General features: G+C 51.8%; 2 protein-coding genes across 20 annotated transcripts; one reads left to right on the forward strand and one right to left on the reverse strand.

Moving 5' to 3' along the window:
• Positions 1-854: 854 nt before the first annotated feature.
• Positions 855-51,578, forward strand: GLB1L2 (galactosidase beta 1 like 2). Of its 8 annotated transcripts, none has more exons than XM_033208154.1 (21): positions 864-1,128; positions 11,605-11,652; positions 12,041-12,238; positions 13,672-13,740; positions 14,335-14,430; positions 17,083-17,191; positions 26,185-26,277; positions 28,463-28,544; positions 34,277-34,347; positions 37,152-37,236; positions 38,464-38,601; positions 39,766-39,846; positions 40,241-40,347; positions 40,828-40,968; positions 41,234-41,305; positions 41,564-41,642; positions 43,332-43,419; positions 43,734-43,845; positions 44,237-44,353; positions 44,603-44,685; positions 51,464-51,526. In XM_033208154.1, the coding sequence occupies exons 1-21, from the start codon at positions 1,043-1,045 to the stop codon at positions 51,486-51,488; spliced, it is 1,980 nt and encodes a 659-aa protein (XP_033064045.1). In that variant the 5' UTR covers positions 864-1,042; the 3' UTR covers positions 51,489-51,526. The 8 variants fall into 8 exon arrangements, with proteins under 8 accessions (XP_033064047.1, XP_033064045.1, XP_033064044.1 ...); XM_033208153.1 differs by lacking the exon at positions 51,464-51,526 and adding an exon at positions 45,286-45,642; XM_033208156.1 differs by lacking the exons at positions 11,605-11,652; positions 51,464-51,526 and adding an exon at positions 45,286-45,642 and having other exon boundaries at positions 855-1,128.
• Positions 47,792-80,200, reverse strand: B3GAT1 (beta-1,3-glucuronyltransferase 1). 12 transcript variants are annotated; one of them, XM_033208165.1, is made up of 10 exons: positions 79,749-80,200; positions 78,856-78,972; positions 78,378-78,581; positions 75,420-75,525; positions 57,347-57,442; positions 57,055-57,201; positions 53,230-53,738; positions 52,315-52,611; positions 51,557-51,657; positions 47,792-50,064 (listed from the first exon to the last, which is right to left on the reverse strand). In XM_033208165.1, exons 4-9 carry the CDS (start codon positions 75,430-75,432, stop codon positions 51,571-51,573), a joined length of 1,149 nt encoding a protein of 382 aa, XP_033064056.1. In that variant the 5' UTR covers positions 75,433-75,525; positions 78,378-78,581; positions 78,856-78,972; positions 79,749-80,200; the 3' UTR covers positions 47,792-50,064; positions 51,557-51,570. The 12 variants fall into 12 exon arrangements, with proteins under 12 accessions (XP_033064056.1, XP_033064063.1, XP_033064065.1 ...); XM_033208172.1 differs by lacking the exons at positions 75,420-75,525; positions 78,378-78,581; positions 78,856-78,972 and adding exons at positions 64,760-64,905; positions 65,041-65,419; XM_033208174.1 differs by lacking the exons at positions 75,420-75,525; positions 78,378-78,581; positions 78,856-78,972 and adding exons at positions 64,760-64,905; positions 65,041-65,419 and having other exon boundaries at positions 57,330-57,442.
• Between the last annotated feature and the right edge of the window lie 60,684 nt (positions 80,201-140,884).

The following is a 140,884-nucleotide window of genomic DNA, read 5'->3' on the forward strand; positions in this document are numbered from 1 at the left end:
GCACTTTGGGGGGCCGAGACGGGCGGATGACGAGGTCAGGAGTTCGAGACCATCCTGGTGAACACGGTGAAACCCCGTCTCTACTAAAAAATACAAAAACTAGCCGGGCGAGGTGGCGGCGCCTGTAGTCCCAGCTACTCGGGAGGCTGAGGCAGGAGAATGGCGTGAACCCGGGAGGCGGAGCTTGCAGTGAGCTGAGATCCGGCCACTGCACTCCAGCCTGGGCGACAGAGCAAGACACTGTCTCAAAAAAAAAAAAAAAGAATTCTTCCTTTCCTAAAACGTGAAGGTTTTATGGAACTTTTTAAAATAAAAAATTGGAAGCGCTTGGAGTCAAGGTCAGAGTAAGACTCGCGGAAACTAAAGACAGAAAATATTTGGACCCCTCCTACTCAGACATCAACCACATTGAAATATGTCCAAATACAATTCTTCAAAATCCTGGCTTTTCACGGGATGATTTATTATTTAAAAAGTTGTTTGCTTCAGAATCTGAATGGTTTTAAAAGATTCTGTTGGTTGCCCCTGCTTTGCGGACGCGTTTTGTACGTTCTTCCTGATGTGGCGCTGCGAGGGGCGACTTTACCTCGGCGTGGGACAGGTGCGCTGCGTCCCCGCACCGGCCTGCGCCTCGCGAGCAGGAAGACGGCGAACTCTGCGTCGCTCCACACTCTGGGGACCCGCCCCGGCGAGACCCCTCCCCTACCGAGACCTTGTCCCCGCCCCGGCCTCGGCCGAGGCCCCGCCCCCACCAGCCCGGCCCCCGCCCCCGCCAGGCCCCCTCCTACCGAGACCTCGTCCCCGCCCACCAGCCCCGCCCCACCCCCGACAGAGGCCCCGCCCCGGCCCCGACCAGCCCCGCCCCTGCCTACGCGAGGCCTAGGGCGGCCGGCGCGGAGCCGCGAGCCCCAGCCAATGAACGCCGGCGGGCTGGTTGCCTAGGCGACCAGCGCGCGGCTCCGCCCCCCGCGCCGAGGCTCCCGCGCGCGGCTGAGTGCGGACTGGAGTGGGAACCGGGGTCCCCGCGCGCAGAGAACACGCGATGACCACGTGGAGCCTCCGGCGGAGGCCGGGCCGCATGCTGGGACTTCTGCTGCTGGTCATCTTGGGCTTCCTGGTGCTCCGCAGGTGAGAGAGAGCTTCGCGCAGCACCTGCCGGACCCCACATTCCCCAGCCCTCCGCACCTCGGGTTCTCTCCTCCCGCGACCCTTGAATCCCGAGTTCCTGGGGGGAGCAGTCCCAGCTGCTTCCTTCTGGGAGCTCCCCAATGCCCCGAGTTCCCCTGCGGCTCCAGGCACTCCTGCCTCGCGATCCAGGCCTCTGGGCGACACCCGGCGTGCCCTCGGGAGCCGGCGTCTGTGCCCCGAGCCGCCCACCCCGCCGCGCCTGTGATGCCAGGCTCTGCCCCTCGCGGACGGCCGCAGCCCTCCAGCCGTCAGAGCTCTCTCAGACGCGCCCCATCGCGGCCCCGTGCCCACTGCTCCGCGGAAAGCTTCCTCTGCGCTTTCCCCAGGCCCCCCTTTTCCTCCCAAGCCTCTGGGAGGCGCCTTGTTCTGCAGAGGCCGGCGCTTCAGCCTGGCAGCTACGGTCTAGCCAGCTCGCCTGGCAGGGTCATAAGAACAATGTCCGTGGGCCTCCAAGATCCCGGGTCATGAGTTATTTGCACAGTTCTGGGCCTGATAGGTCGTCTCTCTCCACTTTCCCACCATTCACCTGTTACCAGCTCACTTTCCTCTCCCCTTTTTACAAAATGTTGTTTATGGCAAATGAGTGGTTTCAGTGATACTGTGACTTACCCACAGCCTGTGAAAAAGTTTTCTGGGTGCCGTAGCCCAGAATTTTTCTAAACTGTGCCTATTTTAAGGATTCTACAGCCCTGACCCTATCTTTCAGGTCAGCACTTTCCATATTCAAAACCTCCAGTGGGAAGCCGACTGGCAGTATCGAATGAACTGAACGGTTGGAACTGGTGGCAGGCCCTACCCCGCTCAGCTTTGTCATTTGCTTCCTTTTTATCCCCCTTCTTGGTTTCTCTAAACTTCCCCTGGGAGGTAGGGAAGTTTTTGATGGAGATAAATATCTGGAAGTCTTTTGCGGCCACAAGAACACATTGACAAACTCGATGTTTACACCTTGTGAAGACTTGATTCTTGTTTCTGAGATAGTAAGGACATCATAATATTGTTTGGGAGAAGGACGTGATTTTCTTCTCATTCTGGGGCCCAGAAAACTTCAGGCATTTCATTTCTCCAGTTGTGCCCAAGATGTTCTCTGTCCTGCCTAAGATCTCTAAGCCATTCCTCCCTGAAGATTGGCCCTGGCTCCTGTGGGATGCTCAGCTTTCCTCCCTTTGCAAGGCTTGTGCAAACCCTGGAAGAATTACTCAGGGCAGCAGCAGCAGATCCTTCTGCATACAGCAGGGTAGCAAGGCACCCAAGCTGCCAAGAGAAAGTCTAGCAGCTTCAGGCTTGTTGTTGATCAGGGATATAGGAGTCCGTGCAGGGAACCCAGGCAGGTCACTATTTGGGGCAGCACTGTGGGCTTGAGATGGGCCGAGTGGCACACCCAAAAAGTCCCCAGGAAAAGGTATGCGAAGGAGGCTGAGTGTTTGCTATTGTTTGGTGGGACAGAGGTGAGGTGTCAGGGAGCTGACCTAGCTGGGAAGAAGCCTGAGCTTCTTTGAGGTGAGGTAACCGTGTCCCCACCTAGGTGGGGTGGCCACACTAGGAGTCAGTCTTGGGCCATTGGAGCTGCGTGGAATGGCAACAGAGAGTAAACAGCTGCGACCAAAGGCTGTGAACACAGTTTGACATGCCTAGGAAAGTTGTTTTTCTTGCCACTCCATCCTTCTAGCAGGTAGGACAGAAGCTCAAGGAGCTCTGAACCAAGTTCAGGGCCGTCTCTTTGGATCCTGTGGAATACATGTCTTTTTGGCGGCTTTTTGATTTTTTCTCCCTCATGGGTATATTCTGCCCAGTTCATCCTGTCTGACTTGGGCTGGACATCAATGATTATGAGTTGCTGTAATATCTCTGGAGGCAGGAGGAGAACATCCTCTTTGTCTTTCTCTCTTCCTGTCTTGCTCCAGCTCTGACTGGGTCATTAACTGAGTGGGAGGTGGGGGCCTCTCCCCGCTGTTACTGGGGAGTATTGAGGTGGCCAGTGGAATACAGGTCACATGGAAACTGGCCACCAAGTTCACTCTTTGTGGAGCGAGCTGTCCGCAGCAGCCCCTTGCCTGTAGCAGAAGGCCGGTATTTGGACAGTGGCTGGCGTGGGGTGGGGCATGTTTGGCTATAGCTTTTCTTTTTTTTTCATTAACTTTTCCTTGGGCTGGTTCATGGTCAGTCATAGCTGGTGGGTTACATCATATCAAAGAGCTAGGATGACCAGGTTGACTTTTGGGGGAGGATTTCAGTCTTAGAATTTTTATTTTTATTTTTTTTAAGCTTAAACAGTGGTCTTTCTTAAAAATTACCTTTATTGGAGTTTAATTGTCATGCAACAAACAGCACATAGTTAACATGTACAATTTGATACACTTTGACATGTATCTAAATCAGGCTGTGAATCTACCACCACAGTTAAGATTGTGAAAACAGCCACCAGCCCCCAAAGTTTCCATGTCCCTCTCTGTCATCCCTCCCTTCTCCTCCTCCCTGCTCCCCAGCCCCGAGCAAGCACTGATCTGTTGCTTTCTGACACAGTATATTGGTTTGCATTTTCTAGTGTTTTATAGAATTGTAATCTTAAAGCACGTTCTCTTTTTTGGTCTGGCTTCTTTCACTCAGCGTATTATTTTGAGGTCTGCGATGCATGTATCAGTGTGAACCGTGCCTTTGAGCCAATTGCCTTTCATTCTGTTTCCTGTTCCCACTCCATGAACACAAGAATGCCTGCTTGATATTATCTAAAGGCATGGTTCTCATTCATGATTTTTTCCTTAATATAAATTAATCACTGAGCAAAAATACACTGAACTCTGCATCTCTCATACCTGAAATTTCAGCTGGGAAAGGTGAGAGAGGAGAAAGCCTTCAGGTGGGCAGCCAGCATCATGCTCCTAAGAGGTAAGTTCATTTCTTCTCTGAGGTCCATCTCACACACTGCCCTGACCTACTGTTTTCTGTATTCCAGACCGCAAATTCTTCCTATAGAAGGGAAAAGGAGGAGATGTATCAAACTCATTCTCCTGAACAAGGTGGCTAACTTAGCAATGCAGGTCATTTTTTTTTTAATGTGAATCATGGCCAGTCCTGTCTTCCCAGCGTATGTGGCCAAATCATGCCTCTCCTCTTGAGCTTCTGGGAGGTAATTGATTTTATGGGCCTTGCCTATTCTAGGACTCTGCTCTGCTTGAGGCCTGAGTCGTATTTCATGGAATGTTCAAACTCTTTGAACAGTGTTCCTTTTATCTTGTAGTAGTAAAGTTTTCAGCATTGGGAAGTGTCTCTTTCAGCAGGTGATGACCTGTTGGTGGTGAGGGATGTCTGAGCCACCCTGTGCTAGGAAGAGCGAGTTGGCTCTGGGATTCTTACAGGACCATGCTAGCCAGCAACAGAAAGAGACCAGAGTTGTCTTGGAGCAGCCATAGTATTGGTATAGGTGTGACTCAGGGGAGGGGCTGGGCTACCAACAAGATTGGGGACAAAGGTCCTTGGCTGCAGAAATAGCAGAAAGTTGACCAAAGGGTTCTTCCCACCTTAAGGTAAAGTGGCAAATAAAATAAAAACCTGTAGTCCTTGATGAAGTGATGCAGAGTTCCATGAGGTCATGTCAGACGCTCTTCTGGGAAGAATTCGGGAGATCCTGCAGCTTGAGGAGAAAGGTTTTAGAACATCTGGACCTGAAAAAGGACTCTGGGGTCTAGGCACATACTCCCTCCCTCGCCACCATCACACAGCAGAGGCAGGGTTTTTTGGTGTCAGTGTTGGGATATTTGCTGCTTCCTCTCCACTCAGTTTTAGATTTTGCTTAAATCTATTGCTCTGGATGCTAAAGACCGTATTGAAAAAGAGTTCTCATAGTGTGGAGGTCTCCTGGGATAGAAAGGCAGCAGGTGTTTTTAGAGGCTCCTGCTAATGAGGTAGATATTTCTTGACTGGTATCTGCCTGTTAGAGACTCCTTGTTGATACTCACAGCTTCTGTTCTTTGACACTTAGCAACACAGTTAGTGGGCTTGTTCCTTTCAAGCACAGATTGTATTTTTTGCCCTTAAGAAGTTATTTTGTGAGTAGGTAATTTATGAACATGGTAAGTATTCAGAGTGTGAAAGGGAATCAAGTGAAAAGAAACTCCCACTCCTGGCCCCTCGGCTAGGCACCCTTCCCTATCCCCTCTTCATATCAGCCATTATTACTGATAATGGCTTCTTTCAGAGATATTCTATGCATATACAAGAAGATAGCTACACATATTATCCTACTTGTCCATTAGACACATAACACACGTTATCCTCCTTGTCCATTAGACACATAATTTATTTAAACAGTCTTCTATTGATGGACATGGATTGTTTGCAATCTTTAGCTACTGTAAACAAAGTTGCCGCAGATATCTGCTGGATGTATTTCTATAAGTAGAATTGCTGACCGTAGGATAGATTCATTTTAAATCTTGATAGACATTTTGAAAATAGTACATTTTATTTCTGTTGGAATCAGTGTAAAGGAGATTCTGCACCCAACTCGATAGGGCCAAGTCGATTCCTGAGTCTTGTAAGAACCAGTGCATCTCTTGTATATCTTCGTAGATAAGTCCTATGTGGTGGATTAAAAAAAAACATTTAACATAGTTATGTTTTTCCCTATTTGTGAGATCATTTCATTGAGAGTCTCCAAGCATCTCGAAGATCAGGGGCTTGTTATCAAGAGTAGAAGCCTTGTGTTATTTAACAGAGCTTTCACTTCTCTCTGGGTGAGACACAGTCCTTTTCCCATTTATGATGCTGTCAGTGGTCCCAAAGTACTACAAATGTAACATAATGTTAGACCACTTTTTGTTGTTGTTGTTGTTATGTGGTTGATTCGAGGGAGGAGTTTTTGTTATTTTGCTATTGGATCTCAAGGTTTTGGTCTAGTAAACTCTTCTTCATGTACTCACTTCCTACAGTCTTTAGGAAATACTGCCCTCTGAACCACCAATATTGCTTCTGGGTCAGAGCCCGGATGTGAGGCCAGGGTTCGTGGCTTACCTGGGAGCCGTTTCAGAGGAAAAAGGGGAGGAGCTAAGATTGCAGGAGTGCTGTGGACCTCTTGCTGGGGACCTCACATCTCTGCAAAATGCATATACTTGCCTTGGGAATGGTAGGCCTAAGCCTTTGGGCGTATTTAATGCCTCTCCCAGCAAACAGGAGTCCAACACCTTGGGCCCAGACCAAGGAGCACATATAGAAGCTGGGCCAGACACAGGGACCGACTTCCATTTCCCTGAGGCTGAAGTTCTTGGAGCCCCGGGATTGGTCCAAGAGCTACTCAGCAATATTCTGGAGTAGAGTCGTTAAGGGCACCATCTGGGCCAAAGAGTGCATAGTTCCTCCTTCAGGCCCTCAAATTCTTTTGCTGAGGGTGGAGAGAACATGGCTGAAGACTGCTGGGACCAAAATATCCCCAAACAGACAGTTTAGGGCAGCAGGATGTCCAAGGAAGTTGAGCCTCATGGGAGCCTAGAACGGAACCAGAACCTTGAGAGTGATGAAAGGAAGTCTGCACTGAAGACAGATCCAAGTGAGGAATCCCCGTGTGTTTGATGTCTGTGGGCAGCTGAACACTTACCATCAGATGGTGGTCTCGGCATGGCCACTTGGAGGAGGGTGGAGGGGAGTGTTTTCTTGGTCAGGATCTTCATAGAATGCCCTGGTTTTGGATTCAGTTGAACCTCTGTTTAAGGCCCTAATAGGGCCACAGTGCACCTAAAACTTGAATTTGTAAGCTATCATCTCAGATGAACAAGCATGTGAACACATTATGTTATAGTGTCAAAATAACCAGCCTTTGGGGCCGACAAGGACTCATGTTCTGGGAATCAAAGGACAATGATTGCAGTTCCTGGCTCAGATGCCAGCTTGCGTATGCCCATGGCCAGCCTCGGACTGCGTGAGTGCTGCCTGGTCTCTGCCGGTGGTCATCATACTCCAGATGTTCATGGCGCTGTCTCTGCTGTGCCCAGTTGCATGGATCCTGGCCCATCTGTGTCTGGTCATACTCTGCATGGCAGACCAGAAAGAGATGACTGTGACCCCAGTGAGGCCTCCCAGCCCTACCATGACCCCGGTTCCTGATGAGTGTTTGCAGGATTGACGGGTGATGCAGGGAAGCCCGCTGGCATGGCAGGACGCATTTTAAGCCTGGCACACCTCACTCAAGGAGATCCTTTCTGGTGGTGACTGGATCTGGCTCACCTCCCACCCAGCCGCCCTGCAAGATCCCTTCTGAAACTTGACAGCCAGTCCCATTCCCAGAAAGAGGTGGTGACCTTGTCACCTGCTCATCTGTCCTTTTCCATCCACTCACATGTTTACTACACCCAGAATCTCCTGACTGCTGGGGCCTGTCCTGTACCCTTCATCCTCAGGACCCACCTCACCAGTCAAGGAAAAATTACTCCAGAGGGCTCCACCTCCCCCTGCTTCCTCAGCACGGGGCACAGCAGAACTTGGTACCTATGTCCTCTGCTTCAGGTTTCCATTGCAACCAGTTTTTGTGTCTGCAGCTTGCACAGCCTTCAGCACAAATAGTGCCTGCCCCTTTTCCACTTGCCAAAAGGGAATTGGTGAGGATGGGCTGTAGAGGTCTTGTTATGTTGTGCAAGGCCCCATCAGAGGTCCTGATGTGCCTGCCTTCCTCCAGGAACCCCACCTTGGACCATGACCACGGCCACCCTCTCCGTACAGGTGGAGGAGCAGAGCCTGACTCTGAGCAGAGCAGACCTGGGCACTGAGCACTGAATTCAGGCCGGTGGTCAGGGTCTGCTGTCCAGACTCTTCTAAGGTGGAAAAATCACTTTGTATAAATGAAGCCAAGATACACAGGCGACAGAAATTTCAGGAGAAAATGTTAACATAAGCTCCAGTTCAAAAGAAGGCAGGTGTTCCTGGTTTCAACAAGTAAAGGTCCATCACGGATGAACTGCTCCCCAAGAAAAGTGACAGAAACATGCTGAGCTTCCTTAGGATTTGGTTAGCTCCTTGCTATCAAGCCTAATTTAGGAGTAAAGTCTTGCTGACCTTTAAACCAACCAACTCTAACCACACAGTTGATATTTTCTTTATTTTTTTTATTTTTTTATTTTTTTTGAGACGGAGTCTCGCTCTGTCACCCAGGCTGGAGTGCAGTGGCCGGATCTCAGCTCACTGCAAGCTCCGCCTCCCGGGTTTATGCCATTCTCCTGCCTCAGCCTCCCGGGTAGCTGGGATTACAGGTGCCGCCACCTCGCCCGGCTAGTTTTTTGTAGTTTTTAGTAGAGACGGGGTTTCACCGTGTTAGCCAGGATGGTCTCGATCTCCTGACCTCGTGATCCGCCCGTCTCGGCCTCCCAAAGTGCTGGGATTACAGGCTTGAGCCACCGCGCCCGGCCGATATTTTCTTTATTTTATTATTACTGAGTTACTCAGGAAATTATGGGGTTATTTTCCATCTTATGCTTATTAGTATTAATGATCATTATTAGTGTTAATAACCATTTACACGATGCTTCATTGTTTATGAGGCTCTAACTTGCATGGTCTCATTTACTGGCAGTGAATTCCCTGAAGAAACCCAACACGTATCATCCTCATTTTCTTGGTGAATTCATCCCTTTTAGTAACGTATTGACAACTTGTCCAGTAACCTACCAGGAAATTCCCAGGAAGAAACGGTTGAATTCTCCAGAATTTGGAATTGGATAACAGCTAGATTGTTTTTTGTTTTTGTTGTTTATTTCATTCCTCTTGATATGCACTGAGAAGAATGTTTTGTTCTAAAAATATAGAAAATTGTGTGTTACAAAGACACTAGCAAAGACAAGCTCTATCCAGGGAGGGAGTCTATGTAGTGTCAAAGGAGAAGATGCAGATTGGGCTTCTGAAGCTGTAACCTTGGGATTGGTTAGAATGCAGATTTTGATTTAGTCAGTCTCAAGTAAGGCTTAAGGTTTATGCATTTCTGACAAGCTGCAGATGAAGACCTGGAAATCTGGTTGGTGGATAGAAGTTGTTGAAGCAGGATGCCTCTTTCCAGCTATCTGCACTTTGAGTCAGGCGGCTGTGACCGAGGGAGTTCAGAGGCTCGCTGCCTGCAGACCACACCTGGAGAAAGCCCAGAGGGAGGTTTTCTGATCCTTAGTTATCAACTAATCAAGGGGACAGGTTAAAGTGTTACTAGCAGGGACTGTGTTGGAATGTCGGTCACAGAGAGGCTTTTCCAACCCTGACTACACCTCTGCATTTAGCAGGGTGGGGAGTGGAGGCTCTCGCACCCATAAATAGACGTTAGGATAAGTAATGTGTGCTTTAATAAGAATTGGAGATTGCACTTTTGAAGTTCTGGCTGGAGAATAAGGTTTGGTACCTGGTGGAGTGATTGCTAAGTTGTGTTGTCACTGTCTTTAAAAACAGTGTATTTTGTGTGTGTGTGTGTGTGTGCATGTGCATGTGTGTGTGTATTTTCACCACCAGATTGTCAAAATGCCCCTGTTTTTAAGAAAATAGTCTGTCCATCCAGTTCTTCCTCATTCTGGCCTGAGGTGAGCCCAGCATGTGCCTCTGAGGCAACCAGGGGGCGAACCTGTGTTGTGGTGGGCAGGTGAGTCTGGTGAGTCCCTGAGGCGGGGAGGGCTGAGCGGGAGGCAGGGTGTGTGCTTTGGAGCAGGTGTGGCCTGAGCAGTTGCGAGCCTGTAGCCAAAGCAAAGTGCCTGGTGAGCAGAGCAGGGGGCACCAAGGGAAGGCCTGGACGGTGGCCCAGAGGGGCCCGAGGCCTTGTCTTAGCAGTCCAGGGCTTCATCTGCAAGGATGTAGGCCAGCCGAGTTTCTGGGAAAGGGCAGATCGCACATATTTTCAGCTTTGCAGGCCATGCAGTCTCTATCGCAAATACTCAACTGTAAAAAAGCAGCCGTATGTAGATGGTGTGGCTGTGTGCCAATACAACGATTTACGAACACTGAAGTTCATATAAATTTTTATGTGTCCCAAAATATTATGCTTTTGATTTTTTTTCAACCACTTAAACATGTGAAAGCTCTCCTTAGCTTGCAGGCTGCACAAAGACAGATGGCAGGCTGGATTTGACCCAAGGCCCAAGTTGACCCACCTGTGGCATACAGGCTGTGTTGGTCTAATAGGATCTCAGTGTACAGAATCTTTTGTGGTCAAATTTTAGAAATTGTAATAAGATGACTTGGCACAAAGTCTAGCACCTAAACTGTATACCACAATGGGAAGAATGGAGAAGCTGAGATTATCCCACATTAGGGACATAAAACCCACTGGTGGCTATTCTCTCTAAAGTTTTCTCTTTGGAGAAAAATGTGTGGTGAATAGGTTCCCATAGCTCTCGAATATGCAAACATATGCTATAATAAGTTGATTTCAGATAGAGATGAGACTCTTCGGCTCACAGCAGAGAGGGCTGCATTTCTCCGGGACCCTTGCAAGCAGCCTTTCTGAGCAGCCGGGACAGGCATTAGCCTGTTTTACGGAGGAAGAAGCTCCTGCCCACAGAACTGGTGTCGCTAACCCGAGGCAACAGTTCTACCAAGCTGGGGGCCAGGATTCACATCGGGTCTTCCTCGTCCAGCTAGTGTTTTTGTTTTCACTCTCTCATACAGTCCTTTGGAAGAACTGTGTCCTAAAATGTCATTTGCAAGCCATTTACTAGAACATGGAAGTTTTCTCTTCAGAGAAAGAAGAATGTGGTGAGCAGAGCCCTAGGTTGCCCCGGATGAAATGACCCTTTCATCTGTAGCAGCAGAACTGTAGTCCTGGAGCTTTGATGGGAGTTCTAAGGCCTGGGGGCTGTGAGAAGTAGGAAGGAGTAGGTAAAAAAGCGTATTTCTTTGCCTGAGAGTGGCCCCAGACAAAATTCCCAAGAGGCTGGCGATGTCTGAGCTGTCTTCTGTCCTGTGGGCCCCCTGCCCCCTCCCCGTCTCTGGCCATCTGGGCCCTCTCGGTTGCCCCATCCCTCCGTGACACGCAGCTAAGGGGGCATCTTGTGCAGTGTGGCCCGGCTGGCCACCACCTGCTAGTGTCAGGGCAGGAGCGAGCCCTGATGAGGACAAAGGCACAGCCAACACCGGCTCCTGCCCCAGACTCAGCCTCCACCTTTCATGAACTTCCTGACCTGAAATGTGGGTCTCCCCAGCTTCTCTCACGGCTTTCGGGAGACAGGGTGGGAAGGAGACCCACCCAGCAGCACCGAGTCACTGGGACCCACCCGAGGGGCTCCCTGGGGCCGACCCCAAGAGATGCCAAGGGAGCCTTCTCACGGCCGGAAGCCTTCGAATCCTTCCCGTGGGGGACTCTGCTCTAGCTGGGCCATCTCTTGGCGGGCCGCGATCTTCAGAAACGAATGAAGACCTGGAATCGGGTGGATGGAAGGACGCCGCTGACGCAGACCCTCTTTCCAGGTCTCTGCTCCTGGAGTCGGGCGGCTGCGACCGTGCCGGGGCTCGGAGGTACCGTGTGAAGCCGCTGCTGCTTTCGCGTTCAGCCGCGTGGCCAGGGCGCTGGCCATGGTGCAGCCGCGCGCCCGCCCGGCCCCTGCAGCAGCCTCCGGGGCCTGAGCTGGCCTCGCTCCGTTGGCCCGCGAGCCCTCGTGCCCAGTGCTGTTCGTCTTGCTCCTGGCTGCAGCCTCGGCTTGCCCTTCCCCTGCCGCGGTGCCCCGCGCTGCAGACAGACCCCTCCCAAGGTTTGGCTGAGGCGGGGGGGAGCTTTTCCCAGCCCCCTGCACGCAGGCCCTCTTTGGAAAGAGATGCCGAGGACCTGTGAAGGGGCGAGGACGCTGATCTCTCTGCACCGCGGCCCCTGCGGCCTCTGGGCTCCAAAACGCCTCTGTCTTGGCAGGTTGGACTGGAGCGCCCTGGTCCCTCTGTGGCTCCGCCATCGGCAGCTGGGGCTGCAGGCCAAGGCCTGGAACTTCATGCTGGAGGATTCCACCTTCTGGATCTTCGGGGGCTCCATCCACTATTTCCGTGTGCCCAGGGAGTACTGGAGGGACCGCTTGTTGAAGATGAAGGCCTGTGGCTTGAACACCCTCACCACGTAGGTACTACCCCCGTCCCCCGTGGAGCCTGGTTCCTAAGTAGGGCGCCTGGTGTCTGCATGCGAAAAAATCTAAGAGGAAGCAGCCCAGGTCCTCTGCCCAGGGCGAGAGCGCCAGGGTCTCCCTCCTCCTCCCCACCACAGAGCTCCTGACTCGTGGGCGTGAAGGGACATGAAATGGAGGTAAGGTCTAGAGGAACCGAAGTAGCAATGTCGCACCAAAGAGTATAGTGAAGGAGGTGAGTGCAGACCGAGGAGGTGATTCACTGCCAGGGAATCATTTTCTTTAACAAGCAGTCTTCCCACTTCCAGTTCATAGGGCCAGTGAACGGTGTCTTGAGAAGAGCTGCCTGAGAGGCTCTCTGGCCCCGGTTTTCAGCACTCTTCTTGGGCAGTGGCCTTAGGATGCTGTGGTTGTCATCTCAGCCTCTGTTGTGATGATTGGCACATGGTAGGCACACAATAAAATACTGAATTTGCAAATCATTTATAAAATGTGCTCAGTTGTGAATAACCTGGATCTTTTCATGGGTTTCCCCCGCAAATTGCCAACAGATACTTGACTCTAAGTCTATGAAATAAAGGGAGTGATCAGGCTGAATTATTCCATGTTTAGGCAAAAATATGTGACTACAAATCAAGGAGATGGCTTTTCATGGGTGGTTGATGAACTGATTTTGAAGACAGCTCCTTAAAGAGTTACAGAAACGTGCTGAGCCTTGACAGCTTCCCAGGAAGGGCTCCTGAAGGTTGTGGGAGTGCAGCAGGCTCAGCACTCAGCCCCATGGAAGCAGCACCGACGACGTTTGCTGAAAGGCAGAACTCGTGTGTCTGAGTTGGAAGCCAGGCAGCCTCTCCTCCTTCACCTGGGAATATTCTTTGTACTGGGCAGAGGCTCTGCTGAAGCCAGTGGTGGGGTGGGGTTGGGAGAAGAGCAGTTGTCATCACGGTGTCATCCACGAGTCGTCCCTTCCGCCTCTCGAGTTGAGCCTGTCCATGAGCCTGCTCTGTCCCTTGTCCTGTCTTCAGAGCTGGAAGCTTCATTCTGTTGCACGTTTTGGAGTTCTGGGTGCTTCAGTAAGTGTAGGATGATCACTGAGCTTTCCTCTTACTCCTTGTAGCTGTTTTTCTGATAAAGTTACATTTTCTTCTCCAGTGGGGCGTGGGCATGGTAAGCTAACTGGGGTCAGAGCGCCTGACCTTTTGCTTAGCAGGTCTATGCTTCGTCCAGATCTTGTTGATGCAGAGGGAAGAGGGCTTGCCCTCGATTCTGGTCCCTAGATCCGTTCACTTAGTTCTTGGTTCCAGTCCTAAAATCATGCAGAAACATACCTTTAGCCATCGTATTGGATTTTTGGGATAAAGAAGGTGATGTGGGAGATGAAGTGGACTGAATAACACGCTGTAGCCTGTAATGATCATTTCTGTTGCAGCTATGTTCCGTGGAACCTGCATGAGCCAGAAAGAGGCAAATTTGACTTCTCTGGAAACCTGGACCTGGAGTACGTGGTGTTGCTGCTTCTGTGACCTGGCCAGGGGCAGGGGCAGGGGCAGGGGCAGAGAGGTGGTTACTTGGGGATGGATTAGCAACCAAAGAGAACCAGGGAGGGACCTGGGTCTGGAGCCCTGTTCTAGGACTGTGAGAAGCCCTGCACCCAGGGCCCAGACACTCCTCAGCTGTGACCTGTCACCCAGAGGGGCTGGGCCTGCAGCTTCTGGGCTCCACCTCTCCATTGCAGCCCAGAGGGGCAGAAGACCCCGGGAGCCGCCCGACTCTGCATGGGGTCCGGCTGCCTAGGCTGGGGCAGGGCGGCTCCTCTAGGCTAGCAAGGCTGTTGGGTCAGGTTCACTGTTAAGACCCCTGTGCCCTGGCTGTCACCCTTCCTCCTCAGGCCCCCAGTGGGACTGTGCAGAGGCTCTGAGGCTGGGAGCAGCTCAGGCCACCACCCTGATGTGGGAGTCCCCGCTCTTCGGGGATGGGGCCGAGCTGTCCCTTCGCCCTACCGGGCAGCTCCTCCACCCTGTGATGTGTGTGGCCCCCACCCGGCCTCATCCTGGGCTGTCGTGGGAGGGGCTGACGATGTGGACCTCCCTAGGGCCTTCGTCCTGATGGCCGCAGAGATTGGGCTGTGGGTGATTCTGCGTCCAGGCCCCTACATCTGCAGTGAGATGGACCTCGGGGGCTTGCCCAGGTAAGCGGGGCTGTGAAGGGCCCTGGGTGCTGTTGCAAAAAGCTCATAGACGTAGGTCTAGTTTTGTTTCTGTGTTCCAGTTCCCATTCTGTACGGAATTTCCGTGTTCCAGTTCCCGTTCTGTACGGAATTTCCATGTTCCAGTTCCCGTTCTGTACGGAATTTCCGTGTTCCAGTTCCCGTTCTGTACGGAATTTCCGTGTTCCAGTTCCCGTTCTGTACGGAATTTCCGTGTTCCAGTTCCCGTTCTGTACGGAATTTCCGTGTTCCAGTTCCCGTTCTGTACGGAATTTCCTTTTCAGGAAAAGCAGCACCCAGAGGGGTCACGTTCAGCGATGCTGCAGTGAGTGCCTTTGCGGAGTCTTGCATGAGCTGCTTGTGTGACAGGCAGCAGCAGGGCTGGCCCTCCTGGCATCTCGTATTTCAGGGCTCTGCTGTGGAGCTGGGAGCCCTGGCACATCATTCACCTGCTTGTTTACAGTATGGGAAGAATCAGACCTTCCCTGTCTCTTTGTTTTTTGAGATGGAGTCTTGCTCTGGTGCCCAGGCTGGAATGCAGTGGCATGATCTTGGCTTATTGCAAGCTCTGCCTCCCGGGTTCAAGCGATTCTCCTGCCTCAGCTTCCCGGGTAGCTAGGGTTACAGGTGTGTGCCACCACGCCCAGCTAATATTTATATTTTTATTTTATTTATTTATTTATTTTTTGAGACGGAGTCTTGCTCTGTCGCCCAGGCTGGAGTGCAGTGGCCAGATCTCAGCTCACTGCAAGCTCCGCCTCCCGGGTTCACACCATTCTCCTGCCTCAGCCTCCCGAGTAGCTGGGACTACAGGCGCCCGCCACCTCGCCCGGCTAGTTTTTTTGTATTTTTTAGTAGAGACGGGGTTTCACTGTGTTAGCCAGGATGGTCTTGATCTCCTGACCTCGTGATCCGCCCGTCTCGGCCTCCCAAAGTGCTGGGATTACAGGCTTGAGCCACCGCGCCCGGCCCTATTTATATTTTTAGTAGAGACAGGGTTTCACCTTGTTGGCCAGGCTGGCCTGGAGCTCCTGACCTCGTGATCTGCCCACCTCGGCCTCCCAAAGTGCTGGGATTACAGGCTTGAGCCACCACGCCGGGCCTTCCCTATCTCTTTCTTAGGAATGTTTCCAAGCATATTGTGAAAAGTCCAAGTATTTTGATAACGTATAAGAGAAACAAATTATTGTTATGGTTTTGTCTTCATATCTCGGCCCACATGTGTCATCTTCCCAGTGGCAGTCTTGGCTGAGGTTGTTATTCTGTGGTTGGAGTGAAAATCTGGACAGGGATTAGCTGGGACTTCATTCATTCCTCATCCTCAACATTGTGGCCTTTAAGATTTTCTTGTTAACAGGCATAACCTTTCCCAGCCTCCCAGTGTGCCAGGTGGTTAGACGCAGACTGCCTCAGGGAAGAGGCCAGTCCTTGTCCCCAGCCCTCTCCCCTTCCCTGGGGAGCCCTGGGCTAGCTGCACGACCTGCCCTTCCCTCAGAGGCATAGCTTCTGTCTCCACTACCCAGGGTCACTTCTCAGGCACTCATCCATTCAGCCTGGTAGGCTCGCCCTTGACACGAACACAGCCAGGGCAGCCTCTCCAGTCCCTGCGGATTAGAAAGCTGCGTGCCACCATCAGCGATTTCCTCGGCTTAGCCAGGGCCGGGGACAGGAGGACGAAGGGTTTAACAGTCTTAACTTAGAAGCAGCGGGGAGCTGTGGCACTCAGACTGCCCTCTCCCACCCCGCCCATGTGGCACCTGCCCATGCATGAGAGGGGCATGTGGGCACACCTGCAGAGGGGCAGTCCGGGCAGGAGTGAGAAAGCTAACCTGTCAGGTGGGTTAGACTGCGGGAGTGTCGGTCTAGAGGAAACCGCTCTCTCCTCACCCATTGTTTTACCCACAGAAATGGAATAATTTCCTGACCCTGTTTAGGTCTTCCAGACCAGGGCGGGAGGAGTCTCAGAGCCTTTTGTTAGAAAATATAAGTGTCTTCTCAGAACCTGAAGTGAGAAGGAAGCCCTGACTCCCGCTTCGGAACCAAATCCATGCTGCTGCGTTCCCCCAGGGAGTTCGGGATCACAGCAACAGGATTCAGCTCTTGCTCACCTGCCGCTCTGGGCTGAGCTCTGCACAGCCCACGCCACTGATGCCAAGGCGTTAGCCGTGTTGGCAAGGATGGGGGCTGCCTCCTGCTCGGCCCCTTGCAGTCTCGGTCAGGCTTGTTTTTTGGGGTGACGCTAGAGGGTTGTGTCTCCTCCTTCCATAGCCTCAGTGATTCCTAACCCTTTTGGCTTCACTCTTTGTGATGGGACCGTAGAGCAAGTTCTCGGAAACTAGGCCTGGAGTCCATGAAAAGCTCTTCTCACTGCTGCAGCCAGGCCCTGTAGCTGTGGAGCTGGAAATGAACTTCCGCCAGGCTGTGTCCCTGGGGAGGGAAGCTGCAGGAGTGCGGTGGGTGCTCACCCCAGAATCAGTTTGCATAGGCTCCCCACTTCTGGGCTGAGTGGGGTGGAGGAGGTCACAGGTCATTCCGGAGCCCTTTGGGGCCTCTCCCTTCTCACGGCACCAGCAGCCCGCTCCCAGCAAACCCACCGTGACACTAACATCCTTCCTTCCCCCTTTATCCTTCAAGCTGGCTACTCCAAGACCCTGGCATGAGGCTGAGGACGACTTACAAGGGCTTCACCGAAGCCGTGGACCTTTATTTTGACCACCTGATGTCCAGGGTGGCGCCGCTCCAGGTACAAGTAAATGAGGCCTTCTTTGATCTTGGTCTGTCTTCCTCTAGGTAGTGGATCATCCTTGGTTAGTTCTCAGACCAAGGGTCCTCCCGTGTTTTTGAACACAGGGACAGGTTCTTCCCCACTGCCTGAAACTGATAACCGAGGGGCTTGCAATAGTTGTCTTTCGAAAGATCTGTGCATTTCAGTGTTGTCTCACTTGGGTGTGTTACTGAAAGGACAGACAGATGTAAGGGCCACATTGCCACATACGGCACTGGAGAGACAGGGATACCGTGATAGCCGGGAACACCCGTCCACCGGCGTCTCCACGGTGCCAGAGAGACAGGGATGAGGTGACAGCCAGAAACACCCATCCACCGGCGTCTCCACGGTGCCAGAGAGACAGGGATGAGGTGATAGCCGGGAACACCCATCCACCGGCGTCTCCATGGTTCCAGAGAGACAGGGATGAGGTGATAGCCGGGAACACCCATCCACCGGCGTCTCCACGGTGCCAGAGAGACAGGGATGCTGTGACAGCCAGAAACACCCATCCACTGGTGTCTCCATGGTGCCAGAGAGACAGGGATGAGGTGATAGCCGGGAACACCCATCCATCTGCCAGTGTCCCAGTAGCACTGTGGCTCAGTTCTGCAGGGGGTGGAGCACATGTGGATTAACCTTTGTCTATAAGACTGCAGGACTTTTTATAAATTATAAAAGTCCCGTGGCTGACTTTATGGCTGACTTTACAAGATGCTTCCCTCTGCTACCAAAGAGGTGCTGCATGGTACACATTTACTATTCAAAACGCACGTTAAAGTAAATTCTGGGGGAGGAAGTATCTTCATTTTTATATAATGATTGGAAGCTGTGGAAAGCAGGAATGGGAAAAATCACCGCAGTTGTTCTGTAAAACCAGAAAGAACGACACTGAGAAATTAGTACATCAGCAAAAAGTCCGTTCAAGTCAGTGCTATGGAATACTCACCACACACACAAATCAAAGGGGACTGTCAGATGAAACACAGGATGCTCAGTTATATTTGAATTGCAGATAAGCAAGGAGTAATTTTTTTAGTGTAAATATATTCCAAATACTGCATGGGTCATACTTACACTAAAAAATTTTTGTTCTGAATTCAAATTTAAGTTTATGTCTGGTATTTTTGCTTACGAAATCTGGCAGCCAGTGGAAGCAAGTAACTAGGAAGTCATTAGCCTAGATCTTGCCAGGAAGCTGGGGCCACAGAAGGGGTCAGCAGGTTGTGGGAGTCGGGTGGGCCGCAGGAAGGCCATCCTGGGAGCAGGGTCAGAGGCACGTGCATATCTGCAGTGGGTCACCAATGCGTCTTTTTCAAATAAATGGTAACATAATAATTATTATTTAACATATTTGAATAATCACATAACTAATTACCGCCCAGAAGTCCCACCTCTGAATCCCGTCACACTGGGGGTGAGGATTTCACCATGTAAATTTTGGGGAGACACAGTCTATTGCAACCACTGTCTATCTCCAGACCTCTTCTGTCTTCCCCAAAGTAAACTCCGTGCCGTTCAACTCTCCATTCTTCCCTCTCTCAGCTGCCGACAACTATTCCCCTCTCTGTCTCCACGCATTTGATCATTGTAGCTACCAAATATAAGTGAAATCACATAGTATTGTGACTGGATTATTCCACTTAACAGTGCTGTCTAGGTTCATCTGTGTCATAGCCTGTCAGAATTTCCTTCCTTTTTGAGACTGAATTATGTTCCATTGCATGTATATAACGCATTTGTTCATCCATTCATCCATTGACGAACATTTGAGTTGCCTCTGCCTTTTGGCCACTATAACTAAAGCTGCTGTGAGCATGGGTGTACAGATACCTTTCCGAGTTCCTGCTTTCACTTCTTTTGGGTATATACCTAGAAGTGAAATTGCTGGATCAACTTGTCATTCTACATTCGGTGTTTTTAGGAATTGCCATACTGTTTTCCATAGAAATTGCACCAAATTACATTCCCACCAGCAATACACAAGCATTCCAATGTCACCACATCCTTGCCAACACTTGTTATTTCCTGTTTATCTGGCGAGAGCCATCAGTGGGTGTGAAGTGGTCTCTCCTGGTGGTTTTGATTTGCATTTCCCTAGTGATGTTGAGCATCTTTTCATGTGCTTATTGGTCATCTGCATATCTTGGAAGAAATGTTTATTCACATCTTCTGCTCATTTTTGAATCTAGTTGTTTGTTTTTATGTGGTTGATTATAGGAATTCTTTGTACTTTCTGGATATCAATTCTTTAACAGGACCTGCCAGGACTGGGTCCTTCCCTTCAAGGCAGCAGGTTCCCTTTTGGCTCCGGGTGTGTCTAGAAGTGCCTGAAGCTGGGGCCTGGAACGGGGACCTCTTGACTCCGCCAGTGCCCTTTCCCACTGTGGATGAGCTGGTATCCAAGATGCAAGACAAAGTCCTCTTTCCTCTTTGCTCTCCTCTCCTTAAGCAGAAGGAAGAAGCCACTTTTGTTGCTGTGAGCTGCGCTACCCGGGGTTGAGGGGGGAATGTGCGAGAACTCCCTTAGCCATGCCAGCTGGTGTCTCCTTAGGCCATGTGCCATGCTAGTACGCTGGCTGGAAGCTCATCCTAGCTCCAGGAGTTGCGTAGGGATTGTGGTCTTTGTGTCCTCGACTGCGTTTCATGTTTACCTGGAACTCCGGAGCACTTCAGCCCATGGTGCTGAGGCTTCCCAAGAAACTCAAGTTTCAGTCACTAGGGTGGGCAGTTCCTCTCCGGCTAGGGCTGGTCCAAATGCTCCCTCCACGTGGATGCTGGCTGAGCCCAGCATGGCTTTATTCTGTGCTGTGACAAGGCAGCACTGAGTTCAATGTAAAGGTCCCCAGTCACTGGGCTCTCCCTTCCCCAAGTGCACAGATCCTCTCTCCTCACCACTTGGCTGCCGCTGGGAGATGGGAGAGGGTGGCATTGGTGGTGTAAGACTGTCTCTCTTGCCTGCCTTAATGCCTCTTTTGGTGACATGAAGTTAAAACCGGGTACTGTGACTGGTCACCTGAGTTTCGGTTTTTGTGACTGTGCTTTTCTGTGTGCGGATCGTTGCTAAATTTCGTGTTCCAGCAGGATGGATGAACGGTGCAGGCTTCTATTCCTCCATCTCGCTCCACTGTCCTTTATTTTCTTTTAGTATTTTTTTGTAATGTACAATCAGTGTACAAATATTTCACCTCCTTGATTAAGTGTATTCCTAAGTATTTTGTTGTTTTTGATGGTGTCGTAAATGGAATTGTCCCCGACAGTGTATAAAAACAACGGATTTTTGTGCATTGATTTTTTTTATCCTGTAAGCTTACTGAATTATTAGCTGCATAGTTTTTTTCCGAGGGTGTGGGGATCCGTACTGTTTTCTGAATTTAAGATCATGTTGTCTGTGAACAGAGATAACTTCTTCCTTTCCAACTTGGATGCCTTTATTTATTTTTTTCTTGACTAATTGCTCTGGCCAGGACTTCCAGTACGACGTTGAACAGAGGTGCTGAAAGCACGAATGCTTGGTTTGCTCCTGATCTAGAGGAAAAGTTTTCAGTCTTTCACCACTGAATATAATGCTGACTGTGGGCTTTCCGTATGCGGCCTTTATTATGTTGAGGTAGTTTCCTTCTGTTCCTAGTTGACTGAGTGTTGTTTTAATCATGAAAGAATGTTGAATTTTGTCACTTTTTTCCTGCATCAGTTGAGATCATCATGTGGTTTTCCCCTTAATTTAGTTAATGTGGTATATTACATTGATTGATTGTTTTTCTTTTTCTTTTTTTTGCGATGGAGTTTCGCTCTTGTTGCTCAGGCTGGAGAGCAACAACACTATCTCAGCTCCTCCTCCCAGGTTCGAGTGATTCTCCTGCCTCAGCCTCCTGAGTAGCTGGGATTGCAAACGCCCGCCACCACGCCCAGCTAATCTTGCATTTTTAGTAGAGATGGGGTTTTACCCTGTTGGTCAGGCTGGTCTCGAACTTCTGATCTGAGGTGATCTGCCTGCCTCAGCCTCCCAAAGTGCTGGGATTATAGGTGTGAGCCACCCTGCCTGGCCTACACTGATTGCTTTTCACATGGCAAATCTTCCTCGCAGTACAGGAATAAATCCCATTTGATCATGGTTTATAATTTTTTTAATATGCTGCTGAATTAAGTTGGCTAACATGTTGTTGAGGGTTTTGGCATCAGTATTCATCAGGATTGTTAGTCTGTGTTTTCTTTTCTTTAGTGTCTTTTGTTTGTCATAAAAGAAAAAAATGTGAACTTTTAAAAAAAAATTTTTTTTTTGAGATGGAGTCTTGCAGTCTCCCAGGCTGGAGGGCAGTGGTGCAATCTCGGCTCACTGCAAGCTCCGCCTCCTGGGTTCACGCGATTCTCCTGCCTCAGCCTCCTGAGTAGCTGGGACTACAGGCGCCGCCACCGCGCCCGGCTAATTTTTTGTATTTTTAGTAGAGACGGGGTTTCACCGTGTTAGCCAGGATGGTCTCGATCTCCTGACCTCGTGATCCACCCGCCTCGGCCTCCCAAAGTAAAAGTGTGAACTTTTTGACACTTCTATATCCAGCAAAACTCAAAAATGAGGGAAAAATTCAGAAATTCCCAAAGAAAAATGGAAAGAGTTTCTGACTGTATTCTACCTTATAGTATAAGGGAGGAAGTGTTCTTTCCTTTTCAATATTTGGGAAGGGTTTGAGGAAGACTGGCGTTAATTTTTCTTTAAATGTTTGGTAGAATTTACCAGTGACACCATCTGGTCCTGGACTTTTCTTTGTTGGGAGGTTTTTAGTTACGGATTTGGTGTCCTTACTAGTTATGGGTCTATTCAGATTTTATGTTTCTTCGTGACTGAGTTTTGGCATATGATATGTTTCTAGGGATTTGTGTGTTTCGTCTAGGTTATTTAGTATTTAATTTGTTGGTATACAATTTGTTCATATTCCTCTTTTGTAACCCTTTTTTATGTAAAATCAGCAGTAATAGCCTCATGTTGTTTCTGATTTTAGTTGAATCATATCTTGTTTTCTTAGTTTAGCTACACTTTGTCAATTTTGTTGATCTTTTCAAATAACCAACTCTTGGTCTCATTAATTTTTCTTTATGTTTTTCTATTCTCTCATTGTATATCTCTGTGCTAATTTTTATTATTTCCTTCCTTCTGCTACCTTTCAGTTTGTTTCCCTTTTTCTGGTTCCTGAAGATGTAAAGTTAGGTTGTTGATTTGAGACCTTTTGTCTTTTAAATGTATTTATAGCTGTAAAATTTCCTTCTTTGCACTGCTTTCACCCTCATTTATAATTTTGTTTCCGTTTTCATTTTTTCTCAATATGTTTTCTAATTTATCTTGTGATTTCCTCTTTGGACTGTTGGTGAAGATTTTATTATTTCCACATACTTGAATTTTTCAGGATTTTTTTTGGCTATTGATTTCTAGTTTCATTCCTTTGTGACTGGGAAAAATACAACTTTGTATGATTTCAGTTTTTTAAATTTATTAAGGCTTGAGGCTGGGTGTGGTGGCTCGTGCCTGTAATCCTAGCACTTTGGGAGGCCGAGGCAGGTGGAACACTTGAGGTTGGGAGTTAAAGACCAGCTTGGACAACATGTTGAAACCCGTTCTGTACTAAAAAATACAAAAGTTAGCCAGGCGTGGTGACGGGCACCTGTAATCTCAGCTACTTGGGAGGCTGAGGCACAAGAGTCACTTGAACCTGGGAGATGGAGGTTGCAGTGAGCCAAGATTGTGCCACTGCACTCTAGCCTGGGTGACAGAGCGAGACTCTGTTTTTTAAAAAAAGAAAAATTTATTAAGGCTTGTTTTTTGGCTTACTGTATGGTTTATCCTGGAGAGTGTTTTATGTGCCCATGAGAAAAATGTGTATTGTGCTACTTTTGGGTGGAATGTTGTGTATATATATATGGTAGGTCCTAACTGGTCCATAATATTGTCCAAGTCCTCTCTTTGGTTCCTAATTTTCTGTCTGGTTATTCTACCCATTATTGATATTCAGATATTGAGTCTCCTAGACTATGATTGTAGAGCTGTCTATTTTTCCCTTAATTAAATTTTGCCAGTGTTTGGCTCATATACTTTGGAATTCTGGTGTTTGGTGCATCTGTGTTTATAATTGTTATATCCTCTTGGTGAATTGACCCTTTTATCATTATATATATTTTATCATGTCTTTCTTTGTCTCTTGTAACGGGTTTTGATATAAAGTCTATTTTGTTTGATATTAGTAAAGCCACCCCTGCTCTTTTGATTACTGTTTGCATAAAATATCTTTTTCCAGCCTTTCACTTTCAACCAGTATATATCCTTAGATCTAAACTGAGTATCTTGTAGACAGTATATAGTTGGATATTGGTTTGTTAAAAGTTCATTCTGCCAAGGTATGTCTTTTGATTGGGGAGTTTAATATATTTACATTCAAAGTAATTACTGATAGAGAATCACTTGCTTTTGCCATTTTCTTGTTTTCTGTATGTCTTACAGCTTTTTATCCCTCATTTCCTTTATGACTGCCTTACTTTGTATCTAGTTGATTTTTTTTTTTTTTTTTTTTTTTTTAGGCAGAGTCTGGCTCTGTCGCCCAGGCTGGAGTGCAGTGGCGCAATCTCGGCTCACTGCAAGCTCCGCCTCCCGGGTTCACGCCATTCTCCTGCCTCAGCCTCCCGAGTAGCTGGGACTACAGGCGCCCGCCACCTCGCCCGGCTAGCTTTTTGTATTTTTTTAGTAGAGACGGGGTTTCACCATGTTAGCCAGGATGGTCTCGATCTCCTGACCTCGTGATCCGCCCGTCTCAGCCTCCCAAAGTGCTGGGATTACAGGCTTGAGCCACCGCGCCCGGCCCTAGTTGATTTTTTATAGTGACACTTTTTTATAGTGATTCCCTTTACTTTGGGATAAGGTAAAGGATATGTAATATCCTAAAGTTGCGACATTCTATTTTAAATTGATACCAACCTAACTTCAATTGCACACAAAAACTCTACTCCTTTACAGTTCTGCCCCCCACTTTATTTTATTGATGTCACAAATTATGTCTTCATATTGGGTGTACCCATTAACTTAGATTTATAATTATTTTATATCTTTTAAAATCTTATAGAGAATAAAAAGCCACATTGTAAAGAAAAATTATAATAATGTTTTAATATTTTTTATGTGTCTATCTTTGCTGGAAAACTTTATATTTTCATATAGCTTCAAATTACTCTCGAGCATTTTTTCATTTCAACTTTAGGTGTTTTTTTTTAGGGAAGGTCTAGTGGTAATGAACTCTCTTAGCTTTTCTTTGGGAATTTCTTAATTTTTCCCTCATTTTTGAGTTTTGCTGGATATAGAAGTGTCAAAACAAAGTTGACACTTTTTTCTTTCAGCACTTTGACTATATCACCTCATTGCCTTCCAGCCTGAAACTTTTCTGGCTGAGATGTCCTTTATGGTCTCACTGAGGATCCCTTGTAAGTGACCGGAACTCTTCTGGCACATTCAAGAATCTCTCTTTGTCTTCGGTAGATTGATTATGGTGTGTCCCTGTGTGGTTTCTGGAATTTTTTGAGCTCTTTGGCGTTACATAATCATGTCTTTCCTCAAATTGGAGAAGTTTTCAGCTATTATTTTGTAAAAACAATCTCCCTGCCCTTTTATCTCCCTTTTTCTTCTAAGAATCCCATAATTCACACACTATTCTGCTTGAGGGTGTTGTGTAAGTCCCTTAGGCTCTGTTCGCTTTTCTTTATTCTTTTATCTCCTCAGACCTGATCATTTCTGAGAACCTGTGTTTAAGTTTGCTTTTCTTTCTTCTGCCTGTTTGAATCTGCTGTTGAACGCCTCTAGTGAGTTTTTTCAATTTATATACGGTATGTTTCCGTCCCAGAAGTTCCTTTGGTTCTCTTAAAAGTAATCTCTGTTTCTTTGTTGACATTCTCTTTTTCTTCATGTGTCATTTACCTGGTTTCCTTGAGCTCCCTGAGCATATTTACCACCGCTGTAGTAGATCTTGCTCTGCTGAGTCTGGTGTGTGTTTCTCAGATGCTGCCTTTGGAGATTTATTTTGTTCCTTCAATGAGTCATACTTCCGTTTCTTTTTACGCTTGTGTTTTATTGGTTGAACATTGGGCATCTGAGAAAACAGACACCTATTTCAGGTTTTGCATGTTTTCAGGGGAACCCTCACTAATTAGTGGGCCCCTAAGCCCGGAGACCAGCCCAGCATGAAGACTTAAGACCTGATCTTTTCTGGGCATGTGTTCTGTCTGTATCTGTGTGTGCCTCCTTCCCTACCTCCCTGGTTGCTTTCAAGTGTCTTTAAGTCCCAGAGTCTCACCCCAGCTGCTGCTTGTGGCCTTAGATGCTCTACATTTTCTTCTGCTTGTAATTCCTTCCCCCCAGGCATCCAAGGGTTTGTAGTCCTCTGGCAGTTTCATATGCTGCAGAACCTGCCACTGCCATCTTTAGCAGCCAGCCTGAGGTCCAAACTATGCTGACAATTCCTGTTTGAGCTCCATGTCAGACAAGACAGAAACCAGTACGTTGGGCAGAACAAGTTCGAACATTGTAAACAAGTTCCGTTTTGCTTCTTCCATCAGGAGGGACCTGGGAGTTGGGACGCGTCCTCCTGACCACACCATGCTACACTGGGGTGGGGCAAGTCCTTGTGAAAACATCATACAGTTTTGGAGCATTTTGCATATGACTTTTTGTTTTGATTTGGTGGTCACTTGTTTGGTTAGACATTTGACTCATGTCCAGAGCTCCTATTATTTTAGTCAGTCTGGAGTTGTTTTTTTGAAGTTTTCATGGGAGAACAGGGGCCTAATGCTTCTTCCTCCACTGTCTTATTGATACGAATCTTTTGAGATCTTAGTTTTCAAATGGGATATTTTGCTAGTCACTGGTGATGGGCATGGCGGGGTTGGATACTACAGTTCCCTACACACTCAGCTCCTGGTTGTCTGTCTTTTCTCCCCAGTACAAGCGTGGGGGACCCATCATTGCCGTGCAGGTGGAGAATGAATATGGTTCCTATAATAAAGACCCTGCTTATATGCCCTACGTCAAGAAGGTAAGAGTCCTCTTGGTGCGTTTCTTTAGAAGGTAAGAGTCCTCTTGGTGCGTTTCTTTAGAGTCCTTCCTCTGGAGTGTGTTATGGGCTGTGGTGTGACATGTGGGTCTTATATTTTCCTCATATTAATACATCCTCCAACATCATTTATTAGTGAATTTTCTCTGTTGTTTTATTTCAACAGGGTTGTCACTTATTTACCCTTGACTGAGTTTCATCTGGGAATTTCAGTACATACCTGGTATTGCAGGGGCTGGGAATAAAGGAATTGGCTTAATTGCATGGTGATGATTAGGAAGGCTTCCTGGAGAGGCTGCTCCAATTCTGAAGTCTAAAGCAGTGGTTCCCAGCCCAGGCTGCATACTGGCTTTATCTGGGGAGTTTTAAGAAATCCCTGCGTCCAGGCCTTGAGGCGCCTCCTGCTATACCTGGTTCCCTCAGCCTGCTTCTTGGCCCTGGGGCCTCTCAGCGGTTGTTGACTTAGTTACTCAGCTGCAGAGAGGAGAGTGCAGCTCCCGCAGGGAGTCCCTGTCCACTCATGCTTCCCTGGTGTCTGGGCGGAGGTACCCATGTGTGACTCAGGTGGGCAAAGAGAAGCAGCAGCGTCCCGCCTCTGTGGTTCCGAAGCTCTTAGGAGCGTTCACCAGCCTCTTTCTCAGGCTGCTGGGAGAGTGGTGAGAGAAGAGGTGCCCACCCCTAGCCTGGCTCTGCAGATCTCTGGTGCTCAGGAGGGAGCAATTACCCGCTGTGGGGTGGAGTCAGTCAATGAATGCCAGGAAGTGTTAGGTGTGTGTATGTGGTAGGGACCTAAGTAAACGCTTGCTAAATATCAGTGATAGCGTGAGCTGGTGGATCCAGGGCTCTTGATAAATCCCACCTGAGCGCATGGCTTGACCTCTGCAGCTCCCTTGTGCCTGAGACAAGAGCCCCCTCTGCTCTCTCCTTCCCAGCATGTGGGACTGGACACGAGCCTTATTCACCCAGCACGTATCTCCCTGCCTACCCACTTCCAAAAGATTTCAGCGGAAATAAACAGTCTTGGCCTGATATCTGCAGAGAAGATGATAGGAAGACCCCTCTGTGGGGGTTTCTGATCCAGAAGATCCTAGAGCCTCAGCACAAGCCTTTGGCTCTGGGTTCAGGCCCATGTTGCCACGGGCCCTGTAACCTGCAATGCTTGACTTCACCCCTCCGAGGCGTCTGTACTGTGAAGACATTAACCGTGAGGCTTGCATAGGACAGTCTGTGTCAAGTGCTGAGCGGAAGGCCTGGCGCGGCAGTGACTGCCCTGTGGACGTCGGGTGCTGAGCGGAAGGCGCGGCAGTGACTGCCCTGTGGACGTCGGGTGCTGAGCGGAAGACGCGGCAGTGACTGCCCTGTGGACGTCGGGTGCTGAGCAGAAGGCGTGGCAGTGACTGCCCTGTGGACGTCGGGTGCTGAGCGGAAGGCCTGGTGCGGCAGTGACTGCCCTGTGGACGTCGGGTGCTGAGCGGAAGGCCTGGCACGGCAGTGACTGCCCTGTGGACGTCGGGTGCTGAGCAGAAGGCGTGGCAGTGACTGCCCTGTGGACGTTGGGATGTTCTGAGTGGTTCTTGTCGTCATTGCCCCTCAAGCACAGCGTTTCTTCCACTTCACTCTTGGCTTTACAGCTGGGAGGATGCTTCCTGCTGTTCTGGACGTGGGAAGTGCACCATGGGCACGTGACAGGGCATGGTGGGCCCTCCTGGGCCTTGCCATCCCCCAAACCCACACCGGCTAGCATGGGGAAGGGACAGGCCTGTTGCTTGTGGTGTGAGTGAAGGGAAGGATGTAGGTGTCATCCTGGAGGCCTGACCTGCTCGCTGGAGCCCAGCAGACAGTGGCGGGTGACACGTGGCAGCAGGCTTCCCTGAGCCGGCCTCAGCGTAGACTTGCCTAGGCTTGCTAGCTGGCCCACTGGGCAGCTTCCAGATCCAGAGCAACCAGGGGCTGCCCCCCTGCTGTGATGGGAATTCATGCTGATTGGAGCTGTGCTGACCATGGAGGTGCAGATGGCAGGAGACTTTTCTGTTTTTGGCAGAGAAATAAACGCTTTATTCAGCATCTCTCCCTCCAGCTCTTTGGGCTACCCAGCTGCAGCTGTGTGTCCCTGCAGACGCTCTGAGGAGCCAGGGCAGACGCGGGCTTATCTCATTTCCCCCCACAGGCACTGGAGGACCGTGGCATTGTGGAACTGCTCCTGACTTCAGACAACAAGGATGGGCTGAGCAAGGGGATTGTCCAGGGAGGTAATTGCACTTGTGTTGGGCCGTGGGGGCTGGCGGCGGCCCTGGGCTGGCTGTGCACACTCTCCCTGTGGGACTGCGACCCAAGTAGGAGTTTCTGTGGTGCCTGTTATTCTCCCGTGCATATGGCACTGGCTGCAGAACCCTTGGGTTCCATGAGTGGGGAGGGTCTGTGTGAGAGGTCATGGTGCATGGCTGGGTGAGTGGCTGTTCTCCCGCCCTGCTGGGCACTTGGGCTCCAAGGGCACTCTGCAGATGACTGCCTCATGTGTGGGCTTCCTGTTTTTGGAACATTGCAGCTCTGTTTTTCCCAGTTGCATGGGCCCTGAACCTGGTAGTGACTGTGAGCTCCTGTCCAGTCTGCCTGGCACCTAAGCCATTGTTAGCTTTATCTCCCAGTGCTCCTGGAAACCCTACAGGCCTCAGCACTCACCTGCTAGCAGCACTCCTGGCCTGCATTGCTGCAGTAGCATTTTCACTGTTGCCTCCACAATGTGTTCTCCGCATGCCTCTGAAAATGTCGTCCAGATTACCCTATCCTGCTGAACGCTCAGCGCCTCTGCCTCACTCAGAGTGCAGATTACCGTACCCTGCTGAGCGCTCAGCGCCTCTGTCTCCCTCAGAGTGCAGCGCAGGTTCTGGGAATGACCTTGAAGGCCTCTCCACGTGGCTCCGGGACCCAGCTGCGCTCACTTACTGCTCCTTCCCTTTGCTCACGCGTTCCCCCTCTTTACTGTTCCTCCAGCGTCTGGAGCCCCAGCCCTGGGGGCTTTGCTCTTCCTCCAGAGAGCTGCAGGGCTGTTCTCTAAAGTTAGTGAGGCTTTTCGTAGCACCACACTTGAAACTGAACTTCCTCCTTCTTGGGGCTCACTCAGTCCTTCTCCCTGATTTCTTTTCGCCCTCTCACATTGGGGGTAGTTTATTTATTTCATTGATCTGTTTCACCCAGCAGTACTCTTCGCGGGGCCTGGGGTTTGGCTGGTTCAGCTGTGCTCAGGGGCCCAGGTGTGGTTTGTGGCCTGGGTGAGCATAGCATCCTCCCATCCATGCAGCAGGGCCCTTCTGTGGCCTCCTGCAACCGTGCTTGTGTCTGCTCTGGCACATTCCACGCTTTCTTTTCTTTCTTTTGCATTTCCTCCACAGACCGAGCTGCTGGAAGATGTCTCTACATCCCTGCAGCAGCGCCTGGCACGTGGCTGGCACCCAGGGAGTGAAGGTCCATGAATGGGGAGGAAAAGGCTTTTGTCCCCAGGCAGAGTCCCTGTGTCTCCGGCATGGGGAGGACCAGCGGTGATTCCCACGGCGTCCACACGGTGGCACTGTCTCCCCACGGCTGCTTCCAAGGCCTGCTGCAGGCTCCTGCCGGGCTGTGGCTGTGCGGGGAGACTCCTTTGGACGCTGGAGCACATTTTTAGCGCTTGGCAGTCTCCGGGTTACAGGCCTTGCAAGGAAGCCGGGAGTCTCTACTGCTTTTCCCTGTGGCCCTCCCACCTCCAGGCACCCACCTGCGTGCCCCTGTTGCCACCTGCTGCCTGGAATAACTTCTTTTTTTTTTTTAATAAAAAAAAATGGTCTAAAAGTGAAATACTTGAAGATGTTGGTAGAGAAATATAGTGTAGCCTCCTCGTCATCATATTGTCCAGAAATGACCATTTTCAAGTCTTTGGCTTTTTCTTGGGATATTTTCCTTCTTATTTCTAAATACTGTGAACATAGAGCCCTGCATCGTTTGCTTTAAAATTCTGCCTGTTGGCCGGGCGCAGTGGCTCAGGCCTATAATTCCAGCACTTTGGGAGGCCGAGGCGGGCAGATCATCTGAGGTCAGGAGTTCGAGACCAGCCTGCCCTACATGGCAAAACCCCGTCTCTACTAAAAATACAAAAAATTAGCCAAGTGTGGTGGTGGGCACCTGTAACTCCAGCTACTCGGGAGGCTGAGGCAGGAGAATCGCTTGAATCCGAGAGGAAGAGGTTGCAGTAAGCTGAGATGGTACTCTGCACTCCAGCCTGGGCGACAGAGTGAGACTCCGTCTAAACAAAAAAAAAATTCTGCCTATTAACTTCTTGTTCCAGTAGGTGATGAGTGTTCTTTGCTACCCTTCTCTCACTTTCCTGCCCTGATGGGCGCCAGCGTGGGCCTTGCGGATGTATGACAGTGGTTCACTGCAGATGCCTGCCACGTGGGTGATGTCCTGCACAGTATCTGTGAATTCTCAGGGTGCCAGCCGGCTCTCCTTGCAGTGTGCTTAGTTTTTAGTGTAATTATTCTGTTTGTTTTTCTTTTCATTTCAAATTCTCTTTTCTCCCCTCAACTCCGTCCCCCCGGGACTACTTTCTCTTTTAAACAAATGCTTTGCCAGAGATGTCCCAGACGCCTGTCGCTGGTGTTTCTCAGGTCCTGTACCTGTCCAATTCTGGCTGTCTGGAGGCCTGGCTCTCCTTGTTCTGGCTTTCATGGTGGGGGGTCTGCTGCCTGGCTGCATCCGGCGTGGAATACTGCTTCCTGTCGCTCCATGGCTTCCCGGCACCCGCTGTTGCTGCGGCAGCACAGGACACTCCAGTTCCCTCGCCTTTCCTGGGTCCTCTCCCTCCGTGCCCCCTGCCATGTTCCTCGGGGAGACCGCCCTCCCCGTCAGGCGCTGCTGCACCTTCTGCTGGCACAGTCGCGTGGTGGGCATGTCTTTGACGGTGTTCCACCGTCTTGTCCTCGGGTCTTTCGGTCATCCTGGTGTTTGTGTATTGGGTGCTCCTATTGACTGTCTACGTCTTTTCTATTCTTTATTTCTTTGCCTTTCAGTTCTGCTTTCTGGGTGACTTCCTGAACTTTTATCTTCCAGTCCTCCAGTGATTTCCTGAGTCACAATTTTCTTGAATATATTTCTCTTCTCATAGCATACTTTAAAAATGGATACTACCGGCCGGGCACGGTGGCTCAAGCCTGTAATCCCAGCACTTTGGGAGGCCGAGGCGGGCAGATCACGAGGTCAGGAGATCGAGACCATCCTGGCTAACACGGTGAAACCCCGTCTCTACTAAAAAATACAAAAAACTAGCCGGGCAAGTTGGTGCGCGCCTGTAGTCCCAGCTACTCGGGAGGCTGAGGCAGGAGAATGGCCTGAACCCGGGAGGCGGAGCTTGCAGTGAGCTGAGATCCGGCCACTGCACACCAGCCTGGGCGACAGAGCGAGACTCCGTCTCAAAAAAAAAAAGGATACTACCTTTCTTATTTCCCTCCGAGGGTAGTTTGCTTTTTACAAAAGTGCTACCTGTGTTCCTTTCCCCCGGCACTGCCCTCGTTCCTTTCCCGGTGCTGACCGTGTTCCTTTCCCCAGTGCTGTCCACGTTCCTTTTCTAGGGCTGCCTGCGTTCCTTCCCCACGCACTGCCTTTGTTCCTTTCCCTAGCACTGCCTGCTGTTTTCCTGCTGTCTGTTCCACTACATCTCCTGCGCCAGGGGAAGCTCTGGATCAGCCCCTACCCAGCAGCTTAGGAAAGAGGCTCTTGGCTGCCACTTGGAGCTCTGGGTGTGGGAGAGGCTGTTGACAGGCGTTCTGGGTGTGGGAGAGGCTGCTGACAGGAGCTCTGGGTGTGGGAGAGGCTGCTGACGGGCGCTCTGGGTGTGGGAGAGGCTGCTGACGGGCGCTCTGGGTGTGGGAGAGGCTGCTGACGGGCGCTCTGGGTGTGGGAGAGGCTGCTGACGGGCGCTCTGGGTGTGGGAGAGGCTGCTGACGGGCGCTCTGGGTGTGGGAGAGGCTGCTGACGGGCGCTCTGGGTGTGGGAGAGGCTGCTGACGGGCGCTCTGGGTGTGGGAGAGGCTGCTGACGGGCGCTCTGGGTGTGGGAGAGGCTGCTGACGGGCGCTCTGGGTGTGGGAGAGGCTGCTGACAGGCGTTTCTTCCCCAGGGGTGGCTGGGCTGTGGTGGTGGCTTTTTCAAGAAGGGACACTCTTGTTGGAGTTTGGGGCAACGTCTACCGCTGTGGAGTGTTCTGGAGAAGCCCTGGGGTCTTGCTGCAGCTGTTCTGGGCCAGGCCGGTGGTGGACAGGAACGTGCTGTAGGGACTGCCTGCCTCCTCTTCCCGCCTTCCCCTCCACCTGCCACACACACCCATTCCCACAGCAGCTCGGGTCCAGCTTTCTCAGGTGGGATGGCCCCTGAGGAGGGGATGGGCCCAGGTGAGAACAAGGATCGAGGCTGAGGACGGGCATCCTCCCATCTCATGGTGATCAGGGCCTGGGGCTGGGAGTGGGACGAGGCTTTGGGCTGGAGCTGGAGCCAACTGTCACCCCTTCCGCACTCCTAGACCATTTACTGTCCCTCTGTCCTTCTCCGTATTCCAGGATTTGCCCATGTCTCCTCTTGTTGATGTTCCTCGTGGCCGTCTGCCTGTCCACCCTCCTCTTCTATTTGTGAGAGGTGTCAGGAAGGACAGGACAGATGCTTGTGTCCACTTAGCCGTGCACAGCCTGTGGACATTGAGTTCGGCCTGCTCAGTTTCAGACTGGCCTCCTGTCTTCAAAGGGCTTCTGGCTTCAGGGGAGGGGTCTCGGTGGAGGGTCCCACCCAGTGGGCTGCTGGAGGACAGGGACGGGGCAGGGCTATGGGGTGGTGTCAGGGGGACCCAGGTGTGCAGCCCCGCTCTGCCGCTACCTTGAGGTCAATTATTGTGACCTAGAGGCAAGTTATTACACCTCCCCGGAGCCCCAGCTGTCGCTTACGTTTCTTCACTGGCAATCAGAGGCTTTTGTCCTGCAGCAGAGTGTCAGGGTGGCCCGGCTTGCCAGGCTGGCTCAGCCTCTCCTAGGCCTGCGGGAGCCCAGGCCACAGCTGTGCCTGTGAGCTGACTGTTAGGCAGATAGTAGGCAGGTGAGAGGCCCCAGGGTAAGGCTGTGCCACTGGGGTGGGCGTGGGCATCCCCAGCTGTCGGCCAGACAGAGCCCACCTTTCTTGAGCATATGTGTCACTGATAGAAAGCCACTGAAAATAGCGTTTTACATTTTAAAAGGAACATGTTATGGAGTAGAATAGAGAATTAGCCCTTATCAAGAAATCTGAGAGGAATCTTTGTTTACATCATTACCTTGGACCGGGTGCTTGGGGTGCCAAGGAAGGATCAGGCTCTGGTTCCTACAAAAGAACAAGGAACCGAAATGCGTGCTTGGCTTTTAGAAGTCACAGTTGATCAAGGTCAGGTGCCCAGCGAGTGACTGCCTCTCAGCTCTGTGCTGCTGTGGCGGAATCCAAGACAACAAGATAAGTCTCCTGGCGTCCTGGCTGACTCATTTATTTATTTCTTTATTTTTGTGAGACACAGTCTCGCTCTGTCACCCAGGCTAGGGTGCAGTTGCACAATCTCAGCTCACTGCAACTTCTGCCTCTTGGGTTCAAGTGATCCTCCCACCTCAGCCTCCCAAGTAGCTGGGGTTACAGGCATGCACCACCAACACTGGCTAATTTTTTTTTGTATTTTTTAGTAGAGATGGGGTTTCATCATGCTGGCCAGGCTGGTCTTGAACTCCTGGCCTCAAGCGATCCACCCACCTTAGCCTCCCAAAGCATTGGGATTACAGGTGTGAGCCACTGCACCTGACTGTGGCTGACTTCTAACTGGAGGTGGGAAACCATGTCAGGGCGGGTTACGTTATTGTGCTGGTAGATTGAGAAGGGTCTGGGGTCACTTAGAAGGTCCCTGGCTTTGAGACAATGCTTTGTCCCTCTCTCTCCTCTTCCCTTTAACAGTGTTGGCCACCATCAACTTGCAGTCAACACACGAGCTGCAGCTACTGACCACCTTTCTCTTCAACGTCCAGGTAAGTCCAGCTCCAGGGAAGCTGCCGCCCAGCCTGCTCAGTGGCCTGTGGGAATTCCAAATGCCTGCCAGCGTGCTCAGCTTCCCCAGTGCAGGGAGCTGGACTCAGGGCTGTTGGCCTCTTGACCCCTGGCCCATGCCGCTGTGTGCCTGCAAGACCCGCTGCCCACAAACAGCTCTGAGGGCTGCTGTGTAGGCTGATGCAGTGTGGACGTCACTCACTGCCCTGCGAGAGGGGCCCTTTTGGTGCACTCCTAGAGGACTCGACCTTTGTGGCCTCAATTAGCTCCAGACTTGCTCCCAGGAATTGAGGGGGAAGAAAACACTTCCCTGTCCTATACTGCACAGGCATCTGACCTTAACCTGTGAGGGCCTGCAATCCTAGAAAGATTACTGCCATCAGCAAGGCAGGAAGCCTGGTCCACTCCAGGTCTGGAGAGAGGGAGGAGTTTCCAGATGTCCCTCAATATCTGTCAAACTGATGGGCATTTACGCTGCACTGTAGTTCCGACTGACCTCTCTGTCAAGCTCGTGTGCCCCCCCCGAAGCAGATGGATGGATGGGGCCATGCTGCCGCCCTCTGCAGAGCTGAGAGGCCCTGGCTGTGCCCTGGCTCACTGCCGCCATGCTGCATGGTCACACTGGTCCTGGGCCTGGAGTGGAGTTGTGCTTGGATGGACAGGCATGGATGCCTGTGGAGATGCTGGGCCGCTTTCCATTCTGGCTGATGGTCTTTCAGAGCAGGGGCTGTGTCCTCAGGCACATCTGTGTGGAGGCACCACAGCCGTGGGGGGCCGTGTGTGTGTTTGATGTGGCTCCTCCTGGAGTTCAGGTGGCCAGAGTAGGTCGGGAGGCTCCCAGGAGGAGAAGGAGGGCTGGCCCCACTCGCAGGCAGGCTCCCGTGAGGCAGGTCACGCGCGATCCAGCTGGGTCTCTGCCTTCCTTCCTCGACATTTCCTGAGTGCCTGCTGGTGTGTGTAGTAGAGTAGGGGGCCTCTCACGCTTCTGACTGAGATGACGGGGTTTCCTGCCCTGTGCTGTGTGACCTTGGGCAAGTTACTTAACCTCTCTGTGCATCTCTTTCTTCTAAGTGGGGATGATGAGAGTACATTGCCTTATGGTGTCAACTCACAGGGTTGTTTGAAGATTAAATGAGGTAATATTTGGAAAGTGCTTAGCACAGCAGCTGATACAGCAGAATGCCTTATGTTTACCTAGCCTTCAAGGTCATCCTTAGAGAGGTAGCCATGCCCGAGCCGTCCCAGGCCAGCTGTCCTGCTAACAGAATGGTCCTTATGTGCGCAGTCCAGAGACGTCTGTTTTCATTAAGGAAGGGGACTTGGACACCTCCCTGTTTGAATCAAGGGCTCTCTGAATGCACAGCGCAGGCCCCAGGTGTGCTCCACGCGGCGGTGTCGATAGCACCTCACTCGCCCTCTGCGCCCATGACTGGTGATGGGGATAACTGTGCAAGTGTTTCCTGAGCACCTCCTACCTGCCAGGCAGTGTGCTGAGGGCGTTACGCGCACTCGCTCATCTCATTCTCCCAACAGTCACGTGAGCCAGTGAAGGAGATGGCCATAGAGTGTATGAGGCGCCCTGTAAGTAGCGGCTTGGGGACTGCAGCACAGTCTCCCTGCAGAGCTCCCGCTCGTGGCCAGGTGTGCAGTGCAGTGGCCTGGCCCGTGGGTGGACACCCACCTCCTCAGCTCTGGTACCCCCAAGCCAACAGCCTTGCTTCTGGCATGGGAGATTTCTGACTTGCGGGACTTTGAATCTGCCTCTCCCTTTTTAGTGATTTAAACGTGGGATGGTATGTCTCCTTCTTGGAAGGTAGGTGGCTTGTAAAGAAAACCAAGCCACCAGTCTTGCTAAAAGAATTCTTGTAACTACTCTGGCTTTAACCGGGGTATGGCTGGTACCTTCTACTCAACGGACCGTAAGTTTGTCCCGTCCCCCTGGATCAGATTTTGTTGCTGCGTATGCAGTAGCGCTCTAAACATAAGGCCATCACTGACCTAGAGATACCTGACAAGCTGTCACTGGATAAGTGAGGAAGACTGTCTCGCAGAGCCTGAAATATTAGCACGTTAGTCTTTACACCTCCCCCAGGCGCTCTGGGCTTCTGCAAACTTGGCAGAGTGGAGCATGGTCCCAGGAATGATCTTGGCCTCCTTGGGGCAGTCCTATGCCGAGGTCAGTATTCAGAAAGAAGATTTAAGATTTGTTGAGTGGCCCAGCCAAGGTATAAATCCAAATTGTTGGTACAGAACCTGCACCATGAATAACTGTGCTGTAAGGCCCTGATTTTCTGGTTCAGAAAATGCTGCTGTTTAAACTGAGTTGGACCTTGAAGAGGGCCCACTCGTAGCGTCTGATTATTCTGCTAATGGAGCCAATACCCGGGGGATCTGTATCCACAGTATCCCTCTCAGATAGGGAGTTGTCCTGGGTAGAACATCCCTCTTCCCTGGAAGAGGACAGGCAAAGCTTGGCTTGATCCAGAACCAGTGTCTTCTTGCTAACATGTATACAACATTAAAACCATCAGAGTTTGCCGTAGCGACTTTGGGAGCTTTATCTGCTCTGTACCTGCACGTGTGGGGTCCACATGTAGCAGGAGAACTGGTGTGCAGGTGAATTTGGCCGTCACCTATGCCCCACCTCCAAAGACCTCTAAGGCAGTGGGTATGCAGCCAGGGAAGAGTGGAGAGGGCAGAGATCCTGGGGCTCCCCTCCACGAAGAGATTCCCTCTTTTTTGTCTGGCCAGTCTGCTTGTCTAACTCTCTTTTTGTGGTGTCCAGGGGACTCAGCCCAAGATGGTGATGGAGTACTGGACAGGGTGGTTTGACTCGTGGGGAGGCCCTCACAATATCCTGGATTCTTCTGGTGAGTACTTGCAGTTACTACATCCAGCATGTGTGCTACTCAAGAAGTGAGGATGAATTTCAGTCACCTGCTAAGTAATGTAGGTCAGCCATAGGGATGTAAGGCTGCTGGGATTATCTGTGTGCAGAAGTTGGCTCTGGATATTCCTGAGTCATTTGTTTTGACACTCTGATGAATGGGAGAGCTTTTTAGCATTGCTTGTTCATGTTTTTGTCATTAGAATGGTAATGAATGCCTATTGCAAACATCCAGAAAATACAGAAAAAGTATAGAGAAGAAATAAAATTCCCAGAGCCCAGAGACAACATTTAGATGTATACCATGCAGGCAGTTCTCTATGTGTCTCTACTGACAGCTCCGTACGCACACAGAGACAGACAGATGCAGTCACACTCCGCTGCATGGCACCCGCTTGTACCAGTGAATGCACATACGGACCGCTTTCTGTATGACCAAATACAGACTTACACGACTGTTTTAAAGAATGTGAAGAGCCCCATTCTAACCCACGCTTCGTGGACACAGTCTCTCGGGCCGTTTCGGGTGGTTGTTAAGCGCACGCCATCTCGGTGAGCGTCCCGGAGCCTGTGCTCTGCGCACCTGGTGTTCCCGGTGGCCTCAGCACCCCTCAGCCCCGGAGAGACGGCGGCTGCCAAGTGGATGCACCCATTTCCCACAGATTCAGCAACACTGAGTATTAAAATAACTTTTAATTTTGGTCTACTCAGTACATCATTGTTTAGTCTGCATTTCTTTGATTTACATTAATAAAATATATATTAAACCATTTGTTTTTCTCCTTTGCTATGATCTTGTCATGTCATGGTTCATCTCCTAACAAAGGTAGAATAGGGGAGGTGTCAGAGTTTTCTCTCTAGGGATGCATCCATCTTTGTGCATTTGATACACGTGGTTGGGCAGACTCACATGGAGATCGCGCTGGCTGCAAGGCCCTGGCCGACCTGGGCTGCAGGTGGTCCACATGGAGCTCAGAGACTTGACCAGGATTTACAAACAACTGGAGGCTCGAGCTCTGGGGCCATGACTCTGGCCCACACGTCCTCCACCCCTAATCTTCTGTGATTGGGGTTTTAGTGAGAGCTAGAAGGACAGAGTGACAACGTTGGCCTTGAGGTGGGACTGGGCAAGAGGAGAGTAGTGAAGGGACCCCAGCTCATCTCAGACTTTAACTCACTCTGCACATCCCCTTTCTCCCTCCTCCGGCAGAGGTTTTAAAAACCGTGTCTGCCATTGTGGACGCCGGCTCCTCCATCAACCTCTACATGTTCCATGGAGGCACCAACTTTGGCTTCATGAATGGAGCCACGCACTTCCATGACTACAAGTCAGATGTCACCAGCTATGGCAAGTATTCATCAGCACTGCTCTCCCTGGTCTGCCGTGCATGGGCATGGCTAGGGCTTGCCATGGAGAGGCCTTCAGGGTCAACTTCTGGCACCTTCAGTGTCTCTGGCAATGGTGTACCTGGAGAAGGTAGGGGCTTTGCCTGGACGGTCACATTACACTCCCAGAGGAGGGAAGCCTCCAGGCAGGTGGTGTGCCTGTGAGCTGGCCACTCTACAGGGAGGTCTCTTTGGCAGAGGTGGCCTCCCCTCCCTGCCCAGGCCCTTGAGGAGGTGTGATCCTGCCCCCTTTAGGTTGAGAGTTCCAGAAAGTAGAAATTGCACCTGCAGCTAGAAATTTAGGGCCATGCTGTGATCATGGATAGTTTGTTTTTTTTTGAATTTGTGAGAGAGTATCATCTGTCACCCAGGCTGGAGTGCAGTAGTGTGATCATAGCTCACTGCAGCCTCGAACACCTGGGCTCAAGTGATCCTCCTGCTTCAGCCTCTTGAGTAGCTGGGACTACAGGTGTGCACCCCAACCCCTGGCTAATTTTTAAATTTTTTTGTAGAGGCGTGGTCTTGCTATGTTGCCCAGGCTGGTCTGGAACTCCTGGCCTCAAGTGATCCTCCTGCCTTGGCCTCCCAAAGTGCTGGGATTACAGGTGTGAGCCGCTGCACCCAGCCTTATGGACACTTGTGGTTGCATGGTCTTTCGTGTTTACAGCATTCTGACTGAATGGCTCAAAAGTGTCTTGCCGCTGGGCGCGGTGGCTCACGCCTGTAATCCCAGCACTTTGGGAGGCCGAGACGGGCGGATCACGAGGTCAGGCGATCGAGACCATCCTGGCTAACATGGTGAAACCCCGTCTCTACTAAAAAATACAAAAAAACTAGCTGGGCGAGGTGGCGGCGCCTGTAGTCCCAGCTACTTGGGAGGCTGAGGCAGGAGAATGGCGTGAACCCAGGAGGCGGAGCTTGCAGTGAGTCGAGATCATGCCACTGCACTCCAGCCTGGGCGACAGAGCGAGACTCTGTCTCAAAAAAAAAAAAAAAACAGTGTCTTACCTCCACAATGGCTGAGATGAAGGCCTGCGGCCCTCCTGAGCTTCTCCCTGTTCTTTGTGCTGCCACATGTGCTGTGCTGGGGACAGGAGTGACCGTGACAGGGCCCGGTGTCTTGCAGACTATGATGCTGTGCTGACAGAAGCAGGAGATTACACGGCCAAGTACATGAAGCTTCGAGACTTCTTCGGCTCCATCTCAGGTACCCAGCAGACAGCAGACTCAAGTTCCAACTCAGGCCCTTGCTTCTGCTCTCAGACCCCGAAAGAGTTACTTCCTTACTGTCCCACCTCGACTGCAGTTGATCTGTGTGCAAGAATGTTCTAGACAAGGACAGGGAGGTGTGTGAGGCTGTTTCCATCTTGCCGACTTCACCTGCTCCAGGTGTTAAGGCTCCTTATCTCCTATGGAGGATGGGAGAATGCCCCTGGCCTTCCTCCCCTGGCCTTGGCAGGTGCTGAGAGCTGGCCTGTTCTTCCTCGTGGTGCTGGGATGCAGGAGCACATTGGGTCTGTGAATGGGAGCTGGGTGGGGAGGACGAGCAGACGGTGACATTTGGGTCCCTGGGGGATGACGCTGTTGTCTGTGTGTTGCAGGCATTCCTCTCCCTCCCCAACCTGACCTACTTCCCAAGATGTCATATGAGCCCATAACGCCAGTCTTGTACCTGTCTCTGTGGGATGCCCTCAAGTACATGGGGGAGGTGAGTGCTGGGGGCAATCGTGGGTGTAGCAGGGGTGTGGGGAGAGGAAGGCCAGCGCCTAGTGGCTTTGAGGTCCGCTCTCCAGCCTTGGAGCTCAGAGTGAAGAGGACAAACTCATGCTAGAGAGTGAAGTGGGGAGAAACAAAGGCCCGGGAGGAACCGCGGGTGGCCCTGTGAACCTTTCCTTCCTCCAGCCTCAGAGAGGAGAGTGAGGGGCAGAGGAACAGGGGGTGCCTCCTCCAGTGGCCCGAGGCTGTGATGCGTATCCCCTGCCTGTGGACTGCACTCTGCTGATGCACACCCCTTTGTCCCACCCCTCTTCCCCATCACTTTGGCGAGTTGTAGGTTTAGTGCAATGAGAAGTCAAAGTAGAAACACCCGCCAAACCCCTGCTTCCACCCCATGTGCCAGCCCCCAGGCAGAGTCTGTCTGTGAGCCCACTCCTCAGCCTGCCCACGCCTCCGTCTCTTCTGTACGCAGCCAATCAAGTCTGAAAAGCCCATCAACATGGAGAACCTGCCAGTCAACGGGGGAAATGGACAGTCCTTTGGGTACATTCTCTATGAGACCAGCATCACCTCATCTGGCATCCTCAGTGGCCGCGTGCGCGATCGGGGGCAGGTAGGAGCTGCTCTTCTAAATTCCTGCGACCTTCTGATGAGCAGCCCTGCAATACGTTCTGTCCCTCAGAATCAGCTATTACCAGCTGTAAATATGGCCCTTCCGAGTCAGCTCTGCGGGTCTTCATGGGGGCATTCGTTTCTGCTCTGCCCGCTGGCCCCTTGTCTGCCCACAGGCATGCAGTGCTGCCCTTCTTGGCCTAGTGGAGGCCCCGCTCACCCTCCTCCTGTTGGCCACGGATGCTTCTGTCTGTTCCCTTTGGCAGGTGTTTGTGAACACAGTATCCATAGGATTCTTGGACTACAAGACAACGAAGATCGCTGTCCCTCTGATCCAGGTTCATTGTGTTTGGGCGCTGGGTGAGGGCTAGCCCCCACTGCTTCGAGGAAGACGGGGGGAGTCACCGAGGAAGACCTGGGAGACTCGGGGCTCCTCACCCACAAGCTGTAGGTGGAGAGGGCGAGCGCGGCTTTCTGCCCAGCTGGGATGTGCACTCCCATCCCCAGAGTGTAGGGAAGAACTGGGGTCCACAAGCACATTCTGAGGGGCAGCTGTGGCCTTCCAGTGGTCATTGTTAGCCCCGTGTTTTTGGCAGGGTTACACCGTGCTGAGGATCTTGGTGGAGAATCGTGGGCGAGTCAACTATGGAGAGAATATTGATGACCAGCGCAAAGGTGGGTCCGAGAATGTGTTGAAAGAAGAGCGGCCATGCTGGACACACGGCTATTGCTTCTCTTGCCAGCAGCCACCAGGCCACGGAGGCCCCTTGCAGGGAGGTGGAGGCTGGGTTGTCCTGTACATGAGGCCAGTTCTGAGTGGGCCAGAGAAGCTTCGCTAGGCTGTGGCCCCGTCCCGTTAGCACTGCACATGTGCATTGTCTGCGTGCTTGTGATAAACACAGTGAACACTGAGCTGGCCTGGTCTCCCCTGGGCTGCAGTCAGTTTCCGCAGGGATGTCTGCTTGGGGGACGGCGGTGAGGAGCAATGAATGTGATTTCCAGGAATCCAAGGAAAGGCACAAGACCCCTGCCTTCTTGCGCCTCCACACTGAATTTCTCTTCTTGATCCATCTTGGGAAACCCATAGCTTATCTCGGATGTGGCGCGAGGAGGATGTGGGACATACAGCAAACAAAACGCCTCTTGGCAACGCACCCCTCTGGGAACAGGCTGCCAATTAGCTTTATGTTTCCTGGCCTGCTAAATCTTTTATGCTTTAATTTAGCCCTTCCTTTTTTAAACAACTCTGGCTAAATGGGGGGGTTTCAGGTAAGTTATAAAAAAAAGAACTCAGAAAAAAATGAATGCGACTGTGGTGAGCAACACTGGTGGCTTCCAGTTCTCTCACGGTGTCTGCATTTGTAACGGAGGAAACTTGAAGAGCTCTTTTTGGTCCACATTTCATCCGACAGCCATCTGGTGGCCTTGCCAGGAAAGCGACTTGGCCCAGACACTGGAGCCTGGATCCTGGGGATCAGAGCCTCCCCAGATGGGCCTCAGAGCAGCATCTAGCACCATCCAGGCCCACACTCCTTCACCCTAAACAGCTCCCTCTCTGGGCCTGTCCTTCCGTTATTCTCCTGGGGGTTGGGGGTTGGAGGGAGCACCAGCCTGACCGTTGTTCCTAACTGTGCTTCCCTGAGCCCTTGTTGAGGGTCCCCTGGGCGCACACTGTGGAGTCCTGTCCTCCGGATCACAGTTAAATGTTTTAAGTCACAGACCTCCCTTAAGAAATGTGTGTGCCCACATACACCTGTGCCTGCCATTTCAGAGTCTGTAGGCCCCGTGAAGCCTCCCCATTCCCAAGGCTGTGTCCCCAGCCTCTGAATTCCCAAGCTAGCCACTCAGCAGCTCCGTGATCTGAGACTGGCAGGGCTGGCCCAGCCCTGGGACACTGATGAGTGGCTCCTCAAGGGACACAGCTCTTCCCTGTTGGATGCCTGAGTGAGGGTGCCATCTGCCCACAGTCTATACTCCTGATGCACAACTTTAATCCTCGGTGGCATAGGTGACTTTTGGCTGAGTTATTAGGTCTGTGTGGCCTGGGCCCCACTGAAACTGGCCCTGCAGCTAGGCTGGAACCCTCTCAGTCATCTGGAACTTCCTTCAGAGAGAGGCCAGAGGCTGTTCTCCCCCTGTAACACCTCAGCTCTATATCCTTCCCATGGCAAATCCTAGGGATTTCCTCCTTCCTATGCCCCATAGAATTGCTAGGGAGCCTTGCTTGCAAGCGAACAGCTTCTCAGGGAGCGTACACTTCAGCACTCCTCACACCAGCGTCCCAGGGCTTCCCCTTGTGGCCCTGGCCCAGCAGACTCGGCCCCTGCCTCTGGGCTACCCATGTGTTCTGCCTCCTTCCCACAGGCTTGATTGGAAATCTCTATCTGAATGATTCACCCCTGAAAAAATTCAGAATCTACAGCCTGGATATGAAGAAGAGCTTCTTTCAGAGGTGGGTCCCTGCCCAGTGCCAGCACGTGCACTCACAGGTTCAGACAGCGGCAGGGCCCAGGGTCCCTGGTGCACCGTAGCCTGGCCCACACCCAGGTGTGAATGGCCCCGGGGCCAGATCGGCTGGCTGAGGTGAGGGGTGGCACCCGCGCTAGAAGCCACATTTGCAGACTAGGAATTCCCAGCATCCTACCCTGCTGCCATTCTGTGTCCTGGTTAAGGGTGGGGGGGCCATGGATGGGGAATTAGCTGCAGGACTGGGACCAGATCTAGAGAAGGTCCTCCTCCGTCTCCTGCCCTGTGTTCTGTCCTTAGGTTCGGCCTGGACAAATGGAGTTCCCTCCCAGAAACACCCACATTGCCTGCTTTCTTCTTGGGTAGCTTGTCCATCAGCTCCACCCCTTGTGACACCTTTCTGAAGCTGGAGGTTGGTAACCCCCTTTCCCTGCTGGGTTCTCCTGCGTCCCTCCCGCCGTGGAGGGCTCTGAGCCACGAGCTTTGCGAGAGCCCTTGGTGGCTTCAGTGCCCAGAGGGTCTGAGAGGGCCGCTGGGGACTCCCTGGGCCAGGGGAGGGGCTCACAGCAGAACCACCTCATGCTTCCCACGTGCAGTCTGAGCTTGGGGTCCATGCCTGAGAGGCATGGCAGTAGCACTAGGAGCACAGGAAATAGAGCATCCCACCTGCTCACCCTCATGGCTGTCCAGACATAGCTCGCTTTGGTCTCCTGGACCTGAGAGAAGCACGCATGGTGTATGGCTCCCTCCACTTTTGCTGTGGCTCTCGTGGTAGATGAACACCCTTCCCACTCTGTTTCAAGGGCTGGGAGAAGGGGGTTGTATTCATCAATGGCCAGAACCTTGGACGTTACTGGAACATTGGACCCCAGAAGACACTGTACCTCCCAGGCCCCTGGTTGAGCAGCGGAATCAACCAGGTGGGAGCTTCCAGCCCCTTGTTCCCCAAGATGCCCCGCCCACCTGCCCTCCCAGGGAGCCTTCCCTCAGGGTGGAGGGCATGTCAGCAGGTTCTTCCTCCCTCCTCCTCGCTGTGGACGAGTTGTTGGTCCCTGTCCCTTCCAGCCTGGTTCCCAAACCCTTTCCTTCTGACCTTGCCACCTCTCAGCACCTCCCCTGGCACCAGGACAGACCTCAGCTGCCCTCCCAGCTGGGCCCTCTCTCCACAGGTCATCATTTTTGAGGAGACGATGGTGGGCCCTGCATTACAGTTCACGGAAACCCCCTACCTGGGCAGGAACCAGTACATTAAGTGAGCGGTGGCACCCCCTCCTGCTGGTGCCCGTGGGAGACTACCGCTGCCTCCTGACCTGAAGCCTGGTGGCTGCTGCCCCACCCCTCCCCTGCAAAGGCGTCTCCTTAAGTAGCAACCTCAGGGACTGGGGGCTACAGTCTGCTCCCACCTAAGCTCAAAACCCTGAGCCTGCAGGGAAAGGTGGGATGGCTCTGGGCCTGGCTTTGTTAATGATGCCTTTCCTGCAGCCCTGCTCTTGTGCCGAGGCTGTCGGGCTGTCTCCAGGGTGGGAGCAGCTAGTCAGACCGCCAAGCCTTTGGCCCTCAGAGAAAGTGCTGAAACGTGCCCCTGCGCCGGAAGTCACAGCCCTGCCAGCATCGGTTGGACTCAGGCGTGCTCTTTGCTGGTTCTTGGGAGGCTTGGTCACATCCCTCATGGCCCTTTATTCCCGAAATCCTGGGTGTGTCACCAATGTAGCGGGTGGGGAGGGGATGTCTCACCTGAGCTGACTCTGTTCTTCCTTCACAACCTTCTGAGCCTTCTTTGGGATTCTGGAAGGAACTCAGCGTGAGAAACATGTGACTTCCCCTTTCCCTTCCCATTTGCTGCTTCCCACAGGGTGACAGGCTGGGCCGGAGACACAGAAATCCTCAGCCCTGTGTCTTCCTGAGTTAGCAGGTGTCTCTGGTGTTCAGTGAGGATGACATGTGCGTCCTGGCAGAAGCCATGGCCCATATCTGCATATCCAGGGAGGAGGGACAGAAGGCCCAGCTGAGTGGCCCCCGCCCCCCACCTCCCACGCAGAAGCAGCCTCCTCCGCAGTGTGTCCACCTCCCACGCAGGAGCAGCAGGGGCGGAGCAGCCTCCTCCGCAGTGGGTCCACGTCCGTGTTTGAGCCTTGTTCTGGGGCTCAGCCCAACACCTGGCTCGGGCTCACTGTCCTGAGTTGCAGTAAAGCTGTAGCGTTGAATCACACCCCCTCTGGTGATAGTCTCGAGTCATGTGTGCCACTCTTGCCAGAGGGGAAGGCTGTGTGAGAGCTTCGTTTTCTCGGTCAGGTTCCCATGGGGCCCCATTTGCCGCTCGGGGGTCCAGACGGGGACCGTCCCTGGGGTGGGTGGGCCATGATCCTGGCCTCATACTCCCCTCCTGACCCTGACTCCCCTTCAAATGTTGCTGGGTTGGAAGCGCTCTGGAGAGGACAGGTCAAATGCAAATTCATTCTCATGCTGGTGGGCGGGGGTAAGAATCTGCCAGGCAGTCAAGGGCGCTACATATGAGTTAACTGCAGGGTTGAGTTTTGCTTCACAAACTACATCTGGCACCTACTGCCAAAACCAAATTATCTCCAGTAACAGAAAGTCAAGTAGCACACACACACCCCTGCACGGCAAGAGCTCTGGGAGCCCGTGAAGGTGGGCTGTGGGATGGCGAGCCGTGGAGCTCACTGAGGCCAGCAGGCTTGCTGCCTGTGTGTGGCTGCCCAGGGGGAGGTGCAGGGGACATTCGTGATGTACAGCCCAGCAGCTGAGCCAGGTCAAGGGCTTATTAAATGGAGCTTGTTAAAGGGAAGCTTGTGGACAGTGGCTTGGGGACAAGATGAGGCAGAGTCCCTGGTTTTGCCCAAACTCACCAGTTCTTCTGGAACTGCCTTGGAACGACAAGCATGGAGCTGAGATGTGGATGCGACCTGAGCTACTTGGGTGTGGCCTGAGCCAGGTGCAGGGTCTTCTGCCCTGCTTTACCTGGGTGTGTGCTTCTGCAAAGCTGTGTATGAGCTGGGTTCCGTCAGAAAGTGATGGAACTCAAATGGAAGGGAACCTTCCTGCAAATCCTCCTGTAGAGTGGATCACAGTTCCACGCAGACCTGAGCAAGACACACTGTGGTTTCCTAAGGTGAGGTCTTCCTACACCAGCTGCTTATTCTTGCCCTTCTTTTTTGCCAGTTGACTGCTCGGCTTCTCTATCAAAGTACCTCTTGGCAGAGCTTATTCTCCAGCGTTGACTAAAGATTTGTCCATATCTTCCACATGGTATGGCCTCATCTAGGTCTCTGGAGAATCTCTCTTCATATCCAGCCTCTGAATACTGGGGGTCTCTGGCCCACTCCTTGGGCTGTTTCTTTCCTCTGTCCACACTCACTGCACAGGTTCTCACCCATGACACCTGTGGTTTGTAAACAGGTTCGACACCCACGCCTGCCGATACTGGCCTGCACCTGAGCTCCAGGCGTGTGGGGGCTCCTTTTCTTCTGCACGTGTCTAACAGGCACCTGACACAGAGCTCCGTTTCCCCACATTACCCCTCCTGCACGCAGCCTCGTATCTGGAAACGGCAGTGCTGTTCTGTGTCTCGGGCTATTTTGGACCCCTCTCTTTATCTCCCACATCCAGTCCAGCAGCAGATCCTCCTGGCTCTGCCTCCTAAACTCGTTCAGAATTTGACTGCTTCTGTCTGCCCCAGCCCCATGCCCCACTCAGCCCACCGCATCTTGGCCTAGATGACTGCAGGAGCCACGTCTCCACCTGCCCTTGCCCTCTGCATTTATCCTCCGTGCAGGCGCAGGGCAGTTCTGAGAGATGGATCGAGTGTGTTAGTCCTCCATACTGGACCCCCCATTGCCTTCTAGGTTCCCCTGATGCCTGTGGACTCCCTCCTCCCATGCCCACCGCATCCCTCACTGCTGTTGCCCCAGCAGCCCCCACCCAGCCGGTTGAGCCTTCCTGCTGATCTATAAGCAACGCTTGCTCCACCTGCTGGACAGTTCCTTCTTCTTGGACCCAGGGAGCTGCATGTCAGGGTGTTGCTGCTTTGCTCAAATGTCACCTTATCAGGGAGGCCTTTCTGGCCACCCTACAGAGCACTGACCCGTCTCCACTGTTACCCTCTGTCTCCCCAACTCAGCCCCATTCTCCATACAACAGATTGCATCTGAAATAACATGTATTCGTTATTGCCTGTCTCGTCTTGTCAGTAGGTCAGTTCTGTGAAAACGAGAGCCTTGTTTTTTCACTGCTGTGTGCCGGCTCCTAGAATAATGCCTGTTCATAACAGGCACCTGATAAATACTTGTTGGGTAGCTAAATTAATAAATGAGAGTAAAATAAGGCAGGGCTGAAGAGGATTAGGACTGTTAAAAACTGTATTTGACTTTTAATTTTGAAAGCAAATTAAATACAGTTAAATTAAAACAGACCAGATGCAGCTGCCTGGGTGCCACCCTCACCCCAGCCTCTGTTCTTGGAACTCCTAGCCCCTGGCCTCACTCCTGTGTGGTGGGGTTTGCCAGCGAAGGAGCGGGGAACAGACTGGGTTTGGAAAACAATTGTCATCATGGACCCATTTCTGATTTATAACAAACTCATTCCCAACAAGGATGAAGGCTGCAGTCCACCAGGGTTATAATTATAAATAAATATACATGCAGCTAAAAGAGGATAGTAGGTGAAAACAACTGACCTAGCATCTGCCAAAAGAAGTCCCCATTTTGTTGTTCATTATCAATTTCCTGAAAATGAACTCTGGGTTTTTGGCTAAGAAGGTGGCCTCAGACCAGCCAAGCTGACCTTGGCACTCAGGGCTGGCTTCTGTGAGTGAGGCAGTAGAGTGCCCACACATAAGTTCACCACCTGTGCCCACCTCCTCCCTTCTCTCCCATGCCACCCCACTTGCTTTCAAGGGCTTGGTTTCCAAAGCAACATTCAGGGTGTAAGAGGTTGGGGAAAACGTCCTGCAAGGTGGCTCAGGGATCTGATTCCATCAGATGGTCTCATGAATACTGTGGGAGATTAAATCCATCTCAAAACAGGCAACCAATGCTCTATTCTGAATGTTAGGTCTCTGGACTGAGTCCCACCCTCCCACCCACTCAGGAGTGGGTTCTGAATGGCCCTCAGACCTGTCCTGGTGAGTCTTAATGGGGTGGGAGGCTGTTAGTTAAAAAATAAACACCTCTTCAGTAGGCTGGGGCCCTTTCCTTTTCCTCCACTTGGGGGGAAAATTGTGCTTCTGACTTGCAGGAGAATGAGCCAGATCACCACCAGAGAGCCCGGCTGGCCAGGGGGAGTCAGAGCCCTTTCCAGCGGGCCTGGGAGGCCTGGGGAGGGCAGCAGCTTGAGACACACTGTTCTTTCTCTAGGGTGGAAAGTGGACAGCTGGACATGAGGTGGGCTAGCTTTGCATGCTCCCGACTTAGGGAGAAGTAACATTTTCTTTCCCTTTTTTGTGTTTAGGATAATTTCCAAAGCAGTGTGCTCAGGCCTCCCTCCTGCTCAGTGTCCCACCAGCCCCTGCCCCCTTTTCCCCAGTCCCTCTGCTACTCCAGAGTCCCTCCTCCTCAGACCAGGGGCAGGAGAGAGTTAGGGAATGGCCTTGGCCTCGGCTTCCCTCCTTTTTCCAGGCTGCACAGGTCCCACCTTGCACGCCACCCACCGCCTTGCCCACCGCCCATCACCTTGCCCACTGCCCACCACAGGCTCACTGCACCCTGAGATCTGTGGCTCTGAAGAGCTGCAGGAAAAGGCGCCTTCCCTCCCCAGTCCAGTCCAGGTGAGGGGCCTAGCAGCCGAGGTGGGCGGTGGGGAGGCAGTATGTGGACAGTGGGGCCGTGGGGTTCTTAATCCAGGTCAGGCAGTGACCTGTGCTGGCTCTAGAGCCCACCCCTTTGCCAGTGCTGGAGGAGAAGGGGTAAAGAAAGGGGCCGTAGGAGGGGACTCTGCTCCTGCCACAGCCTGAGGTACAGGAGGTGCCTATTAAGCCCAGGTTCCCCCCATGCAGGGCTGGGTGCCTGTTGGGATCAAAGACAGCCTTATGCTCTGTAAACATGAACCAGAGGAGAGCCACAGAGGTATGTCTGATTTGGGGGCAGCTCTCGGGAAGAGCAGGGACCGAGGAGAGGAGCAGAGCACTCATGATGCCCGTGGGCTGCTCTCTGGTCTTCAGAATTCCCTGGCTGGGTGTCCTGTGTGGTGGTGCTGGGCCCAGGGACAGGGAGCCAGGGAGGGCCATGCTCCACTTGACTGCAGGGTCTTCTCATCTCCCTCCCGCCCCGCATCACTGCAGGGCCGGTGTGGGTGCCCACTGTGCCTACTCCTGCAGCCCCGTCAGTGCAGGGAGCTCTGGGGAGGTGCACTGGAGCACCGGCTTGGCTGGTGCTGGATACCCCACCCTGGCCATCAGGTCTCTCGGGCCCTGGTCACGCTGGTTGGAGAGAACAACAGGTCTGGGATTTCTGTGCTTAAATTCTCTGTCCTTTGTCCTGGCATCAGGCTGGGCTCTCTCAGAAGCCCCCAGAATAGAAAGGACGGTGATGGTGATTCCTTAGGAGTCGGCCTTGGAGGGACCATCAGCCGTGGGGAGAGGATGGAAGGCCAAGAACAGGGTCGGAGGAGGAGGCTCCTGTGAGGGGAGAGGAGGAATGAGTGTGGTGTCAGCTGAGGATGGGGCTGGAGAGGGAATGGCCAGGCAGGGCCACCAGGACCTCTGCAAAGCCCCCAGGTCCTGTGGGGGCCTTTGTGGGGGGCAGGTGGGGAAGGTGCTCCAGTGAGGGCAGTGAGGGCCCAGTGAGGGCAGGAGGCAAGAGTGAGGCTCTGTACAGACGCATTCTAAGTGGCACTGGCCAAGGTGACTGAGTGATGCCCTGTGGTCCCCTGCAGGCAGGGGGATGCAGACACGATACAGAAGCTGTTGCTTAGCTCCAGGGCACGAGGACAAATGTCTGTCTCAGGCCCCAACCTCTGTTTGGCATGACCTAGAGCAGGGAGTCAGGAGTACCAGCGGCTTTGAAGAGACAGAATAAGATCACAGGAAAGCCCCTGAAAATGCCTGGCTTTGCCAACCACCCAGCACACTTCACTTGTGTCAGTGTGTCACCTTGGACCGTTCACTTAGCTTCTCTCAACATCATTCCTTTGCCTCTGAAGTGTAGGTGGATCCTGTGGCCTACTTCCAGAGAGGGCTTTAAAGACTAGAATAAAAATAGCCACACTGATGAGACTTATGTGCCATGAACTGTTCTGGTGCCTTCAGCAACCTGCTTCACAGATGAGGAAACTGAGGCCCAGAAAAGTCAAGTCAGGTCAAACAGTGAAGAGCAGGGGTCCTGGGAGCTGAGGTGGGCTCGGGTCTGCGCTGTCACTCTGCGCTGCCTCTCACTGTGACAGCTGTGGCTCGTGGCTGTGGAGCAGCGAGTCCGTGAGTCCTCGCCATGGCCATGTGGTGAAGGAATCCACAGAGGAAGAGGCAGACTTGGGGGGACAGACCCTGGCCAGCGAGAGTCTGAATGGCAGTGCCTTATGGGGTGCAGGCGTCACTGCCAGCAGAACAATCAGCAAGGTGTTTGCAAGGCGACGCCCTCTGGAGTCTGGTGGCAGAGAAGGACCCAACTGTGCGGGTGAAAGTTAATGCCTGGGGCCGGGTGCGGTGGCTCAAGCTTGTAATCCCAGCACTTTGGGAGGCCAAGACGGGCGGATCACAAGGTCAGGAGATTGAGACCATCCTGGCTAACACGGTGAAACCCCGTCTCTACTAAAAAACACAAAAAAACTAGCCGGGCGAGGTGGCAGGCACCTGTAGTCCCAGCTACTCGGGAGGCTGAGGTAGGAGAATGGCGTGAACCCGGGAGGCGGAGCTTGCAGTGAGCTGAGATCCGGCCATTGCACTCCAGCCCGGGTGACAGAGCGAGACTCCGTCTCAACAAAAAAGAAAGTTAATGCCTGGGGACTTTCAGGTGGCCCAGTGGGAAGGGGACCGTGGTGAGGCCCTCCCCTCCTGCCCACATTTGCCCTGTCCTCCACAGTGAAAGCCCAAGAGGAAAAGCATGAGACAGTTGATTTGGCCCAACCTCGTGCCGCCCTGCCCAGCGTGTGGCCCACCCTCGTCATGCCCGTACCTGCATCCTGAAGCTCAGATCTCCACCGAGGGATCAGTGAAGCCCTTCTTGCCCTCATTCACCAGCACTGGCTTCTCTGTCCGTGTGTGCCACACCAGGATCTGTGTGCCCAGAGATGCAAAACACGGTGGGACAGGCCCCTGACCTCACTCTGCTGCCTCCCTGCTCCCTCCCACACCGTGTAAACATTTCTCCTGCCCCTCCCTTTCCTTCAAGAGTTTTTCAATTGTTCCATCAAGATTTTCTCAACTGTTTTTTAATTTATTTTCTGTGGCACTAGACTACGCCGTCATTTTTGCTGTCTGCACATGTGATGCCTTCAGAATACCTGCTGGAAATGGGAAGTCGAGAGCTACAGAAAAGAGAAGCCCCAAGACTTCCCGTGTGTGTGTGTGCATATGTCTGCATGTTCATATGTGTGTATGTGCATGTGTGTGCAAGTGCGTGTGTGTGCATCTGCATATGTGTGCACATGTGTGCATGCGTAGGCATGTGTGTGTGCATGAGTGCTCAGCAGGGAGGTCCTGGAGCACAGCTGTTTTGTGGGAGGTTATAACTCCCTGGTGGCCACTGCTCTCCCTTTCCCTGCCTGTCCACAGTGTCGCTGCCTTACAGGTGATCAACGGCCTTCCTGGGAGGGGGTTTCAGAAAGCCCAGGCTATTTTGAGGCCTCTGTTTCCATCTCCCGATCTGTAGGGAGGGTCTGGATGTGCTGGAGACACGTGCGTCACAGCTGTCAGTGCTGCGGAGGGTCTCACCTTGGTGCAGTTGGCTGCCTTGGGCTCCAGGTCATTGAGGGTGACAAGTTCTCGAAGGAGGCTGCTTTCCTGGTAGCCTCCCTTCACACCTCGCAGCTTGAAGTAGGCCTGGCTTCGCTGCAGAATGAGCCGCAGGTTGACTGCAAATCCAGCCATGTCTATTGCAAATGGCCGGTGGGGGTCAAACACCGTCTTCCAGCCGACCACCTTCCCTGCCCCGTTCACCCGTGGGGCCTCGTACCGCAGGCCACCCACGAAAGCGACGGGCCACACGGACACCCTCCTGGTGCTGCGCATCTACAAGTGGGGGGTCCAGAGTCAGGGCGCCCGCGCTGCAGATGTGAACGGACTCCCGTGCCCATGGGAGGCGACATCCTTCAGCAACCTCCATGCCCGTGGCCAGCCAAGGCCACCCAGGGAGTCCAGTACAGCCCTGCCCCCAGGGCCCCGTCCCATGGGTTGGGCACCTGAGGAGAACCTGCCCTGGGCTGCTGGCGAGACCTGACCTCTCAGACGGCCTGGTCTTCACCTTCTCAACATGGCCCTGCTGCTGCTTTCTCCCTCCCCACTTTAGAGTGTGAAATGACTCCCCTTCTCCCCCAGACGAACACAGCCCATATACTCAGGCAGGCTCCCACTGTTCCACCTAAGAGGTTTCTGGTAGTCACGGAGAATGACCGACTCACAGACCCATTCAGAGGATACCTCTAGGGCCAAGAATAGGGTTTAGGGGTTCCAGAGCCCCTTGCCTTCCCCCTAACGTGTGGGGGATGCTGCAGCCCGCAGTTCTGTCCCTCTCCCTGGCTCTCTGCTGCCTGCCCCGCTCCCAGCCCGGCACCGCCTCCCGCTCTCCCCCTGCGCGGCCTCCACACCCGCAACCCCCGTCCTCGGGACGCGCTCCACGCCCCGCAGCACCTCCTCGAAGAGCTCCAGGCTGTAGGTGTTGTCGTCGTCCGCGAAGTACACCACGCCGGGCTGGCTGGAGTTGCGCGGGAAGGTCTCGCGCAGCCAGCGCAGGGCCAGGTTGCGCTGCATGGTGCCCCGCGGGATGCGGGGGTCGCGGGCGTCTCCTCGCAGCTTGTAGTTGCGGGGCGTCTCCACGTGCAGATGCGTGTAGTTGAGGCCGGTGTCGCGCAGCAGCCGCGCGGTCAGGGGCGTCCGGCGCGGCGCATCCTCCACCACCAGCCAGTGCAGGTTGGGCACGTGCAGCAGCGTGTTGGCCATGCGCGTCAGCTCGGCCTTCTGCACCGGGCGGCTGTAGGTGGGCGTCACCACGTGGATGGTGGGCAGCGTGTCGGACCACGGCGGCGGCCGCGTGTACACGTACTCGGTGCGCACCACCTCCACGATGTCGCGGTCGGACATGCAGTACTCTCGGGGGTCGGTGCCGGGCGGCGCCTCGCGTCGGGGGTCACTGCCCTCATCTGCGGAGTTGGGGGACAGGCGATGTGGGAGGCGCGCGCTGGCCGTGGCCCCGATTCAGAGCCGGACGCCACCCACCCTGCCAGGGCACCCTTCTCCTCCCCCGCAGGGGCTGCTCAGACCCCTCCCTGCCTGGGACCTGGTAGCTCCAAGGTTGAAACCTGCAGCCCCGGAATCCTCTCTGAGGGTCCTAGTTCTGAAGACACAGAGATCACCTCTTCCTTCGCACCTTTGCAGCCCTCTAGCTATTTGAGTGCAGCTGCCCATATTCCAAGACTGCGTCCTCAGTTCCTAAACGTGCTGATTTTCCTATGAAAAGGCATCCTCCCCTCCCCTCCCTGGCCCTCCTCATCGGGAGGGAGCTGACCACACTGCTCTGCACAGGGCTGGGCTAGCAGAGCACGTGGCACTGTCCCACTGTGGTGTGGAGGCCACAAAGCCCAGGGCCGCACCACTGCGGCAGCAGCCAGAGCACACTGCGGGCCTGCAGGAGCCTGAGGCAGCTCCCCAGAGTTCTCAAGCCCTCCCGTCAAGTGGGGCCTCTTCCCTCCTGGCCTTATGTAAGGCATTCTCTGCATCTTGGTGCTGAACTTCCTATTTAAGTGCATTTTATTCTTGTGGGTTTTGCCCATAGTTGCCAAGATATATGTAGATCTAGCAGTCCTAGCAAGAGGAGAAATCATGGCCATTGGGATTCTTGTTTTCCATGCATCCCTTCTCTCCATTCGTTCCTTCCATCGGAAGGGCTCAGGCACCAATGACGGTGTGGCCCTCACTGTCCAAGCTTACCGTCGGGTGGTAAAGGTAAGAAATTCCGACGCCTGGGCTGAGACCCTGCCCAGTTCTGCCGTTACAAACCCTATGCCTTGAGCAAACTGCTTAGCTTCTGGTGCCTCAATTTCAGCGACTATAAAATGGGGCTAATAATAGCATCGAACTTATCAAGTTAGTACGTGGATTAATGAGTTGACACCTGCTAAGCGCTGAGAGCACCGCCAGGCAGTTTCCTCTCTTGTGGAAGGGCAGTGGCCAACTCTGCTTCCTTCTGGCTTCAGGCAATCAGTGGGGACAGAACGAGCCAGTCACACCAAAGGGGAGGACCCTGGGCATCAGCTCTTCTGCTGCCTCTTTCTGGCCACCACTGTCATCAGCAGCATGCGGGGTGTGTGGGATGCTGGCGTGGAGACCACATGAACGGACCCGGGAGACTTTCTTTCGGCTCTTCAGGAGTTCTCACGGGCAAGTGGCACAAGGCACACAGCAATTTCTGAGGGCCGGGGGAGGTGACCAGCACAGATGCAGTCACTCAAAGGGGACTGCTTACAGGAGTTTGGAGTCAAACTGTGAGAAGAACAAGGTGGAAGAAAGTGGGATGGGTGTCTAGGGTTCTGACTTGGATAGAAGGCTTAATTTATCCTATGAGAAGTATTGAAAACTGAGGCTTTGGGAGGAGGTTTAGAGCCATTTGGTCCAGCTCTCTGTCACCTCAATCATCCCAAGCCCACAGAGGACCTGTGCCCTGGGAAAGTCCCCAGACATTAGGGCACAGCCACTGCCTGTGCTCCTGGGCTCTGCCCTTGCCGTTGGCTTCAGGGTGTCTGCAATTTTGGGTCCTATCGGCCTCCTGGTGACCCTGACTTCACTCAGCGGCAGCTTTTATTCGCTCCCTCTTGGCATGCTCTGGAGAGACAGAGTGCCAAGTCCCCAGCCTCAGGCAGCACCGTCAGTGCTTAGCAAACAGCCTGACGTCTCCAGCGCTGGAGCTCTGCCAAGAAAGCAATCGACACGATATCATGTCGCTTTGTATATAGTAGCTTTAACCCTCTGGAGTGATGTATTTGCAAGATAACAATGATTCTAAACTGACAAGCACTGAGAAGAGGCGCTAGAGTCGGGAGGAGGGGATGATGTTAGGAAGAGAGGCGCTAAGTGGCAGCCATGGGCAGTCGGCTGCCGCCATCTTGAGCTTGGCCCTTCCTCATGGAAGCTTCAGGAACAGCTAGGGGTTTGCAGGACCTGGTATTTGTGCGGAGCAGCATGACTTCAGGCTGTGAGTTTTGGACACTGCCTGCATCTTGGAGTTACAGGCACTCACCACCTCTCTCTGCGTGGACTTGGGTGCCTTATCACACTGCCAGGTAAATATCATGCACACTGCAAACGGACAGCAGCTGCCTGACCCCACGTGTTGAGTCTGTGCATGTAAGTGGGGAAGGGGGCAGAAGAGAGCCTGAGACAAAGTGCTGAAGAGCTGGGGCAGCCAGCTGTGGGGTGCACGGCAGGTTTGGGTGTGGAGAGCTCTGTGTGAGAGGGAGAGGCAACTCAGGAGCCAGAGCCAGGGGAAGGGAATTCTACCCTTAGTTCTTCCACTAGTTCTTCATGGGACTTTTCCTCTCGCCAGCCCTATTTCCACCAGGTAGCACTAGACCAGGGTTTCTTGCGCAGAAAAAGAAGAGAGGCAAACACTATACTCCCTGTGAAAGGGTTTAAAACACACTGCAGGCCAGAAATCCTATTCCTCCCTGACCATCCACTTCAGAATGGTCGCTTTCCTTGCATGTCATGAAATGGCATGTGAAGTTGTGTAGGCATGTCTTTCTGTGTATGTGTGTGTATTAATGATGCGTGTTTTTTAAGTTGTTCTGTATTTTAAGATGCGTTGACATCTTGGGTGCCCTGCAGATCTGGGAGGGACTGCCCCTCCCAGGACTAGCTAAGTCCTAGTGACAGTGTACACCTTGCCTGCAAACTTTTCATATGCAAACTACCTGACCTAGCGCTCACACCCGCCACCGTTACGGAGCGCTCCCACCCAAGCCCCTGCCACACCAGGGTGATACCAGACAATTAGAAACCACGCCCATATCCTAAACCCACTGACACTCTTCAGACCATGCAGTTCTGAGCCAGCTCAGCTGCTGACAGTGCTCTGCCCTTCCCTTCCTATGAAAACCACTTCCCTTCCTACCAAAACCACACTAAAGCCTCCCACTCCCTCCACTTCCCACCTCGGACGCCAGCACTTCCCCAGGCGCACGGTGTGCCCCCTCCTCTTGGGTGCTGAGAGTGACAAGCTCTTCTTTCAAGGTGGTTGTCTCCGTGTCTGCCAACCTACCGTCCTGGACCTCTCTAAACTGTGTGGTAGCTTCCACTAGCTTCCCATTCCCACAGGGGTGCAAGTCTCACGAAGGGGCCTGGATGGTCCGGTGCTTCCTCCTAACTGCTTAGTGAGTACAAGCAAGAACCCCTGCATGTCAGTTGTGGTCACTGTCACTACCAAGGCCCAGCTGGGCAGGCAGGGCATGCGTGTGGCCTCACCCTTATGCACCGCAAGCAGGGGTGCGAGGGTGCTCTGGTGCCAGACGGTGATGAGCAGAGTCCAGGGCAGCACGATGAGGACGATCGCTAGGATGTCCCGTCTCTTCGGCATCTCCAAGGCTGGCTGCACCCACGGCTCCTCATTACCTGAGTGGCGGTAAGTTCAGGAGAGGGGTGGCCACGGGCGGCGGCAGCACAGGGGAGAAAAGAACAGGCATGGGCCGGGCCGGCCAGGCATGGAGAGGACAGAGCAGCTGAATGTTGGCAGGTCTTACCAGCACTTACAACCCACCCATTGCGGAAGCAGGTTTGCAGAGTCCGGCCCGACTGGAGTCTGAGAAGGGGTCACTGTCCAGGGGTAGGGTCAGGAACCCTGGGGGGTGGACACCTGCAAGAGAGAACAGAAGCAGATAGCCAGAGACCCAGGCACAGGAATGGACGCCAGCAAGGCCGGGCCCTGCTCTGGGACATGCAGCGTCTGGGGTTCCATGATGGAGCCTCAACCGTCCATCCCCTGAGGACCTCTTCTTCTGCCTGTTTGAGTGGAAAGGGCTCTGTTCTTCCCACAGGCACAGGGCCATGGCGCTGCTCCATTTATGAAAGTCAGTAGGGGGCAGGGGGCAGAAGCACAGACTGCAGAGACACCAGGTTTAAATCCCAACTGTCCACCCACAGGCTGTATGACCTTTGCAAATCATTTCAGTTTTCCATGCCACAATTTTCCCATCTGTAAAATGGGCCACTGTGGTTCCCCACCTCATAAGGCCATTCTCAGAATTCAACGGTACCTCCCATGCAGCCCTAAAGTGCCAGCTACTTATCAAAGCCTGGATAAAGGGGTGAGAGGTTTTCTCTCTCTCTCTTTTTTACCATATTGTACCATAAATTATATTAAAATATTTATATTAATAATTAGTATTATTTATTATTTTATTTAATTTATAATAATACTATAAATAATATTTAATTAATATTAACTAATATTTATTAAATAATAATATTTAATATTAATATTATTTAATAAAAATATTTATTAATATTAATATTTAAAATATATTAAAATTATATTAAAATAAGTTCAACATTTTGGATTTGGGGGTACACGTGCAGGTTTGTTACGGGGCATACTGCATGTGACGCTGAGATTTGGAGTATGATGAATCCCATTTCCCAGGTGCGAGCATAGTACCCAATAGGTCATTTTCAGCCCTTCTTCCTTTTACAGTCCTCAGTGTCTATTCTTCTCAGGTTTACAGTCATGAGGACCCAATGTCTAGCTCTCACTTATAAGTGAGAACACATCGGATTTGGTTTTCCGTTCCTGTGTTAATTTGCTTAGGATAATGGCCTCCAGCTGCATTCATGCTGCTGCAAAGGCCATGATTTCATCCTTTTTTATGACTGTGTAGTATTCCTTGCTGTATATGTACCATGTTTTCTTTATCCAGTCCACACTGATGGGCACCTGAATTGATTCCATGCCTTTGCTATTGGGAATGGTGCTGCGATGAACATACAGGGCAGGTTTTTTTTCTTTTTGTGAAACACTTTATTTTCCTTTGGATATATACCCAGGAATGGGACTGCTGGCTAGAATGGTAGCTCTGTTTTAAGTTCTTTGAGAGATCTCCAAATTGCTTTCCATAGTGGCTGAACTAATTTACATTCCCACCAACAGAGCATATGTATTCCCTTTTCTCTGCAGCCTCACCAGCATCTAATAGTTTCTGGCTTTTAATAATAGCCATTCTGACTGGTGTGAGATAGTCTCTCACTGTGGTTTCAATTTGCATTTTGGTGACAGTCTTTTGAGGACAAAGAAGAGATGTTTCTGAGACAGGCCGTGGGGGAAGTGGGAGAGTGCCTTCCTGTGTCAAGAGGAGGTCCTCTGCGCAGGACAGAGCACCAGGTGCTGGGCTGGGCAGCAGCAAGGAGAAGAGGGGTCCCCGGAGGGGCTGCCACATTGAGGGGAGACAGTCCTCCAAAATGACAGCAGCAGGGGACCCAAGTGAGGAGAATGAGCCACTGGGACTCCTCAGTCCTGCAGAGGGTCCACTAGTAGCATCCCTGGGAACTGTTCTCTCACATGGCAAGGACACTGGGTGAAGAGACCTCCTGACCACCTTGGAAACTGTCACATCCTCTTCTCCTCCCTTTTCACTTCTGTGCTGAGCACCATGCATGATGCAGCAGGGACCCGTGGGGGTGATGGGGAGGGCAGGCAGCCTCGGGCAGCCCAGCCAGCCTCACTGTGCTCACCTGTCCCAGTGCCCAGTGTTGGCTAGGGACAGCGCCTCACCTGGGGACTGTGCTGCCTGCTCCTGCCCCAGCTCACGTGTGCTCACCATTTCAGACAGAGTCGAGCACTGTGACCGAGGAGGGTTTTTAGCCCGAGTTTCCAAAATAGTGTGTTTTCCCCTCCTTGCCGGGTCCTCTCTCCAAATAGTTCTGATGCCTTGTGGAAGAGCAGGATTTGTCTTCCACGAAGGAGCACTGTGGTTTCCTGGGACGGCCGGCATCCCCTGCCCACATCCTGCCATCAGAGGCCCACCTATCCAGAGAGTCTCCCCCACCCATTCCCTGGGGAGTGGAAGATCCACTGGGGCTCAGTGTCACAGGCACGTAGGAGATAGTGGACATTCTAGGCTGTGTGTGTCTGTGCCCCCCACAAACTCCTCTTTGCTGGCCCTGTGAGGGACAGAGCCTAGACCCCCACACGGGATGCCTGCTGGGTCTTGTGTTCTGAGATGCAAGTGACCTCATGCCACATTCTCCAGATTTAGCCTGTCCCTCCACACCCAGGCCACTGCTGGAGTTGCATGAGGTTGTGTGTCAAGACACGTTTTGGCAGGTGTGATCTTAGGCCACAGCTGATGAAGGATGGGGAGGCTGGGCCTGGCTGGGGCTTCAAAAATGTCCAGGAAGATTTCTTCTGTGTTCTCAGAGACTCTTGAAGGAGTTTTCTCAAGTGCTCCTGGTTTTGGTGAAGGTTCTAATACCAGGATGGAGAAAGCCAAGGAGAGAAGACGAGTGTCATGCCAGCTCAGTCCCTGCGGGCCACTCCCTTCCCTTTGGCGCAGCCTCTCAGCCCCCGCCCACTCTGGCATCTGCTCGGCCTCCCTTGTGCCTGCTTGCACTGTTGTTTACACAAACTTTCCTATAGCGTGAGGGGTATCTGAAGATGAGGCTCAGCTCTTCACATGCACCTGCTCCTGCAACATTAGAGCAGCCCTGCGCAGCAAGCATGGCTGTGGTCCCTGTGGGTTCATCAAGGCCAGAGAAGGGGAGTAACTTGCCTGAGGTCAACCATGAGGAAATGGTGGAGTTGGAATTGAATCCAGGCCATCTGGCTCTATGCTGTCATCGGGGGCATAGGATGAGAGGTCCCAGGCCCCCAAGCCTCTAGAACCTGGGCCAGGCGCAGGGTGGGCAAGGGCCACACACAGACCAAATGCTTCCTCTGGCCTGGACCACAGCCACCCTCCTCTGCGATGGCTGCCCCCCTCCCCCCGCGGGGCCCTAGTACCTGCCTGGAGGCTGGAGCAGGAAGGAAGGGTGGGAAGGAAGAGAGGGGAGGACGGGGCCTGCGGGCAAGTGTGCTGTGGGGCGCTTTCTGCTCCCATCCAGTCTTTTTGGTCAAAACATCTATGAGAGAAAAGGGAGGGGGAGAGAGGGAGAAAAGCTCTAAAAATAAACTCAGCAATAAACCCAGTTGTGCATTAATTACTCTGGAAGCCATTATGGCTTGAAAACCCCATAACTTTAATGGAGGCTATTATAAGCATAGTAGCGAAATCGTGGAGCTAATTACCAGGCGGTTATCAAGCAGAACACAGAGAGCCCCCAGCCTGGAGAACGCCAGCTGGCCGGCAGGGGGCGGGTCGTGGGACGTGATGCCTGGGCTGGGCAGGGGGCCTGGGGCCAGGCAATGGGGTGGGCTGCACCTGCCCCCAGCTCTGGGCCTCAGTCTGAGGCTGGGCTGCAAGGTTAGCCGGCACTGGTCCCCTCTTGCAGCCTGCTGCTTCTGCCTGGGGCTTGGAGGAGGGTGGAGTTTGCCTGTGGTTGCAGGCTGTCTCCAACAAGGACACCACAATGGCTTCTAGACACTTGGGTTGGGCAGAAGAATCAGCACAAAGGTGCAGGAGTGGCTTGGCCACACCCAGGGGAGCCCAGGAGATGGGGGCAAGCATGGGGAAGAATGGGGTGCTGGAGGAGGAGGTGGGTGGAGGCACAAGGGGGATTTCGTGGGGAGGCAGGATGCGGTGTGGGCAGTGTGTGTGAGTGGAGGGCCCAGGCCTGCTGCGGTCACAACTCCCATCCTGACACCTGCATCATGTCTGTGACCAACCTCATGTCTCAGGCGTCTTCACAAGTAAAGACGCAAAAGGCTGTGCCCTGCCTTCCCCGGGTGTCCTCAGAGCCTCAGGTGGAAGCAAGCACTGCCCTGTGGGAGAGTGGAGGGTGGTTCCCGGGTGGGGCAGCACATGGGAGTGGGAGGGTGGCCTGGATGTGTCTGGCAGGTGCTCCAGAGGGACCTGGGTCATGCTGATGGCCCTCCTTGACCTCATCTTTACAGTAGGGAGACTGAGCTGGAAGTTTCAACGATCCTGCCATTTTAGCAACTGGAGGTCACCATAGGGCTCTGCGAGGAAGATGGGATGTCCTACGTGAGGAAAGTGTAGCTCAGTGGGCGCCCAGGGCCAGAGGCAAGGCAAGAGGGCCGACAAAACAGCCTCCCGTGGAACTGAGTCCTGACTTAAGGGCCAATATGCCTATGGAGATCGGCCATGCTGGAAACGCCTCTCTGCAGGAATCTGTGGCATTTTGTTTTGTTTTGAGAGACAGGGTCTCTCTCTGTCACCCAGGCTGGAGTACAGTGCCATGATCACAGCTCACTGCAGCCTTGAGTTCCAGAGCTCACGTGATCCTCCTGCCTCAGCCTCCCAAGTAGCTGGGACCACAGGTACATGCCACCATGTCCAGCTAATTTAAAATTCTTCTTTGTAGAGACAGGGGTCACTAAGTTGTCCAGCGGGTCTCAACCTACTGGGCTCAAGAGATCCACCTGCTTTGGCTTCTCAAAGTGCTGGGATTACAGGTGTGAGTCATGGCACCTCCAGAGAGGAATTTGTCTATGGGTTTTAGGGTGTTGTGGGCTGTGAATAAGGACTAAGGGGTGTCTGGGACTCAGACGGGAAGGCTCTGATTGGCCCAGGCTGGGGCAGAACATGTGAGGCTGTAGAGCATGTGCAAGGCTGGTTCAAGGCTGGCCGATTCTAAACGCATGGAAAGGTTTTCTTCTGAGCCTGCAGGCGTTCAAACGAAGGCCTCAGCAACGCCTCAGTCCCTGAGGCGAGGAGCTTATTTAATTTCACTCGACAAATATTAATTGAGCATCTGTAGCAGGCAAAGCACTGTGTTGGATTCTGTGGGCAATCCAGCAGCAAGGGTGGGGAAGCTTTCCTCAGTCCGGAGGGGACGAGATGACACGGCTCGCTCCAGTGCAGGCGACGTGTGAACGCAAAGTGTCCCCAAAGGCCTGGATGCGTGTGCGCGGCGTGTTACAAATAAGCTCAGGCACTGTCCAAGGTACTCATCTCCGGAGAACGATAAAAGCCTTTTAACCCAGTAAGATTGGGAACAGTAGTTAAGTGGTTAATCAAAAAAGTCCATTAAGGCGAAGAGTCTTTCCAAATGATACATACATGCCGTACATTTCAATTTAAGTAACTTGCAGAGCCAGTTGTCCGACAGATGATGTTTCCCCAGGACTGCACAGTGCATGCTAATTTTCCCCAAATCCAAACTACCCATCCTTGCAGGCTCTCAGCACTTCCGCTCCGCCAACACCGGGCCGGGCAGGTCTGTGCCGTCACTTCCGCTCCGCCAACACCGGGCCGGGCAGGTCTGTGCCGTCACTTCCGCTCCGCCAACACCGGGCCGGGCAGGTCTGTGCCGTCACTTCCGCTCCGCCAACACCGGGTCGGGCAGGTCTGTGCCGTCACTTCCGCTCCGCCAACACCGGGCCGGGCAGGTCTGTGCCGTCACTTCCGCTCCGCCAACACCGGCCGGGCAGGTCTGTGCCGTCACTTCCGCTCCGCCAACACCGGGCCGGGCAGGTCTGTGCCGTCACTTCCGCTCCGCCAACACCGGGCCGGGCAGGTCTGTGCCGTCACTTCCGCTCCGCCAACACCGGGCCGGGCAGGTCTGTGCCGTCACTTCCGCTCCGCCAACACCGGGCCGGGCAGGTCTGTGCCGTCACTTCCGCTCCGCCAACACCGGGTCGGGCAGGTCTGTGCCGTCACTCCGCTCCGCCAACACCGGCCGGGCAGGTCTGTGCCGTCACTTCCGCTCCGCCAACACCGGGCCGGGCAGGTCTGTGCCGTCACTTCCGCTCCGCCAACACCGGCCGGGCAGGTCTGTGCCGTCACTTCCGCTCCGCCAACACCGGGCCGGGCAGGTCTGTGCCGTCACTTCCGCTCCGCCAACACCGGGCCGGGCAGGTCTGTGCCGTCACTTCCGCTCCGCCAACACCGGGTCGGGCAGGTCTGTGCCGTCACTTCCGCTCCGCCAACACCGGGTCGGGCAGGTCTGTGCCGTCTGACATCGGCCACACCGCAGCGTCCTGCTGCCACCTCCAGATGTGATTTCTTTAAAGTGATTCAAGAGCTGAAGAGCACTTGGTGAGCAGTCTGAGTGTAGTACCCTTTAGAATATGACTTTACCTAATTTGGAGAACTTCTTTCTGGACTCATCTTATGACATTTTCATACAAACAACACATTTACTTCAACATGCTCTTTCAACAGTTTACATGACATCCTGTGATGACAGTAACACGCAAGACGGTGAGTGCTGTGAACAGGCTGGGAACCAGCGTCACCGACTCTTGAGGGCGTGGGCTCAGGGGTGACAGCAGAGGGAGCCCCGAGCATCACACAGGCACCAGTCAACGTGTGTGCGGACCGGATGCAGAACACCAACCTGCTGGCTAAGACAGTGCTGTTCATATCACCTTCTGGCAGCCAGGAACCCGCGTGCCCCCAGCGAGAGGGAGGCACAGGCTTTGTCCCACAGACCTGCAGGTGCCCCTAATGGGATCAGCGGATTCGTATGGATTCTGCAGGCGCTGCTCAGGAAATGCCTGATGCCACAGCTAATCAGCTCCCAGCCCAGTCAATCTATACTTCATTAAGCCCTGGCCCTCCCGCCCCCAGCGCCACTGCCTCCGGACCCACCACAGCCCCGCTGGGGGGCAGGACACAGGCACTGACCTCACACCATACAGGAGCCCCTGCTCCTCTTTCTCCTCCTTTGCCCTGGTCACTGACTGCAGAGGGTTGGGGTGCGGTCCCATAGCAGGTTCCACTCTGAATCTTACATTGAACCAGTAAGACTCCCTTTTTCATAAAGCCCAGTCCCTTGATGTTCAGAGCAGCCATGGCATGAGGCAGACACACAGATCTCATCCCCATGTTGCATGTGAGGACACCAAAGCTCTGAGAGCCTGTGTGATTGGCCCAAGGTCACAGTGTCAGGTGCCAGCAGAGCTGCTCAAACTCAGGCCTTGGCCTGTGTCCAGTGCCATCTGTGCCCACACCACCTCCCCCTGTAGACCCTCCCCTGGCCCACCCTTGTGCCCACCCACTGGGCAACCCTGCTCCAGGGCCAGAGCCCCTGACCTCTCACCCCCTGCCCGGCCTACCTCAGTGGTCAGGCCGAGTGCCCCCAGGAAGGCACTGCTGGTCTCTCCCCACCCTGCTTTCACCATGCTCATGGAGGAAGAGTGGCAGGCTCGGGCCCTGGGATGTCTGCACTCTGCTTCCCAGCCTGGGTCACTGCGGGCTCACACTGGGGACAGCGGATGGAAGGGCAGCATGAATTCCAGATCTCAACCCATCTTGTTCCCTTCTAACTGGGACAACCGAGCCAAGGACTTGGGCAGAAGGAAGCATTCGCTTTGTTCTGATTTGGTGCAGAGAATACCTTCACGCTTTGGTTTTCTTCCAGCATCAGAAATGTAATTTGCTGACTTTTTAAAGGTAGTTCCTTTGTTTTTCTTTTTTTTCCAGAAATAGTCTTTGGATTCGATTTTGATTATGATTCAGTACAAAATGAAAATTGGCGTTTGGCTTAGTGTAGAACTCTGCAAGCGAAAGTCCATTCCGGTTAACTGCAGGAATCTGAACCGAATACACTGCTGGCCCCAGCTGGTGTCACTGAAGTTCCCTGAATCACGTGGCTAGTGGTCTTCAGGCAGCAGTTCATCCACTCACCCGAGCCTCCACGCAGGAGGGCCTGAAGCAAGAACTGGGGCTTCATGGTGTGGCGACATCACCTACGGCTGCTCTCTGCTAGGGCACGCCTGGGGGTGGGTGGGGGAGCAGGGATGAGCACACAGATGCTCTGCAGGGGAAGGACAGCCAGAGAGGGAGCGGCAGCTGGAGAGAAGGCTGGCTGAAGGACACAAACGTGATAAAGGATTGTGGGACGCTGGACAATGGGGAGCCAGGCCCGCGGAAGACCCCAGAGGGGAGCCATCCCACAGCAGGTCATGAGGGTGATGGGGGTGGGGGTGCTTCTGCTTGGCCGAGTGGAGGAAGGCGTGCGGCAGGAATGTGCTAACCTTGACAGGACGATGGTACACAGAGCACCACTTGGCCAATTGGCCCCTGCCTGCGTGACAGAGATTACTGAGGGTCATGCTATCTTTGGGATTTGTGGCACTGGCAAGTAGTCCTTGTAAAGAACCCTGGAGCCCAGCCTGGGATGGGGGAGAAGTCTGGTATTGAAAGGTGCTTGCCCCTCAGCCTCCTTTGCCCTCCTTCCCTGCTGCCTTTCCATCCTTGCCCTAGGCCCACTTTTGGAAGGAAATGTTCCCACTCCCAAGACAAGTACATTCATTTTCTGTTGCGATCTAACCAGTTCCTACACACATGGCAGAAGACAGTCCCCACCAGCTCTCTTCAGTTCCTACGGGTCAGGAGTCCAGGGTCCCAGAAGGCTGCGAGGTATTGGCAGGGCTGTGTTCTCATCTGGAGGGCCGACTGAGGAAAATCTGCCTGCAAGCTCACTCGGGTGGTGGTGGGACTGCGGGCCGTGGCTTCTGGCTGGCTGTTAGCTGGGGCTGCCCTCAGCTCCTGGAGGCTGTTAGCTGGGGCTGCCCTCAGCTCCTGGAGGCTGTTAGCTGGGGCTGCCCTCAGCTCCTGGAGGCTGTTAGCTGGCGCTGCCCTCAGCTCCTGGAGGCTGTTAGCTGGCACTGCCCTCAGCTCCTGCTCGCAGACCCTTGCCACTTGGGTTTCTCCAGCACGGCCATTTACTTGGTCAAGCCAGCATGGAGGGATCTAGAGCTAATCCGCTAGCCGATGGAATCTTAGAGCGTAATCCTGGGAGAGACGGCCCACTGCTTCTGCACAGTGTACTGGTCAGGGGCTGGCCACCAATGCCATCCACACCAAAGGTGAGGACTGCACAAAGGCATGAGCACAGGGTGGGTGGGGCTTCCGAGGACACCGGAGAGTCTGTCCCCCACACCAAGGCAGATGGGCCATGTCAGGCCTTCAGCTCCTCAGATCCTGCCTAGTCCCATAGCTACTGAGGGTGACGGCAGAAGCCAGCCACAGTCACAGCCTCCTGCCACCTCCTTCCTGTTCCCTAGCCACCTCTACCCCCCCACAGCTTCCATCTCTTGAAATGCCAACATGGCACCCTTTTCCTCGTCCTGTGGTGAGAGGCACCATGGCCCATGCCAGAGGGCAGTGCCCCATTCCCACCCAGAGCCGTGGGGGAACCAGAGTCAGGGACAGGGTTCTCAAGTTGAGTCAAGATGCCCAAGCGCAAACCAGGCCTGGCCGTTGCAAACCAGCATCCATCTCATTTCCTTCCAGCTGTCAAGTGCTCCCTTGCCTGGGCCTCCATGCCCTGCCTGCTCCTCTCTGCCAGGCCTCGGCCAGGGTCCAGTGCGTGTGGGGGTGTACCTGGGCCCGAGTGGCAGTTAGGGGGCCCCACAGTGAGGGATAGCAAACACGGGCTTAGTCCCGGTGTCCCCCCCCTCCTTGCCCAGCACTCTCTTGAGGCTGATGACGTGGGGAGATGCCAGTCTGGCCACAGCAACTCAGATGCCTGCTCCCTGTCCTCCTCGATGTGTGGCTTGGAATTCGACTCAAGGAAACCGCTGGGGTTGAGTATTCTGTTCTGACAGCTCATTGCCGCTGTGCTGTGGCCACCACAGAACTGCCCGCCTGAGTGACTTCACAGGGCAGCTGGCCCACTGCCTGACCCCCATGTGCATGCGTGTGAGCCTGTGTGCTCATGGTCGGCACCGCGTGAGTGAGCACATGTGTGTTCACAGGCATGTGTCTGTACCCTCTTAGCTGGGTTTCGGGGTTGCTCTGTGCCCTGCTGACAAATCCACAATTGGGTCCCATTCAAATAAAAGAGCTCCTGTGCTTGCCCTTGGCACCCAATGGCTCCAGATGCTGCAACATAGATGAGGTGATGCTAAGAGGCCAATCCACTTTCTCTGCAGCACTGGGGTTTGTGGGGGCTGCTTCTCCTAAAAACTACTAAACACAACAGCTCACGCTCAGCAGTGATCTGCAGCTTCCAAAATGACGGCACGCTGGTCATGTCATTCAATGGTTAAACCCCTGTAATCCCCAAGCTTTGTTCACGTTTTACAGATGAAGAAACTGAGACATGAGGGGGCTGAGTGACTGTCTCAAGTGTCCCAGGTCCAGATAGAAAGCAGCCATCCCCTTGCACTCCTCTGGGCAGCAGTGGCCAGGCAGGGGTCCTTGCCGTGCCTCTGTCCCACCTTTGCTGGCCCCAGGTCCACTGCTGGCTCCCTCCTGGGCCCTCTTCTACTGCTGGCCCCCGGCCTCTGGGGACACACAGGTTTCCTCCCAGCCGTGCCCCAGGCAGGCCTCTGTGCTGTAGCTGCACACCTGGCTGGCGGCTGAGACTTCCCTGCCCTTGTTCATCAGAGCTAGTGTGACCTTACACTTCCTTCTCCAAACCAGGATGCTTTTGAAAATGCGATGAGCTGATATAATAATGGATCAACAGCAAGTCCGCTCTGGGTGCAGTGGGTGGTGGGTTCTCTAACCAGGGCCCACTGCCACCCGAGTGCAGGCACTGGCTCCCATGCAGACTGGATGGCTTCTCTGTTTTGCTCCCTTCCTTGGGAGGCCTCAGTGCAGCCTTCATGAGCTGGTGGCCCCAGAATGGCTCCTCTCGTCTGCATGAGGGGAGCAAAGGGGTTCTCCTGTTCAGAGGCTTCCCCACATCCCTGCTCACCTCCAGCCGCACCTCACCCGTGGAGACAGGCGGGGTAGAATCAGCAGTGCACATTGTTCCAGCTCTATGAAGAGACCACGCCAGGATGTGGGTCCTGCCCTTGGACCCTGGTTCCAGCAAAATGCTCTTAACACACCAACCAACCTGCTCCAGTTCTGAGACTCCCCAGCCAGCCAGCAATGTATGCACCGTAGGAGAGGCCTGCGGTTTGCTCAGGACCCCCATGGGTGGACTGCTGCCTCCAGTGGGTGCACACCCACCACAGGGCACCTGCTCAGCAGGGGGCCAGGCCCGTGGGGCCCCGGAGGGTGAGGCACATTCTGCTACCCAATGAACGGCAGGGCCCAGGGGCAAGCCGTCGAAGCTGCTACTGCTAACAGCACTGATCTCCCCTTTTGCCAGGTTGCCCAGCAGTGGCAGAGGGCAGTCCAGAACCCAGAAAGGCTGCAATGCCCTAGAATCCTGGACCCTGGAAGCTAGGACGGGTGTGGCCCTCGCCGCACCTGACCCTCTCTGCAGCGGAGGCCCAGCCAAGGTTGCGCTGGTTGGGATGCTGGGCGGTGGCTGCAGCGAGGGTCTCCCATGATGGGGCTGGATGAGTGCACCCATCCACAGCACGGAGCCTGGCACAGGTCATGGTGACTGACTTGGTACCTGCTGGAGCCCAGCACGGCCTGGACATAAGCAAGCCAGGTGACCAGGTGGGTCTAGCCCTGGAACTGAGTGTCCAGGCTTGAGTTAGCTGAAACAGCCCTGCAGAGCCTCTCAGGCTGTGAGCAAGGTGGGGACGTCCCAGAGGAAAGATGTGAGCAGCCTGCTTGCCCCCACAGTACTGCCCTTCCTGTTGTCACGCTGCCCTAGGCCGCGTAGTTTCCCTTGGTGCTACCGTCTCTGTGGTCCTGGGTGAGGTGCTGGCAAGGGGAGACTCCTCTGGGCTCTGTGCCTGTGGCATTCCCTCTCCTACTCTGCAGCCTTCCCTAGCCCTGCCCCTGCCCTGGGCTGCTCACTCAAGGTGGCCACACTGTGGGACTTCCCGCCCCGGGCCCTGCCTTTGGTTTGCCGGTTTTCACATCTGTCCCCCAGCCCCGGGCCAGAAGCTCCTTTGGGGGCGCCTGGCCTTACTCACCTCCACGTTCCCACACCAGGGCCCAGAGCCCAACAAAAAGCAGGAGCTGCACCAACATCCCTGTGACTCAGTTTCCTCATCTTTACCTCTCACAGGGCTACTTTCAGATCAAAGGAGGGAATCAGTGGAAAACATCTAGCATGAGGCCTGGCACACAGTTGGCACTATGAATGTCAGATCATATAAAACATGGTGGTTAATATAACTGCCGCCACCACCTTGTTTTAAGATTCAGCGGATGGCTAGCCATGTGCAGAAGAATGAAACTGGACCCCTGCCTCTCACCATATATGAAAATTAACTCAAGATGGACCAAAGATTTGACTGTTGGAAGACTTCAAACTATCTAAGAAACCCAAAGAAAACCTAAGGAACACTATTTTGGACATTTTGGGAAAATTCTTATGGCTAAGTTCTCAAAAGCAACTGCAATAAAAACAAAAATTGACAAGTGGGACCTAATTAAACTAAAGAGCTTCTGCATCACAAAAGAAACTCTCAACAGAGTCAAGAGACAACCTACAGATTCGCATCCAACAAAGGTCTACTATCCAGAACCTATACGGAATTTAGACAATTTAAATGCAAAAAACCAATACCCACATTAAAAAGTGGGCAAAACACATGAACAGACACTTCTCGAAAGAAGATGTACAAGTGGTCAACAAATACGAAAAAATGCTCAACATCACTGATCATTAGAGAGATGCGAATCAAAATCACAATGAGACACCATATAAGGGAACACTTGTGCATTGTTGGTGGGAATGTAAATTAGTTCAGCCACTGTGGAATGCAGTTTGGAGATTTCTCAAAGAACTTAAAACATTTGACCCAGCAATCCCATTATTGAGTGTCTTCCCAAAGGAATAGAAGTCGTTTTACCATGAAGACACGTACACTCATATGTTTACTGCAGCACTATTCGTAATAGGGAACTGATGGAATCAACCTTGGTGCCCATCAGCAGTAGACTGGATGAAGAAGATGAGGTACACATATGCCATGGAATACTATGTAGTCATAAAGAAGAAATAAATAATGTTTTTTTTTTGGCAGCAACATGGTTGCAGCTGGAGGCAATTATCCTAAGTGAAGTAACACAGGAACAGAAAACCAAATACTGCTCACTTACAAATGGGAGCTAAACATTGGGTACTCTTGGACATAGAGCTGGGAACAACAGACACCGCGGAGTCCTAGAGGGAGGAAGGGGGAGGGCCAAGGGTTGAAAAACTACCTATTGGTTACTGTGCTCAGTATCTGGGTAAGAGGATCAGTCATGCCCCAAATCTCAGCATCACACAATATACCCGGGTAACAAACCTGCACATGTACCACTGAATCTAAAATAAATGCTGAAATCATAAAAAATAAAAAATAAAAAAACAAATACCCACATTAAAAAGTGGGCAAAACACTGAATCCAAGTGCCTGGGAGAGGAAGGGCAGAAGAAGGAGGCACCTTGGCTCCTTCCTCATGGCTCAGTAGTGACTGGCCTTCGGGCAGCCTTTCCAGCACATTCCTCTGTCCCCAGCACGAGGCGGCGCTGTGGCTTGGACTCAATGGAAACTGGGCACACCAGCATGCAGTTGTGACAACAGAGCGTGGCCTGGGGAGGGCAGCCTGGCCACTGTGGGGAGACGGTGCCCCTGGAACCTGGCGCCGTGGCCCCGGCTCCCTCTGTTCCTGCTGCGAGCACGTGCCCCCGCACAGGTGGGCCAGGCGACAAGGCACTTTCTCATGCATTTTCCTGCTGTAGTCTCGGTGCAGCCACCTGAGATGAGGTGGGCACCCATCCTGTCACCCTGCTTTTTGAGGTGGGGAGACTGAGGTTTGGAACTGACACAATGAGCTAGAGTCAAGTAGCGGGGATGCCCCAGTGCATGGCTGCTGCTTCCCTCCCGCCACCCTGCCCAGTCTGGGCCTGTGTCTCTGCTCAGCTTCCTAGAAAGGCACTCAGGAAGGACCAGTGATTTCAGAGACTCCCCATCCCTCTTCTCTTCTCCTGCCTCCAGAGCTGTCCTGTCACAGAACTGACTTGTCAGTGGGGGTCTAGGGCCAGCGAGCCCTGGGCACTGTCACTCCCTTCCCCTTCTCCTCAGGATGCAAGCTCAGGCTCCTGGGGAACTTCACTTTCACCACCTCCCACTTCCACGGCTCCCTCACCTCCCGCTGTTACACCTGCCCTGCCCCTAAGGTCCCTCCCTCCTCTGGGGTGTCAGCTAACCCCACTGCCTGAAGAAGAAACAATTAACATCAAATGTTGAACTGGGCCGGGTGCAGTGACTCGTGCCTGTAATCCCAGCACTTTGGGAGGCCGAGGTGGGTGGATCACTTGAGGTCAGGAGTTCCAGACCAGCCTGGCCAACATGGTGAAACCCCGTCTCTACTAAAAATACAAAAATTAGCCGGGTGTGCTGGCAGGCGCCTGTAATCCCAGCTACTGGGGAGGCTGAGGCAGGAGAATAACTTGAGCCCGGGAGGTGGAGTTTGCAGTGAGCTGAGATTGCGTCACTGCCCTCCAGCCTGGGCAACAGAGTGAGACTCTGTTTCAAAAAAAAAAAAAAAGTCGAAGGGGCTTGGGTAGGGGACTTGCCCCCGAGCACATGTGTGAACCGGCGTGGGCAGGGTGTGCCCTCCACAGCAGAGGAGGTGTGGGTGTGATGAATGCAGCAGTCCTCGGTCTCAGTGCCCCCGACAGCAGCGTGTGCTGATACTACCTCTGGGTTTCCCAGGCCGCCTATCGCACAGTGAGCACGAGGGCAGCTATGGATCCATGGTCCGCCAGACCATGGAGCCCGAACACCGCCCAGGCACAGGCTCAAGACAGTCCTCCACATACCTGGGGAAGGGGATCTCCAGGCTCTCCTGGGCTCCTGTCCCTAGGTAGGAGTACCCGGCCGATTTCTTTCTCGGGGTCCCGGGAAGGCAGCAGGGATGAGAGCAGGAGGCAGGCATCCCTTCACACCAGTACGTTTGCCTGGGACACGCTTCCCTCCCTCACAGTCCCTCCACTTGCTGAGCTGTTTGGCCCCCAGGACCAGGCCAGGTGCACTCAGCCCTGGGGCTTCATACACGGGGCTGGACACTGCAGGGTGCCTGGGCAGCCCTGGATGCAGGAAGGGAGCCCCAGAGGCCAGACAAGATGCCAGCTAGAATGGGGTGCCTTCCTTCTTGATGCTCCCATGACATTGTGACATAGCTTCCCTCTGGGCAGAAGTATTCGCTGGGTGGCCCCTCTGCTCAGACATCTCCTGAGTGGGAAGGGCAAGTGGGGAGAATTACCATTTATTGAGCTTTTGCTCCATAGCCTGGCATCAAATAACCTGTCGACCAGATGACTGGATAAAGAAAATAAAGAAAATGAGGAATACACGTGCAATGGAATATTATTCAGCCTTAAAAAGGGAGAACTTTTTTTTTTTTTTTGAGGTGGAGTCTCGCTCTGGCTCTGTCCCCCTGGCTGGAGGGCAGTGGCGCGATCTCGGCTCACTGCAAGCTCTGCCTCCCGGGTTCCCGCCATTCTCCTGCCTCAGCCTCCCGAGTAGCTGGGACTACAGGCGCCGCCACCTCGCCCGGCTAGTTTTTTTTTTGTATTTTTAGTAGAGACGGGGTTTCACCGTGTTAGCCAGAATGGTATCGATCTCCTGACCTTGTGATCCGCCTGCCTCGGCCTCCCAAAGTGCCGGGATTACAGACGTGAGCCACTGCGCCCAGCCAAGGGAGAACATTTTAACACATGCCCTGACATGGATGAACCTTGAGGACACTACGCTAAGTGAAATAAGCAGTCACAAAAGGGCAAATATCACAGGATTCAGTTTCTATGAGGTTTCTGGAGCAGTAAAATTCAGAGAGACAGAAACTAGGATGGTGGCTTCTGGGACCTGGGACGCTGGGGAGAATGGGAGTCATTTAACGAGTCCATAGTTTCTAATGGCCAAGATGAGAAAGATCTGGAGATCTGTTTCACAACAATGTAAATACACTCAGCACTAGTGAACTGTGCACTGAAAATGGTTAAGATGGTAAGTTTTACATTGTGTGTTTTTTTAAATCACAATGAAAATGAGCCTGTCATTCATCCAGAACATCTGTTGAGACACAGTCAAGGACGGCACACCCCTCGGGGCCTGCACCCGGGGCTTCAGTGAGCGTTTGCAGTGGGTTGGGTGTCTGTGTGTGATTTCAAGCATGCACCTTCCTGGGAATTATGGGGCGACAGGCACCAGGCATGCCAGCGAGAGGCCCCCCTCCAAGGCTCCAGGTACGCCACTGGGAGGAGTGTGCACGCCCCACTGACAGCCTGCAACTGCCTCGCTGTCCTCAGGCCTGGGGAGCCGCAGAGACACAGCGCGGGAGCACTTGTTCTGAGAGAGAGATTTATGTGTGGGAGAAGAAGTCAGTATCGACAAGGGGTGAGTTAGGAGAGTAATACTTCAGCTTCCGTTCAGAAACTCTGACCGTGAGGCCAGTAGCTCGCCTCGAGGCTGTACTTCAGCCCAGGCAGGCTGGCAGAGCTGGGCCTGTGTCGGTCAGTTGCAGCGTGGGTGCAACTGGCTGGTCCCTTGGCCTCCCTGGGCTCAGTGTCCTCCCCATGCCACAAGCGGCCATCTCTCCCACTCTGTGGTCTGTGGATGAGGGAAGAGGAGGGACGAAGGGCTGGGGCAGGCAAGCAGGGTGGGGGGGTGTTGATATTGTTGATCTGCACCTACAGCCTGTCAGCAACCACGGAGGTGGCATTTGCCACAGCCCTGCTCAGTGGGACCCAGCACTGCACTTCTTGGGGGTCAGGACTTATCTTCAAGGGTGTGAGAGCAGTGGTGATGTCCTTAGGCTTCGGAAGACACCCCCAAGGGGACCTCCCATCTGCTACGGGGACCTAGAGGGCTTCAGGCCCGGGCTAGGTAGGCACCAGGCAGCCCCAACCCCGGGTCTGAAGCTACAGAGGGTCTGCTGATGGTCACCCGCCTGGCGAGACCCTTTGGTCAGGGAGCGTGGACACACTCTGGCAGGCTGGCAACTCATGGGTTTCATGCAAATTTGTCTGTGTTTTTAATTTGCTGTCTGTGGCCTTAAGGAGCTGACCTTCCCCAGGGCTGTCAGGGATAGTTGAGGTTGGTTTTCCTGGGCCCAGCCATCTGAGGGAGAAGAGAGGAGGTGAGGGGCCCTGGGAGTCTCGGCGTTGTGCCCCGACCCCAGGGGAGGCGGCCCCCAGCCCCCACACATCTGTCTGCCAACGACCTGCCTGGGACACGCAGCCTCTGTCTTGTGTGAAATTGCTCTGTGCTCATCTAGTCAGGAGCAGGGCTGCTCTGGGTGTCTGCCCCTCACTCATCTGTGAAAAGAAGGGAGTAGCCCAGGGTTGCAGAATCCTACTTCCGGGAGAAGGCTGGCAGCCAGGTAGCCGGGGGCTTCAGCCTGGCTATGAAGGGCCAGCTCCTGCCCCTCTGGCCATCCCTCACCTTCCACCCCTGGTGGCTGGGCGGGCAGGCTCCCTCCCTCCGGCCTCCGGCTTGGGTTGCTCTGTGGAAGTGATTTTTCCAGGTGAGGAAACGCTCATGTAGCCCTGCCCCTCCTGTCTTAGATGAGGAAACTGAGGCCCACCAGTGTCTGCGGCACAGTGAGTTGCAGACACAGCTGGGACCAGCACCTGGGGGGCTCCTGGCAGCACAGTCGGCTGGCCTCTAAGACCTGCAGGCTCTGCTCCCGCCGCTTCCCTCCACTGAGCCCACAACGGCCTCTGGGCTCTCTTGCCCTCCAGATGAGGGAAGGGTGAGCCCAGGCAGGGGCCCCTCACGTCCCTTCTTCCATCCCTGCTCAGCATGGTGCTGGCTGGTGGCAGCTAACCGTGCCTCCTTTGCTGCTCTTATTTTGAAAGTATGGGGGCTTAGCAGATGCTTTTTGGTGACAAAACAGAATTTCAGTTGCACGCACCTCCAAAAAGCATCAGGCCCTCTATCTGGCTGCGTCTGCATAACGTGAGGACGCTTTCCTCATCTCATTCTAGCTCCCGGGGTGTGTGGTCAGGAATAATGCCATCCTAAGGGACGAGGTGGAGGCTCAGGAAAGGTCAGAGAGGTAGCAAGGCCTTGTGTTGATTGGGTGGGGTGGGGGGTCGGCCTGGGAAAGTGAGCTTTTCAATAAGCGTTTAAGTGAATTGTTAAATAAATGAATAATAAAAATGGCTTTCTATTTTCAAATAAAAAATAAAAAAGCTCTTGCTATTGCATGCTCTGATTAGCATGATTAACTGTAATGACTCATTTCCTCCTCAGAAACATCCTATTATTACCCTCATTTTAAAATCGAGACGTCTGAGGCACAGAGAGGTTAAGCAATGTCCTGAGGCCACACAGCTACTAAGTGGCAGAACTAGGATCTGAATCCAGCCAGTAGGGCCTTGTGCTTAGCCACCGTGCAAAACGCCTGTGCAGGTTCAGGTCCACAACACTCTGTCCACTAGAACTTTCCGTGCTGCCAGGAACGTTCTGCATCTGTGCCGCCCAAGATGGCAGCCTCTAGCCACGTGTGGCTGTTGTGCACTTGAAATGTGGCTGGTGGGACTGAGGAGCTGCTCAGGGTGAGGAGGGATGCGGGAAGCAGCCCCCCCATGCCCAGCACTGGGCTCTAACAGCTTCTGAACAAGGGCCAACTGAGTAGCCCCGAGTTGAAACAGAGACTCATGGCTTCAGAGGCCAGATTGCTCACCTGCCTTAGAAAGAGGAAGCAAGATGGGCAGAGGGGAAGGAGAGGACTCCGGCCCACACAGCCAGCCAGAGAGGACGGGCAGAGCCAGGCCTCCAATTACAGTGCCACTGGCACTCCCCACGCCACGCCTTCATGTCTCCACTCCCCCGTCCCACTCGGTCTTCTTCCTGTGAGCAGAGAGCTGGCTCACGTTTCCCACATATGAGAAGAGAGAGCTCCTGCCATGGCTCTGAAGACTGAGCCGTGGAATCTACAGCCCCCTGGGCGAGGTTAGTCCTCAAATCCAGTCAACTCTTGATCCAGACTCACACTCTCCACTTTTGGGCTTATCAGTGGCGAAGCCTTAATCCCTGCCAGGCACTTGGCGCGGAGGCTGCCTCCTGCCCTGCTGTCAGCTGGTGTGTGCGCAGGGAACGCAGGCTCATTTTAATATTGGCTGGAGCTAAACCTCATTAGAAAAGTAAATTTGCTGTAGCTGCAAAAAAAAAAAAAAAAAAAAAAAAAAAAAGCACCCACATAACCCTTCCAAAGCTAAACAGAAAACACCAGATTTGGATTTTTGGATTATTTGATGTTTTACGTTCCCAGCACCTGGTGCAGAGCCTCCCACACAGTAGGTGCTTGGTCATTGTTGGTGCAAGTGAACTGAAGTTTTGGGGATCTCTGACCACCCTGTGACCTTTCAGCATGGATAAGAAGGGCTCACAGATCTGAAATTTCTGTGTCAAGAGTTTTTTTTTTTTTTTTTAGACGACCATTTGCTGATAAATTGGAAGGATTATATTTAACAATAATTAGACAAGCAAATATTATTTTGTGTTTGGCGAGGATGAACTCTGAGCCAAGGCATGCTCTGGGTTCTTTGGGTGGGGATAAGGAAGGGTAGGTCCAGCCCAGAGTCTGGAGGTGTGATGACTCAAGTGGGTGAGGAGGGAGGTGGGACACCCTGCACCGATTCCAGTGGGATTGGCTCCAGGACTGGCCTGACACTGCTACTCCAAATTCTAGAGCCATCCTCATCCTGGAAGAAAGGGGGTGAGAGTGTATAAAATACATAGATTAAATTAAAATTCATCTAGTATTTCTTCTAAAAACTGGTGAGATGACAGTTTCCCAATTTATAGATTGTCAGGAAGCCGGGGCTTAGAGGGCTCTGTTTTTTTCAAAGTCTGCTTGGCTAGCCACAGATGGAGCTGAGACTGGACCTCAGACAGCCTGGCCGAGGGCCTGTCCCCACTACACTTCTTCCATGTCCCCTGGCTAGTCTTCAGTAGGGTCCACAAAGGTTTTTTTGCCTGGAGGCATGGGGAGTGGGGGTGCATGACTTCTCTTCTCCTGAGTGCCAGGTTTCCCCAGACCCCACATCCTTCCCCACTGCCCTGCATTCCAGGACCAGGAGGGCTGGGGCAGGGGCAGAAGATGGAGAGGAACCGTCAGCACTGGGAGATGATCAGGGGCAAAGGGTGTCCCTGAAAATCCCTGCAAGCTTTTGATGTGCTTGACCTCAGAGCCTGTCCTCCCTCTGCCATCTGCCAGTGTGCCTCCGTGCCTTTGTCTCTTGTCTCACTGCCTCTTTCTCTGCCTGTGTCAGGCTCTCTCAGAATCCTTCTCCTCCTGAGCCCCTTCCTCTCCTCCTCTCCAGTCTCATCAGAGAGGAGCACTCATCCCTCTCTTCCAGACACAATGGAGCACCATGCTCCCATCCGTTAGCCTTTCAGTCAGGACATCCTCTTTCCCATTTCACACTCCCAGCTCCCGGCCTGCCTCATCACCCTGTGCTACACAACTAGGAAAAGTACATCTTACTTGGTCTCAGGGTAAGGACCCCGAGAAACCACTAAGAGAACCTTCAGGTCCCTCCAGAAGCCTAAGCCGGGGAACTGGGCTTGCCCCAGGGCATCCTCCTGTGAAGCTCCTTGGTCTCTGCCATGGGCTCCAATCCTGTTGCTGGAGCTGATCGCCTCAGTGATTTACCTGCCCCCTGCTTCTGGTGGAACAGTGAGTACCTGCCCAACCAGAAACCTACACACACATATTCAGCGCAGTGCCTGCAAGCTTTCAGCTCGCCTGGACCTGGAGTGATCCCCAAGCACCCTGGGGTCAGGCACAGAAACGGGAACAGCAAGCTCCTGGCTCCAGTGCAGAATGGGGCACAGATGCATTAACTCTCCCAGTCCCACTAACCTTAGCAAGTATTTCTGCTTCCATCAAAAGGGGAAGAGGGGAAATGTCTCTAAGCTCTGGAACCTTTGGCAGTGCTGGGCATGGACTGGGCAGAATGAGAAGTCTGTTTGAAGACCTGGGAAAGGGTCTTCACCCCACGGCAAGAAAGGGAAGGCTTGATGTTTGGTCCAGTAAGGCCATTAATGGTCACCAACTGAGCAGGCTCTAGGAGGAAATGTCTCAATCTCGGTAGTGGCTACCAGCAGAGGTAGGGAGACATAATCACAGAAGACAAATGTTAGAAAACCCTAGAACAACAGTCCTGTGCGGCCACATGCCCCACGGCCCTAGTAACTTAGGGAGTGGTGTGCCTCCCATTTCCACACAAACACATCCAGGCATCGCACAGTGCTAGGCCCTAGGATGTCTGTACCCCAACATTTTCAACAGTGCATACTACACAGCCCAAGCTGTAGGCCCCATTGGGAACCCCACTCACACTGGTGCTCATGCACTGGGGTAACAACTGTCAGTAAAGGTCCCCTTCCTGTACGTTAAGAAATCTCCGGAGTCCTTCAGCTCCAGCTTCTGCAAGAATCCATGCAGCTAGGCCTGGCTGGGGGAGAAAGGCGACAGGGAGGTTGGCCACGGCTCCTGTGTGTGCATGTGGGGGTGGTTCTTGACCTTAGCTGCTTGGTACGGGGCTGTCACCTCCTTTCCCTGGCACTGTGGGACCCGGTGGCTTCCTTCTCTATTTCCTGCCTCAACTCTCAGCCTCCTTTTTCTGGAAGTTGTGTGCTCTGACTTTGGAGGGATTGGGACCTCAGACCTGAGCCCAGGCGCAGATGGAGGGTGGTGAACTGGTCGCGCCTCCTTCCTCCTTGCTACACCGAAGGTCCCAAGGGCCCTTTGCCACCCTTGCCACCCCTGGGTCCCTCAGCATGCCCCGCAGAGCTCGGGCCCCCTCAAGAGAGTTAACTCGGCAGTGCCCAGGAGCCAGAGAGCGATCCAGAGAGGGCTGTTGGGCATCGGGGTGGGGAGGTGGGGGACGACTGACCCCTGACTCCTCATCCGGCCACCAGAAACCACCTGCTGAGGGGCCAGGACTGACGGCTGAGAGCCCGGGCCAATCGTCAGACGCTGCTGAGAACCAGCTCTTCCCCTACCCCGGTGGACGAGGGCAGGCGGTGCCGGGTTTTGTTTCGAAGCCCCTCGGCAGCGGCGCCTCCCGGCCCGAGCTCGGTTCTCGGCCCCCTTTCCAGCTGCCCCGGCGCGCGCAGCGCACACACACCCCAGCGCGCACCCGGGAGGACATGGCGTGGGCACCGATGGGGACGCAGAACGGGGCTCTGTGCGCGGCGGGGCGCCCGCGGGGGCGCGGGGAGCACTGACCTGCGGCGACGAATCCGGAGCGTCCCTGGTGCGGTCCATGGCGGGCGACGGCCCCTACGCCCCGGCCCCGGCGCCCGGAGACTGCTGCCCTGGGCCGCGCGCGGTGCCCTCCCCGGGGACTCTCGGGCTCCGGGCCCCCGGGGGCCACTTCATACCCGCCGGGTCCGCGCACCCGCCCGCCCTCCCGCAGCCCCGCCCGGCCCGGCTCGTTCTGGGCTCCGCGAGGCGGCGGCCGAAGGCTGGGAGCGCGCGGGGGGGAGGGCGCGGGGGGAGGGAGCGGGAGGGGGAGGGGAGGGGAGCCGGGAGGGGAGCGGGAGGGGAGCGGGGAGGGGAGCGGGGAGCAGGCGCGGGGGCCGAGCGGGGCGCGCGGCCGGAGCCGAGCAGACCGGGCCGGCGCAGGGTCCCCTCGCTGGCGGCGGATGCGCGGGTGTCTCCGCGGCTCTGCCGGCGCCTCCCGCCCCGCCCCCACCCGCTCTCCGCCCCCGCCCCGCCCCCGCCCGAGCCCGCGCCAGCGCCGGCGGGACCCGAGCTGCTAATGGTCGGTACCAACCTCGCCAGCCGCGGCGGGGGCGCGAGGAGGGAGGCCGGGGGGACCCCCAGGGATTGGTATCACCTCCCCACCGCCCCTCCCTCCCCGCACCGTCCCCCGCGGAGGCGGCTCCTGCTTCAGGCGCCGGAGCAGGGGTGGCGGGCAGGGGCCGAGCGCACCCCCAGATCTCGGCTCTCGAGAGTTAAAGCTCGGCCCCCGCCTGCACCCCCATCCCACCCCGCCTCCATCCTGGCTGCTCCTGGCGCCCAGCTTGGCAGCCTCTCTCAAAGGGTGATTGTTTCCGGCCGGGCTGCTGCAGGAGGGTGGGGGGATGGCTCTCTGGGACCGAGAGGCCGAGCTGGGGAGCCGGTGGGGGATGCGGCTCCCTCCTTGGCTTCAGGCGCCCCAGATGGGAGGTGGCTGTTGGGGGCGGACGGTGCCGTGCCAGGATACGGAGTGCTGCTGTGGGGTGGTCGCGGGGGGCCTCAGGAGGCGGCCATAGGGCGGCACCACTTGTGGGCCCGGCTGCCCCGTGGAAGGGCACCTCGAGCGGCCGCGCGTCGGCTTCACCCCAACCTCCCCTTCCGGGCCAGTGCACCGGGCGTTCCAGAGAGAGGGCCGGGAAGCCTGCGTGGGCGCACGGGCGCGGGGAGGCCGGGAGCAGCGGGCTCTCCAGGAATTTCCCGGGCCTCTGCCGCGGTGTGTTGGTGGGCGGAGGACCGAGGCCAGTGAGTGGGCGCGCTTGGACGCGTGTGGGTGCACTGGTAGGGTGGCCTGAAGCCCTCTATGGAGCTACAGATTCCAGATACTCCTTCTTCAGTTTGTCGGAGACTTTGAAGCCATCCTTGCACTCATTTTAGAGGTTGGCATCTCCCGGTGCTCTTGGACACCTGTGTTCAGGCCACACCCGCTGTGTCCTCTTCACAACCCTAGGAGAAGGCCACCTCCCATGGCGCGGTTCACGGCGGGACCAGGGACTGTTGGTACTTTCTCTAGGGTCTCCCTCCTTCCGGGAAACCAGTTCCAGTCCCACTGCTAGGCACTGCTTAACCAGAGCTGTACCCCCGTACTATGTGCTGGGGCTGAGGACCACGGGCCCTTTCCCATCAGCTTTTCTGCCCTGTCAGGACCAAGCCGGGCCCTGCTCTCCCCACTGAGGATGTGCAGGAGGGGAGGGAGCAGAGGCTCCAGAATCAGCCACTTTGGTCAAGACCTTGAGGGGAGGAAGACACCTCACCGTGCACGTCATGCCACAGACATGTGGAAGTGTCCTCAATGACTGTCTCTAGGGTTAACTGCTGCTCCTTGTCATGCGCTCTTTCATTGTTGTGCTTAACCGCCCTGTTTGCCGGCAAGAAACTTCCTCTGAACCTAACCTGAGTACCCTCTGCGGCAGTACAGGAGCATTTCCCCCTTCTCTTAACGCGTGGAATCCCAGCCAGCCCTGCTCAGCCTTCTTCTGCCCCTACGACAACCCTCTCTCTTAGACTCTGCTAAGAGGCCGTTCCTAAGTCTGTGTTCTCTGGTATTTTCCTAGTCTCCATACTCTGCTTCTCCTTAGACTCCACACCAGCTGAAGGTAGGGGAAGGGTAGGTGCAGAAGCCGGATGGCCAGGGGCACCAGAGAGCACCGAGGAGGGGACCACGCCGTGCAAGAGGGCACATTGTCTCCCTCCTCTGCTGGGCCAGCCAGCCGTAGTCACACAATCACCAAATGGGATTTGTCATGAAATGACCATGAAGATCGTCTCATTCCAGACCCTCATTTTACCAACAGGGAAACACACCCACGCGGGGTGAGCTCAAGAGAGCTCAGGGACACGGCGACGAGGAGGCCTGGGTTTCAGGCCAGTTCTGAAGGCAAAAGACTTCGCCTCAGGGCCGGTTTCAGTGGTGAAACGGGGTTGGACTAAGTGGGCTGTGGTCCGACGGGTCCTGCTGGGCTGTGGCTCAGAGATGCCATCTGCAGGGATTCCCGGCTTTACCTCGGCATTCTGGCAGGAACAATTGTGACAATAAAGCCGCTTTCTAGGGGCTTGTCTTGCATCTTAGTCCCAGGCTCTGTTTACAGAATTTTTAGTATTAATTTTTAGAGCCAATTTAAAACAATAATAGGAGATTAAAATTAGCATGATAAGGCTCAGTAAAGAGACAACAGCCTGCCATTCATTTTGGTGGGAAGTTTTGGCAACATCCTAAGTGTATGGACACACAAATGCACTGACATCTACGTAAGCACAAAACAGGCACATAGAGGTGGTGACACATGCAAATTCACCCACACGAACACACACACACTCTGAAATACGTCATGTGCACATGTAAATGCTTGCACATAGACGTACCTGAAGCACCTGTGCCCGCACAGACACACGTGTACACATGCCATCCCCCCAGGTCAGCCACACTCCCACCCCGTCTTCCTGCTTGGCCCCTGCAGATCTGTGGAAATCCTTCCCTCCTGTGTCTGGACTTGGTGCATCCCCACGCTTGCCCCTTGCTCCAAACATCTGGAGCACCTCTAGGTCTCCCTGAATGATTGATCTTCCCTTCCCCCTGCCTTCCCTGCCAGTAGTGAGCCCCTCTTCTCAGAGGCCCCCAAAGCCTAGCACCAGCGTGTTTAGTATGCACAGCCCGGATTTGTCCTCTGGGACAAACCGTTGTGTGTTTATTGTGTAGTTAAGCAGGACGGGAGCCCTGCCCCCGCTCTGGTCCTGGCCCAGTTCCCATAATCTGAATCCCAGAAGAGTGCTGCAAAACCGTCATCTGCAATGCAAAACCTGCAAAACATCTGGGAGGGTCTGTAGGTTTTCTCCAAATCACCTGTGCCCTAATTTAATATGAATAACAATTAGTTTACTCTTATCGGTTAATTGTTCCCCTCGTGGGTTCCATCTGCCCTGGCCTCTCTTTCAGCAGGAACTTTGGTCTGCTCCAGACTCCTAATGATACTGCCTTTTCAGCCGAGCCGTCCTTATTAGCTACCACCCAGAGAGGCAACGCAGCTGCACTGCTTGCTGCCCTGGCCTGCGGGGCCCAGGCCCTCACCCCACCCGTCTTAGCCAGTCTGATTGTTGGGGACATCCAGTCTCCCCTTGCCTTCACCAGGAATCTATAGCAGTGATTTTGCTGAAGTGAGTGGAAAGGTCCCAGTGGGATTCTTCGGTGAGGAATCCCACCCCACACGGTGCCCGTGGTCTCCCGTCATTGCCCTGGCAAGGATGACAGCACGTGCACACGAGTGTGCACACCCTCATGCCACCAGAGAGCGGGGGGAGTGAGAGGAGGAAGAGTTGCCTTCTGCCTCGGCAGGCAGGGCGAGCTCCCCAGGTTCCCAGCCATGCTATCAGGCGTATCTGAAATGTTTCCACAGTGACTCCTGGCTGGATGTGTGTGGATGTGCTGTTTTGGGTGGTGGAGTTCATGGCCCAGATAGAGAAAGAGGAGGAGAACTTTTAACTCTTCCCTTTCATTAGGTTTCTGGTCTGAGCTTCGGATCTTGAACACCCTTGGTCATCCATAAAAAACTGAAAATGGTCACGTGGACAACAGGTTCCCCTCTGCCCTCCCCTCTTCTCAGAAGCCAGGCCAGCATCTTTCTTGAGCTGGTGCGAAAAGGTTGACTCCTGCTTCTCTCCAGTCTCTGCCTCCAGGGAAAGGGTGCAGTTGTGTGGCTTTAGAACACTTCAGTCATGTCATTTTGTTTTGCTTTCTTTCGTCTGTGGCTGAGGGAGGCCTGAAAGGTGATAGGAACAGAGCCCTCAGACTTAGGGGAACATCTCCGAGGCTAACCTGGGACCATTCTTTGTCCTCTTGCAGAAGTGAGAATAACCCAGATTGCCCCTTGACCTCCCCACTATCCCCTAACTACTCTGCAGAGCCCACACCTCCAAAGTCTCCCTGAAGCCTTTCCCAAACTGAGCTCTGTGGCTTGTGCTGTCTCCTGCAGCCCTCCTGACCCTCAGGCACCTCTGGCAGTGAACTGCTCTTCCCCTTAGTTCCATAGCACTTAATCCGGACATGTCTGGAGGCTCTTACCCATCTGTGCATGCTTTCCTGTGTTCAGCTAATATTTACTGAGCTCCAGTCATATGCCAGGCACTGTGCTGGGCACCAGAGACAGCAGTAAACAACAACAATTGGGAGTGTTAACTTCAATTAGGCCATTTATATGAATACACTGGTGAGGTTCCAAGTCTTCATGCACGTTAGCTGATTTCATGTGTAAGGTGTTATTTACAAGGTACTGTTTGTGACAAGGTTCGATTATAGTTTCCATTTATAGGTCAGGAATCTGGGGCGTAGTATTTAGGTGATTTAATTAAGGTCACGTGCCTAGTAAGTGACATAGCCAGCCTTTGAGGCAGGCAGCCTAGTTCTAGGACTCAAGCTTGTCGTCAGAGCACAACTCAGGGATTATATGCTATGGTTCATAGATGGACAAATGCGCAGAACAAACAGAGGTGGAGGAGATACAGGAAGGGAAGAAATAGGGTCAAGAGCTAGAGAGAGTCCTGGGAAGGCAGGATCAGGGAGAGGCTCTTTGAAGAGGCCACGTTTGAGCCAAAACCCCGGGGGAATATGGGCCAAGCAAGGAGCACAGCGATAGGTGACCTGAGGGGTTTGCAGGAGGCTTGGTGCGCTTGAGGAACATGGACAGCAAGTGAGGCTGGAGAGTGGAGAGCAAGGAGAGAGCCACGGGGAGCGGAAATGACATGCTCTGCTTAGAGTTTGAGGATTCATGTGCATGAGTGACCTCCTGCACTAGCGTCTTCCAGAGAGTGGCTGTTCAATAAATATGATGGATGGAGGAGTCTGATTTCCTCCCCAAACTTCCCTCCATGGCTTGGGTGATGGGCAAACATCCTAGACCTTTGGGTCTTAGTAGAGCATCTGCAGAAGGGACTCCTTACCATTTCCTGTTGGGATTTGGAAGAAAGAAAGAAGGTGCTGGGGTCCTGCTCTGTGGATGCATTGATTCCTCTCGTTCATTTGTCCAGATTCTGAGCACCTCTTATGGCCAGGAATTTTGATACTGTGGGAAAGACAGAAATGAAGGGCCAGCTCCTGCTCATGGTCCCCTGGTTTTCTCCAGCCTAAGGCTTCCATGTTTCACTTTTACTGTCTGCCCTTCCCCATGTGCCCACCACAGATTTTTCTGCAGGGGAGGAGAGGTGGGCAGAGGGCTGAGTTGATGAGGAGACAGACGGAGACCTGGGCAGGGGCTGCTGAAATTCACGTGCCTGTGAGAGGCGGAGGCGTCTCCTGTGGGCAGCAGCCTTCGGAGCCTGTTTGTGATCACCCAAGGGGTTGGGGTACCGTGACTTTCTGGATGGAAGAGGAGGAGAAGACCGTAACACTTGTTGGTGAATTCAGACTTACAACAGTGGTTTTTGTTCAGGCACGTTCTGAAAGAGAGGCTGCATACTGAAAGGTTTGAAAAGCATAGTTCAACATATTGAAAGATCTTGCTCCTCCATTTCAAGATGACTCAGGCCGGTGACTTTCTTTTTGTTCCCCTGGAGCCAAGAGGGTGGCAGAGTTGGGAAGAAAGACTCTCGGAATGACTGGACATTGATGTCCTTTGCCCACCCTGCCTGTGGTCTGAACTGTGTGTTATGCCAGATAGGAAAAGAGATAACTCACATCAAACACTTCCTGGCAGACTCACTGATTGTGGGAAGCTGGTGGGACTGAAGAATATTTCCCTGTTGGCCCTTATGAGACAAGCAAGAGTCTGGCAGGATTTCTGGGAAGTGAGAAAGAGGAAATATGGACCCGTGAATAGAAAGCATGATGGAGCGAGGCCGCTGGAAATCCTGGGCACTGCTCTCATCAAAACATGAAACCGTTGGTCCTTCACTGAGATCCCAAAGATTGAAGTCCTGGGCCTACTGCCCAGGCAATTAGCTCCCAAACCTCTGTGGCTGCACCCATGCCTGGAGCTGGAAAAACTGCTTTTTATCTGATTATGACTTCCTGGCTGAAAGCACTCAGGGGCTCTGTAGGAAACTGGTGATCTGTCCTCCCATAGCCTAGTGATAGATTAAGGGTCTAGGGAGTTAGGGAGAGCTTTAATAGGGCCCCCTGGGTTTGAGCACACATCTGACAGTTCGAATTCTCCAGCTATGTTTTCTGCAAACGGATGGTCATTTTGGGCTTTCTGGTCTCTAATCCCTCATTCAGCAAAGCAAACACCCTAAATCCTCAGTAATGTAGGTTTTACAGTCTCATATATACATATCCATGTTTCAGCACCGAGGCCAGCTCCACTCATGAGCGGCATATGTTCTTGCATCTGGATGTAAGCAGTATCAGGACTCTGGAAGCCGAACTTGGTTTGGCAGGAAGGCATCGCATTGTGGAAGCCAGGCGACATCCACAGGACCCCTTTTTCCAGGCCTTGTCACTGTGTTTCTTTGAAAGAGGCAGGACCTTCTTTAAAGTGACAACTAGATAAGGCATGTGAGTGGAAACATGGTACTGTTTGGGGAAGAACTGGAGAAGGTTAAGAGGACTCATGTTCCCAAGGAGGGGGCTGAGCTGGATCTGGGATGGCAAATCAGTTTTATCCTGGATGCAGATTTCAGTAAACTAGTTGTAGATGGGTGAAATGTACTGAAGCTACATCTGTGGTAAGTAGCACAGAGCACCATGACCAATTAGTGATGTCTGCCTTGAGTGGGTGGCAGGGTAATCACACACACACACATACACACACACACACACACACACACACACACACACACACAGAGAGAGAGAGAGAGAGAGAGAGAGAGAGAGAGCAGGGGCCATTTCTGGTTGCTCGGTGATATTTAAGATCCTTTTAACTTGTAGCATTATATGTCTGTAAAAATCAATAGTTCTATATGTTCTCATCTTTCAGTTCCTCCATTTTTTATTTGCTCATTTAACCACCATTTACTGAGTGCCTGCTAGATACTGGTTACTGGGCAGTACATCTTACTTACCCTCAAAGAGCTTACAGTCTAATAGGGAGGAGGGACAATGGAAGAGTTACAATGCAGGGGGGATAAAGACAGTGTTCTACGGGGCTGATGGCAAGTTCCTGGTGTAGAGAAATTATGATGGAGTCCTGGCACCATGGAGTCCTCAAATCAAGATGCAGTTGTCTCTGTGTGATGGTGGCCCAACTGGCAGAACTGAAAGCCGATTTCCACGAGTTGGTTCTGATGTGCAGTGAAGAGGTCCCTGGCTCCAGGCCACTGGTTTTCTGATAAACTTATGCAAGGCTTTGTTAAGTGACATTTGCCTGTTGATGTAGCTGGGACAATCACACAGTCCTCTCCTAGGCCTGGCCTGGTGTGGCCAGCCACAGACCACCTGGAGATGTCCACACTCGCTAGGTAGGAAGGCCCAGCAGAGCCTCCGTGTGAAACCACCTTGAGAACTGCAGTGTTATTTTGCTAGGGGACCAGAATGCCCACGTTCTAGACTAAGGATTGGGGCAGGATGGGAGTGTCCCCGCAGTGAAAGCACCTGGGAAGACCACTAGAGATGCTTCTGGAAACCCAGTGTGGGTGACTTCTAGGACCTCCAGGACAACTCACTTCTAATGACCTGTAAGACCACCATTATTGGTGTAAATCTCAGCAGATTAATTTGTGATGAACCAGGCTTGAGAAACCTTAGAGAGTGGGAAAGGAGATATTTTAACTTTACAGCGGGACACACTGAGGCCCCTGGCGGAACAAAAGTGTCCGGGCCACATCTTAGGGCCTAGCCCTCCAGCTCCTTCCTCTGCAGGCCTGGAGAGCCAGGATGTGACAGCATCAGGGGGCCTCCCAAGGCTGATACTGGACCCCCGTCCATTCATGCCAGTAGTGAGTGGTGAATCTCTCTGCCTGTTTTGAAGATCTCACAATTAAACAGGCAGAGGAATGTATTTCATAAAATATGCATACTGTTTGCTTTGTACAAAAGCATTTTAATGTCTCTTAGCTCATAGCCAAAATGAGCAACAGGAGGAACAATCTCTCACTGCACATGAAAATCAGTCACCAGGCAGTGGTGCCTTTGTGGAGGAATGCCTGTCATCCCCACCATCATCCCCACCACCATCCCCACCACCATCCTCACCACCATCATTCTCACTCTCTGTGGTCAGGGCATAGTTCCACTTCAGTTCCTTGGACACTCATACTGTGTCGTGTTCCTTAGATCGGCTGCTTTGCCTGGCACAATGTCCGCCACATGCCAGAGGCCGAATGAGCATCAGCTGTTGTAAATGTTTATTAAAAGTCGATGAATCATGTTCTTTTTAGTCACGGAGTGTAACTCCATGAGACGAGGAGCAGTAGGTGCCATCGCCTCCCAGTCGTGTATAAGGAATCTGAGACAGGTGTATTGTGTACCCTGGTGCACTCACAGGTGCATTGACACCGGCCCTGTCTTGTGGTCTGACTTGGTAGAGATATTATCCTGCTTTGGTCACATTTTCACCCAGCAGCAGAATCTGTTCCTTGACCTCCCTGCCTCTCCCTCTGGTGCTGGCCTGGGTGCCTCTCCACCGGGCGGTTCCTGTGTTCTGTCAGACCAACCTCACTCCTGTGGATAATGGCTCCTTGTCAGTGTGAGAGCCAGAGGAGCAAATTCTTCATTATTGCATGGAGCTGACATGCAAGAACAATTGGACTAAATTGATTGTATTTTCCAGATCGTCACCCGGCTTCTAATTCTATCTGTGAGATGGACTAATTTGAATGAGAATTAGCTTCTAAATTGAGAATCCAGGCCCTTGACCAGGAAAGGAGAAAGGGCCCTCCGGTAGTCCAAAAGGAATGAGGTTTCCAGGCCTGTAGCAGACGCAGGGGACTTTTTTGAAAATGGTCTGTGTGACAAGAGAATAATGTCGTCTCTGTGGGGCCTGTCACTCTCCTCTGCTGTATTTTGCCCTCCCACAGTGGCATCTGTGCTTGGCGATGCCATCTCAAAACCAGCAAAGATGACCAGTGGGCATGAGTTCTGGCTTCCCTGCCATCCTAGAGGAAACTGAGGCAATGGGAGAGTCAGAATTTAAAAATCTTACGCCTTTGAGTTAGGAGGAAGCCTGCAGCCTGAGGCAGCCACACTCCTACCAAATACTCTTCTCCTGCAGGAAGTCCTGGAGCAGTGGCCGTTCTGCTTCTTGACCCGACGGCGGAGTTTTTACTGCCTTCTAGACAGCCCGTCCCGTGTTTGGTCTGCCCCTTTTGGTGAGAAGTTCCTTCTCTCTTTCAGAACTGAAACCTGCCTCCCCCGACACTGTGGGCTGTGTCCTCTTGGGTAGTGCCTCTCAAACTGTAAAGCTCTTAGGAATCTTCCGATTCTGACTGGAGTCTGAATAAAGTGTAGATTCTGATTCTGGAGGCCCCGGAGGCTGCATTTCTGAAGAGGCCTCGGGTGTTGCCGATGCCTCTGGTCCACAAAGCTCACTTGGAGTGACCGAGTCTCCTGGGCACCAGACAGGATCTAAGTGTGAACGCGGCATGTCCACCCTTTGGTTTCTCTTTACCAAGATAAGAGTCCTACATTCCATTAAATTCATAGTGGGGACGTCGTATACGTTCATTGGATGTCAATTCTGGGTGAAATCTTCTCCAGAAGGAATCTTGTCTGTAATTTGATTTATTTTACAAAAGAGGAAATGAAGGCCCAAGAAGGCCCAGAGAGTTGCCTGCGGTCATGAAGCTGGTGGAGCTGAGAATAGCTAGAGTTAGGGTTTGCTGAGTAGGGTCTTCTTCTCTTAAACGGTGCCACCTCCAGACATTGGAAGCAGGAGCAGCAGAAGACAGCGTGATTGACTGCAGTCCCTCAGCTGCTGTGTGAGGCGGGAGCACAGCGGGGTGGTCCTCTCCTGCCAGGGAAAGGGAGATGGAGTCAGAGAGATGGGTGAGAGGAAGGAGGTGTCCATCAGAAAAGGGCGGGATGCCCACGGGGAGTGCGACAGGGAAGATGCTGCTGGAGACTCCTGCTGAACAGGAAGAGTAAACGAAGCTTCAGGGAAGACAGTAGCGGTTGGATCCTTCACATGAATCAGGGAATGGGCAACCATCTCTTCCATCCCCACAGTACTCGGCCCTTATCCCTGTCTACTGCTGGCCCTGTGTGCAGAATTCCCTGTTGAGTTCCACGTTTTCACGCCTGCATACAGTAAGCATCTTGGGGGCTGTGTTTCACCCACTGTTTCCCAAGCACCTAACCCAGGGCCTGGCATTCAGTAGGCACTTAATACATATTTATTGAGTGTATGAGTGCCTGAATAAATCACTAGAAGTAGGCAGTCAAAATCCAGGACTGTACAGCCTAATTAAGAAAATCTGATTACTGTAGACATAGCAAATATCTTAATGGGAAAATGTGGTCATTAGACCTGGGATAACCAAGACTTGGGTTTTGGATGTGCGTGGTGAGGGAAGTGGAGGAGTCAAGGGCAAGGCCTAGGTTTGTGCACTGGAGAAGGAGGGGAATGTGGGAGGAATAATCAGATTTCCTAGGAAAACCCAATGGTTCTGTTTTGGACGTTAAGTTTGAGATGAATATTAGCTAGTTCAGGGAAGATTCTAAGTAACAGGTTGATACAGTTGGTCTCCCTGGACCCAGAGAAGCTGCGGGAGGTAGTAGGGGTGGGCTGAATCCTCCCCACCGCCAGAGCTGAGAGGATGCTGCGCAGGCTACTAAGGGGTGCGGCTTCCCACGAGGACTCACAGCAATCAGTTCGCTGCTGCTTGAGGGAACTCAACAGCCTGCCAGGGCCCACAAGATCAGCGTGGGGCATCTAAGGGAAATAAAACACACGTATGGGGACCTTCGGCAGGAGAGAGGAGAGCAGCTGGAACGCCAGAATAGGTGGCTCTACTCGAGGACACGGATAACAAACTCTAACTATAGTGATTATGAAATCAGAGCACAAGGGAGGTTAAACCACAGCACAGTGAAGACTTTCTGGAAGACAAAGTCCTGTTTTCCGAGTGGAAAAATTCAGTAGCTATGTTAACGGAGATGGCAAGTACAGAGAAGTAAATCAGTGCCTTAGAAGATCACGTGGAAGACAAATTTCAAATACGCAGCAAAAATGAGGAGTTGGAAATTAGGAGGAGAAATAAGATATTTGGAGGACAGATTCTGGAGGTTTCACATGTAAATAGTAGGCATTCCAGAACGAGAAAAGTGAACAGATGGAGAAGCAATAAATAAAGAAATAATACAGGAAAATCTTTCTGGGTTTGCCAAATACTTGTGTCTGAAGGTTGAAGAACTCACTGAGTTCTGGGTGAGACTGACATATACGTACCACAGAGGAGCAGGTTGGGCAATGCACAAAGCCCTCCTTCACCCTCCTGGCCCCTGTGTCCCGGACACGAGTGTCTTCATCTAGGCGTGTCAAAACTCCTAACACAGTGTCTTCATCTAGGCGTGTCAAAACTCCTAACACGGTGTCTTCATCTAGGCATGTCAAAACTCCTAACACAGGCTGGAGAGGAGCTTGGGGAGAGGTTCCACAGGTCCCATCACTGGGGTGATGGATGATGGAGGATAGGAGGGGGCTTCAGACCACAGGCTGCCAGGAGTGACTGGATGCAGGTTGATATCCATCCATCCATCCACAGAAACACACAAAAAGCCAAATCTTAGATGCACATTGGAGAGGAAGATGTGTTAGGAGCCAGTGTCTTGGTTCAAGCTTAGGCTCGGAGGACTGGGAGCCATGGGCTTATTCCAGACATCTGGGCCTCTTTGGCAAACTTGCTTCCAGGTGCACGGCTACCCGTGGCTCTGAGTGGCCCAGTAATGCATCACAGCACTGCGGGCAACAGGGCTTAAGAGCTGAGCCAGGATTCCACGTCCCAGCCCATTGCAGTTAATGTATCAGGACAGATGCCATAGCATCAGTTTGTGTCTTTCCTAATATCAAGGTACCAGGCAGAGCTCTTCAGAATAAAATACATGGGGACCGGAACAAATTTATCAGCCAGAGCAGGGCCTTTACCAAAAGCTCCAGTACTGCAGACATCCTGAGAGTGATATAGTTGCTGACTACCTGGGATCTGTGTGTTCCTGCAGCCCCAGATGGTTAACGGTATTCAGGAGCAGGAGTGTAACAACTGGGGACAGATAGAGTTAGGCGCTATGGTGAAAGGATCCCTTGGCTGGGCATTCTGAAGTATCACTGTGGTCTCTCCAGCAGGAAGCTTTGGCCCACCCAAGGGTGGCCTTCTGTTGTGCCTTTCACTGAGCTGAGAGCATCAGGGCAGGTCGGGTGAGTAAGTGAATACCAACACGCAATCTGGCCACACAACACAGACTCGGAGAGCCTGACAGAACAGAGAGGCCGTCTGGTCTACCACCCTCCTCCACCTCTTGGACTCAGGTTGTAGGGGTCACAGGCATGTTGGCTAATATACATATCAACCCCTACAGTTTAGAAATCACTATCAGGAACATTATCTATTACATCCTTGCAGTACTTCCATGAGATAGTAGGGGTGGGGATTGCTGTGCACCCATTGTACAGACAGGATAATTGGGACTTGAGGCTCTTTTGCTAATGAAGAAAATAAGAAACTGTAAGGATCAGTGGACCCCAGTTCTTCACTCCTCTGTGTGTTGATCCACATCCTTTGACTCTGCGACTGCTTGTGCAACTTCCTTTGGACATTGCATGCGTGGAAGTGACCACAAGCCTGTTCTAACGGCAGGCCCCAAGGCCTCCTGGGTTTCCACACTGACTTCCTCCGCCTTTGCTCTGGGAGGATTTCTTGTGTCCTCAGCCCGCGACCCAGAATAAATACATGTGGAGCAGCCCCCAGCCTCCTGGCAATCCAGGGTCTGCAACTGGAAACTGAGCTGCCTCTGCCTCCCTGCTGACCTGTGACAACAACTGACTATTGTTTTACACTATTGAGAGTTTGGGAGTTTGTTTTTGTTATGCAGAATTATTATTATTATTATTTTATTCTACTTTAAGTTATAGGGTACATGTACACAACGTGCAAGTTTGTTACATATGTATACATGGGCCATGTTGGTGTGCTGCACCCATTAACTCGTCATTTACATTAGGTATATCTCCTAATGCTATCCCTCCCCACCCCCAACCCCCTCCCCACAATAGGGCCCGGTGTGTGATGTTCCCCTTCCTGTGTCCAAGTGATCTCATTGTTCAATTGCCACCTGTGAGTGAGAACATACGGTGTTTGGTTTTCTGTTCTTGCGATAGTTTGCTGAGAATGATCGTTTCCAGCTGCATCCATGTCCCTACAAAGGACATGAACTCATCCTTTTTTATGGCTGCATAGTATTCCATGGCGTGTATGTGCCACAGTTTCTTAATCCAGTCATGCAGAATTATTATGGCAATAGCTAACTGAGGCTCTTAGAGACAACATGTCACCTCACCCCTTGTGTGCAAAGGAATCACCTGAGGTTCCTACTAAAACACCGACTCATTGGGCCCTAGTGGATTCTCATCGCTAACCCTGGGGAGGGATCTGGAACCCTATTTTGTGCAGGCCATCTGTGGTTCTTCGAGGTTGTTTTGCCTCCACACTGAAGGGGAAGTACCTATGTTATTTGTCTCACATTCACCAGTGGCGGGTGTGTATGTGGCACACGTTCAAGAACAGTACATTTGGTAGTTAGAGTCCAAATATTTCCCCCGTGGCCAGGCTGCAGCAGGTGGAGAGTGAGTGTGGTGGGGGATTGTGAGTGGGGACAGCCTGAGTACCGAATCTTGGGACCCTCCTCTGTGTGCTGTGAATGGCATAGCTCTAATCTCACAGATTGTTCCAAGAACTTGGTTGATGCTGTTCTCTCAACTGCTTGCAGCTGCAGCTTCTTGGAGTGTGCCACCCCTCCCTGCACACACACACGCCCGCTCGCTCGTGCACACTCACACACATGCAAGACGGCACTTTTCTTTCTGCAGAGATCAAATTGGCCTCCTTGTTGCTGGTTCAAAGCAGCTGTTTATTTGTTGTTTTCGTGTTTTCAGCTGTTGTGATGAGGTTTGCTTCCTTCTCCTTTAACTGAATTACGTGTCATTTACTCCTCAGCGCAAGCCACAGATTGAGCTGGAACCTTCTGTCATGTGGGGCTTCAGATTTCTCCTCCTCCTACAACCCAATTAGATCAGCACAGCCATCAGGCACTGGGGCCCTGAGGCTCCTCACATGCTGTTTCTTTGGCTGGGCCTATCGTCCTCCCTCCTCCCTGGGAGCTCAGCTCTGCAGGGAGGACCAGGCAGGAAGCTGAGGTTGCCGACAGAAGCATATTTCTCTCCCAAACTTGTCCTCAGACCCACATTCTGTGGGTGGTGAGGAATTCAAGAACCTAGACCTGATTTGCCTTAGTTTATAGGTCCATTGGTGACATTTAGTTGGACCATGTTAGTGTTTAGTTGAGTAAGTGAGAAAGAGAATAGAAACAGGATTGCCAAAGATATGGTGAGGATATAGACGTGGCTGGAGGCAGCACCGTGGTGAGGATACAGACGTGGCTGGAGGCAGCGGCGTGGACCAAAGGTTTTCAGAACCTTTCTTTTATGTCTTGGGACCCAAGTCCCATCAACACCAACTTGGAGGGGCCAGAGAAGCTAGCCATTGGCACATGTTCATTTTCCTGCTGCTGAGCCCTGGACTTCACACCTGCCATTGAGTCCTATTTCTGTCTCTCAGCAGGACTGTACCTAGACCATCAGTTGGGTGCAGAGAAATCAATATTGCTTTTATAAGTGATTGACTTGCTGTGTGACCACTGGCAATCATTACCTGTCTCTGAGCTGGAATCTTTTTAACTCTGAAATGAGGTGGGTGGGCCGGATGAGCTAGGTCTAAGGTTCTTGCTGCCTCTAAATGCCTGTGATTTGCATGCATGGCTGTGTCTAAACTTAGTTACTTCTTAGGAATTCTGCAGTGAATTAGTTTAGCATCACTATGATAAAGAACCTTGATCCTAAGGTAAATTAGGCAGTGCTGGGCTTGATAACATTCAAAGGGAACTGGGCAGACCCTGGAACCAACATCCCTTAGACCTCAGGTTTATTTGGCAGCTGGTGTGCCTGGTGACGGAGGGATCGGGAGACTGAGAGTTGCAGGGAGGTTATCAGGGCAGGTTTCAGCAACAGGGAAGGCAGCCAGATGGACTGCCAGTGCCGGGGAAAGTTGGGGTAGGCTAAAATTTTGGCAGGTGGGGATAGCTTGGCACAGAGGCACCCAGGAGAAGGTCAACCTGGCAGGCAGTGGTTGCAGGAAGGCCAGGCAGCTGTGAAACAGGACCTGCCATAGGGACTGAAGTTTCCTAGTCTGTGGAAAGGTCACAGTAAACGCGAGGAAATGAGTGCCGAGCCCCGAACAGAGACAGACAGAGACATGCTATGCCCCATGGGAGGATGAGCATAAGCTGCTGCAGGTCCACAGTGTCCACAGCGTATTGGGCCTGCAGGTCCCCCTATCCCCACTATCCCAGCCTCTCACGAGGCAAGAGCATCTTTAGGTGTGCGGACCTCACACTCTCCAAGGCAAACACTCTGAGGGCAAGGCCCAGGCACCTTCCCTTTCCTGGGTGTCTGCTGGCCTGGGGTCCTGCTGGGTGAGGCAGGCGGGTCCTCCCCAGCATGCTGGGTCAGGTCTGCAGGGGCAGTGGACATTCTCCTCCTGGCCTCCCCTGCACCCAGCACTTCAACAGGGACAGGGAAGTGTCCTGCTAGGAGCCAGAAGCTCCCTGCACTCTCCGGAGCCCTCCTAGGTAAATACAGCTCCTCACAGCAGGATTAACTGATGCAGAAAGATCATATACTTTTCCTTCTTCATTAAAGCTTTATGAAGAAATAAACCCCAAACAGAATTCGGAAGAGAGCAGTGTTATTTCTTAGAGGCAGGAAGCCCGGCTTTCTCTTTGTGGAAGGAAAGGAAGGAGGCACATCCAGGCCGCTGCCCGTGGTGCCCTCCAATCCCTGGGTCTTACGTGGAGCTCACATGCTCGGGACAGGCTCTCGGAGGCCTTCAGTGGGTCGAACTCATGTCCAGCCAACTGAGCGGGGCCTTAGGGAGATAAAAAAGCAAACTTCTTCTCTCTGTGGAGCCCCTGGGGCATAGGGAAGGTGTGGCCCACTGCTGTGGGGTAGGGTTCCACGGTTGCTTGGACCCCAACTGGTGGTGAGGACCTGGGTCCCTCACAGGATGTTAACCTGCGACACTGTATCAGTTTTGCTGAGGGTCGCTTTACAGCCCAACTCAGAGCACCAGGAGGTTTGCTGTCTGCCTCCCTCCGGCTCCATGGAGACGCCTTTTCCTCTTGGTGGAGCTACGGGTGCTGCATTTAAAAGGCTCTGTTGACTTCTCATGATTGTATTCATTTCAATAAAATGGATTCCTTCCTTAAACAGGATACCATTTTCCAAATTTTGGTCTGGAAAACATGGTCACCATAAGTAGAACTCAAAATGCAGGAATTTTCTGGCCAAAGCAGGGCCTTGGTCCTCCCAAGGTGAGGTGGGTGCCCCTAGGTTCGCTCCCTCCTGCTCTGTTTTCATTCCCAAAGCGAGTCCCAGCCACTCTACCTAGGTCCTCAGCACACGGACATCCAGTGGAGCTTGGACCTGCTGGAATTTGTTTTCAACTGAGTGCTTACTATGAGCCAAGCACTGGAGGCCCAAACAGGGGCAAGATCCAGTCCCTGCCCCGCAGGAGCTCCTGTCACGTGCGGAAGAGGACTGGAAACGGAGAGACCACGGAAGAGGACTGGAAACGGAGAGACCACGGAAGAGGACTGGAAACAGAGAGACCACAGAAGGGGACTGGAAACAGAGAGACCACGGGAGAGGACTGGAAACGGAGAGACCATGTGATACGGCCACTTTGTCAGGAGAGACTTCTGAGCACCTGGAACTGAATCTTCAAGGAGGAGGATACTGGAGGGGGCCTGGGCACAGGAGTCCTATGCAGGGGGAATGACAGATGCAAGACCCAGAGACCCAAGGGACATGTCATCTACGTTTAACTATTGTTCAGAGAGTCAGGGAGTGCATCTTCCCCCTCTGCTCATGTTTTCCTAGAAAATAACATTGCAGTGAAAAAAAAAACCAACCCACAAGAGTCCCCTGGTTCCAGCCCAGAGGCGGCTGCCCAGCTGTGAGAGGCAAAGCCAAACCAGAAAACAGCTGGTCTGCCCGCTGCCCAGTGATGGGGAGCACCCCGGGGAGGGTTAGCGTCATTAGATCAGCAGAGAGTGGCTCCGCTCCCAGGCCAGGCAGCCTGCTGGATCCACTCTGAAGACGGGAACTGGGCACTAATTACCATGAAGTCACCCCGCATGCAGCCACACAGCAGCGCAGGCTCTGTGAGATCCGTAGGCAGGTTCTCCTCTCCTCCATTCTTTAACAATGAGAGTCTTCGCTTGCCTCTTCATAACACTTTGAGTGGATAAAGAACGTTCACGACCACCGATTTTTTACTCGCTGTGGGTATTGTTTTTCTCATTCGCTGGTGAAGAAAGGAAGGTTCAAGAGAGGATCAAATTTACATTGTTAGGAGGTGGGGGAGCTAGGATTTGACATTGTTTTTGGACCATATCTCTTTCTGGTTTATCTCTGTGTCTGGCTTGGAAAAAAAGAAAGGAAGAAAATAACACGTATTGACTACCTTCCATGTGTGAGGCATTTTACCTCTGTGAACTCATTTAATTAATAATACCCATTTTATAAGTGAAGAAACTGAGGCTCAGGGAAGAACAACGATGTGCCCAGTGTTGCACAGCTGGTGAGTGGTGAGTGGAGACTGGGCTTCAGGGCTGTCTGACTGCATCTTTCCTCTTCCTACGGCATCTCCACCAGGCTCTCTGCCTGTGGGTTGAGAGTCTATGGAGCTCCCTTAGGTCTCTACAAGGCGGTCTGTGATTCTATTTCCTTCATCCAGCACTTGGGTGCATGGGGCCCTCAGAATTAGAATTCACCTCTGCAGCAGTGAGGACCTTTTGCCCGGACGTCCCTACGGGCCTGCTGGTAGGGTTTGTCAGGGCGTGCAGGCTCACCTGAAAGGCCACCGGCCTCCCTGCAGCATCCATGGCCAGGGCCCTTGTTATCCAGCCTTGATCCCAAAGACCTATAGCCAGCAGGAGACCCTTTCGACTCCTCTCTCTTTCTCCAGCTTGTACTTCAGTATTGGGAAAAAGCCCCAGGAAGCCAATTCAATGTCTTAACAGGTGTCTCATCTCCTGCAAGTCCAGGATATTCGGTTTGACCTTAGAGCCACAGATAGTAATGCAGAACTCAGATTGTGTATTATATAACTGGAGTTATACAATTGGGCCAGTGAATGAGGCCTCCCAGAATCTGCTAGTCAGTAAGCAAATGCAGACATGATAGTTTGCAAATTGGCTGGTGAAAACTCAGAGAAAAAAGGAATTTCAGGACCACCTGGTTTAAACTCTTCACTTGATAAATGCGAAACAGGCCTGGAGAGGGGAGGGGGTGCTTCTGGGTGTGCCAGTGACGCACAGGCAGGCTGAAATTAGGGTTCATGTGTATGGGTGTCTTTATTTTAAAAAATTATGCAAGAATGTTGCTACTCCCTACATCTTGCTTCTCATCTTCATTTTGGCCCAATTTACCAAATTAATTCAGATCAAAATGTTCATTCGGATTGTAAATTAGGTGAATAATTGCTGTATGGATCTCATCCTCGCGGCTCTGTCAGAGAACCCTGCAGCTTCAGGGAGCCCTCAAGGCCCGCATGGGCATATTCTTCCCCCAGGGGTAAAAACCCTGCTGGGAAGGAAAGGCCAAGTGCTCCCCCGTGACCCACATGTCCCACCCAGACACCACTCAGCACATGCAGGGAGAGCCTGAGTAACAGCAGGAAAGGAGAAAACTGGAGATTATGAAGATGTTGGTTCTTCCAACATTAACTTAGAAGTTTAAGTTTTCCTTAAACTTTTTTTTTTTAGGAGGACGAAAAGACTTGAAAAAATAAATTTTAAGTTTATCTAAAAAATATATAGGTGAAAATAGCCAAGAATTATGACAGAGGAGTTGAATGAGGGGACTTGCTTAAACATATGGCAGAACATATCATAAATAATTACTGACCATGATAGTGCCAGTGTTCAGAGAGGTGGGAGATCTATTGAGGGTCACCCAAATAACCGTCCTTTATACAGACAGCTCAGTGGGAGGGAGCGGTCCCTGAATACGTACCAGTAGGAAAAATGGCTTTTTCTTTGCGAAAAAATGGACAGTTTAGGACCCAAATTCATACCACAAAGCAAAAGGGACATAGGGGAAAAAACATATTAAAATTAGAAGAGAAAATTTAAGTCAATGCTTGCCTCTAGGTGTAAAGGACATTCTAGGCATGAAAGTGATGGAAGGATTAGTGATGTTGAGCACATTTCATATGCTTGTTGGCTGTGCGTATGGCTTCTTTTGAGAAGTGTCTCTTCATGTCCTTTGCCCATTTTTAAATGGGGTTGCTTGTTTTTTGCTTGTTAATTTGTTTAAGTTCCTTGTGACTTCTGGATGTTTATTTACAACAGATTTGGCTATATATTTTTAAAAAACGTCAGCACATCAAAAGGATCCTACAATGAAAAGGCAAAGGTTACAACTGTCAAAGACAAATAATAAATTATGTGAAGGGTTCTTACTTATATTCATAAGAAAAACATTAAGGGCCTGCTATAGTTTGGGTGCTTGACCTCTCCAAACCTCATGTTGAATTTAATCTGTACCGTGGGGGTCTTGGGAGGTGGGACCAGTGAAAGGTGTTTGAGTCAGGAGGGCAGATTCCTTATAAATAGATTATAGCCCTCCCTGGGTCACGTGGGTCATCCCTCTGTTAGTTCCTGGCAGAGCTGGTTGTTAGGAAGAGCCTGGTACCTTTCCTGTCTCTTTTGCCTCCTCTCTCTCCATGTGATCCCTGTACTCCAGTTCCCCTTCACCTCTGCCATGAGTGGAAGCAGCCTGAGGCCCTCTCCAGATGCCCGATCTTCCAGCCCGCAGAATCCTAAGCCAAATACGCCTATTGTATTTTCAAATTACCCAGTCTCAGGTATTCCTTTAGAGCAACACAAAATGGACTACAGCAGACCTCAATAGGAAAATGGACAACAGATTAGATAGATAGATAGATAGATAGATAGATAGATAGATAGGTAGATAGATAGATAGATAGATAGATAGATAGGTAGATAGATAGATAGGTAGATAGATAGATAGATAGGTAGATAGGTAGATAGATAGATAGGTAGATAGATAGATAGGTAGATAGGTAGATAGGTAGATAGGTAGATAGATAGATAGATAGATAGGTAGATAGATAGGTAGATAGGTAGATAGATAGATAGGTAGATAGGTAGATAGATAGGTAGATAGATAGGTAGATAGATAGATAGGTAGATAGGTAGATAGGTAGATAGGTAGATAGATAGATAGATAGATAGATAGGTAGATAGGTAGATAGATAGATAGGTAGATAGATAGATAGGTAGATAGGTAGATAGATAGATAGGTAGATAGATAGATAGGTAGATAGATAGATAGGTAGATAGATAGGTAGATAGATAGGTAGGTAGATAGATAGGTAGATAGATAGGTAGATAGATAGATAGGTAGATAGATAGATAGGTAGATAGATAGGTAGATAGATAGGTAGATAGATAGATAGGTAGATAGATAGGTAGATAGATAGGTAGATAGGTAGATAGGTAGATAGGTAGATAGATAGATAGGTAGATAGATAGGTAGATAGATAGATAGGTAGATAGATAGATAGATAGATAGATAGGTAGATAGATAGATAGGTAGATAGATAGGTAGATAGATAGATAGGTAGATAGATAGATAGATAGATAGATAGGTAGATAGATAGATAGGTAGATAGATAGATAGATAGATAGGTAGATAGGTAGATAGATATAATTTGAAATGCCAAGGACTAAGAAACATAGTAAAAATGTTAATTGTTTCCAGAAACAAATGTGTTAAAAATGAGAAACTATTGTTATGTACCATATGAGCAAAGGTTTAAAAGATGTAATTGGTTTCAAAGTGTTGAGGACTACTAGTAGTCTTCTCAAATGTCAATTGCTGATGGAAGAATAAATCACTGCCTTTAACTGAAACATGATGAATACACATGTTGAAGCCTTTATATATGTTCAGACAATTGGATTAAATAATTCTCCTATCTTTTTGAGATTCATCCACAAGAATGTTTATCACAGTGTTGTTTATAATGGCAGTATGTTGAAAACAGTCCAAATGTTCATGCCTTCTTTAAATCATTTATTCCATAAATACCAAGATCTGTTATGTTCTAAACACTGCATTGGACGTTGGGGACACACTGGTGAATAAAACGTGTGTGGTTCCTGCTCTTCATGGAATTCATAGTTTAGTGGGAAATACAGCAACAAATGAATTAACAAACAAGAATTGTCCAAGAACTATGGTTGAACAACGGTATTATTGTTCAGTATGTACCATCATGCTATATCCTTATAATAAAATACTATGGGACCATTAAAAGTGATGTTTATAAAGAATGACATCTATCCATCCATCTATCCCTTCATCCGTCCAACAAATACTTACTGAATACTGAATATGCACCAAGAACTATGGCAGGCATAGAGGATGCAATTGTCAAAATAAACACAGCCCTCACATTAGCAGGAAATCATGATCCTGTTGCTAAGGACTGTGATGGAAGTGACAGATTTAATCCAAGATTAAACTCCTAACTCTGAGGTCACGGTTCCAAGGTGTCCTAAAATTTGGCCCTCACTGACCTTGTCCTCTTCTGGAATATGCTCCCCTTTCCGCAGGTTACTCCTTATGACCTCCCCTTCTTCATGCAGTCTTTCCTGATCACCCAATTCAAACAGGCGTTCTTCTCCAAATTTTCTGGCATTTACCGTCAGAAACACTCCTTTGGCATTTATCACATTTTGTCCTTTATGGCCAGTTATTTGTTACTGTGTTTGCAATGCCCCTCGCAATGCAAATGATAATACTGTCCTCTTCCCTTAGAACACTCTCTTCTCCCCTTTCCAGCTGTCCAACTCCTACTGAACACTCCCAGGCACAGCTCAGTAGTCACGCCCCTCCCTGGCACCCACAATGGCTTTTTGTGCATCATAATTTGAGTCAATAAACCAGAATGTAATCCCTATAAGGCTAGAAAATCTATCTGCCTTGTCTTAGCATCTCTGGAGGTATCTAGCTCAGTGCTGGAGTCAAATAGGTGATGCCATCAAATGCGGAGTCCGTGAGTGGATAAGTAGGAATGAATTGAGGGCATTTTGAGGATGGCTTTAATGTGTTACAGATTATAGGTTGGCTGTGCTATGCTGATTTTTTTCATATTGCATACAGAGTACTATGCACATAGCAGGTGCCTAATAAATATAAATTGCTTTATTAATTGTGATGCATGTAATGATAACTTTGTTATTAACATTATTGTTCAATACTGCCATCCCTACAGGGAATCTGTCGCAAAGAGGCAGGGGCTCGGTCCATTTCCCTCTCACCCTTCGGGAGGAGAACTTCCCTCTGGGGCCGTGTCTGTCCAGAGAAGACCCTTGTCTGCATCTGGGGGCAGGGCTCCTGACTTGTGTGCAGACTCGGTCCCCAGGCAGGTGCTTTCGTGACACGCCTTGCAGGGGCCATGACTCCCACTCAGGGCGTCACTCCGTGTGGCAGCCGCAGGTGGGAGGGGCAGACGCCTGGGTCTTCCTGCAGTCTGTGCACCTGGATGGCACATGTACCTGTGGCCCGTGGAGACATGTTGGAGCAGCAGTCAAATACCTGAATAGTCCTAGAGGGTGGAGAACCCGTTACTAAGGGGAATGATGATTTTCCTGTTCGACTTACCTGCTAAGGCAGGAGTCTGAACTCGGGACCTATTATCAACCTGGGTGGTTTCTGCCGGCTCTTTAACAGGAAGCCGCGGCCTCTCCTTCCCTCCTCCTGCAGAGTGGTGCTGTCTGCACCCCACAGTACCTCCTCCAGACCACAGATGCTGTGTCTGCACCCCACAGTACCTCCTCCAAGCATCTCAGCAAGGAGAAAAAAAAGGCGCAACAAAACAAAACCCAAATATTCAGCTCAGCAGAGCTGCGCTGTCCAACCGGCTGTATATATCTTGACAATTTTGGTCCCTCGTCTTTTCCCCTTGAGTAAAGCTGTTCTTTTGATCCCAGCAACTCTGAGAGCAGCACAGCACTGAGATAACTTTTTATAAAAGTTGCTGGAGCATCATAGCCAGAGAGGTCCGGCCTCTAAGACAGAAATTCTGCTGAGAGAACGTCTCCCAGGCTTTCTCTTCCATCCTTGGTGCATGGAGCTTGGCTCTTGTGCCTGGTCAGAGGCAGTGAGTGAGGTGGGTACAGGTGCCTGGGGTTCCCGGGGTGGTCCCTGGGTGAGACCTGGCTGGTGGTCCCAGCCCGTTCCACTCCTGGGAAGGTTTTGGGTCACACCATTGTGACGTAGAAAAACCCTGGGTGGGGGAGGCGGGCACGGTGACTCACACCTGTAATCCCAGCACTTTGGGAGGCCAAGGTTGGTGGATCACCTGAGGTCAGGAGTTCAAAACCAGCCTGGCCAACATGGCAAAGCCCCATCTCTACTAAAAATACAAAAATTAGCCAGGCGCAGTGGTGGGTGCCTGTAATCCCAGCTACTTGGGAGGCTTAGGCAGGAGAATCACTTGAATGCGGGAGGCGGAGGTTGCAGTGAGCCGAGATCACGCACTCCAGCTCGGGCAACAGAGCAAGATTCTGTCTCAACAACAACAACAACAAAAACAAAAAACAAAACAAAACAAACCCCTGGGGGTGTCTCTGAGGGCCACCAGAAAGGGATTCGGTGAAGGGATGAGACGGAGTGGGAGGCGGCCGCGCCTGGGCGATGGGAGAGAGCAGGGGAGGGGGGTCGGGGGAACTGCTGCTGATTTCACAGGGAAGCAGCTGGGATGGGGCGGTGGAGTGAGAACTAGGATTGCCCCATATACAATACAATTGCATATTGGACATACAGCCCGTTCCATTCCTTATTCTGTGAAATCCACCATCCTGGAGAGTGAAGTTGAAAGGCTGATGACATAAAGTCCATCTGGGATCAGGCATGATTCTGGGTGCCCACATGGAGCACAGATCCCGTCCTTCCCAGGGGGCCAGGCTGGCTCCTCGGCCAGGCTCAAGGTGTGGGGCGCTGGCCTTTGTTGGCCCTCAGTGGGAGCTGGCTGTTCCTGAGCGGGCGGACTTCCGAAGCCTAACTCTTCTGGATCCCTTTGGCTGCATCCTCTATTCCTGGGCCACGTCCTTCCTTCAAAGGCTTCAACCTCTCACAGATCTTGTCTAGAACACAGACTTGCCCCATATGTCTTGACAGCTCCCTGAGCCTTTCTGAGCTTTTATTCCCTTACCTATTCAATGAGAGTGGTGTGTGAGGGTCCACCAGGTAATTTGAGTGATGCCCTTGCCATCTCTGTCCCCTGTGGGTCATTCTGCCCAAAGGGGTGCATAGTGTCGGGACCACCAACTCCTCCCAGAGCACTGAGGTCCCTGCTGCCTAGTTAGTGGGTCCCAGGGAAGCCAAGTGCGTTTGGAATGGTATTCCCATCTTGCACTTTCGGGACCCCTCTGTGGTTCTGAGAGGAGGAAACAGCTCTAAGCTTGGTGATCTCGACTGTGCTGGGCCCTGGGTTGTGAGGCAAATGGAGTGCAGAGGCCCTGGGGGAGGACGCGTCCCTCGCCACTGTCACTGCCCAGTGCGGTGGTCAGGGGATTTCCCAGGGTGCACTGGGCCAAGGGGCCAGACTCTGAAGTCCGCGGGGTTAAGGTCTCCACGCCAACCAGCTGACGGCAGCCGCCTTGCCTCGCCCAGACAAGAAAGCCTCGATCTAATCTCACTCTGAGCTTTTCCCAAGGCTTTTGCTGCGCTTTGCTGTAGCTCCAAAGCTGCATTAGTGAGCGCCAGCTCCTGTATAAGCAGTCGGTGACCCCAGAGGTCCACTCGCTGATGGACCTGTCTATTTTGGGGATTGTGGGTGAAGGGGGCATCTCAGAGGCTTCTGGAAAATTCCTGACGGGACTGTGTCTGTGTCCTGTCTCAACCCTCCAATCGGCAGATCAGACAGCTTGTACTCACAGGCCAAGGACACGTGGAAAGAGACTCAGTCTTCTAGATGGGTGGTAGCAGCCATGGCCTTCTGTCCTCTGGGTCCCCGCAAGCCTGGATGAACCCAAGATGTGACTCAGTGGCACAGTGAGGAGACCTTCGAGGCCTCAGTGACCATCCTTGGACTTCACCTCTCGTGACTTTCGGGCAGAGAGGGCCTCCCATGCCCACAATAGGCCGAGCCCAGCCTTCCTCAGGGTTTGCCTCCAGGCCTGACTTTTAATTCCCTTTCTAAGTGGTAAGTCGCTTGGGGATGGTGGATGAGAAGGAACCAGAGACCAAACCTGACTCACAGGCACAGCTGTCACAGTCCTCAGAAGACCAAAGTCACAAGGGCCTGTGGGGGCCTGCACGGCTGCCCAGAGGGGGGTGATGCCAGCCACAGGCCCGTTGCCTTTGTAGGCCAGGGTCCTGCAGTGCTGGATGGGGAGGGGGTGGCTCTGTCACGTGTGAAAAGCCCAGGGTGGCTGTAGCTTGCAGCAGACGGCAGTTCTCAGTTTGCTGGTTACTCCCCTGACAAATCCCCCTCTGGCCCCTTTTCCTTTCTGTCTTCAGTGGGGGTCGGGAGGCGGCAGCCCCAAAGACCTCTCCTTACCACCCTTGTCTTTTCCATGGAGGTTCCCATGCAACACTTGTCCCTGTCCCTGAGATTTCAGACCTCTTTTCACAGTGCAAAGCCTCGTGCCTTGAGACTACTGCAGTGAGCAAGGTGAACCCCATCCCCAGGCTAAGGCAAGAATGCTGGCCTCTTCCATGGCTTCTAAGTTCCAGGCTGACCTCTTCCTTCAACTCAACATATCCAAAATGAAACCCGGCATCTTTAGCTCACCCTCGTCCCCCGCTGCCCCTGCCAGGGTCATGGCCACCCTGATCCAGGCCCCCCGGTCACACCTCCAGGCCTGGCAATAATATTGCCTGGACTCCTTGAAGACTGCAACCAGATTAATCATCCCAGAGCTCTGCTTTGATAATATCACTTTTATAGACACATAAAAAGAAGCATTGAGGCAGCCAGTCATGCTAAATCTTAACCATCTTTACAGAATTTTTAGTGCAGCCCATCAAAATTGTCACCAGCCCTGAAGGTCCCACGTTTATGGTGTCCATGATAACACCTCCTATGCTGGAGGCAGCAGCACTTGGAGATGGTGCAGAGCTGGCACTGCAGGAGCTGTCTTTGCCAGGCCTGATCTCACAGCCAGGCCTACTTCTCCTGGTTCCGCACAGAGCCCGTGGTCACCTCCTGCAACTCCCATCCCAGAGGCGTAAGTGAGCAGTCTCTGAGTACCATCGGCACTCCTCTGCGAGGTGACAGATGACAGCTTTAAAGATGTTGGGCCGTTGAGCATTACCTTTTCAGTCGCTGGGTGCGAGGGGCCTGGGAGTCCTTGGCAGGGGCTGGCATGGGCAGGCTGGTCGGCTTCAGCAGCGGCTGTGGGCCAAACAGCATGGGAACGGTTGTGCCAAGGCAGAGATTGGACTGTAGGGGAACAGGAAGCAGGACCAACAGTTTTGATTCACGGGGTTGCGTTACAGGTGGTTGTTTCTGTGAAAGCCCCGTTGATGTCACAGTGATGTATGGTAATAATGACAAAGACAACACTTGTAAAGACACAGAGGCAGTGAGGAATAAAAACAGTTTGGTGAGCTTTGTGGAGCTGGACTCCCTGAGTTCAAAACCCAGCTTCAACACTTACTGGCTGTATGACTTCATCTCCATCTCCCCGGGACGCCTTCCCTGCCTGCCTTAGAGTGCTGTCAGCTCGGTGTCTCTGGTCTCCCAGGACTGACCTGTTGGGCCGTGTACTGGGTGCTCTGTGTGTGGCGTCTGTGGTTGTGTGTACACTCACGTGCAGAGCACGTGTTTCCCCAACTAGTTTGTATCTCTGAGTGCACAGACTTGATTTAAATTTCTTCCTGACCCTGCGGTGCTCTGGGAATGCTGTCTAATTGTTGCGATTTTACTCTTGTGGCCTGTGCTAGCTGCCTGGTTGGCAGTTGGGACTGAAGGATGCTTATCCGCTTGCCTGACCACAAGCCTCTCACCAGCCCTGCCTTTGTTCTCCCATGAGTCCCCTTGAAGCCAACCCATTTGTGGTGGGAGGTGTAGGGTCCAGCAGGGCTTTTGCACCTTTTGCCCTCCTGAGTCATGGAGGAAGAGCTGGCTTCCTCATCCATACAGAGGGAAAAACAAATGAGCAGTTACCTTGGGCAGAGTCCACAGTCCAGCCTGCTTGGCTGCCATCGGGGAGGTGCCAACTGCAGAAGGCATGGGCCCTTCCAGGTGTGGACTCGGCCCCTGGGCAGTGCAATCTGTGGCCTCCTTACCAGTGGTGAGGAGTGGAGAAGAGTCTCTCTCTGCTGTGCATGGCAGCCTCAGCCCACACAGGATGCTGGCATTTCCGTGCTATTAAATAATTAACTTGGTACTACATGGAGTAAAACACGCATTGGTCTGGTAAAAGGCCTCAATTAATTGCTTTCATGTTAGCTGTGTACTGTGTTTCCAGGAGGAGATAAGAGGTGGGAACGTGGGTTTCGAAGCCAAGTTGAGAGACACCCTCACAAAAAGTGGTAGGTACCCTCACAAAAGGTGGTGAGTACCCTCACAAAAGGTGGTAAGTCCCCCTCTTCCCATGCAGTTGGGTCTGTTCAGTGGTGCAGTGCAGAGGCGGCAGCCACTGCCAGTTTTGTCTCTGGTCGTCTTTGGGGAAGTGGGGGGGGACATGGGACCCAGCTCGCTGCTGATGGGTGGTGTGACCGGCTGCCTTGGATGGGCCGACCCAGGCTATGACAGGTGGTGGCAACATTGGGCTGCTTTTCTGCCACTGCTCTTGGAAAACGCTCTGAGTCATCACACGCCTGCCTTCCGCACCTTCCGGAGGCGGCCTCTGCTGACTGCATGTGGCTGTCAAGGCTGGAGACATTCATGGGGCCTGCAATGCTGCCTGACACATGCAGTGACCGGGAGGCGTTGTCTCGTGGTAGCTTGCACTGTGTGGATTGGTGCCCACCCACCATGCTGCCCTCATGTGGTGAGTGTCCACCTCCCCACAGGAGGTCCCATCCTCCAGGGCAGAGACCGCTTGATTCTTGTGCTTCCTGCCAGAGCTCAGGGTCCAGGGCCCCTGCTGCTTGCCAGGACTGTGCTGAGCTCCTGCAGGTGGGGATGCAGCAGCCCTGAGAGTAGGTGCTTAACAATAATTTCAAATAAATGGACCTTCTCAGATGTGACTGGGCGCCCCTTTGGTTTTAGGGACCATTGTGGGCAGTGGAGTTACAGTGAGACCAAGACACACCAAAGCTCCCTCATGGAGTTTAGATTTTGGTGAGAGGAGATGTATGGTGATCAGCAAAGGACAATCGAACCAGAGGGCAGGAAATGCCAGGGCATGGGGGGTGGGAGGAAGCTGCCATTTCTTTTTAATTTTTACTTTCTGTAGGTACATAGTAGGTGTAGATATTTATGGGGTGTGTGGGGTATTTTGATACTGGCGTACAATGGGTAATAACCACATCAGGGTGAGGAGGGGTGTCCATCCCCCCCAAGCACTTTTCCTTTGTGTTACAGAGAGCTGCAGTTTTAAGAAGGGTGGTCAGGGAAGCTGTGACTGAGAAGGTGACGTTTAGGCCAAGGCTGGGAGGAGGAGAGGCCTGGCTGTGCGCTGATGTGAGAGGAGGCCTTCCACACAGGCTCGGGAGTCACAGGAGGTCCCTGTGGCTGGAACTCAGCCTGCGCGGCAGAGAGGTAGATGTTAAGATCAAAGAGGTGACTGCAGCCAGATCGTGTGGGGCTCCTCAGGATGTTAGCTTTTCTTGGATATGAAACCACTGAGTGGTTTGGAGTCTCTGGAACTGTGTCATGGTGGGCAGAATAGTGGCCCCTGGACCCTGAGAGTGGGCACCCACATGATTAACTGATGGATCTTGAGATGGGAGATTCTCCTGGATTATGGGGAGGTCCAAATCTAAATACAAGCGTCCTTATAAGAGGGAGGCGGGAAGGTGAGAGTTGAAGAGGGAGGTGTAAGGATGGAGGCGGAGGGCAGAGGTCAGAGAGAGACCTGACAACGCTACACTGCCAGCTTTGAAGATGGAGAAGGGCCACCAGCCAAGGAACGTGGGAACCTCTGGAGGCTGGAAGAGGCAAGGACATGATTCTCCCTGAGGGCCTCCAGCAGGGAGGCCAGCCCTGCCCATCCATTTTGACTTCTGACCTCTTGAACTGTAAGATGATAAGTCTGTGTTGTTTTTGACATCAAGTTTGTGGTAATTTGTTACAGCAGCAATAGACGATGAATACAGGTACCAGGAATGATGTTTCACAGCTCCCAGGGGATCTCTGAGTCATTTGGGTGTGAGATTCCACTGGATAGAACAGATCCAGGGAGGGGGAAGCCTGGCTTCCACTCAGCACTTGGAGGTGGGTAATGGAGAGAGTGAGGCTGCTATGTGAGCTGCCTTTGGAAATGAGTCCATCGAGTTCCAGCGGCTGACCCTGGACCAGGAGTCCACCTGGGGCACCTGGGGTGAAGCACCTGTCACCTCTATATGTAAGCAGACTGCATCATGCAGGTGATGGTCCCACCCAGGGCACAGCACTTCTCTTACCGATTTTGCCCAGGTCAGTCATTTGAGGTATTTGCATTTCCTGGACCATCCCTGGATGACAGTAGAGAAGGTGACCAGGAGCCAGGCAGGTGTTGGTGGCTGGAGGTTAGGCACAGGGTGGATGAACCTCTAATGGAGCATTCAGCATTATCTAAGGGAGTAGAGGGCTTTTCCTCTAGGGAGGTTGGGGTGAGGCATGTGACTCCTCAGGTGTTCTCCACATTCTGGATGTTACCATCCTTCTGAGGGCTCAGAGGAGAATCAAAGAGAAGAGCCAGGGACTGGAATGTTGGGGCCTCTGGCCAAATTCAAAGAACTGGATGTTCAACTTGAAGAGTTGGTTCTCCTCATTCCTCTTCCACATGGCCTGGACTCACCTGCTCAGTAGTGTCAACTCTACCTTTGGTGGCTTCTTTAAAGTGGACCATATGCTATCTTCTTCCAGTCAACCCTAAGTTCATCCTCCACATAGGTTTTCCAATCTCCCCTCCTTCCAGAAGCCTTCCAAACCTGATCAAGTGTAGATCAGCGGCCTCCCTGGTCCCATTGTTGGGGAATTCTGATGGGTATGTGTCCATAACTCTCCACACTCAGTGTGTTTTTTTCCAATATGGTTTTGATATTAAAAGTACCTTTATAACGTTACTTTGCCCAATGATGGGCTAACTCCCCATGACCTGCTGATTTCATTTTTTTTTCAAATGAGTGATCTTTAACAATGTATTTAACAGAGCCATTGGTTTCAATATGTTCCTAGAAGGCCATCCATCCATCCATCCATCCACCCATCCATCTATATATCCATCCATTTATCTATCATCCATCCATTTATCTATCTTTTCATCCATCTATCCATTCATCCACTCATCAACCCATCCATCCATCCATCCATCCATCCATCCATCCATCCATATATCCATCCATTTATCTATCTTTTCATCCATCTATCCATCCATCCACTCATCAATCCATCCACCTATCCATTCATCCATCCATCCATCTATCCATCCATCCATCCATCCATCCATCCATCCATCCATCCACTCATCTATCCACTCATCCATCCATCCATTCATCCATCCATCTGTATATCCATTCATTTATCTGTCTTTTCATCCATCTATCCATCCATCCACTCATCAACCCATCCATCCATCCATCCACTCATCTCTCCATCCATCCATCCATCCATCCATCCTTCCTTTCTTCCAATATTTACTGAGCCCCCACTACATGCCAGCATGTGTTCTTAACACCAGGGACACAGCCTTGAACAATGCAGGTATAGTTTCTGTTCTCAAGGGGATAGCATTCTAGTGATTTTGATCCTGTGGTACCAACCAGAATTTAAGTTAAATATTTTGGATGTTGATTACCTCAGAAACTGAAAATGTCAAGTCTACAAGGAGCCTTAAAGGTCATCTAGTAAAACCCCTGCCTTTTACAAGTGAGGAGACTGAGGCCAGAAAAGAAGCACTGGGTGGCCAGGGTTCCCCTGGCTGGACAGTGGTCCAAACAAGATGGAGCCCAAGTCTCTGATGGGAGCATTTCCCATTGCATGGGGCAGACCCCCCAACCTGTGATTTCGGGTGTACACTTGGCATCTATGGTTGGATGCTTTATAAGGCTGAGGTGTACACACTGAGGTCACAGCAGGAAAAGGGAATACAGAGACATTTCAGGTGACTGAAGTCTGGGTGAGAGGGAGCACTTCTAAAATAGAAACCCTGTATATGGGAGGAACACATGGTAATGTGCCGGGTCGGGGGTGTCTGCAGAAGCCTGGGAGGATGGTCCCGAGGGGGAAGAGCAGATAGGTACATGCAACTGGCTCTGCAACATTCACCTGGACTGCATTTGAACCCCCAATCCAGGCTCCCAGGCAAGGTCAACACACCCTACATGCCTGTGTCCCCACCCAAGCTGGCTGGCCTACACCACCGGTGACTGCACCCCAGGGTTGTGCCCCTTTAGCCCCTGCTTTTCCCGCAGTGCTGCTCCCACCTGGGGGCTGCTCCTCACACGCAGGCTCTCCTGGGAAGGCTTGTGAATCGCAGCTGCCCTGGCTCCCCACATACACATCACCTTTTATTCACTTCTCTCTGATTCCACAGAGCTTCCCAAGCTTGCTGCTTTTTCATGTGGTGGCATGCACAGAAAATAATATTCGAGGGTTGCACTGCAGCAGAGTGGAGGGGACTTGGGTTTCTGTGTGGGATGTGGTCAAAATATTCATTACATTTTTTTACGTTACTTAAGGTTGATGAAAAATTTTAAAGCACACAGTTTAAAAAAGATATTAAAAATAAATTTGTGTGAGAGTTCTAGAAATCCATAAAGTTATTTCAATGAGAAAATTGAGGGCTTTCCTGAGCATAACTTTTTTCATGTGTCAGTTTTGATGCTTAAAAAATGCCTACAGTGCAATTTATGCCTCACACTTAGTGATAATTTTTTCAATTTCCTGATAGGCACCATGGACTAGAAACTTTGTTCACACAAGTAGGTGATAAAAGTTTTGAAACCATTTTTTTAAAATGACCATTCAGAAATTTATGACAGTTGAATTTATATTTAAGGTTTTAAACAGTTCTTCCTTTACATTACATTACATTACAAAAGTAATGTCAAAATTTCTTTGTAATGGATTTCTTATTGGACTTTTTTATATCAAGTATTTTGAATGCATATGCACTGTGAGGGCAGTTAGTGTGCTCCCTGCTGCCAGCTCAGATAGCACCAAAGGGCACATCAGACAGACACAAGCCGACAGATGGACCCAGGCTGTGGGTAGGGAGACTAGGGCCTCTGTTTACAGCTGCACCTGCCAGAATCCCCCGTCAGCCCCACTCACAGGCTGGGTCCTTGGATGCTGGCACAGACTCCTCCTATGTTGATCAGGGGCCTGGCTGCTGGGGAGGTGTGGTGACGGCAGAGCACCCCCTTGGGCGCACATATTGTGCTGGTCCCATTGTGCCACAGGGAGCTGAGCCACCCTGAGATGCCACCGCGGGGCCGCTAGGACTGCAGGTGCCGACCAGGTCCTCTATCCTCAGGGCTGGTGGCTGACAGTGCCCTGGCCCTCTGACCTGCCCCACCTCCCAGTTGGGAAGCTGTCCTTAGCCCTCCTCCCACCGCTGAACCCTCCAGCACTTCCCTGACCTGCTACATCTTTGAGCAGATAACATTTTTCTCCTAGTCATCTGTAAAAGTTGAGATTATTCAGTAGAACCTCCATTTCTCTTCTTTTATATCTCAAATTCTCTATTCCTCACTTCCCTCCCCTCTCTTTCTTTCCTTCCATTTTCATTTGCAGGTATTTGCGCACCACCCCGTATTTGGTGGTGGGTGTGGGTGTTGTGGATGAAGAACAGGACAGATCTCTTCTGCTGGGGACTGCAGAGCCTGGTGTAGGAGGCAGCTGGGACTCAGCATACTCCCCTTAGGTAGGTCCTCTCTCTCCAGCGCCGCCCACACATCACTCCCCCACATCTCCCCTCTGACACACTTCCTGGGTCCCTGTTGTCTGTACAGTCTCTGCTGCCCCCTTTTATTACTTTGCTGCTGCTCCCTCCAATTCACTGCCTGGGTTCCTGGTGCTCCCCGCGGGCCTCCTTGCCCACTCAGCCTTCAGTGCATCTGAATCCCGCACTCCCCACAAAACAGAAATTGCCTTCTCAAAGGTCACCAGAGACAGAAATGCCAAGTCTGCTGCATGTCATCGGCCCTCCTCTCCCTCAGCCTCTCTGTGTGATTGCACCCTGATGGTGGCCTTTATTCTCGCCACCTTCCTCCCTGTCTTGAGGACACCACCTTCTCCTGGCATCCTCCTGCCTCGCTGGAGTTTCTTTTCACCACTGTGGGAGAGACAGGCCTTGAGAAGCAAAGGTCACTGTGGTGGGAGTGCAGGCCTGGGCCAGGGGAAAGGCGGGCTCCAAGCCTTCCACACACCAGGACTGCGGGGCGTCAGTGTCACTGTCAATCTTTGGGCTCCCCTTTGGTTTCCGCCTCTCAGCGTTACTGGCAGTGAGCACCCTCAGGCAGCAGAAACATGCTTTGTGTTTGTTTAAGAAGCAGTAGGCAACAGGTGAGGGGCCAGATCCTGTTCTCCGGGTCAGTCATTTGGATCAAACTTGACTCTCCAGAGGCAGCTCACAGCATGGACTGTCCCTAGAGTCTCCAAGGTCGAGAAGCCACACTCGTCCGTCTGGCACTCCGAGGCCCTCTTGGAAGAGGCCTTGTCTGCACCAGAGCAATCCTCCCTCTCCCGCCTGATACAGGAGGCTCAGCAGAGCCTCTCTCTTCTGCCCTCTGCTCCCTCTCTGACACCCCCCTCATCCCAATGGCTTGAGCCTTCACTTCTCTGCAGTTGGAATCCAAATCTGTAACGCTCTAGCCCTTGTCTTACCTCGGTTTTTCCCAAAAAGGGCCCAAGAGAAGGGCTTGGCAACAATCCATTATTTGGACACTGATACCATGCAACTGGAGTGAGGGCCCAGGGCCGTGGCCAGGCAAGGAGAGCTTCTCCAAGGGGACGTTGCTGAGCTAGCCATCCTCAGGGCTTCTGTGTAGCGGTGCATCACAATGCCCCCTAAAGAACAGGGTAGGGGAGTCCAGAAATGCCCCATGGGCATTAATATGCTCCCCGAGTGAGTAGAGGGCATATTAGTTTGCTTTCATGCTACTCATAAAGACATACCAGAGACTGGGCAATTTACAAAAGAAAGAGGTTTGTTGGACTTACAGTTCCACATGGCTGGGGAGGCCTCACAATCACGGTGGAAGGAGAAAGGCACTTCTTACATGGCAGTGGCAAGAGAGAGCCAAGTGCAACGGGGTTCCCCTTATCACACCATCAGATCTCGTGAGACTTACCCACTACCGTGAGAGCCAAATAGGGACACCCTCCCCAGTGATTCGTGCTCTCCCACTGGGTCTCTCCCACAACATGTGGGAATTATGGGAGTACCATTGAAGATGAGATTTGGGTGGGGACACAGAACCCAAACCCTATGGAAGGGTCAGGACTCTGAGCCTCTGTGAAGAGAAGGCAGCCTGGAGACTCATCTTGGTAAAAACATTTTTTTTTTCCTTTTTGAGACATAGCTTTGTTCTTGTTGCCCAGGCTGGAGTGCAGTGGCTGGGTCTAGACTCACTGCAACCTCTGCTTTCCAAGCTCCTGCCTCAGCCTCCCGAGTACCTTGGATTACAGGCACCTGCCACCATGCCCAGATAATTTTTTTTTGTAGTTTTAGTAGAGACAGGGTTTCACTATGTTGGCCAGGTTGGGCTTGAACTCCTGACCTCAGGTGATCTGCCCACCTCGGCCTCCGGATTATAGGCATGAGCCTTGGTGCCTGGCCTCATCTGGGTAAAAACTTGAGCAGCACAATTAGATGAGCTCCCAGGCTGCTGAACACTTGCAGGTGCTGGAGAGGGGCACCCAGAGAGGGTGCGGCAATGTGCTCCCCCCCACCCCCACACCTTGTGCACCTCTGCATCTGGCTGCTGTTCTGTCGCCTTTGTAACTGTGAACCAATATTCAGTCTGTATAATCAACGGGTAACGCTAAGTAAAATGTTTCTCCGAGCCTGTGAGCTGTGCTAGCAAACGATCAAACCCGTCTGGGCTTGTGGGGTCCCTGACTGATAGTGGGTGGGTCAGACACACAGACCCCAGCCTGGCACTTGCACGTGGCATCTGAAGTGGGGCAAACCCCGTGTGACTTAGCCCGAAACCTGTGGGATCTGATGTTATCTCCGGATGACGGTGTTGGGATTGAATTACCGGACACCCAGCTGGTGCCCACTGCAGAACTGCTTGGCACGCAGGGAAAACCGCAAACACAGCCGGTCACAGAAGCGCCCGATGTTGAGTGTGAGAAAGTTTGTTTTCCCTTTTCACAGAGTGACTTGCCCAAGTCCCCATTTCAGTAGCCCCGTCCTGTCCTCTACTCTGGAACTCACTGGGTGAGGCAGGGCCAGCAGTTGGGAGAGAAAGCGCTGGTGGTGGGGGTGGGTGGGGGGCTCATACCAAAGGGTCAGCAGGACCTTTGGTGGGAGGACACCCAGGTGCACATTCAGTGAGCTCGGTTCAGGGAGACAAAAGTGACTGCACTTGTAGAAGGTGGGAAGGTGAGCCGAGCCTTTGACGGGGGTCGGCGGGTAAAGCCGTGGCACCAGCAGCCGTGCTTTGAGTCTGTGCGGGTGAAGGTGGAGGAGAGGGTGGCATCCCAGCATCGTGCAGTCCACCCGGGGCTCTAGAAGAGGTCCAGAAGGGATCAGAGACGACGTTGCCATACACAGGGCTTGAGAGACCATTTGGTAAACATCAAAGAAACACTCGACCTTGTCTTCTTAGTGAGGAAGGGCTGGAGCTGGCCACAATGACACAGCGTCTTTATAGTCACTGCATGTCACCCTGTGGGGGAAACTATGTATTTCCCATTACAGAATGTGGCCTCAGGCATTCTCCAGAAATGCTTTTGCTATCTCCCTAAAGTCCTGAGTTCAACAGCCCCTCTAGTTATTATGATCCATAGACCCCTGGGCTCCAGACTCTACTGGATAATGAGTCGGAGGAAAAATACTGATAATTTTTTTTTTTGAGATGGAGTCTTGCTCTGTTGCCCAGGCTGGAGTGCAGTGGCACGATCTCGGCTCACTGCAACCTCTGTCTCCCGGATTCAAGCAATTCTTCTGCCTTAGCCTCCCAAGTAGCTGGGATTACAGACACCCACCACCATGTCCAGATAATTTTTGTATTTTTAGTAGATGGGCTTTCGCCATGTTGGCCAGACTAGTCTCAAACTCCTGACCTTGTGATCTGCCCCCCTCGGCCTCCCAAGGTGCTGGCATTCTAGGCATGATCCACCGGACCCAGCCAAATACTCAGAATTTTAAAGTAAAACTGTCATTTTTAAGGACTGCATTTGCAGAAGGGAGAAGCATCCTTTCCAGTCAGACTCTGAGGACTAACACATACCAGCTTCTGAGCGCATGACGATTATGGGCTTTTGCTCATACGGAAGTTCGATCTGAGACCCCTGCAGGCATTCCCTGCAGTCAGCTGTCAGGAGGGTCCTTGGGACACTCCGGCTGGAGAGGTGACCTGTGACACTCAGCAGGTGAAAGGGAGCTACACTGTCATGAGCACATTTTTAAAGGGCCACTGGAAAGGCTTTTTGAAAGATATAATATTTATCTAGTGACATCTTTGAGGCCGATAAAGATTTCATAGTGCTGATCCCGGGGAACAAAACGCTCATACCCCTTTTTGTCCGTTGAGACTTTGACTTTCTCTGTCTCCTACTGACGTGAAGCACTGCCTCATTCAGGGAGGTATGTGTGCCAATTTCCTCATCAAAGGATTCCTGCGCCCAGAAGAGGGGGAGGAGCAGCAGCAGTCCTCGGGTTCCCTGCGTGCGTGTGAGGCTGAGGCAGCTTGTTTTGGGCCAGGTGTGCTGGATGCGCCCTGGCTTCCCTCCGTGGGGCCCCAGGGTGGGAGGCCCAGTGCAGCCATCTCACAGGAAGAAAGGCCGGTGGGGGCGCTTACTGCCTCGGACTCGGCCCCTCTGCTGCAAGGCTCTACTGCCTCAGGTTCCCCCATCAGTTTTGGATAGGATTATCAGACCTCTTCCCAGGAGCGCGCTTGGAGCGCTCTGGTCACTATCGTCTCCTAGCGCAGGTGGCGCGGTGGCTTGGGCAGGCCGGCTTGGGCCGCTTGCTGGCTTCATTCCCTGGCTGGTGCACATCAGGGCCAGCCGCTTCACTCCTCTGCTCCTTCTCATCGCATCTGCGAGATGGGCACGATGGCAGCACACCCTCCATATGTTTCTTGTGTGGGTTAAATGTGGTAATGTGTGTGGGGCTTTAGGCCAGTGACCGCCACATGGCAAGACCTCCATAATCACTTGGTATAAATGTGCTTCCTTAGTTTGGAATACTCATTTCCTTCCCAAATGTGAGTACCTTTGCAATAAGAACATGCCACCCCTCCGCATAGTGGCTTTCTCTCGCTGTTGGCCATGAAGAGGGCCGATTGCTGGCGCTTGAGCAAACACCAGAGGCTGCAGCCCCAAACCTTTCAGAATGGATGTCAGTGGCCTAGAAAACCACCCAGAGGACCATATAGGTGGGTTTTGTAGGCCCTAGCAATCAGACAGCTGTGGGTGATAGTGAACTAGGCATGTTTAGCAATATTCCCAAAGCCAGAGTCAAAAGTAGGCTAGCTCTACATGCCTGCAAAACCCGCTTAAGCGCTCCCAGTGGCTTCTAGTTCTCGTATTGTTTTCTATAAAACAATACATCAGCCAGACTTGGGATGCAGAGACAATATTGAGTGGAAAGATCTGAATATCCCCAGCTCTGAATGCAAACGTGGTACAGCGGACTTTGACTCTGAATGTGAACTTTTAAGAATATCTTAACTTACTTTACAGATTTTTTCCTTTTACTTATGTAAAAGAATATATATAAGAAAAAGCTGGCTCATGCCTGTAATCCCAGCACTTTGAGAGGCCGGGGTGGGCAGATCACGAGGTCAGGAGATTGAGACCATCCTGGCTAACACGGTGAAACCCCGTCTCTACTAAAAATATAAAAAATTATCCGGGCGTGGTGGCAGCGCCTGTAGTCCCAGCTACTCGGGAGGCTGAGGCAGGAGAATGGCATGAACCCGGGAGGTGGAGCTTGCAGTGAGCCGAGATCGCACCACTGCACTCCAGCCTGGGCGACAGAGCGAGACTCCATCTCAAAAAAAAAAAAAAAAAGGAAAAGCATTACCCAAAAAAGCCCAAACAACTCTTTGAATAAATACAAAATAAAAATTGTCATAGGAATGCCTCATGTCCTGCTTTAATTGGCAATCTCTTTTTAAATAAATAACATGTAAAACAATACAATACATTTGTAAGTGTCTTACAAAAAGAATTCAGGCTGATATGCTAATGTTTCTTTGAGAGTTTCTTGTGTCAGCTTGGCTAGGCTATGGTGCATAACTGTTTGGTCAAACACTGGTCTGGATATTGCAGTTGGATATTGCAGTTGTGATTAACATTTACAGTCAGTGGACTGTAAAGAAATAAAACAGATTACCTTCCATAATGTGGGGTGGGGACCTCATCCAGTCGGTTGAAGGCCTTAGGAACAAACCCTGGGGTTTCTTGAAGAAGGAGGGATTCAACGCTTACCTAAAGTTCCAGCCTACTGGCCTGCCCTACGGATGTCAGACTTACAACCCCCTACAATGGCTTGAGCCAATTCCTTAAAATAGTTCTGTTTCTCCAGAAACCCCTACTATAATCTTTTTGAATAGGTTGGTTAGAATTGAGCAGTGTGACCCATGTAAAACAAGGTTATATTTGGAAATATCTTGCTTTTTTTAAGGCAGACTATTTTTTGCACCAGCTTTCTAGGTGGCTGGTTGCCACCTACCTAGTGATGTTCACTGTCGCCTCGGCCTTTTCCCTGTGCTCACGTGACTGGCCTTTGCAGCCCCATGTACAGGACCTTATATCCACCCCAAGCAATTTCCTTTTCACGAAATGTGGTCGATTACTTTGGCCATCCTTCACTACTCAGGGGGACATCCTCTGGCACCACCTTCCTGTCTGTGGCAACCGTGGTACCTGGAAGGACCCAGGTGTGTGCCCCTGCAGGTTCAGGTGACGAGGTGCCACTGATGTCGTCACTACCAGGCATGGAGCAGTCACCTCGGGCCCTTGCAGTGCAGCCCAGGGTCTCCGGAGTCAGTGGCTCTGGGCTTGGGCCGCACATGGGCAGTGACAGGATTAATAGTTCTTCCAGCACAATCCATCATCCCTCAACAATGCATTTCTGGCAGTTAATTAGAAGCCACACAGTGGAATAACGAATGCCGTGTTTAGAATTACAATCTATTGCTAAACCACAGATCGGACAGCCCATTGCTGCCCATAACCCTGGATGTCTTGAGTGTCTGCCCCCAGTGCCTGTTGAACCCTCTTCAGTGACTCACCTGCAGAGTGATCTGGATGGCTTAATCCCTTCTGAGGCTGGGATGCTACCTGGGCAGGGGCAGGAACTAAAGGAAGGGGGAAGCGGACTCAGCTCCTGGAGAAGGGAAACTGCTGGTGCCTAGAGCAGCAAACCAGTGTCTCTCACTGGTATCCAACGCTCTGACAGGAAGCCCTTCTGCCACGTCCCTGTTTGGGGACACACCAGGTTCCCTGTGTTTACTCACAGTGGGAGACCCTCAGGGCCTCTCCGTACTCTGAGGTGGTTCCCGGCGAGACTCCAAGATTAGAACCCGTCTCCACAGCGTTGATTCAGCCTGACTCCTGCTTGCTGTGGGAAATTCAGCTTCCTCATCTATAAAAGGGGCAGAAACCACTGTATATGTCTTTGATTGCTAGAAGGGATAAATAATGTAATCATTTAAAGTCCTTGAATAATTGCATAGGGTATCCTGTCTTTCACACAGTGCGTGATCAGTAAATTTGTTCTGTGTGTCTGTGTGTGTGTGTGAGAGAGAGAGAGAGAGACACACACACACACAGAGTTCACTTTTGTGGTCACTCACTTTTATCTGTAGTTTCCCCACCACAGGCGGGAGCTGCAGGCTTGGGGGACAGGGCACCTTCCTTTCATGGCTTGGGTGTTGTGGGACGTGTTTCCAGATTCTATTCTAGTTGACAGAGCCCTTTGCTGGCCTAAGGACAGCATGTCTCTAAATAAGTTTAAGAATAGGTAAGAGAAAACCAGAGTTTATTTTATTCTAACCATTCGGACTTGGGAGCAGGGTTGCATGGAGGGTGGTGGTGTGCTAATAAGTGCTTACAATCCGGCAGGGAAGAAAAGCCTTGGTATAGAGGTGCTGGTTTCAGTGGTGTAAATACTCTCACTACGGCTGACGTTGAGATCTTGGAGTTGGGATGGGCACAAACGGCTCTTCTGAGTGGGTCTGAGTCTGCTCCTCACGCCCCGGGGAGGGTGGATGCAGGATAAGTGGAGTCTGGGCTGCTTGCCTGGCTGAGTTTCCCCATATGAGCTTCCTCCTGCCCCACGCCCAGCTGTCAGGCCACCTAGAAGCTAAGGCTGGCTCCTCCTCCAGCTGTGGCCTAAGGCCCCTGCACAGGTCTGCTTGCTGGGCCCACTCTGCAGCCCCAGAGTCTCAGAGCCGGCCTGGCTCAGCCTGCACGAGATCCGCTGCCGGATGGCATTTTACCCACCTTTGTAACCACATTCCCCACACTCCCACCCTCTTCCAGCCCGCAGCCTGGCGTGGTGTAGGCGTTTTGTGAATGCCTGTTCAGTGCAGACGTTTTCAATCACGAGGCACACGTGGGCACAGGCAAGGAGAATTAAAGGCCCTTTGAAGCTTCCCTTTGCCTGAGTCCTGGCGTGGTCTGTGAGGGCCTTTGTCTGTCAGCATTTGTGGGGTTCTCACTCAGTGGCTGTGCTTGTTCCTCTCTGTGTCTAATAGCGGAGTGTGCAACTCAGAACGTCTCTGCTCACAGGCCAGCTGACTGCAGAGTGGTTCTGCCAGACTCACCACACTCCCTGTTTGTGGAGGGAAAGATTCACCGGCCCTTCCCGATTCACCGGACCAGGGTCTGACCCAGAGAAGCCTGCTGAGTGGACAGGGCTCCTTTCCCGGCTCTCGGCTCTGCCAGGCAGGAGGAAGACACACTTGAATGACTCACAGTTGCAATGCCTTGCTACGACTTTATGAATAAATTGGGTGCTTTGCAGAGAGATCACTGTATCTCCGATGCAAATCCCCAGAAGACAATAAATATAGATTCTTCTGTCGTAATCACAGCGGCATCTTGATCTGCCTGCGGTGATTAAAGTGTAACCAAACTGCCATTTAATTTCATTCCAGGCCATTTCAAATTGTGTTGTGTTAAGCTATCCTGATGCAGAAATGCTCCCTACAGCTCCGGCCCTGTGTGAGACTCCAAAATGAAGATCGTGGCTTCTGCTGAGGGATATGCGTAGGTTGTATGTGAATGTCAACAACCTCCATCTCCTGTCTTCGGCTCTCTCCACAGAGGCCATTTTTGGTCTATAGTTTGGAAGCCTTCTCCCTCCTCCTGTCTACAGATGAGGAAGTTCAAACAGCAGTTCAGAGAAGCCCAAGCCCTCGCCAGGTCTGCTGAGCGCCTGCTCAAGAACTGTTTTTAGGAAGGTCCCATGGCTTTGCCCCCAGTGGATGCTTCTGTGAACAGGACTCTTTGTGGGACAGCCGAGCTTCTGCATAGACCACTTCAGCACCGCGAGTCTCATCCATGCCAGAGGGAGAAAGGCAGAGGCCTCTGGGCAGAAGGGAATTTTAGGTTTGAGCTAGGAGGGATGCAGAAAGGAAAGCAGGGGAGGAGGCTACCAGAGCAGCTGGTGAGGGCGAGCCGGTGACCTCTTCCAGCAAATTGGTGGGGCTGGCCTGTGAGCGCTGCTGTAGCTGCAGTGGCAGCCAAGCAGATTAATCTGATTTCCTGGCAGTGATGCATCCAAAGTCACGAGGCCCCAGCTGCACGGCGGCTCTGGCCAGCACTGTGCCGGGGGTGTTGGGAAGGGGGCCCCAGTTAACTTGTGTGTGTCGACAGGTTGACTCAACATAATTGTGAGCCCCCAGGAACATCTTTCCACCCTGTTGGCACTGGGAGGAGACGGAAATGTGCCTGTGGTCTAGGAGGCAGGAGAGTGCAATGGGCTGGGAGGTGGAGGTGGCCTGGGGTGCTCCTGGGCTGTTACAAGCTTCTGTTTGTCCATTCAGAAGAGGTTGCTTTTGATTATAAAAGGTCCTTACATATCTGTGATCTCATTATATTTAGCCTGGGCCCCAAGGCTCCCAAAATAGGGAGCAAGGAAAGAGGGTGGTTAATAAACAGGGAAGCACATCTTTTGAAGTTGCTGTGTGTTTTAGAGAAGAAACTGTTCCTGCTGCTGCTGCTGCTGTGTGTGTGTGTGTGTGTGTGTGTCTCTGTGTGTGTGTGTGTGAGCATGCACACAACTAGGTGTGAGTGCTCTAATGGAGAGATCTGGGACAAGAGCTTGGTTACCCAGGTCCAGGATGCTGGGAGGGTTCCATTCTAGAGTTGCCACCTGCAGTCCAGGACTGAAGGGAGGTCTTGGGGGAACTCGGGGCATCTTATTTATGCAGCTGCAGCACCTCCCCTATTCCTAACTGCCTTCTTTCAGGGCTCACCAGCAAGGCACGGAAGTTCACTTACAGCAAGACCAGGCTACACGGGAAGAGTGGGGAATGGCCCTGGACCCAGGACCACCAGGACCCAATGGCAGGGAGGCAGCCACCCAGGCCGCAGAGCTGAGGTCAGCGTGGCAGGGAGAGCAGGTTCAAGGCTGGCTTCCTACTAGGTGGGCGGTCCTGAGCGACTGTATCTTCTGGCTTCTCAGCAAAGCACCAACTCAGGGAAGGGCACATGGAGCTGCTCAGCATGTGCGGGCTGAGTGGACAGAGATCCAAACTGCAGGTCAGGTAAATAACATGTTGGAACCTACATGTATGTTCCTTCCTATCTTGGTGAGCAGCTCTGCTCTGTACCTGGTCACCGAGGACATCCTTTTACCCTTCTCCCTCCACACCCAATAGATTTCCGATACCTACTGATTTGACATCCTGAATGTTCCACAAATCCTTCACTGCTCCCATCCCTGGCATTGTCACTCTGGCTCCAGCCACCACCATTCCTTGCCTGTTTGTCACAGCAGCCTCCTAATAGGTATCTGTCATCCTCCTACCCCTTCTCTGTGTTGCATTTTTGGTACCTTTAAGTCTGTGAATCTGCTCATGTCATCCATTCACTCTAGCTCCTTTCATGGCTTCACATTGTCCACAGGATAAAGGCCAAGGCAAACCTTCAGGTCTGTCATGACCTGATCTCCAACATCATTTCCCTCTCTCCACCACCCAGGCCTCCAGCCAAGTTAAACTCCTTGCAGTTCCTGGAAGTGCTGCCCTCTCTTTTGTGCACGGACATATGCGTCTCTTGTTTCCTCTGCCTGTCATCCCTTGAATCTCTCGCCTTGGCTAACTCTTTGCCTCTCAAGCCTCCCTTAGACATCAGCTTCCCCTGACAACTGCATTGGTGTCCCTTCTGGGTGCTCCTAAAAACTCTGTGCCTCTCCCCTCCAGCCCTTCCACAGAGCTCGTGAACACCCCACCTGCTCACTGTCTCTTCCATCGGCCTGTGAGCGTCCTGAGAGCAAGAACCACACTGGTTCTGTCAGAGGCGTTTGAACCATAGCAACTCCATCTTGAGCAGGGCCTCGGTAAAATAAGGCTGAGATGTGTGGGCTGCACTCCCATAGGTTGGACATTCTAAGTCACAGGATGAGACAGGAGGTCGGCACAAGATACAGGACATAAAGGCCTTGCTAGTAAAACAGGCTACAGTAAAGAAGCCGGCCAAAAACCACCAAAACCAAGGCAGCAATGAGAGCGATCTCTGGTCATCCTCACTGCTACCCTCCCACCAGCCCCAAGACAGCTCTCAGAGGCCATGGCAACATCAGGAAGTTAGCCGAGCTGGTCTAGCAAGGGGCAGAACACTCAGTTCGAGGAATTGCCCACCCCTTTCCAGAAAACTCATGAATAATCCACCCCTTGTTTAGCATATAATTAAGAAATAGCCATAAAAATGGGCAAAACTAGCAGTCCTCCGGCTGCTCTACCTGTGGGTGGCCATTCTTTACAACTTTACTTTTTAAATAAACTTGCTTTCACTTGACTCTATGGACTCACCCCAATTTCTTTCTTGCACGAGATCCAAGAACCCTCTCTTGGGGTCTGGATTGGGACCGCTTTTCAGCAACAGCTCTGGTGCCTCACGCAGTGCGTAGCCCAGAGCAGACTCTCAATGCTGCACGGTATTTTCTTGCTTCTAAGGAAATTCCATACTGCAAGACATTCCATCTACCTGCATTTTAGAAGGAAATGGAGGTGCCCCATTAAATGTATGCCAATTTTTTAAAATAGTGAAATCCTGCACATATATTTAGGCCAATGCCTGCCTTTTTCCAGGAAGGGTTGGGATTAGTGGCTGGATCTTCCTTCTCTGCACTGGGTGCTTCTCCAGGGGCCGCAGCAGCAGGTCTGCAGAGCGTCAGATGGCCACTGCGTTCCTCTGGGCATGCTTGACAGGGACCCCTAGGGCACTCGAGGATTGCCAAGGTAATCACAAGCATATTGAGAAATGCCATGATTTCTTCTGTGTTTGCCACCTGATTAAACTTAGTTTTTCATTTTTTACCTATTTTGACTTATATATTGCTGGAAGTAAAAGAGAATCTCAGGAATCAGTGTGATGCATTTGACAGATATCGTTCTGCTCCTGAGTGATAGTCCCACAAGACCTGTGCACTTTCCTCCTTCCAACCCCCCTCTCCCACCACCATGCTCTCTCCAGGCTCAGGAAGGGGTTCTGTGGTCTTTATCAGGAATGGAGGTACTGCAAGGTCTGGTTTTCTAGCCTGATTTTCCGTTAGCCACCAAGGGTGAAGAAACAGCCTCATCCTGTCACTTAATTCCATTTTCTCCCATGGGATCTCTTCCACTTGAGAGGAGCTCAAGCTCTGTGGGCCATGCGAGCTCTCCGCCTTTGTGAGCCTACGTGTTCCCTCAATTGTCAATATCCACTTCGAGAGCCCAGAGGGCCCTTTGTCTTTAGAAGACAATGCTGGCAGGTGGGAGGAGTGGGGGTCAGAGTCCCTTCTGTTAGTGCATGTGGGAAGGGGCAATCTTCTTTGCAGTGTGAGAGGTTTGTATTCTTGTGTGTTATAAAATCCTATCTCTCTCCCACCATTATCATAAATGTAGCCTGTGCATAGCCTTCCCTTCTGTTTCTCTTCTACCTGTCTCTAGTTGGTCTGTTTTCAAGGTGTTCCACGACATGAAAAGGACTCAGTGAGTGGTAATGTCCAGGAGTGCAGTGTGACCTAAGGGATAGAAAAATCACTTACGAGATAACCTGCTTGAAAAACAAAATAAAACTAAACAAAAAACCAAAACCACTGCTTCACTGTGACTCAAACCTTGGCTTCAAATGGCTATCTTTCCTCCTAAGACCTTTCATAAGTGTGCTGTCACAGCACCCTTGCCTAAGGCCTCTGTCTCTGTGCTGTCACAGCACCCTTGCCTAAGGCCTCTGTCACTGTGCTGTCACACCACCCTTGCCTAAGGCCTCTGTCTCTGTCCTGTCACAGTATTTTTGCTGCCAGAAAACACAGATAGGGAGAGAACTTTTAAAGATAATTTCAATAATAGTACACACTTTGGCTGGGTGCAGTGGCTCACGCCTGTAAACCCAGCACTTTAGGAGTCTGAGTCAAGTGGATTGCACCAGCCTGGCCAATATGGTGAAACCCTGTCTCTACTAAAAATGCAAAAATTAGCTGGATGTGGTGGCACGTGCCTGTAGTCCCAGCTTCTCAGGAGGCTGAGGCAGGAGAATCACTTGAACCTGGGAGGTGGAGGTTGTAGTGAGCCGAGATCATGCCACTGCACTCTGGCCTGGGTGACAGAGTGAGACTCCATCTCAAAATTAAAAAAAAAAATAGTACACACTTGAATAATTATTTTCAGATTGCAAAACACTTTTATTCTTTATGTAATAACTATTCCTCACATCAACCCATTCATTGTAATTCTCTTTTTACAGGCCTGGATTTGGTAAGTTATGTAGATTTATTCATTTAGGTATGTATTCATTCATCCATCCAAAATACATTCCCTGAATCTATAATATGTACATATTATTGAGCTGCATTATATGAAGGATGCCCTTTAAGAGCATGTAAACTTGTGGTATTATATTAATAATATAATAATTACTAATATAATTATATTATAGAAATATAATCAATATGCTATTAATAAGATAACATTTTCATATTAACAATAATATGAAATGTAAAACTAAAAATAGTATAGCATAAGAAGTGTCGAGGTGGAATTTGCTGTGGGATCACACAAAAAGGGGAATGAAATCGGGTGGGAACTGCGAGAACTGTTTGTGGGGTGTAGAACTACAGTACTGGGTTTGGGACCCAGGGTTGTTCAAGGGTGGGCTGATGAGGCTAAAATATTCTGTGGGAACTGCGAGAGAACAGGTTTCGAAGTGCCAGGCTCGGCATGTGTCATACTGGCTTGGAGGATGCTTGAGGGGAAGCCAGGGCCTGACCCACTGGGGCAGCATGGGGCAAGTAGGAAGAGAGGGTGGCCTGGTGAGCCCCTGGTCAGCTGGTGCTAGGTGAATGTGGAAACACAGAGTGTGAGCTTCTTTCCTCTGACCACAGCTGCCTTGTTCTTGGAAAGGGTCCTGTTTTATAAACAGGGGGGAAGTCGAGCAGCTCCCACCATTGCCCTGGGCTTGGCAGCCATGAGACACGGCCAGCGGCCGCCCTGCGCTCTGGCCTGAATGCCCAGCCTGGGCAGATGTGCAGCGGTAGTGCAGGGTCAGTGCCCTCTCATGGCCCCTCGCAGGAGGCTGCTTGTTGAGTGGTGCCAGCTCAGCCAAGCATTCTCTGGGTCTCTGCTCAGGCTCTGCTTTCTTGGAGGGCTGGAGGAAGTGGATGATGCAGAGAGTTTCCCTGTGGCTCCCGGCCCTCCTCAGGGCCTGCCCCGGCAGGGAGGTGACAGCAGAGTCCCTGACAGATCCCACCCTTCTCCCACACACAGTGGGCCGGGGTGAGGGAAGGGGTCCCTCCAGCCCTTACCTCGGAGTACTTGCCCTGCAGAGCTGCTGTTATTATCTGTCAAGCCTGATTTCTCTGAGGTGACAGCTTTGGCTTCAGATCTCCTTCTTTAATTGAGTCTTTGTCACTCCATTGATGGTAATTTGCACATCCAATAACTATTGCTGATGTGGGATGGAGGTGTGGCGATGTTGGTTGGGACGAGGGAGCTGCTGAGGCTGAGACCTGGTGGGAGGAGCCTTGGAAGCTGGGCTGCTGCAGGCTGTGCTGCCCCAGGCTCAGGCTAGGGTGCTGCACGGTTCTGTCTCTCATTTGCCAAACATTTTCTGAGCTCAAACTCAGTGTAAGGAGGACAAGGGATAAGAATGAAGGACAGAAGGTCCTTGTTTTAGGGACTTTCCAGTCTCATGAGAGAAAGAGACATACACAAATAACTAGATTGGAGATGCACAGGCAGTTAGTCACAGGCACGTCTGCACGCTGGGGTCTGGGAGCCGAACAGCCACCTGCAGTTCAACTACATTCAATGTAATTGAACCATCTGTTCTGGGCACCTATTTCTGGGTGGGCCCAGTGGAGTGATGGGCTGGGAGCGGGGAGGAACAAAGGCACAAAGACTGATGCTGCTTTCCGCCCTGCTCTCTCTTGCTCTCTGTCTCCCCACCCCCTGCTCATTCTCATCTCTCTCTCTCCCTGTCTTCCCTCCCGCGCTCTCTCTGGGGTGTCCACTCTACTCTCAGCTCTGGGCTTGTCTCTGGGGCTGGAATGGTGAGCCGAGACATTCTCTGTCCTTGTCCTTGTGGAAGCTGCTGAAGTGTGTGGGAGACACAGCCATTCATCCAATAAGCACCGTGTACGTAATGGGGAGCTGTGCTCAGCAGGGACTCAGGGAGCTCTGAGCGTGTCCCACGGGACCCAGGCTCATCTGTGGGCCTCAGGGAGCTGGGCATGCGCCACAGAACTCTGGAGCAACTGAAGACCTCTTATTCCTTATTACAGATATAAATGTTATATTTATACATCGGTATATATAAACTTTATATATATTTATATAAATTAAATTGTAACCTACAGAATAGGACTTCTGGCAATGAGAATGTATCTGCTCAAAGAGCTGAACAGCCATAGAAAATGGAAATTAACTCTCAAAGATTTTGCATATTCAAAGGAGTCCAGAAAAATACTGAATAAAAACATGAATGAATATTTGTATAATCTTTGGTGGCTAAGGCCTTCCAAAATCACAAAGGTAGATAGATCATTCTGATGACATAAAGTCGTAAAGCTTTAGAAAACCACAAACAAAGGTGAAAGACCACTGAGAACCTGGAAGCCTTCTCCCTCATATGTGGCCTACTGGTGGTTATGCCAGGCTGGTGAGGGCTGCACAGCTGGTCTTCGAGTTAGAACACGACAGCCCCCCCACCACCAGCTGGCAGACAGCTGCCTGTCTGAGTCTCCCAAGGCTGTGGACCCTGCCACTGACTTCCCTCGGACCAGCTCTACCTTTTCCCACTTTCAGAAATGTATAGATTCACGTCTGCTGTGGTTTGAATGTGTCCTCCAAGGTTCATGTGTCGGCACCTTCATCTCCAAGCACACTTCTGAGGTATGGGATCTTTTTTGTTTGTTTGTTTGTTTTTTGAGAAGGAGTCTCGCTCTGTTGCCCAGGCTGGAGTGCAGTGGCAGGATCTCGGCTCACTGCAAGCTCCGCTTCCCGGGTTCACACCATTCTCCTGCCTCAGCCTCCCGAGTAGCTGGGACTACAGGAGCAGCCACCTCGCCCGGCTAGTTTTTTTGTATTTTAGTAGAGACGGGGTTTCACCGTGTTAGCCAGGATGGTCTCGATCTCCTGACCTTGTGATCCGCCCATCTCGGCCTCCCAAAGTGCTGAGATTACAGGCGTGAGCCACTGCGCCCGGCCAGGGATGGGATCTTTAAGAGGTGATTAGGTCCTGAGGACTCAGTCCTCATGAATGGATTAATGCCATCATCTTAGGAGTGGGTTATTTATCTGGGAGTCAGTTACGATCTCAGGAGTGGGTCAGTTATCCTGGGAGTGAGTGAGTTATCGTGAGAGTGAGTTACTATCTCAGGAGTGGGTCAGTTATCCTGGGAGTGAGTGAGTTATCATGAGAGTGAGTTACATCTCAGGAGTGGGTTAGTTATCGTGAGAGTGACTTACTTGTCTCAGGACTGAGTTAGTCATCCTGGGAGTGAGTGACTCACCTCTGAAGTGGGTTAGTTATTGTGGGAGTGAGTTACTCATGTTGGGAGTGGGTTAGTTATCGTGGGAGTGAGTTACTCATGTTGGGAGTGGGTTAGTTATCGTGGGAGTGAGTTACTCATGTTGGGAGTGGGTTAGTTATCGTGGGAGTGAGTTACTCATGTTGGGAGTGGGTTAGTTATCGTGGGAGTGAGTTACTCATGTTGGAAGTGGGTTATTGTGGGAGTGAGTTACTCATGTTGGGAGTGGGTTAGTTATTGTGGGAGTGAGTTACTCATGTTGGAAGTGGGTTATTGTGGGAGTGAGTTACTCATGTTGGAAGTGGGTTAGTTATCATGGGAGTGAGTTACTCATGTTGGAAGTGGGTTAGTTATTGTGGGAGTGAGTTACTCACCTTGGGAGTGGGTTAGTTATCGTGGGAGTGAGTTACTCATGTTGGGAGTGGGTTAGTTATCGTGGGAGTGAGTTACTCATGTTGGAAGTGGGTTATTGTGGGAGTGAGTTACTCATGTTGGGAGTGGGTTAGTTATTGTGGGAGTGAGTTACTCATGTTGGAAGTGGGTTATTGTGGGAGTGAGTTACTCATGTTGGAAGTGGGTTAGTTATTGTGGGAGTGAGTTACTCATGTTGGAAGTGGGTTAGTTATTGTGGGAGTGAGTTACTCACATTGGAAGTGGGTTAGTTATTGTGGGAGTGAGTTACTCACCTTGGGAGTGGGTTAGTTATCGTGGGAGTGAGTTACTCATGTTGGGAGTGGGTTAGTTATCGTGGGAGTGAGTTACTCATGTTGGAAGTGGGTTATTGTGGGAGTGAGTTACTCATGTTGGGAGTGGGTTAGTTATTGTGGGAGTGAGTTACTCATGTTGGAAGTGGGTTATTGTGGGAGTGAGTTACTCATGTTGGAAGTGGGTTAGTTATCATGGGAGTGAGTTACTCATGTTGGAAGTGGGTTAGTTATTGTGGGAGTGAGTTACTCACCTTGGGAGTGGGTTAGTTATTGTGAGGGTCAGTTACTTATCTTGGGAGTGGGTTAGTTATTGTGGGAGTGAGTTACTCATGTTGGGAGTGGGTTAGTTATTGTGGGAGTGAGTTACTCATGTTGGGAGTGGGTTAGTTATTGTGGGAGTGAGTTACTCATGTTGGAAATGGGTTAGTTATTGTGGGAGTGAGTTACTCATGTTGGGAGTGGGTTAGTTATTGTGGGAGTGAGTTACTCATGTTGGAAGTGGGTTAGTTATTGTGGGAGTGAGTTACTCACATTGGAAGTGGGTTAGTTATTGTGGGAGTGAGTTACTCACCTTGGGAGTGGGTTAGTTATTGCGAGGGTCAGTTACCTATCTTGGGAGTGGGTTAGTTATCATAGCAGTGGGCTCCTGAGTTCATTCCCCCTTCTCTGTCTCTTGCTCTCTTGCAGTCTTGTCCTTCCACTTTCCACCATGGGATGACACAGCAAGAGGGTGCTTGCCAGACAAGGTCCTCTCGACTTCGGACTTCTCATCCCCTAGAACTGTAAGAAATGAATCTCTTCTGTTCTTTATCAGTGACCTAGACTGTGGTATTCCACTGCAGCAACACAGACTCAGACAGTGACTTCAGGATGCTGCTGCAGTGATGAAGCTGATTTCCATCCTAATGGGTTGATGCTCGTGCCACACAACTGTCAAAATACCTTGACTTTCACCCTATCCTTAACATAGTATTATTGAATACTTACTATGTGCCAGGCACTGGCTTGTGGATGTTGGACTTGCTAACACATATAATGCTCACAACTCTAAGAAGGAGGTATCATTACCGTAACTACTATCCAAGATTACAAATGAGCAAACAGAGACATGGAGAGCTCAACTCTTGCCTGGGCTTATGCAGATTTAAAAAGGTGATAGGAAGTTGAACCTGGACAGTCTGACTTTGAGCTCATACTCAACCACTAAACATCATTGCTGCTTCCAAATCAATCAGAAAAGAACAAGAACAACCCAAAAGAGAAAAATGGGTGAAGGGTTTGAACAGGTAATTTGCACACATGAACATACAAAAGAAATACAAATGTACAATTAGCCTATGCAAAGATACTCATCCTCACTAAAATTTTAAAAAATGTGAATACCAACAATAATAAGATATTTTCTCTTATTGTATTGAAAAAAATTTTAAATGGACAAAGCCAGTGTTAGAGATGTTGTGAGGATTTGGACAATCCTAAGTGCTATTAGTTGTCATAGCATTTTGGGGGCAGTTTGGCACTATGTATTAAATATAACTGTGTTTACTCTCTGAGTCAGTGAGTCCAATTCCAGGTTTACCATAAGTAGAAAATTACAGCGGTGTAAGGAGATACATACGCAAGGATGTTCATGAAAGTATCATATATAATTGTAAAACTATGGGAGCATCCAAACTGTCTATCAATAGTGAATTGGTAGAGCAAATTATTGGAGATCCTTACAATAAAACACTAACCTTTAAAGATGGTGACAAAAATGAAAAGACTTGAATGCCATTAATCATGAAACAAGATCATAGAATGGCGTGTATAGTATCCTATACCCTGGACAGTATCCTACAAGGCCCATTGTATAGTAGGATGTACGTAGTATGTATATCCATGTCTATATGTGAAAGGGACTATTCTGAAAGTGAGGTCATTAAAAAGTAAGTGGTAAATGTCTTCAGGTCTGAGAGAGGTTTTTTTTTTTCTCCTTTTTGGGGGGATTTCACATTGTTTGAATTTTTACGTGGAAAATATGTCATTTTTATAAAAATAGGAAATATATTTAATTAAAAATAGATGACCTGTACGATACTGGCTGTGGCGTCTCACCGAGTCTCCCGGAGGGCTTCGCGTTTCTTTAGAGGGGCTTTTTCACACTGCGGGTTAAAACCCATGACCGCCTGTGAAATCAGTCTGGTAGGTTACAGACAGCATTAAGAAACAAACAAAAAAATGTATAAAATTGAGTGTTACTTTGTGAAATAATAACAATTTGATAAATGCGTCTGTGAGTCCCATTGGTGAGGTAAAATGCTGTCCTTTTCTAGGACTAGGAGCCCTGCTTTGGAGTTTGCTAAGGACGTCCTCCTGAGCAGCCAGGTTCCCGGAGCACCCTCAGGAGCCTCTCCCCACCCTCGAAGTAAGGAACAGAGGGCCCCGCAGGGAGGCCAGCTCTCTCCTCATGGCTTATGGCATCCACACTGGCACTCACATCTCGCTGTTTCTCCCTTCCTTTATCCAGGGCACTGGATGAGCTGTGCTTGTTGAAACTGTTTCTGTGGCATCACGTACGATAGAAACGATAGAAACGATAGAAACGCAGCTTTCCATACACACCAGCTTGCTGGGGCCGTGCTGCTGGCGCCACAGAGCCGCATTCTGTGGAGGATTCTTTAATGCTTCCTCTGGACTGAATTTAACATTATGTTGATAATGACTCAAAAGAAGGATGTAGGCAGGAAGACCACGTATAGCAAGAAGACTAATGATACTACTCATAAAACATTTTATCATTCAAATGCAATATGACCACTGGAAAAAGTTGTATTAATTGTGTTTTTATTTTCTGTATTTTATGATGCCTTTGAGGACCCAGAGAGAGACTGCCTTTCCCAGGGTTTGCTAATTCCTGGAGATCACAAACAACTTGAGACAATCATCTCCTGATCTGTTGGCCTTGTTATGTCCAATTAAAATAAATCCTGGGTACATTTTAAAATAAGGGTCGGTCACCTCCAAGCTTTCAAAATTCCCAGATTATTCAGAAATACGAACAGCAGGCTCAAGTCACTGAGGATTTGCATCCTCATTTTGCTAATGGATTTAAGACCACAGAGAACTTATTCTGTGAGCAGAGGAGCCACCTGGAGGGTGAGTGGCATGTTTAAAACACACCATAATAAAGTCCTGGGATGGGATGGTCATGCGCTTAATGTTTCCTGTGAGAGTTAACTCAAGAGATCTGGATGAAGATGCTCTTCTGGGCCGGGCGCGGTGGCTCAAGCCTGTAATCCCAGCACTTTGGGAGGCCGAGACGGGTGGATCACGAGGTCAGGAGATCGAGACCATCCTGGCTAACACGGTGAAACCCCGTCTCTACTAAAAAATACAAAAAAATTAGCCGGGCGAGGTGGCGAGCACCTGTAGTCCCAGCTACTCGGGAGGCTGAGGCAGGAGAATGGCGTGAACCCGGGAGGTGGAGCTTGCAGTGAGCTGAGATCCTGCCACTGCACTCCAGCCTGGGCGGCAGAGCCAGACTCCGTCTCAAAAAAAAAAAAAAAAAAAAAAGATGCTCTTCTGTGCTGCATATTTGCAAGGCCGTTCCTTTGTGGCCCTGAATGCAAGGTGGGAATCACGTCTGCCTGGGATGAGTTGGAACGGAAGCGACGCCCTCTGGATAATCTTTTCTCATAGACCTCTTGCCGAAGGTGCGCAGCCTCCGGATGCACTTTCCTATCACCGTGAGCATACACCTGGATCTGTGTCATGCATGGGCTGTGCACACAGTTTCACGGTGAAGCTTCTCATCTTCCTTGCAAAAGGGTGGTGTAAAAGCTTTCAGGCCAGTTCACACCGGAGAGAGTCTATGCTGGATGCATTCCTGCTGCTAGAACAATTTGACAACAGGAAATTGTCAGCTGATTTCTTAAGTTCCTGGGAGCTTATGGGGGAGTCCAGGATCCCTCCTTCTGGATTCAAGCACTATGTCAGTTCACTTACAAAAGAGAAATGCTCTAGGAGAACAGGAGTGATGCCCTGAAACGTCACAGCAAACAAGGTCGTCGGTGCTTTCCCATGTCTGCAGGCTGATCCTAGTGGCCCTTGGGAGGAGATGCTTGGTGGATTCCGTAAGTGCCCTGTGAAGCTCTCCTGTTTCCAGGCACGGTGTGCTGGGTCTGCGGGGGCAGGAGGGATGGTGGCGTGGAGGGAAACGGAAGCTGCTGTATGACACTCTGTGTGTGTGTGATACTACGCCTAACAGTAGGACTTCTCTAGACCCTGATTTCCTGAATGTTGGGAGAAGCCATATTTCAATTATGTCTCAGTGATAGGCGAAGTAGGGTGCTTGTAGGGAAAAACTCATGTTGAGAATTGTCCCAGCAACGAACAACCCCTGACCTGCCCTCCCAGTATCAGGCCTGCGTTCTCTCTGCACCGTAACTGCCCATACATATAGGAGTTTACCAAGTGATTAGTTCCACCCATGTGCCACCTCTTCCGTCCTGACAGTGACGTGTCAGGGCTGTTGTTACTACACCTGACGGGCGTGGAGCCTCACCCAGAGGTTGAATAACTTATCTGAAGTAAGCACAGTGAAGGTCAGGGTAGGGATCTGAGCCTGGTCTGTCCTACGCGGAAGCTCACACTCACTCTTAACCCAACCCACATTGCCCCAGTGGCCCCATATCTAGCCAAAATTCACCAAGTGTTCCTTCTACACAGCAAGCAGGAGGGTCAAACTAAAATATTTGTTACAATTTGTTACAGTTCCTTTCTGGAAGCAATTCAGTTTCAAGCATATTTTCCTCTCGGCAGAGGCAGCCATGGCTGGCCACTTCATGTGCTCCTGGAGAAGGCTGGCACCCGCCGTTTTCGGGAAAGTCAAGCAGCTGTTGACTCCTGAGTCTGGGTGAATTTGTGTGAAGAGCATAAGGCACTGTTTCTTAACCAAAATGCTTCCTCCTACAGTGCAGATGGGGTGTGCTTCTCCACGGGAGGCCCCATGGCTTCCCCATTCCTCCGAGGAGCGTGGGGCATCTGTGTGGAGGTTTCACACCCTGCAGGCTGTCCTTGGTCCTGTTTGGCGACGCCTGCCTTCCCCTTGGTTACACAGTCATGAGCCGCCCTGGAATCATGGCAGCTCCAGATGGAGCCTGGATGCCAGAATGCAGCCTTAGCACGGGGCTGCAGAACAGGAATGAGCAAGGGGCTGCAGAGGCGGTGGCCACGGTGGGCACCACGGAGGGGGCTGCCCTGGGCAGCAGGGGCATGGGTCTCAAGGCCCAGGTTTGAGTAACAGGCGCCGAGAGCTTACTTACTTTCCCTGAGACACAGTTTCCTCATCTCGAGAGCACAGAAAATCATTCCAATTTCAGAGGATTCTTGTGAAAGTTAAATGAGATTAAAGAGGTAAAGCCCATAATGTGCTTAGCTCATGCTTGGCTCTCGGTCAATGCCAGTTAGTGCTGCAGTTTCTCCCCTCTCCCTCCCTCCTTCTCTCCTCCTTTTCTTCTGTTCTCCATTTCTATTTTCTCCCCCACCCCACTCCCCAAAGCTCTGCTTTGAGAACCAGATGCTGTCTGGTGGGTTAGGGCCAGAGGAGGAAAAGCTGCCTGCCTTGGGCTGCACCCACACCCTCTTCAGTCCAGTGACATGTGGGGAGGGAAAGGATGGAGGTAGACTGTCCTCCCCACCTCCCCCTAGTACAGATGGAATTCCTGGAACTGGAAAACAAAGAACACCCCCATAAAAAGAAGACAGTACTTCTGCTGCAGGGTAATAAAGGGGAAAATAACCCTCAATGTCAGGAAACTCTGCTCCTCACAGCTCATATCTGTGTGGAGGAGAAGTTAAATATTAAATTTGGACTCAGTTGAATGTGGCACCAACAATGGTCACCAAGTCCTGGAACAGGTTGTGTGAACCCCTTCAGGAGTTCTTCCAGCACTGCTTCAGATAAATCTCTAGTTCAATCTATTCCTATCCGTTAGTTATTGAAAAACAACAGACAATCGCAAAAACAAGTTGACCTTTTTGTGTTCCTTAAGCCCCGTCACGAAGCGCCCTCATGACTGGGCTTCATGACAAACAACTTGTAACAAGTAACAACAGAGCTCGGGTCCCAGACCCACTGAAGCTTCCTGCGCCCTCTCCTCACCTGTGCACAAACGAGTGTCCGACTCCAGAACCCAGGCTGCTGCTTCCCAGTCTGGAGGCGAATCCTCCATAGTCTGCTGAGTGTAAATATATAGATATGGTCTGTTCCCCTCTCCCTTTCCCATTGTAATTTGCGTATTATATCATTTGCGTATTCTATCTGCATTACCATTTACGTGAGAGAAAGCTTGTTCATCCTTAAGGGTATTGTGTGTGCGTCTTTTCTTCTCCCCGAGCGCATTTTCCTCACAGAACAATGTGAAACCAGAGGTCCTTACTGCTGCTGGCTTACTCTTTCCAAGCATTAATTTCCTTTTTTGTTTTTTTTTGAGATGGAGTTTTGCTCTTTTTGCCCAGGCTGGAGTGCAATGGCACAATCTCGGCTCACTGCAACCTCCACCTCCCAGGCTCAAGCAATTCTCATGCCTCAGCCTCCTGAGTAGCTGGGACTACAGGTGCGCACCACTATGTCTGGCTGATATTTTGTATGTTTATTTTGCAGAGATGGAACCTCACTATGTTGGTCAGGCTGGTCTTGAACTCCTGACCCCAAGCCATTTGCCTGCCAAAGGGCTGACATTACAGGCATGAACCACTGTGCCCTGCCTTCAAGCATTAATTTTCTATTATGAATAAAATTGATGAGCTTAGCCAATTTCTGGTGCCCATAAAGTTGTTGCTTTTCATTACCAAGGTTAACAACCTGCTGGTGATGCGGCCCCTGGCAGAGCGCCTACAGGGAGTGGGACTGGGCTGCTCCCTGGGGCAGAGGGGAGGTGAGGAGGAGGTGCTCACAGCTGACCTGCATGCCTCTGCCTGGCCCTGGGACCCCAAACTCCCGCTCCTTTCTCCTCGCATTCTGCCAAGCTCCCCCTGTGTCTGACCTCCAGCTTGAAACTTCCTTCTCTGATGACCCCCGAGCAAGCAGCGTGAGCCCCTGCAGTATCCTCCTAGCGCGTGAGCACGGAGTCTGTGCCTGAGCCGAGTGTGACAAAGGAGATGACTGGGCGATACAGCACAGCGCCCTGGGCTTGGGGCCGGGAAGGTTTTCTGAAGGGTGGGAGAGTTAAGCATCTAGGCTGGGAATTGCAGGATGAGTAGGAGTCAGTCCAGTGAGATGGAGTGGGGGTGAGGAGGAAACGCTCAAGCAGGGGGTGTGCAGCTGCACACGCCTTGTTCTGAGCCCAGGAAGAGCGGGGTGTTGAGGTGCTGAGTGCTGGGGGACAAGCTGGAGGGGGCACAGGGGCCTCTGTGACCTTCTCCGGGCCTTGGGACAGATTGTTATAGAACTAGGGCCTCCTCTATGTCTGTTTTTCGTCTTTTCTCACAGGGCATCCCTGTGGGGGATTGGCAAACTAGGCCCTGCTGGCCAAAGTCAGCCTGTTGCCTTTTTGGTAAATAAAGTTTTATTGGAATATAGCCATGTTCCTGCATTTACACATCGCCCATGGCTGCCTTCATGCTATGATGGCAACAGAACCCATATGGCCTGAAAAGCAAGAATGTTTACTGTAAGGCTCTTTACAGAAAACGCAGGCTGACCATGCTCTAACCTCTGCCTGCTGCTTGAAGCAAACCTTCCTGATCTGCTACTCAAATATTTCTGTCCTTTATTCTGGTGCTTTGAGTCTATCTGTAGCTCAGGGTAAGGTGTTGAGAATTAGTAAGATTACAAACTGCATAAAGCAAAGATTTGGCTGTTAGAATACTTATGTTTTGATCTTGGCTTGACCTAGTCATTAGTGATGATATAATAATAATAATGCTACCAGTAATAGTAGTAAATGCAGGAATAGTTTCTATTTATTCAGCAATTATTATGTGACAGGTTTGGAGGTGGACTTTTAAAATATATTATGTCATTTAAATTCTCACAAAGAAGTCTTGGATATAGGGTTTTTTAATCCCCATTTTACAGATGCTAAAATGGACACCAAGAGAGTAGGTGATGAGCTTGAATCAGGTAAGAATTATGTTCTACTTCCAGCTAAAGAAGAGGATATAGAAGATCAATAGCTTAAACACAACAGAAGGTTTGTTTTTCACCCATCCTGTAATAGAAATCTGGCAGTGAGCAAACATGGTGGGTAACGTGGCAGCCTCACTGATATTTATGTTCTGTGTTCTTGTCACGTTATTTTCATTTTCAGGTTTTCTCATGGACTAAGACAGTGACAGTGAGTGCAGCTCCACCTGTCATGTTCATATTCTAGGTAGAAACTGGGGAAAGACAAAAGGAGGAAAAAAGGCATTTCACTACAAAGATCACACATAATCTTCTGTCTGCATTTCATTGGTCAGCATTTAGTCACATGGCCACAACTACCAGCAAGGGAAGCTGGGAAATGTAGTTTTTTGACAGCACATTGCTACCCTTAATCAAATAAGGATATGCTACCAACGAAGAATGAATATGGGAAAGGCCCCTAGCAATGTCTGCTGCATCTGCCACTGTGGTTTTCTCCACTTTCCACAGACATTGCTCTTCCACATAGAGCACATTCTCATTCCCAGGCCACCACTCCCAAATCACACCCAGTTTCTGCACCTAGCTTGTGTGTGGACGGTCCACTCCATCAGTCCCACATGTGGCTTTTTATGGCTGATGACCTATGAACTAAAAGACAGGCCATTTTTTCCCCAACCTATATCCTATTTTTTCTCATTGAGAGGAAAGATAAAACAACCAGAATTTTTAAAATGTCAATCTTCCATTCAGAAAAGGGAGGAAAGAGTAACACAGCGATCACTGGTTTACAGTGATGGACCCGCCCTACTTGACAGGAGTGAAAAGGCCTCTCCATCCAGCAGCAGACTGGATTCCTTGGCTGTCCATGTGGCCCCCACCCACTGTCTCCAGGGGCATCTCCTTGAACCGTGTCTTCATGGCTTTTGGCTCCGCCTTCAGAAGGGCCCTCCTTGTCAATCATCCTCCATTGCCACCTCTGATGTGGGCACTAGGGAGCTAGTCCTTCCCAGAGGATGCACGATTTTGACACCCGGCAGTGTGGGATGTGGGACCAGGGAATCCAGCATATTTTCAGGCTTTTGTAGTCTCAGACTGGGACTGAGATTTCTTTAGATTTGCATTAACGGTTCCTTCAACACTCCAATGGGCATATAGCCTATTTCCTTCTGATCGTCGTACATGCAAATAACCACAGCCTCATTTCTTTGTGTCCAGATGCAGTTTTTAGGCCCGAATATTCATCCGTTTTGCTCACTGGCCTCTGCCACTCGGTCCATCCCCTTAGCTGTCAAGTTAATGGTGACTATGATAACACTCTTCACCTGATCCTTGCTGGTGCATTGACTTGCATTGTCTGCACCAAGTTCTTACAAGATGCTTGGTAAAGTCTTGGGTCACAGTTTTAACTTCTGCTGGGGTTCCTGCTCCACAGCCCTCATTTAGAACTGTTTCACTTTGGCTGTTGTTTAGCTTTAGGGCATATTTGGCAATTTTTTAGCTTTGTAAAAATGCTCATTTAACTTACACAAGACCTGAGTTAGAAAATGTAGTATTTCCTTCCCCCTCTGTTTGCAGAGGAGCTAGCCCTAGTGGAAGCCCATCGCCCCCTTGCAGGATTTTGTGGAAAGTGACAAAAATTACTCAAACCACACCAATGTTCTGCTTGATTTCCACCATTCTTGGATGCTATAACCTCAGAAGGCATGTGATCTAACTTCTCAAGGGACAGCAGGGCCTCGACCAAATGCTGTTGTGCTGAGGGCTGCCGGCTGTCCCACTAGGCTGCTCCACCCTCCCCGTGCTGCCCCACACCTTGCACAGAGCTCAGGCAGCATCCTAGCTCCATCATTCTTCTCCAAATTCTTCCGGAATCAGAAATCGCATCTGTCTCTTAATAGAGATCTGGCCTCAGGTGGCCGAAACACACAGGGTTGAAATGATACAGGTCTGCACTCATTCTGCGAGGAAGCCACAGAGTCAGCGCCCAAACCCGGGGCACCCGCCTCCCGTCCGCGCAGGCGCTGCAGTGTCGCCAGGGCAGCTTCACTCAGCT

Source organism: Trachypithecus francoisi, unplaced genomic scaffold (genome assembly GCF_009764315.1).
Source record: "Trachypithecus francoisi isolate TF-2019V2 unplaced genomic scaffold, Tfra_2.0 Lachesis_group8, whole genome shotgun sequence".
In the NCBI taxonomy this organism is placed as follows: Eukaryota; Metazoa; Chordata; class Mammalia; order Primates; family Cercopithecidae; genus Trachypithecus; species Trachypithecus francoisi.

Bases quoted from the DNA above. Each gene is read 5' to 3' on its own strand.
- GLB1L2 (XM_033208153.1), top strand. From the start codon at position 1,043: ATGACCACGTGGAGCCTCCGGCGGAGGCCGGGCCGCATGCTGGGACTT. The intron at 12,239-13,671 runs GTAGGTACTACC...TTTCTGTTGCAG, and splicing joins GGCTTGAACACCCTCACCAC to CTATGTTCCGTGGAACCTGC. The intron at 43,420-43,733 runs GTGGGTCCCTGC...TTCTGTCCTTAG, and splicing joins AAGAAGAGCTTCTTTCAGAG to GTTCGGCCTGGACAAATGGA.
- B3GAT1 (XM_033208164.1), bottom strand. From the start codon at position 60,677: ATGGGAGCAGAAAGCGCCCCACAGCACACTTGCCCGCAGGCCCCGTCC. The intron at 57,202-57,346 runs GTGGGTTGTAAG...ACCGCCACTCAG, and splicing joins CAAACCTGCTTCCGCAATGG to GTAATGAGGAGCCGTGGGTG. The intron at 52,612-53,229 runs GTGCTGCGGGGC...CCCCACTTGTAG, and splicing joins GCCTGGAGCTCTTCGAGGAG to ATGCGCAGCACCAGGAGGGT.